General features: G+C 50.3%; 2 protein-coding genes across 6 annotated transcripts; both read left to right on the top strand.

Moving 5' to 3' along the window:
• Positions 1–51,612: 51,612 nt before the first annotated feature.
• LOC121445247 (arylsulfatase I) lies at positions 51,613–57,783 on the top strand. Its single transcript, XM_041647288.1, has 2 exons — positions 51,613–52,226; positions 55,881–57,783. The coding sequence occupies exons 1-2, from the start codon at positions 51,916–51,918 to the stop codon at positions 57,283–57,285; spliced, it is 1,716 nt and encodes a 571-aa protein (XP_041503222.1). The 5' UTR covers positions 51,613–51,915; the 3' UTR covers positions 57,286–57,783.
• A 6,873-nt stretch (positions 57,784–64,656) lies between these two features.
• Positions 64,657–127,905, top strand: LOC121445229 (calcium/calmodulin-dependent protein kinase type II subunit alpha). Of its 5 annotated transcripts, XM_041647264.1 has the most exons (19): positions 64,666–65,004; positions 79,909–80,003; positions 86,667–86,726; positions 91,581–91,635; positions 92,413–92,478; positions 92,584–92,656; positions 95,516–95,618; positions 97,259–97,342; positions 97,445–97,539; positions 98,257–98,379; positions 98,709–98,792; positions 100,155–100,197; positions 103,839–103,879; positions 109,296–109,328; positions 110,276–110,324; positions 117,545–117,620; positions 120,126–120,220; positions 124,310–124,538; positions 124,787–127,905. In XM_041647264.1, the coding sequence occupies exons 1-19, from the start codon at positions 64,943–64,945 to the stop codon at positions 124,788–124,790; spliced, it is 1,470 nt and encodes a 489-aa protein (XP_041503198.1). In that variant the 5' UTR covers positions 64,666–64,942; the 3' UTR covers positions 124,791–127,905. The 5 variants fall into 5 exon arrangements, with proteins under 5 accessions (XP_041503196.1, XP_041503197.1, XP_041503198.1 ...); XM_041647262.1 differs by having other exon boundaries at positions 64,657–65,004; positions 97,259–97,539; XM_041647265.1 differs by lacking the exon at positions 109,296–109,328 and having other exon boundaries at positions 64,669–65,004.
• Positions 127,906–130,872: the final 2,967 nt, after the last annotated feature.

Genomic DNA, 130,872 nt, shown 5'->3' with positions numbered 1-130,872 from the left:
TGCTCTTAACCACCGAGTCTCTCCAGCTGGGTCCCAGCTTCTTAACAGTCACTCTCTGTGTTCCTGCCTGAGCCAGAACCCAAATCCTGAGAACATGGGAAGGTGTTGTTCTCAGAACATCTCACTCCCTTCACCCCATTTGGGTAGAATTGCCATTTTCCTTTCTGAAGCTGCACTGTTTCTTCTTTCTGCTTCGAAGCCAAATGTAAATGTCACTTCTTCCACAGTGTTTTCTCTGAGGCCCCAAGCTTCCCACCGTGGCCAGTCATCTCTGCTTGGTCTGGAGAGGAGGCCCCTACCTCCGGGCTCTCCTTTCCAGACACGTGCTACCAAAGGACTAGCCAGGAGGGGGCAGTACACAACCAAAGAAAGGTCTTTGAAAGGTCAAGGTCACTAGGGTCTGCCTAGTCAACTGTCTGCTGGGGAGGGCGGTGGGCACACGGGGTTCTGCCCCAAGGCCAAGACCTCTGGTGAGCTGGGTCTCCTCCCTTGGATCTTGATTTGTTTGCGTCTCTGTGCAGTGGCTGGGTTGGGCTAGTTCAGTGTTTCAGTGTAACTTCAGGAGAGAAATAGATGGACATATTTAAATGGAAGTCATTATGTATTTATTTTAATGCGTATTAGACAAAAAAGAACCAGCACATCAAACCTGTTATTTTGCAGATATTATTGCTTAGGAAGGTGCTAAATAGACATTCAAGTAAAAAAAAAATCCAGTGATTCAATGTAAAAGAAAGTACCAATTAAATAATAGTGCACACAGAAAGCCAGCAGTGAATGGCTGTGATCATCATGGGTCTACCTTCAGCTTCTCGATGCTGTGATCCTCTGCAGGGACTGATCTGCAGGGATGTCTGTCTTTGGTGGGGGTGGAACGGGGGAAGGAGTTGCCTGAGGAGCTAGGGATGGTGTAGAAGGGCAGGAGCTTAGCAGCTGTACCTGCTGTGTCCCCCCCCCCCAGACCCTCCTCCACCTGTGTGTGGAGGGGTGAATGCTCGCTCCCCTCCGCCTCCTTTCTCGGCTTCCCTGCGGTTACCAGGGAGTGGGAGGCTCAAAGGGGCTGCATTCTGGAAGCTCATCTGCTCCCTCATTCTCACTCAGCACCCTGCTTGGCATAAGCTATTCAGGGCGATGATTAGCAGAGCTGCGGAGAAGCACTGAGGCTGAGGGGAGGGAAGAGGTAGACAGTGTTTTCCTGAATGCATGCACACCCAACCTGGAACGACTGTCCAATGATTCCCAAGCTTGGTTGTTGGGTGGAATCTCCAAGCTACCCAGTGGAGATGCAGTTTCAAAGTCCCACCGTGGCGGTTCTGATCCCGGGTCCCCTGCATCTGCATTTTTAGCAGCTCCCTAGGCAATTTGGAGGCTTCTGGGTTTGGAACCACTACGATCATCAGCATATCTCCTTCGTGCACGAGAGGAGGATCAGAGAGGTTGTGCCACTGATCGAACTCAGCAAGTCAGGAGCAGTTACCCAGACACAGGGCTATCCACTGGCACATGGAGTTTATTTCCATTTTCCTGGCATCTGGCCTGGTCAGGGACTTTCTCAGCCGCCTGCTGAAGAGGCCAGAGGGGTAGTGAGAAATGGTGATGGGGAAAGGTGTTTGTGGGGGTGCCAGCAGAGGTGGTAACTAAGAGGTATAGCTTTTTCATAGTGGCTGCCAGGCTACCAAAGGCAAGAGTCAGTGTATCAGTGTGTGTATACCACTCAGGACTGGGTTTCACTTGGGATTTGTACAGTGCAGAATTCAGACTAATAAGTAGGTGGCAAATTCTAGGAGGAACTAACTCTCTCCCTTCCTTTCTCACTCTTTTGTTTGTTTGTTTGTTTGTTTGAGACAGGGTCTCACTATGTAGCTCTGGTAGTCCTGGAACTCACTGTGTAGACCAGGCTGGCCTGATCCACCCGCCTCTGCCTCCTGAGTGCTGGGATAAAAGGTGTGAGCCACCACTGTCAGCGCTAGGGAACTTTCTAACAATGATCAGCAGCCCAGAAGACAGTTAAGCCAGGACAACTGACCTGCTCCCTACCACATATTAAATCATGAGATGTTTGACATATTTTGAACCAAACAATAGTAACAAGGAGGCCGCTGATGGATCCCCGTGGCCCAGACTATGAAGAAAGATGTTAAAGGTAACGAGGACCTTCTTGCTGATTTCCTTCTCTGTTGCCCAGAGAGGAGCACGGACTCCTTTCTCTGAGGGTGAGGAACCATTCCTATGGGTGGACTCACACTTCTGTGGCTCATGGGTGTGTTCATGAAACAGAGACAGCGTTGCTTTCAGATTCTTTTCTGCTTCTTTGTACACGACATAATGCATAATGAGCCTTCTCATTTTCACCCCATGTTATGTTTGGAATTCATCTGTGATGATGCACAGAGCTCCAGCAAATAATTTATTCCCAGTATCCAGTTGATTGTGTGCGAGCCACAGTTTATTAATCCATCCTCTTGTGGGTGAGCATTGAAGCCGTTTTTAATTCCCCACAAAAAGAACCACCCCATTGTGACTACTCCCTACGTATGTCCTGCATGGGCCCGGAGAGGACTCACGTGAATGTCTTGGGTTCATCCATGTGGCCCAGCTGCTCCTGCTGGCGTGTGACAGGTTTCAAACTGTTTGGCACCCTGATGAGTCAAGTGATTGTGCTTCTTGCGGGTTTTATTTTTTTGAAGCAGGGTTTCAGGCTGGCCTTTGAAATCCCTACTTGCTCCTCCAAAGTGCTGAGATGACAGATGTGGCTCTCATTCACTCACTCATTCATTCATTCATTCATTCAAGTTTTTGTTGTTGTTTGAGACAGAATTTCTCGATGTAACAACACTGGCTGTCCTAGAACTCACTCCATAGACCAAGTTGGCCTCAAACTCATAGAGATCCACCCTCCTCTGCCTTTCAAGTGCTGGGATTAAAGTACCTGTTTGTCTGTCTTTCTTATCAGTCGTTTTGACTAGTAGGAGATCTTATCTTGGGTTCTGTTGCCAGGGTATTCTGCCAGTTTGTGTCTTGACTTTTCTCTTTTTCTTTCCTTTTAAAAATAAAGACAGCCGGGCGGTGGTGGCGCATGCCTTTAATCCCAGCACTCGGGAGGCAGAGGCAGGTGGATCTCTGTGAGTTCAAGGCCAGCCTGATCTACAGTGGGCATTTCAGGATAACCATGGCTGTGTCTCACAATAAATAAATAAGGAGAGAAAAAAAGAGGGGGGGGGCGGAGAGAAGGAGAAGGGGGAGGGGGAGAGAGAGAGAGAGAAGGGAAAATGAAGTCTTATGTATTCCAGTCTGGTCTTGAACTTCTAATTATAAGACTGTATCCACCTGTATCCACACACCTCTTTCTTTCTTTCTTTCTTTCTTCCTTCCTTCCTTCCTTCTTTCTTTCCTTTCTTTTTTCCCTTTTTCTTTTGGTTTTTCAAGACACAGTTTCTCTGTGCAGCCCTGGCTGTTCTAAAACTTGCTTTGTAGGCCAGACTGTCCTCAAACTCAGAGATCCTGTCTGCCTCCTCCTGAGTGCTGGAATTAAAGGGGTGTGCCTCCAATGCCCAGATACTGCTTGTTTTTGTACACAAAGCATTAGTGTCTTCATATATATATATATATATATATATATATATATATATTATATGGGTGTTTTGTCTGCATGTATATCTGTACACCACATATATACCTGGTACCTCAGAGGCCAGAAGAGGGTGTCAGATCTCCTGGAACTGGAGTTATAGATTGTTGTGAATTGCTATGTGACTTCTGGGAATTGAACCTAGGTCCTCTGCGAGAGCAGCCAGTGTTCTTAACTACTGAACCATCTCTTCAGCCCCACGAATGTCCTCTGTTGTGGTGTGAGACATTGTGATCCTCACGAAGTTGGGGCCATCTGACCGTGTGGTATAGTCAGGAGTGAAGCTGAGTTACAGGCAAGTGAGCTTGGGTGAGCTGCTTTTCCTCTGGGCTTTAGCTTCCTGACTAATGAACCAGGGACAGGAACAGCCCCCAGCTCCCAAGGATGCTAAGAGGCTGTAAAGGGGAGGTCGAGGGAGCACTGACACCTCCACAGAAAGCAGGGTTCACACAAAGCCTTGAGAGGGGTTGCTGCCTGAGAGACACCCATGGCAACATCGTCATCTTGATTTGCCCTGATGGGTTCAAGGGTCTCTTCTGAACTCAACTTAGGAGACACAGACCCATTTGGACAGGCAATGGTGACCTCTCTGGAAAGGAAGATAGGAGGAAGGTGCGTTCATGACCTCTACATAACCCACTTGCTCAAGCTCCTTAGTCACCTGTGGTGGCATGCTTGAGAGAGTATCAGGTGGCTCCAAGGAAAATATCTGGGGAAAGAAAAGGGCACATATCTGGTCACTTCCATCCTATCCATGCTAGCCCTCACACACCCTTGTCACTTCTGAGCACAGCACACACTGTATTGGGGCAGGAACAAGCTGGGGATAGGGTAGACAGAAGGCTCTAGGGTCAGCAGCCTTGTGGACAGTGTTGCAGAACCTATGGTCAATAGGTTTCCTGGACCCAAATTAGACTGCTGCCACCACCTCTGGGTGGTCAGCCTACTCAAAGGGAGGAGAATGCCGTACTTGATTACCGTTAGCGAGGAAAGTTGTTTCGAGTGGGATCTATGCACAAACTCATCACAGAGATGAGTGACCTCCTGTCTCTCACGTCGTCCCCTAGCCTCCCAGCAGGAAAGCCAGGCTGCCAGAGACTGTAAATCTGAGCTACATAGCATCTGTGGGGTGTGTTATAGATTCACAGTAAACCTTGCTTATTTTTACCCTCTTGTCTTTTCTCTTCTGAATTTAGTAACTGGAATACAATAGGCATCCGAAAATGAAGCACGGATGAGTGGGATGGGTGGTGGATGGGACCCCTGATGTCCCTTCAGGTTTAAGCTCTTATACCCGGCATTTCTAGACTCATCCCTGCCCTCCAGAGTATCTTTCTCTCTCAGCATATCACTAGAGATGGATAAATCTAGGCCTTCTTGACCCTGGCGTGGTGCCATAATGGGGAAACTAAAAGAACCAGGCAGCTGAACAGCCTAATTGTCATTTCCACCAGCGATGGTTACCAGGGAAACTTGAAAACTGTTAGATTGAGGAGGGGCCTCTGGGCAATGTGAAGCTGCAAGACAGAATCTCAGAATGGGGAGGGGGAGCTTCCCACAATTAAAGCTTCAAGACTTTAATTTTTAAATTTCCTTCAGTGATAATCTGAAACAATTAGGTATTATTTTTGGATCATTTTGACAATCTACCTTATATATAAAACATCTCTTGGTCATGTGATGTGGAAATCATGTTGCTGTTTGTATTACAATCATATTAGCACCAGAGTCTGCAATGGATAGATTTCCCCTCCCACAGTAAACTGAGATTTTGATGCTAATCAAATTGAGCAACTTTGTGTGCATGTGAGACTGTGTGAGTGTGTGCATGTGTGTGTACGTGTGTGTGTATATGAGTGTATGTATGAGTATATGTGTTTGAGTGTATGTGTGTATGTGAGTATATATGAGTTTGTGTGTGCGTGTGCATGTGTGTGTGTAGAGTGTATGTGCATATGTGTATGCACCTCTGCTAATGTGTGCAGGAGTCAGAGATTATCATTCTTTACCTTACTTTTTTGAGGGAGTGTCTCTCCCTGAACCTGGGGCTGCCTCTTTGTTTTGTTTTTGTCCCAGATAGGTTTGTAGGCAGGAAGCTCCACTGAGACAGAACATGCCAGGTTTGTTCCCTGGGTGCTGGAGTCCAAGCTCAGGATGACTTATAACACACCACAGGGCTACCTCTCTAGCCACGTTCTTATTTTTTTCTAATTTTATTTATTTATTATTTTATATGCATTGGTGTTTTGCAATGAGTGCCAGGTCTCCTAGAACTGAATTATAGACAGTTGTGAGCTGTCATATGGGTGCTGGGAACTGAACCCAGGTCCTCTGGCAGAGCAGCCAGTGCTCTTAACCACTGAGCCATCTCTCCAGTCCCATTCTTCTTTCTTTTACTGGATACATAACAATGTACAGTTATGCATACTAGTGGGTGTTATGTTACATTGAATAGGTATTCAGATTTGGGTTCAAGATCTTTAAGATTTCTGAACATACTCTGAAAGAATTCTTCAAAGAGAGTTTTTCAAAGGCTCCTGTACATTATTCAAGTTGAGAAATCTCAGAGAGGACAAGAGGCCCCCATGTGAGGGCAGGGGCCTCCATTATAGTTGCTGGGTGGCATATACCTTTCACCCCAGCCCTTGGGAGGCAGAGGTAGGCAGATTTCTGTGAGTTTTAGGATAGCCTGGTCCACATAGTGAGACCCTGTGTGGTGTTTTGAATAAGAATGGCCCCTGTAGGCTCATATATTTGAATGCATAGTAACCAGGGAATGGAAGTGTTTGAAAGGATTAGAAGGCCAGGGCGGTGGTGGCACACGCCTTTAATCCCAGCACTCGGTAGGCAGAGGCAGGCGGATCTCTGTGAGTTCGAGGCCAGCCTGGTCTACAAGAGCTTAATAAATAAATAAATTAAAAAAAAAGAGCTAGTTCAAGGACAGGAACCAAAAGCTACAGAGAAACCTTGTCTCAAAAAAATCCAAAAAAAAAAAAAAGGGATTAGAAGGATTAGGAGATGTGGGCTTGTTGGAGGAAGTTTGTCATTTGTGGGTGGGCTTTGAGGTTTTTAAAACCCATGCCAGGCCCAGGCTTTCTCTCTGCCTGTGGATCAGGATGTAGCTTTCAGCTACTTCTCCAGCACCGTGAGTGCTGCTATGCTCCACATCATATTAACTGGCAAACCTCTGAAACTGCAAGCAAGTCCCCAAATAGATGTTTTCTTTTATAAGAGTTGCCTTGGTCATGGTGTCTCTTCACCACAATAGAACAGTGACTTAGACACCCTGTTTCAGCAAAACAAAACAACACAAACAAACAAGAACAAAAACTAGCCAAACAAAAATCCCCAGGGCTCCAGTTGCCTTCAGTCTAGGATACCATGAGTGTAAAATGGGACTGTGTGTGTGAAAGTTCTCTTTATCTGCACGGTCAGCTCCATTTTCCAAATGCGGATAAGGAGCCTTGAGGAGGGGAACTGATGTCTCCACCGCCAGCACCCAGGCTTCTTGTCCTCCGTTGCCAGGGGCAGTGGGTCACTAGCAGTAATGCTGGATTCTATTTCTGGAAAATTAAGAATAACAACCCAGGAAGAGCCTGTCAGCATTTGGGCAAACATATTACATTTTTATTTGTTAAAGAGATTAAATTAGCAAAACCAAACAAATAAATGAGCACCCTGCATTCCCCACGGCCATACCTCTCTTCTTGAGCAAAAATAAATTCGTTCTCAGGTGAAGGGTCAAGGAAGAGGCACACAGTGTCAAGACACCCAAGTCCTTCAGGGCTGAGTACCTGGGCTACATTTTGATATGTGGAAATGCCACTTTATTGCCGCGTACAGTCACTTGGAATGTGGCTTCATGGCGGGGTCACCTAGGGTATGGTGAGGGCTCCAGAAAGCAGGGGCCGTGTCTGGTCACTGCCAATTCTCACAAACTCATCTCTGGCTTTGCAAATACATCTGAACAAAGAACAAAAGGGCAAATTAATGAAGTCACACTCTTTGCATTTAAATATTTAGAATAGTGAAGACATTCAAGAGTCCAAGGCAGGAGAGTTTGAGGCCAGCGACATCTATATAGTAAGTCCTAGATTATCCTGGATAATAATAGCACGACCCTGTTACAAAACAACAAACAGATCGGAGGGATATCTCAAAGAAGGTGCATTTCTCACATCCAGGTTTATGTCAGGGAACAAGGGAACTCCAAAGTGATTCCTGGTCCAGATTTCAGGGATCAGGGAGTGGCCACCTGGAAGCCACAGATGGCCTCAAGAGACCGGTGGCCTGATTTGTTAGATCTTCCATAGGTCAGACTCTGTGCTACTTGCTGGGGGGTACCAAGCAAAAACAGTCCTGATCCCCAAGAACTCACAGTAGTGGAGGACTTAGGCTCTAGAGTCACCAGATCCAGTGCCAGCTCCAAACAACATGTGACCTTGGGTGTGTCCTGTCTTCTCTTTGAAGTAACACCAGGAGTAGTTAACTGCTAACCCAAGTGAGAAACAAGATATAACCCTAAGGCACAAAGCACCAGCCCAGAGAGCCCGGGACTGGGCCCCCTGAAAGATAGACTGCACACTTCCATCTGCCCTGAATCCCCAAAGGGGCACACGTAAGCTGGCTACAGGAAACAGCTGGGGCCCATGCCTCCCATCGGAAGAAGCCAGGTTATTTATAATGGTTTAGCTATTGCGGTTGTTGGAGTTGCTCCCGTGAAAAACACTGAGGCTATGACTAACCTTGTGCACTCCTCTTGTGCATGTGAGTCAGGGTTCCTCCAGGGTGAACACAATAATAAACAGCAGGAAGTAAGGGATCCAGGGAACCAGGTAATAGCTATAGCCTGTGTGTGTGGACTTGCACACCTGTGCACACATGCTTTCTGTGGTCATGTTAATCTTATAGAGAATCAAGGGGACCTTGGGAGGATCCCCAGAGAAGCAGGTGAATGAAGGAGACTGAAGGTAACAGTTCTTTGGCAAGTGACAAAGAAGGATTTTGAAGTAGACACTTTAATGTTATTAAAATCATGAGCACTAACGAGACGGGATGCATGGATATTATCTGGGAATGGAGTTACTATGTGTTAGGAAAAGACCACCAATCTACAAGATAATAGTGGATTGTTTTCCAAGTTACTTGCTCCTTTCCATATTCCTCCCAGCTCTGGATAAGCATCTGCTGAGCTACAAACCCTGCCAGCACTTGGTATTATCTGGTTCCCCACTTTCTTGCCAACCCAGTGGGTGTAAAATGATATTTCATAATTATCTTAATCTTCACCTCCCTGAATCTTAATAGGATTGAACATCTTGAGCCAGACTTGCTAGCACAGGCTCCTGGAACCCTAACATTTGGAAGGTGGAGGCAGGAAGAGCAACAGTTCAAGGCCAGCTTGTGCTACGTTAAGGGGGAGACAAGAAGTCTGGAGAGATGGATGACTCAGTGGTTCAGAGCAATCGCTGCTCTTGCAGAGGACCCAGGTTTGGTTCCCAGCACCCACACTGCAGCTCACAGTCATCTATATTGTAATTTCAGTTCGAGGGGATCTGACAACCTCTTCTGCATTCCAAGGGCATTGCATGTATGCATGCACATACATATATGTTGGGTACTGCACATAGGTTGTACACATACCTGCCAGCAAAGCACTTGTCTTAGTTCGTTTTTTTTTTTTTTTTTTTTAATTGCTTTGAAGAGGCATCATGACCACAACAACTCTTATAGAGAAACATTTTATTGTGTGTGGGGGGCTCACTTACAGTTTCAGAGGTTTAGTCCATTATCATTATGACAGGGGCACGTGGTGGCATGCAGACAGCTATGGTGCTGCAGCTGAGAATGCTACATCTTGCTCAGAGGCAACAGGAAGTCAACTGACTGTCACACTTAAAGAAGCTTGAGTGAAAGATCTCAAAGCCCCGCCTCCACACTTCCCCTGACAAGGCCACACCTCCTGATAGTGCCACTCCTTCTGGGGGCCATTTGCTTTCAAACCACCACAGCTCTCCTGTACAGACAATAAAAATAAAATACTGAAAAAGCTCAAGTCAGATGGGCAGTGGTGGCGCACACCTTTAATCCCAGCACTCGGAAGGTAGAGGGAGCTGAATCGCCAAGTCTGAGGCCAGCCTGGTCTACAGAGTGAGTTCCAGGACAGCCAGGGTTACACAGAGAAAGCTTGTCACAAAACAGAACAACCCAAATCTACAGAAGCTCAAGTCTCTCGCTCTGCAGAATAGTCTGCTGCGTGCTGTAGACCTGTAGTGCCACAGAACAAGAGGTGAGGAGCAAAGAAACAAGGTTTTAGTCACAGCAGAGTCAGACCTCACTCTGGCCTTACTCAAGCAGGTATCTTTTTAAAGCTTCAGTCTACCATTGAGGATCTAAGTTGAGTGCAGTGTTAATCCGTTCATTGGAGGGTGTCTAAGGCATCGTCTGAAATAACGGGAGTCAAGAATAAAGACATTTATTTTTTTTAAAGACATTTTTATCTGGGTATGAAGACTCACACCTGTAAACCAGGGTTCAGGAGGCTGTGGCAAGAGGATTGTCATGTATTCGAGGTCAGCCTTGGCAACACAGTGGGACCCAGGATACCCAAGGCTACAGAGTGGGACCCTGTCTCAAGTAAATAAAAAAATTAAGTTAAACAAATGAATGGGGCTGAAGAGATGGTTTAGTGGGTAAAGGGCCTGCTGGGCAACCATGAAATCTAAGTTAGTATCCTAGGTATTCATGTAAAAGCTAGGCATTGTGGTGTACACTTATAACCCCAACACTGAGGACAGGGCAGAGATAGATCCTCGGAGCTCGCTGGTCAGCCATTGTAACCAAAACAGTGAACTCTAGATTCAGTGACAGACCCTGCTTCAAAGAATAAGGTAGAGAGTAATGGATAAAGAGAACAGATGTCAGCCGGGCGGTGGTGGCGCATGCCTTTAATCCCAGCACTCGGGAGGCAGAGGCAGGCAGATCTCTGTGAGTTCGAGAAAAGCCTGGTCTACAAGAGCTAGTTCCAGGACAGGCTCCAAAACCACAGAGAAACCCTGTCTCGAAAAACCAAAAAAAAAAAAAAAAAAGAGAATAGATGTCAATTTTTGGCTTCTACATGTACACTCAAGTGAGTACACATACACACATATGCGCACAGCATATATATATATATATATATATATATATATATATATATATCACATACACATAAACGAATAAAAAGATAGGTAGGACCAGTGAACTAGATGGCTTATTGGGTGAAGGCACTTGCCACCATGTCTAATGACTTGAATTGAGGACCCACGTGGTAGATGAATAGAATTGATTCCTATAAGCTGTCCTCTGGCAGGCAAGCTATGACATGAGTGTGCCTTCCCCCTACATACAAACCATAAATAAATGTAAAAAATAAATAAACAGGGAACTGAGAGATGGTTCATCAACTATCAGTACCTGTTATGCTTACAGAAGACCAGGGTTTGGTTATCCTAGCACCTACAAGGTGGCTCACAACCATCTGAAACTCTAGTTCTAGGGGATCTGATTTCTTTTGACCTCTGAGGGCATCATTTCCTCACATGGTACGCATGCATACGTGCAAGCAGACACACTTAGGACATATAAAACAAATCTTTAAAAAATTAAACAAACAAAGACCATTAAAGAAGGCTCTGGTGAGTAGGAACAGCCAGCTGACATCCTGGAGACAGAGAGCATCAGTTCCTAGCTAGGGAGGATGCTTTCTTCCTTCATCATCTCCCATTAGGTACCTCTCCATTCATTAGCTTCTTACTGATGTCTGTATGCCTCAGGCCACCCCAGTAGTTACTAGAAATCCAAATTCATGCCCTTTCAGCTCTCAGGGGAAGATGAGGGGTACTCTAGTTTGGGGCTTTCCCTAGAAGGCCTGTCACTGAGACTGCTGGACCAGCAAGCGACCATGGGCTGGGCTGTCCTGGTCCAACCATAGTGCCTAATGCTGAGGTTCTCAGTTCTTCTCCCTGGACCTCTAGCGTCACATTCTGCTCCTGCTCCAAGGTAAAAGGTCAGCCTGCAGAGGATTTCCCTAAGCGCTATGAGGCATTTGCTACATGATAGCGGTTGAGTAGAATCTTGGGGCAGGTGCTTGTCAGGTCTGGGAGTGTCAGGCACTGGGCCAGGTGTTTTACAAACAGGATCCGTTGGCTTCCTGTAGTAGCTGTGAAACCGGAGCTGACCGCTACTCACAGGTAAGGAAATTAAGGCTTTGTGAGCTTAGGTCTGTCATCCAAGATCCCTTAACAGGCAAGTGGCAGATCCTTCTTCAAATCCAGGCAACATGTCTATAGAGCCATGTTTGTTGTCAGCTGCAGGAACACTCCTGGTGATGGTTGAGTCATGGGGTCTGGGAAAAAAGAAAGAAGCAGTCTGACTTCTTTTTCCTTTTCTTTTCTTTCCCCTCTCTCCTTCCCTCCCCCTTCCTTCCTTCCTTCCTTCTTTCCTTCCTTCCTTTCTTTCTCTTTTTCTTTCTTTTCTTTCTTTGAGACAGGGTCCTTACTTTGTAGTCACGAATGCTTAGAACTCCCCATGTAGACCAGGCTGGCGTTGAACCTGCTTCTACCTTGTACAAGTTAGAATTGAAGGCATGTGTCACCACACCTAGCCAGTCCCACCCCTTGATTCAGATCAGTGCCAATTTGTGTCCTGACAGCTGTTGGAGGGTTAGAATGAAGTGAAAGAATCTCTACCCTTCGGGAAGGAACTTTAGAGGGTAATTCACTGTGGTTTAGTAGGTGATGCATGCCAAGATGGGGCTAGTGAGACTAGGCTTTCTAGAATGTTCTTCGAGAGAAGTCTTAGGGTACCTGGAGACAAGGCAAGGAGCATAAAGCAGAGGCAGCAGTGAGGCAGCACACAAGCCACAGTCACAGGGGATGGAGAGGTCAGAACACAGGCAATGGGACCAGACCTGAGTAGCGTCAGTTACCCAAGTCTTCACATTTAGGTTTCTGGGTGAGTGAGGCAAAAGGGCGTTGTCAAGAAAATAAATGCCATGAGCTTAGTGGGGTCGTGCACACTTTTAATCCCAGCACTTGAGAGACAGAGGTAAGCAATTTCTCTGAGTTCCTGGCCAGCCTGGTCTGCATAGTGAATTCCGGATCAACTAGAACTACCATAGTGGGGACACTGGCCGAAACTGGATGGGAGAAGAGATGGGGCAGGTGTGTGAAAGCAGGGGTTGGTCCTGATGAGCTTGTCTTTGGTCTCTCTGGAATTGGGGGTGTTGCTAAGCCCTGACCTTCTCAACTTCCCTGGAAGGAAGGCATATCTTGCTGCTGCAGCCCCTCCGCCCCAAAATATCCTGGGCAGGATGGAGCAGGATCTGTTTTGCCAACGCAGCTTGCAATAACGACTCTCATCCAGAGAAGCAAGCAGCTGCTTGACTATTAATAGGCAGGGGCCTGAGCTGACGCCTGCTGGGAGGGCTTCCTGCAGCTCTACAAAGGTGAATCTCTCCTTCTGCCTGGCTGAGTCTTACTCCCTGCGGTGGGACAACTGGCCTGATGCTTACTTCACAGAAGGCCAGTAGTCACCTCGGGTTTTTCACAGGACAGCTACATGACTTTGCCCAGCTGGAGTGTTGCTTTCTCCCTGAGCTAAGCGTAGCTGAAAAGGGAAGGGAGCATCTCCCCAGTCCTGGCCAGAGACACAGGCGCTCCTGACCGGAATAGGGATGCCTGGTTGGGGTTACCACAGCTGTGCTGAGTGACAGGTCAGGCATTGCCCTCGCTGGAGATCAGAACTGTTGCAAGGTCTAGGAATGGGATGGCTGGACTTGGTGTACCACGCCTTTAATCCCAGCTCTCAGGGGGCAGAGGCAGGTGGATCTCTGAGTTTGAGGCCAGTCTGGTCTATATAGTGAGTTCCAGGACAGCCAGAACTACATTAAGAGTCCCTGTCTAAAAAACAAACAAACAAAAATAAAAAACAACAAAACAAAACAGAAAAACAACAACAAAACGAGTTGAGGCAGGGATTATTGCGGAAACAGGACAGTCTATCATCGGTAAGACAGAGAAATGGGGCAATCTTGTTCCAGGATAGGGCTGTAGAGAGCCTCTTAGACCAGACCTGAGAGTAAGGTCTAGGGAGGTCCACCGTCTCCTCTTGCCACTGCCATCAGAACAATTGGCCTCCCTGGTCAATCTGATGTCCCCTCTGAAGGAGCCTGTGGAGAGAGGGAGCAAGTTAATGGAAACCCACTGGGTGCCCTGAGCCACATCCAGGCCAACTCCTACTGTGCTGAGAACCCATGGCTCCTGCCCAGGCAGTTTTCAAGATTACAGGCTGGCATTGTTACCTGCTTTCTCAGGTGGTGGCTTTGGATGGTGACCACTTCAAAGAAGCCCCATTTAAAGCAGGGCCTCCCTCAAGTTTCCTAAGGGCCTTGTCCTGGCTAATGAGATCATTTAGAGCCTCCTCGTTAAGTGGGTTTAAATAGAGTTTGCCTGTAAGGCTCGTGGTTGGGCCTTGGCTCTGGCTGCTCTGTAGTTAATGTGTGCTGTGTGCTTTTGTACTACGTGGGCACTCAGAAGGCTGGAGAGCACAGGCTCTGGCTCACACTTCCCAAGGTTCCAGCCCCCAGGTACCCCAGGGTGTGCCTTCACAACTGTTACCTAACTATGCCTCTGTGCCTCAGTTTCCAAACCTGTAAAAGCAGGGTCATTACTGCTGAATCGTGCTGGAGAGCCCGTCCACATCTTCCCGATGTGGTCAGAAAAGTGCTGGAGTGTCCTAGAACACCGCTGTGGTGGCCTGCTCTAGAAGGCTCATAACCACATTTCTGACACCCATCTCTCAGCGTATGAACTCATCCTCTTGACTACCTTTTTATTTTCCGTTTCCCCAGACAAGGTTTCCCTGGGTAGCCTCTGGCTGTCCTGGAACTCGCTCTGTAGACCAGGCTGGCCTCAGACTCAGAGATCCGCCTACCTCTGCCTCCGTAGTGCTGGAATTAAAGATGTGCGCCACCATGCCCAGCTATGTCCACTTGACTTTCACATGTGCGCCTTACCTGTCTCGGAATGCCTCACCCTGGGCTCTCACCCCTCCTAACCTCTCTTCTCCTTCGGGTCTCAGACACATCCTTCTTGGCGAGCCCTTGCTATGCTTCATTTCAGGTCTGGTCTGTCAGAACAGTAGAACAACGTGACAGTGCCTAGCACACACATGGCAATGCTGGGCCAACTTGTCAGCGTTCTAGGCTAGACTGTAAATCGCATGAGGCCAGGGATTATGTCAGCTTCTCGCTGCATCCCTAATGTTGCTTGGCAAAGTTTCTTTGTAAATCCGGTGGCTGGCTTGCAGTGAATTTAAGGTGGAGGCTGCCTCTGTGTCTCCTTCCGTGTGCTTCTCCTTACAGTCATTCTTTACCACCTCTCTGTCCTTGACACAGAATCCTGTTCTCTCAAACGCTGTCCTAAGGGCAGGGCAGAGGAGACCCCGCTCCAGATGCTCTGAGCTTACCCATGGGGCCTTTCCCTAGGAGAAGATGTAGATTTACAGCTGTCCACATTTGTGAAATATTCTGCAGGTTTCCAGGCCCTGAATGCTTCATGTGTCTCGATGTTGGACTGATGGTGTTAAGTGGGCCTGGTAGGCAGACACATAGGGAGGTCTAGAGGTAACACAGAGCTCCATGATGGGGGGGGGGGGCTTGATGATGTGCAGGCTTCCTGGCCAGCAGGAGTTGAGCCAGACCATTTCCTAGTAGATATATAGGGAAAGGGAAGGAGGAATGAGAGGCAGTGTGGGAAAGTCAACCTGGAAACAGGGCGATTGGGAGAGGATCACCACCATGGAGGCCAGCAGTTCAGGATCAAGGCTGTAAGCAGCATGAACAATCTGCCTACTCTGTGCTACTTGGGGAGGGCCTGGTGGCTCAGAGGGGCCACCTGGGATAAATACATGCCTCTTTCCTGGGAGTGATGGATATATACTCTTCATGTCTGTATCCTCTGGATTGAAGAATGAATCTTAAAGTCTTTCAGCAGTCAGTCCTCAGTGGAGGGTTCCATCCCCTGGGTGCTTTGCAACTGAACGATGCTTTGCTACCGCTAATAAAAATAGATATCATTTGTGGGGCAATTCCATGTACCCGGCACCGTGGTAAACACTTCACATCCATCATTTCAAAGACTGTCAAATCCATGGGAGCAGGAACGGGGCCTGTTCTGTCTCGCTGTTACATCCCTAGGGCCTAACAGAAGGCTGACACCGTAGATACCTAATGCATATTTATTGCCTAAACAAACAATCCTGCCTATTATCCATGTTTTATAGACTAGGAGCTGAGTCTAAGACAGCGAAGTGACTTAGGTTACTAAGCCATTGGGATGGGAAGGCAGGATTTAGACCCAGGCCGGATTCCAAAGCCTATGAATGTAGTTACGTTCCTCTCTGGCTCCACCCTTGCTATTTGGGCTGGTAAGCGGCATTATTGACATCACCTGGGACACACAGGCTCTCCGATCTATTGAATCTGCGTCTACCCAGCAAAAAGGTGACTCAGATATACATTAAAGTGTGAGAAGCACTGACTCCTGGGCTCTTCCACCTCCACAGGCTCCCAGGGAGTCTGTCCTGGGCAGTCAGGCAGCCTCCATGTCTCAATCAAACTGCACTTGATAGTTGAGGCCTTTGGCCTTTGCCACAGACTGCTGAGTGGAATTGGAGGGCTGGTAGCTTTGACTTCAACCTTTAAAATGATTACACTTAAAGATCAATAGTGTATTTCTCCTTCCTTCCTTCCTTCCTTCCTTCCTTCCTTCCTTCCTTCCTTCTTTTTCTTGAGTTTCTCTGTGTAGCCCTCCCTGGCTGTCCTAGAACTCACTTTGTAGACCAGGCTGGCCTCGAACTTAGAGATCCTCCTGCCTCTGCCTCCCAAATGCTGGAATTAAAGGTGTCCACCACCATCGCCCAGTTTATTTTCACCTTTTCAATCATGCATGTCTATCAGGCTTCTGCCACCCACAGGCACACAGTCCTAGGAACTGAAGCAGGGTTTTCTAGCTGGTGGTCTTGTCTCTGAACAGGACCACCTTAGTATGAGATCCTGTGGGGGAGATGTTTTGATTCTCCCTTCTTCTGCATCCAATTACCGAAGGTGTGGGGTTTCAGTCTACACTCTGTTTATTACAGATTATTTAATCCAGTGATTATATTCAGAAACAATTCCCCCGATGACTTAAGAGGCTTTGCCTGTTTGTGTTTTTACAGCTTATGGGTTTTAGTCTTTCAAAACATTGTAAAAACTGCTTATCCAGCAGAAGAAGTCGAGAAAGCGGTTTATTTCACCCAAGTTCCCTTCGGCTTCCTCTGTCCCTGATCAGCTCCCCAGGCTGTTGACCTCATTGTGTCACCGTGGCCACCGCATCTCTAGTCTCTTGCTGGAGAATTCAAGTCCCAGTCTGCTCCAGCTGTGTTGGAGTTCTGCGTATGAGTTTACCTAAGCCAGCTGCCAGCTCCCTTCAGCACACGGAGGTTGTGCATCAGACATGGTCCATTTTGTGTGGAGGGAAGTCAGAAATTTGTGTAGACGCTCATGAGGTCTCTGCTTGCCTCAGTTGCTTCTGCCTCAGAGCTTCCACGGTCGCCCTATCTCTCTTGCCGGATCTGAGTTTACTTGGATTTATGTTGACCGCCAGACAGTGGCCTGTGTTCAAGTCAGGGAGACAACCAGTGGTGCTCACGGCAGACATTCTGCTGTTTGGAGTGTGAGGTCCTTTTACAAATAGCATGGCAAAGAGCTTCTTCATGCCAACACACTCCGACGTCACTGTCATTTTGCAGACAGAGCTTGATGCCTGCGCTCTTTTCTAGACCTCTGAAGATAAGATGCTCAGGCCCTGCCTGTTTATTCTACGGATCTGCAACTCACGGGTCGGACAAGATCATAAGATAGTAGAAAAGACCCCAGACAACAAGAGAAGACGCGTCCTTGGAGATGGTTGAGTCTCTGCTCTCCCTCTCTGTTTCCTAGGCTTACAGAAGAGACGTGACTGGCCCAAGGAGCTCCTGTCAGCGCTGGAACTGTGCAGCAAGGCTCTGATTCCACGCCTGCCTGCCTGCCACAATACCTCTGTAGCCTCGGCTTTACAGACATTTCGAGAAGTGTTTGCAAAGCCAGAGATCTGGCAGGGCAAACAGCTGAGAAGAAGCAAGGAGGCTTTGGATCTGAAACTTACTTTATTTACCAAAATAAAATCATAAAACTCTGTCCTCTCTCTTATGGTTATGTTTCTCTGTCTCTGTCTTCTCCCCAGCTCAGTTTTCAACCACGTTGATGTTACAGTTTGAGCCTGAAAAGACAGAGGACTTTTATTCTTGGAGCAGAAGGCTAAAGAGCATTGATTTGATTGCATTTGACCACAATCTCAAACAGTAATATGGGAATTTCTCACCTCGCCGCATGAATTCATTTGCTTACTAAGATATGTTTGTTTTTATAGTATATGTATGGATGTTTTATCTACATGTATGTTTTGTATCACATGCATGGAAGCCAGAAGAGGGCATAGGATCCCCTTGGAACTGAATTACAGGCAGGTGTTGGCCACCATATGGGTGCTAGGAATTGAACCTGGGTCCTCTGGACGAGCCTTCAGTGTTTTTAGCCCCGAGCCAGCCCTCCAGCACACTGGCAGTAATTCAGTGAGCCGTGTTTCTGTGTCGGCACTGAGCTGGTCTGAGGAGTGACAGTATGCATAGGGATGAGTCTGTTCTCTGGCTACGCACAGTCTATGAGGCGAAGGCTTCACCTGCCCCAGGTGGTAGAGCCACCTGCCTCTACTCTCCCAGAGGCAAATCTGGCAGGGTCTTCACTGAACCAAAGCAGCCAGCTTGGCGCCCCTCTATATGATCACCTTAGCAGTGGTGGGCATGAGCGCACTCGCGGTTCCCAGTGCCAGCACGGAGAGGAATTTAGAAGTCATGCTATTCAATCGATTTATTCCGTGTGTGCACATATGAAGTATGTAAATGTTTCAAGGCCCAAAGACGCCAAGGGAATGATGCAAAGTATTCAGTGTATCAGGCGCCCAAGTAGGACCTTCATCTGTGTCTCATGATGCCCTTGAGAACTGCATCAGAAAGGGGAGGGGTGGGCAGAATGAAAGATTGGAGGATGGGCGCAGGGGGCAAGGCAGCCCTGGTTTCTATGGCAACAAAGAGAGGCTACCTTGGTGGTGGCTGAGGTTACTGTCATGGAGAGGTCGTGAAGCCAGGTCCTAAAACTGAGCTATGGCCATGCCTGATGCCTGGTCTGATTTCTTGTAGAGAAATGAAAAAGAAATATGGTTGACGAATTTATGGAGTGCTTGTGTGTCTCTCTCAGCCGTCACCAGGCATCCTGCCTTCTGTGGGAAAATGGTTGTACATCCTGCCCTTCCTTACAGAATCACCAGGTTAAATGGTGACTGCTGTTGTAGCAATCACACAGATGCCATCTGAGAAACATGCTAAATAGAGCTAGGCACCAGACTTAGCTCTTGTTGGGGTCACAGCACACAGCACACAGCACACAGCACACAGCACAGTGTATGTCCTTGAAGAGACCTTAAGGAGACTGGGCCACACAGGATTCACTTGCCTGAGGTCATGTAAAGAGCCAGGGCTAGGTGGGATTAGAACCTGGGTCATCCTGCCTAGAAAGCGGGGTCTGTTCTGATACCATCCTCACTCTGGCTCAGCAGCCAGCTCCATAAGGCCATACACACAGTCTGGAATCTCTAACCTTATACGGAGTAAGCATGTGCTGTTTCCATAACATTCCATATTTGGCTTGGGGGATCAAGGGTCAGCACTCCAGAGCTCTTTCCTCACAGGCAAAAGTGTCAACCACAGGCCCAGTTGTCTCCTAACTTTGTGCTAACACAGGTGCATTCTTCTTGCTGAGTCCCTGGATGTCTTTAGGGCCACTGCAGTCTCAAGAGTCTTGGCCTTGAAGGTTTTTAGCTTCCTAATGCAGAAGGAGATGAGCAAGGAGAACCCCGAGTTAACCCCAAATCAACAGACGGGTTTTGCCATTGTGCAAAGAAGAAGAGGAACCAGCTGCACTCTTAGGAGGATGTTTGAGAGTTCAAGTTCCTTTGCCTAGACAGCTGAGAGGCACTTTTTCCCTGGTGGAGGGATACACTGTGTGGTGAACACAAACTTGAGCATGTTGGAATGGCACTGAGAAACACGAAATCACTTCTTGAGAGAGATGAAAAGTTTAACTCTGTTTTCAGGTCTTTTTTAAAATAATGTTTCCATTTGACTGAATGTGTACAGACATACACACATATATGCACATATATACATACTTTTTTTTTAAAAGAGCAAGCCTTGGGCTTGGAGTCTTTGGCAAGCCACAATATCTAGTTAGAATTTAATGGCATTGTTTTATTGTATTTATTTTTACCTTTACCTCTATTTATGGTAGGTGAGACTGGTTTTCCATTTGCAACACTGACATAAAGTTTCCATTTTAAAGACATTTACTTAAGTTAAAAAGCGTCTATTTAAAGAAAAACCCTAAACGAATAATAATACAGGTGCCATGCAAACATACCTACAAGGTACAGAAATGAGCAGAATTTGGGAAACACGGATACAGGCAATAATGGAACAAAAAAGTCATATAGTCTCTGAATCAAAGACCATTGAGTTTTAGAAGCCCAGGATTCTAGAACCCCAGGACACAAAATCTTAGCACCATAAACCCCAAAATAAACCAAATAATATGTGAGATACTATAAAACAGTCTCACACAAAATGCTGGCATGTGGGGGAGAGAACCTTGACGCCATCTGTCAATTCAATGCCCACATCTTGAAGTGGGGAAACTGAGGCCCTAAGAGGCTAAGAATAGAATGAATTAGCACACAGAAAAGGGCCTGTCAAACAAGCCACGTTCTTCCAATACTAGATAATTTGTAAAGCTTCCCCACCCCCCAAATCACAGTTAGAATTGTGACTGAAATGAAACTCCTTGACCTCTATCCTGTCCTTGTAAATTCCTCAGGCTCCCTGAGTGTGACAGTTTTTGAAGCTCTTGTGTCCTTGGCCTGGCCTCTACTAGGACAGGTGCCAATCTGAGGAGGGTTAGCCTGCTGAGTTCCCACCAGAAGTGGCTGCAGAGGGAGGAGAGGCCTTGCCTGGGGGTCCTCAGAGAGTAAACGAGTTTAGTTCACTGGGTTCTTTTGCAGAACCAATGTATGCCAGGAAGTTTCCAGGGGAATCCAGTCTGTGACTTGAACTCGACTTTTTTGGGACCTCAGATTCTCCTGTGCAATTGGTGGACACATAAACAAGTCTTTTTTCTGCCCCGTGGAGCTGCAAGCTGGCTTCCAGGGTCTCTTCTATAAAGGGGGGCGGGGCTTCATTTCACTGGACTCCTGGTCTATGTCAGGACCATGAGGAGGGCAAAGGTTTGAGAACCATCGTTGTAAAGAAAGGAAAACACATCACATCTTGTTGGCAAAGCATCATCTAGCTCCTTCAGGAGTGAATTTCACTTCTCCACAGACCTGGAACATAAGGCTATTCTTGGTCAGCAACACAGGGCCCAGAAAACTGGGTCTTCAGGGTAGGCACCCGGCTGGGCCGTGTGGCTGTTCTGTTTTGGTACTTCTATGTATTCAACTTTTAGAACTGCTGGTCTATCCAGAGGCACAAACAGGGCCCCCTGTGGGGCTCAGGCCTCATGACACTGTAGGGTCAAAGGCAGGCTGGGCCAACAGTTGCCATGGCGCTCACTCTCTGTAGGCTCTTTCTCCCAGTGACCATACTTGGCCCTCATTGAGATCTACAGGAGGCCCAAGGCCCAGGTGTTGCCCCTTCTCACGGTCTGCGTCTTGTCTGCCAGGCCCAAGTTTTCACACTCACTTCTGCCGTGTGTGCACCCTCTCTCTCCCCCACTAGCCATTTCATGTGGCTCTGGGAAGGGAAATACTGCGGGCAGTTGCTTCTCCGTAGCTGCCGAGCTGAGGCTACAGCAGGCCTCTCTCCCTGAGGTTGCCCGCAGCCTGTCTCCACAGCTTCCAAGGGCCCCGGCTGTCTGCAGTGTGGATTCCTGCACAGGTTCCAGGTGGCCTGCCGACATGCTGACCTTTCCCTGCCCACCAGCCCCCAGACAGGCGCCTGGGGAGGAGGGAAGAAAGGACCACTTCTCCTCTACCAGGCCTCTGAAGCATCTCAACCATTCTCTCCGCATTAATCATGGAAAAGACAGCACTCCCTAGCCAGGGAGGGAAAAAGCACCCTTTTCATCTTCCCCGCTACACAGTCCCAAAATACAAGCTCAGCCCCCATCATCTCTGAGCTTACTAGTTATCCCACCATCTCAGACCCTGACAGTCTCTGGTCTTTTGCCTTGTGGGACTAAGGACTAAGTTGATGCCACTTTTCTGAGAAAACGGTCCATGGCCCATCTTGCTCCTTGTACTTCTTGGAGGCCAGTTAATGACTCCCTGGCACAGCACCCAACTTCCCACCCACCCTACCTGGCATCACCCTGGACGAGACTAGAACTGTTAAGTATTTCCTCATTAAAGCCCTGGCAGCTGGACGCAGGCCTGCCAGCCAACACCAATAGTTCCCACCGCCCAGGAATGTTTGGACAGATTTCTGCTGTTACGAGTTATGAAGTTGAAAGATTTTTATGGCAAGGGGACCGTGTTGGTGTTAGGGAACCCATTTCTCCGGGGGCTCGAGTCTGCCTTAAGATCCTGGCAGCAGGAAGTGGAAGGGAAAGGCCCAGAAAGAGAAGCTGGAGGCCAACCAAGAAGCAAAACTAATCAAGTTCAGCCCAGCTGCTTGCTGGGCTGTGTTAGGGGTTGAGCTGCGCGAGGGAGGGGATACTGAGCGGGCAGTCGAGGCCCAGGTGAGAAAACACGAACTTCACAAACAGTAACACCAAATTCGGAGAACCCTTTCAAGTCAAAGGAGCCACTATTTGGTCTCCGTTGTTTTCTGTTTTCCAAGCCGTCAAGCTCAGAGCAAGATCAAGGGCTCCGGAGCAGGCTTGGGGGAACGGAGATTTCGTCTAAATGATGCAAAATGTGACATCTGTGCTTCAGTATGCAGAGGGCCCCTAAGTCGCAGTCGAGTTTAGAGGCATCTGTGTCCAGCAGTACTGAAATTATCAGTCTCTGTGCATATCGATAGGCAAACGGAGGCCCATTCGTTCATTCACTCACGTTCTCGTTCATCAAACAGATGAGCTGTGTGTGAAGTAAGGACCTTCTGGGGAGTCAATGAGGCTCCATTGCACAGCGCTGATGACTACGGGGGGCTGGGGAGTAAGCATGGCAGTAAGTAAAGAGGACCAAGCTGAAGGCAATGGGTTCTGGGCAGGCACTGGCACGGGCTGGTGGGCAGAGATTGTGGCTGCAGAAAGTGTGACGTTTCAGTTGTGACATCTCACAACTCAAGCAGGCAGCCAGTAGAGGGTCCGGGGAAGAAAGTTCTCCGTAAAGTCTCAGCCAGGGCAAAGATCCCACAGGGAGCAAGCTTGCGGACCAGGCAGGGAGACTGGATGGCAGATGGAGTATGAACAAGATGCAGAGACAGGAGCAGGTGAGGCCAGCAGGTAAATCATATCTGGCCGTGGGGATCTATTCTGGGTCAGCTGGGAGCAAGGGAGAGTGTGATGCTGATGTAAGAGGTCCTGAGAGGACCAGATAGGGTTCACTAGAGCATCTCTTCCCACTATACTGAACTGCATCTTTCCTGTCTGTGTGCTTTCACCCCATCTCTGTTATTTGTCAAAATAAAGGAAAGGATGGGGGTGAATAGAGCTACCTACCTCCTTGGCTGTGGAATTAACAGGGTTATAGATTAATTGCAGTGTACAACAGGACTTTACGAGGCTTCACGCCCAGAGAGGGAAGGGCCTGCCCAAGGTCACAGAACACATACTTTCAAGGAGGAACAGGGACCAGTCTCATTTCTCCTCCAGGCTCTTGTCATCTGGCTGGTTCATAATAATAATAATCTGATTGCTTATCACACATGGTGACCTTAACCAAAGCCTGCCTGGAACCCGGAGCAGGGTGAGCAGGAGTACAGAGTAGAGGAGATGATGAACAAAGAACCAAATGGTGTTGATATGGAAGCCAGGAGAATGGCCAGGAGTCCCGGAAGTTGTTCACTATCACACAGGTATCAATGGGTACCTACTTTTATTTTAGAGAAATCTGGACTTGGCTGGGCATAGTGGCCTACGCTGAGGCCTAAGCTGAGGCAGGGAGATTGTTATGAGTTAGAAGACCATCCCGGGCCACAGAGTAAGACTGTCTCGGGGGGGGGGGGATTATCTATATTCAGAACTGTTCTATAGAGAAGTTGAAAACAACCCAACTATGTCTCACCCTCCCAAACTTAGTCATTGATGAGTGTTTGGTGTAGCTTAGTTCTGACAGACCAAAAGTGAGCACAGCGAAGCTTCCACTAAAGCCATTGTTTTAGGTTTGCTTTCTCTCTAAGGAGAAACAGACTCAGACAAAGGAGGAATTGGCCTTGCAGGCTAGCAGCAGGTCTAAGTCCTAAGTAAGTGAGGGAGCAGTTGCACGAGACGCCATGCTTAGAAAGGTTTAAATTTCTTTATAATTTGTGAACAAGAGTGTGCTTTCCTTTTGCACCAACTCTGCGAATTAGGTAACTGGCCTTCCCAGTAGCATGTATGAGGACCCCTATACTGCAAGCTCTTGCATGTGACTTTATCTCTCTGTGCCTCAGTTTCTTGGGCTGTCAGGTGGGATAACTAGAGCATGCTCCTTGCAGGACAAGCAGATGAGATGGGCTTCTCAGGAGCCCTCAGATAAGCATGGGTCCTCTTGGGTCATTGCATCATTTTTTCACCTGCTTGACTTGCTCCTCTCTGACAAGCTCTCCTTCATGCTGGCTAGAAGAGCCCCCAGTGCCAACTTCCCTGTGTACTTTCTCCTGCACCCTAGCATATCTACAAGGCCCTGGTTTCACTTTAGCTTGTGATATGAAGGTTTACTTCTTCCTTCTGTACTGTGACTTCAGTGAGATTTCATAGGCCAGACACTTTTCAAAAAAGGTTTGGCTTTTTTTTTTTTTTTCAAGAGCCAAGAGACTGAGATCGGAATGATCTTTGGGTATAGACATTTTTTAAAAGTTCTTGCAGCAGTGGATGAAGGACCTGCTTCACAATCATGAGTCCCTGAGCTCAGGTCTTTAGCGTTCACAAAGTTGAGTACATCAGTGTGTTGCTGTATGTGAGACACTGGGGAGAGACAAGAGGACCCGTGGGCCTTCCTGACCTGCCAGTATAGCTGAATCAAGGTTTTCCCAGGCCAAGGAGAAACCATGTTTCTTCAAAAAGGTGGGGAATGATTGAGGAAGGAACTCAATGTCAACCTCTGGTCTCAATACTCATGTGCACCCACCCCTACATGCACACAGAGCTATTACAGCTGGACAAGGAGGTGCATGTCTGTCACCCCAGCACTTGGAAGGCAGATCAGGAGCTCAAAGCTGGCTTTGACTGTATAGCGACTTTGAGGCCAGCTTGGGATACATGAGACCCTACCACAAATATACAGCAATCGCCACCCCTAAACTCAAAATGCTTCTGTTAACTAGGAAGTGATACAGGCTGATAATCTCAACCATTCAGGAGGCCGGGGCAGGAGGATCATCTCCTGTTGTCTGGGTTTGAGTGGCTGGTGCATGCACCACCTAAAGAAACCTTACTCAGCTCCCTGCCCTGGTAGGATTCCCCCCCACCCCAGCAACTGTGATTTTCAGGTTATTTTTTTTTTTAATTTTAATTTTTTTATTTCACCTTGAAAGAAGTATCCACAGGTTCCAAAAACTTATTAATCCTCACAAAACTTCTATGTTCCAACCAACATGTGGCCTGCTTCTCGATGTTTGTAATGCTGCCCTGTCCCTCTCGGAGAACTTCAAAGGCTGTTTCTTTGCTGAAATAAACACGGGATGGATGGAGGAGAGAGCAGTGGGGGCCTGTGGAATGGAAACGAAAATCACGGTTTTCTTCTAAGAGGATCCAGGCCCAGTTGCCGTACAGATGGCTTCTGATCTGAAGCACAAACATTTCAAAGGTTGAGGATAACGACTGGGGTTATATATGGGCGGTGTTGACTGCTCCCTGAACCCCCATGTATTCCAGGGCTGGCGTCTGGATGGCCTTGTGTACAGGTATGTGTTAGTGGGTAGGAAAGACTATGTCTATATGCCTGAGCTGGGCTTAGGGACTGGCTAGGTCCAACCTCCGCTTCCTCACAAAGTAGTTGTGTAGCTCAGGCTCTCTCCCATGCCTCAGTCTCCTTGCCTGTAAATTGGGAGAATAGTTTTGGTGAGGATTAAACCAGTTAACACAGGCTCAGCTGCTCAGAACAGCCGCCGACACATGCGGAAGCCATACAGGTAGCGGCTGCAGTAGTCACTTATGAAAACACACGGACAGCCCCTCACCCCCGTCAAATTCCCTTCCTCAAGGTCTCATCAAACTAGACAAATTCTACATTCTGGGCCTTCCATTTGGGGAAGCAGATTCACTGGAAAGAAAGGAGGCCCTTGGTCCAGGCAAGGCCCTCAGGGGAGAAGAGCAGATGGGCTCCGTGTGGCCTTCTCCTCAGGACAGAAGATGTGAGTGAAGAGTTACAGCATCTTGGGATTTCTGGTGCTGTGATAAAACACCACGGCCAAATACATCTTGGGGAGAAGAGTGTTTATTTCGTTTTTCACTTCCAGGTAACAGTCTGTCACCGGGGGAGATCAGGGTAGGAACTGAAGAAGACAGGAACTGACGCAGAGGCTGTGGAGGAGTGCTGTTTACTGGCTGGCACAGCCTGCTCTCTGATGGCACCCTGGGCCACCAGCCCGGGAGGGGCACCGTCCACAGTGGACTGGGTCCTTCCACGGCGATTAGCTATCAAGAAAATGTGCCACAGGCTTGCTACGGGCTAATCTGGCAGGGACATTTTATCTCAACTGAGATTCCCTTCTCTCATGTGACTCGAGTTTGTGTCAAGTTGACATGAAACTAGCCAGCACTCACAGAAAACTCCACACCTCCCTCCTCCAGTGTGGAGCTCCTGAGTAGTCTCTAATTAGATAAGTATCCCAGGCCTTCATGCATAAAATGGGAAAAAAAGGAAGAGTCTTCGGGAAGAATCTGATTTGTACTAAGTAAGATCTTCCTGAAAATGGCCCCCTTAGACGTCCTGCAACACCTCCTGGCAGGGTTATGCCAGAAGCTCAAGCTGAAGGAGAAGGTGGGTGAGGGGAGAGAGAATGACCAGGGTCAGGAGGGGGTGACTCTGGGTTGTTGAGAGGAAGCTTCAGAGTCTGGGAATAGGGCAGAGCAGAGGTTAGGAGGGACTCCAGAGCAGAGTACATGGTTGGGAGGAAAAGGGAAGGACTCCCCAGGGAAGGGCCAGGCAGCCAGGAATCAGCAGCAAGGCAGGGAAGGGACAACTCCCAGAACAAATCTGTGCAGACATGCGCATTATGCAGACACGAGGTGGTCCTGCTTCCGTTGTTGTGGTCTACTGGCAACCAGCAATGGAGCATTTTGGTGGAAACAGGCAGAGAAGACCAGGTTGAGGAGGCTCAGCCCTACTCCCGAACTGCCCTGGACCTCACCAAAAACGACTCAGGACCCTGTGTGGCGCTTCCCAGCTCCTCCCTGCCCTACTTATCTCCTGATCTTCATTTGCTGGCTGCTGACTGCAGAGCAGAGCTGGCTCACTATGTGAGCTGCCTGTTAACTCTGGTCTTCCTCAGGAGATGTAACATCTGGGGAAGAAGCCTCAGGCGTCAGGATCACGTGCACAGCCCCTGGGCACAGCACCGAGCCTCAGTAGAACCTGCTGCAACAACGACTGTACAGATAGATACAAGAAACAAACAAACAAACAAAACAGCCCGCGCCTCAGTGGCGACAGTGAAAGTGAGGGGAAAATAGATGTTTTGGTGACTGCTGGCTCAATTAGTGCATGTTGACACAGTTTCCCTACTCCCTTCTAAAATACGTCAAACACGAAAGCATGGAATCCATGCATAGTGGTACATGTGTGTAATCTGTGAACTCAGGAGGTAGAGGCAGGAAGATCAGGAGTTCAAGATCTTCCTGGGTGTATAGCAAGTTTGAGGTCAATCTGGACTATATGAGACTCTGTCTCCAAAACAAAAATGAATATAAATAAGCAAGATTTAAAAGGCACACACCAAAACCCAAACCAAACAAAACAGACCAAGTACTTGATCAGTGCCTGTCCTACCTTAGGCCCAGGGGCTGCATCCTGAACAAGGCAGAAACGGCATCTGACTTTATGGGTTTGCATTCTACTGAGGGAGCCTGGAAAAAAGTAAACTATAAATGAATATTTATCATGGCTACTCAGGGGAAAGAAAGCACCAGGGTTGTCTATCTACAAATGGTGTCAGGTGGGTGGAAAGGGATGGCCTTGCTGGGTGCCGAGGACCTGAGTAGGCTGGGAAACACATCCTCTGGACTCTGAGAGCCAAGTTCTTGCTAGAGAACCCAGTGTGTACTTGGGTCAGTTGGGAACCTTGACTAGCGTAGGTCAAGGGTTACCTCGACATGTTCTGAAGGAGCTGGCTGTGGAGAAGTAAGTTGGAAGGACGTGCATCCCAGCCAGGCTCTGCCTTCTATCAGAAGCCCAGAGTCTGGGAAGGGAGGAAATTGCCCAGCTTGTTAAAAGGCAGAGCAGGAGACAGACCCAGGGTCCTGGCACTTGTCCAACTCCCGTCACGAACCCTGTCTAGTCAAAAGTCAAAAACATCCTAAAAGGCAGCCCCTCAGAGAGATTGTGCAGACTAGAGGCCCCTTGCAAGGTAAAGGACAAAACCAAAAGTGGTGGCAGGACAGGTACTGAATATCAGTGATTCAGGGGTGCCAACGACTAACGCACACAGGAGGACCAGGAATGAGGAATGGGAAGTGAGATAGTAGCCTTGAGGTACTACTGCTGTCTGACTCCCTGAGGACATCACTTGCTTTCCTACCAAATCAAGATTGATGAAGACTTAATCAAGCTTGCCATGTGTCAGCCACATAATGAATTAACGTGCTGCTTTGAAGTTTCATCTTTGCAGGAGAGGGAGACAGCTCAGTGGCTAAAATGCTCGCCAAGTAACCGTCAATACCTGAGCTCAGGTCTTCAGCGCCCACCTCAAAGCCATGTGCCCTGTGCATCTGTGACCCCAGTGCTGCTGGTGGGGGCTGGGAGGGGGAGGATGGACAGGTGAACCCCTGGAGTGTTGGCCATCCAACTTAGCTGAACTGATGAACTGCAGGTCCAATGAGACACCCTGTCTCAAAAACAAGGTGGAGCGTGGTTGAGGAAGAGACCTGATATCCACTCAGGCCTCCACACACATTGCACGTACTTTCACGAACAGATGTGCACACGCTCACACACACACACACACACACACACACACACACACACACACACACACGTCAAAGAATAAATCATCCTTGCAACAACCACATGGAGTGGCAACCACTGTGCCACTTCACAGAGGAGGAAACTTAGATTTGGGGCACTAAACAACCTGATTACGGGAGGGGAGAAGAAGAGGCGAGTTTATAGAGAAATTCAGGCCCACCTGGGAGGGCAGAGCGTACAGTCTGCGTGAGTTTAAGTTGTATACCTGTGCAGAGCCAGACCGCATGGGCAGTGGCTAAGCCCATCTCACTCAGAAGCATGAGAAGCATGAGGGATGGGCGGTTGGTCTGCAGGCAAGAGTACCTAACTGGGTCTGGCCTTCCACTGCAAAGCCCCTTCGTGGTCCCTGGCTCACATAGGTCTCCCAGGAATATAGCTGTTACTGTTAAAGTGTGTGTGTGTGCATCCACTCTCTCTCTCTCTCTCTCTCTCTCTCTCTCTCTCTCTCTCTCTTCTTATTTCATCAGTAGAAAGAGTAAGGCTTAAGAGAAGGAAAGTCCCTATGATCATGGTGGAAGCTGAAGGCTAAGTCCTGGTGGCCTTGTGCCTGGGATGCAGCTTCTCCCCATTTCTGAAGCTTCCATGGAGAAAGTCTGAAGTCAGTGGCCTATGTCTTCTGACTCCTGGTGCTATGGGTTACATTTAGTGTCCCATTGCCAGAATTTCTCCCTGGGGAGATGTAAACATCTACCCCCTTTTCAAAAGTTCCCGACAGGGGCTGGAGTAATGGCTCAGCGGTTAAGAGCACTAACTGCTCTTCCAGAAGACCAGGTTCAATTCCCAGCATCCACATGACAGCTAACGACTGTCTGTAACTCCAAGATCTCACACCCTCACACATACGTGCAGACAAAATACCAATGCAAATAAAATTAAAAAAATAAATTAAAAAAAGGTCCCAACAAAAAAAAAAACGTAAGATTCTACCAAGTTCTCGCTGGGGAACTAAGGAGTTTATTGGGTTTACTCACATGAGTGGGAATTACTTCCCAGAGTATGGGGAACCCCAAAACAGCTGCACTGGAGAGTCTTGACCCAGGATAGACGATAGCTTCCCCATAGCTGGAGTTCCCCAGCCTATATACTTTTAAACCTCCAGATGCCCTATGCATACTTAGGACAGAATTGCATGCAAATGACTAGGAGAAATGGATGAATCTCAGGTGAGGGTACTTCTCTGAGGAAGTGACAGGCCCATCGGTGAGGTTCTCTTGCAAGTACGCACAGCTCCATAGCTGGTCTGACAAAGATGGCGGCTGCTTTGCTTAGAGGACTGCATCCCGTCCGTCTCTCTCCCAAGCATCTCTCATAGCGCCAATTCTAGCAGTGTCTGTAATCCTAAGATTATCTGGAAATGATGGAGTCTGGCCTATGAAATGAAAACACTATTTTATTGGATTGGTGGCTGCAGGGGCTAATCTACCGTAACTAGTGTGATTATGATCTTTACAGAGGAGTAAAGCTGTGATACTAGGTCATGGTCCCACGGGAAGGACAGGGCACAACAGCAGAGGCAGACGGAGGAGAGGCAAAGCCAAGGCCTGGATTCCTTGTTCCTTATTGAGTCCCACTGTGTGCAAGCCTGCAAGCCCCCCCCCCCAGCATGCCCAGTGGGAGGCAGGAGATTAGTGAAGACCATCGATGATAGGTGCGCTGTTGCCCAGAGAGGAAGCAGAAAGCACTGCTATTGGGGAGGAGAGAGCCATGGAAGGCCTCATGGAAATATGAACAGAGCCCCCAAAGATGGGCAGGGCTTTGCTATGCAAAGATAACGCAGGCAGTTAAATCGATAATATCTCACTGCGAGTTCCTATGTGCCATTTGCTGTAGCCTTGTCATAGCTCCGTGTGCAATAGAATTACACTTCTGCTTCCCTTCTATAGCTGAGGAAACAAGCCCAGAGAGGTTAAGGACTGGCCCCAGAGATCAGGGCTGGCAAGGCTCTCATCCAACACAGGAAATCTTCTCATTATAACCCTGGGTCGGGCAGAGAGGGAAGTGCGTGTGGTTCCTGGCAGGTGGGAGTGAGTGTAGAAGCAGAACCCTAGGGGAGGAGTTATCAAGGGCATTTGGGGGAGGTGGGTAGTTTTCCAAGGCAGTGGGTTTGGGGGAAGGAGACAAAGGAGAAGCCAGCATTCTCCAAGGAGCCGGAAGGCTCTGCTGCAGTCTTGGCTTGGCGGGTGTTTCGTGTTCTAGCACAGTACGGTAATTAAGGCTGTGGGTTGTACTGGGGGGGGGGGGGGGAGCTGTATCTTCAGTGTGATTCTGGATGGCATGCTGCATTCAGCAGAAGAGCTTCCATTATGCTGCAGTAAATAAACATCTGAACTTCTTAACGGCCCTAGCATCCAGGCTTATGCCTCTCTGGGGTTACATAACCAGCGCAGCTCAGCTGAGGGCTTTTTCTCCTCTGCATTGGCCTCACTGGGACCCGGTGCCCTGGAAGGAGAGTGCGGGACAATCTCACACTATGAATTACACGTTCTAACCCAGAATCAATGTGCAGTTGAGGAAGGGCTGGACTTCATCGTGTGACCTCACCAGTCACGAAAAAAGCCAGAGATGGTGTCTTTCCAGGAGCCACGGAGGCAAAGAACCGGAAGAGTCCATTGAATAACACTAATGATGCCCATGTGGTCCAGCTACAGTAACAAAGAAGCATACAGTAAAACCTCACCTTACCCCGGCTGATTTGGGGGAGGACTTATTCATTGCCCCTGGACCACCAACACCCCTCTCCTACCCAAGCATGTGTGGATGCAAATGGGGGCTGGAGCTCCACAGGGGACAGCTGCTTTGTGCTTTGAGACAGGGTCTCTCACTGGCCTGGAGGTCACCCTGTGAAGCTAAACCTGCTGTCTGTCTTTCCCCAGTGCTGGGATCACAATCAGATGGAACAAAGCAAACCATCTCCCCAGATCCCCTTTGCCTCTTTCTCCACAGTGGTGAAAGAGCAGCTTGCAGCTCAGTTCTCAGGACAGCAGCAGTTGCTAGCCAGTAGTTACTGGCATAATTAGGTTCTTGTTTTTACTGTCAAACTCCATCTGATAAGGAGCTGTGTTTACAATAATAATAAGTAACTTCTTTTGACCAAGGGGTTGTAACGTAGCCAGGCACAGGGGCAGGTGGATCTCTGAGTTGGAGGCCAGCATGGTCTACAGAGTGAATTCCAGGATAACCAAGGTTACACAGAAAAACCCTGTCTTGAAAACCCCAAAACAAACAAAGAAATAAATAAAAATAAAATGGGCTTTAGTTAGAAGGCCTGGGCTTAAATCCTGAACTCTGACCTTGGGCATAAAATTGAAATTCTTGAATCATCAGTTTTCTATTTGTAAAAATGGCAGTCACCGGAGTAACCGTACCACAGGGTGGTTGGGAAATGCTGCCTGACCTTTTAGCAGATGGCTTGACCCATTAAATTCTCAGGTGGGAGGACCCACCCCTCCCTGGCCTCAGTTTCTCAGTTCCTAGGCAGGGTTCATAGACACAGTAGATTCAGACCCTCAAAGACTGGGACAATTAGACTCCATAGGTAGAAAGGGGGTCCCAGAGAACCTGGGAATTCCTCCCTCCCTTGCCCTGTGCCTCCCTGCAGGTGCTGTGCTTGGCTCTGGCTCGCAGCTGTGTTTGCTCTGTCGAGCAAAAGCCTTAATCATAAACAGGATAAAGGGGGTCTCACCCACTCCCTTAGCTCCTGAAAGCCTTGTCCTAGAGGTCTAAGCAAGAAAAGGCTCCTTGTGTCTGGGTGGGGTGAGCTATGCATTCCTTAGGTCCATCTGCTTGACAGATTGGTTCCTGGCACGCAGCTCAGGGTCCTTATGAAACAGCGAGGCACAGGGCAGCCTTGGCATGGTCTCTGTTTCTCTAACGCCTTGCTGGGGCTGTGAGGGCTGGGGGACACAGCTGCCTGTACAGGACACTTGGGAGGTAGCTAAGCCCTGCTCCGCTTAGTCCTGCTTATGGTGTTTAGGAGCTTGCTCTGGCAGCTCTGGCACCTCAAACTACAGAGGCATGGAGTTACATTTAGGAAGAAGCATCAAGCGCCTTGCCCTCTTTGACCTTATTCCTATATCATCATCCCCTCCCACGAGCTTCTGACCCTCTAGGGCAGTGGTTCTCAACCTTCCTAATGCTGAGACCCTTTAATATAGTCCTTCAAGTTGTGGTGACCCCAAACTGTACATTTATTTTCGTTGCCACTTCATAACTGTAATTTTGCTACTGGTATGAATCGTAATGTAAATGTCTGATATTCGACCCCCAAAGGGGTCAAGACCCATAGGTTGAGAACTGTTCCTCTAGCGGGCCTGTCTACACCCAGCCTCCTCCTGTTTGTCTTCCTGCCTTGCCATTGTTCCATCTGAAATGCTGCTGCCTCTTCCCAAGGCTGGCTACTGCATGTCCACCTTCCCATCTCAGCAGAGCTGCCACCGCCTAGCCTCCTAGTTGTTCCATGTACAGCGGCCCACACAGCATTTTCCACCCTCTCTGATATTTCTTCTTATGATCTCTTGATCTGTCCTCCATTTCCTCCTCTGACAAAGTCCACTCTGATGGTTCAGACCATGTCTGTGGGTGTCTGTTAACATCAGCAATTGTTGAATCCTTGGTTTCTGGAAAGCTCTGTGCTTGTTGGCACGCACTTAATAAACACACATTAAATGAAGGAGCAAATGACCGAACTAAGAGAGCACAAGAAGAGACCCCGGGCAGCGTGTTCTATTATCTTAATCATAACCACCAACTCCCCAACACTTTCTCAGGGCCCTGTGCTGTGCGCAGGGCATATAAAGCTTCCAACTAGCTCTGCAATTCTGAGGAGGTGACCCTGGCCACACTCAGCAAGAGGCAGAGTTGAGGCTGCAAGTCCACCAACCACTTTGTCTGTGGCAGCTTGCGCTTTTATTCCCTGCCCCTGACACCCAGAGGTAGGAAACAATTTGTCTAAAGAGGGGTGGTAGGGTACTAGGAAGGCTTTTTACTACCTCACACTGTCCTCTCCAGTCCATACAGTGGCTAGAAACGTTTGCTTTGTACGCCCTCGCAGAGAGCGTGCGAGGTTAACAACAGCTGTGCAGACAGTAGAGGTTACTGGGGTCTCTGAGTCATGGAATCCTTAAGACCTTGTAGGTCAGCCCCCAGGCCTTCAGGCCACGACCTGAATCTGCTCATCAGGCTAAGACTTTCATCCCAGCTAGCTGGAGGACACCCCAGGCTTACCAAGACTTACAGGAAGAGCCTGTGGCTGAGCTGTCGGGCTCCAGGCTACCAGGAATGCTGCTGACTCACAGAACAGGACCTCTGTGACTCAGAGGCTGCATAGGCTCAGCCCCCTGGAAGGGGCATGTGAGGGTCTCAGTCCAGTACTAGACATGCCCAAGGGACTGTACACATAGGCAGTACAGTATTGCTAGCTCAGAGACAGCAGGCACCTTGTCCTCCAGGCCTTCATTTCTCTGTGCACAGAGCACATGCATATTCACAAGGTGAGCCCTGGAGTGCTGGTATCCCTGATGAAGGTAATAGAATTGGTGAGAGACAGGCAAGGCAGGGCCACAAAAACCAGAATCAAGTCTGGACTTTATAGGTGCCACATCTCTGAGCTGACAGCTGCAGATTCTAGCTCCATACCCGACAGCCATTCACCGTGAGACCTTGTGTCTGAGTGGAGCGAGCTATGCACTCCTCGGGTCCGCCTGCTTGACAGATTGGCTCCTAGAGTGTGGCTGGGGGTCCTTATGTAACAGTGAGACAGACACAGGGCAGCCTTGGCGTGGAGCTGTGAGGGCTGGGGGGACACAGTAGCCTGGGCAAGACTGTGATACGATGTCCTCTTTAGCGCACCTACTCCTCACCCCCTTCCTGCATCTATGAAGGCCAGCTCCTAGTGGACAGAATGTCCTGTCACCACTTGGACTCTTAGCACACTGTTCTCTGCCGAGCAGGCCCTGGCCCCCATCCCTGTCTCCGGAGTTCTTCAAGGGCCTGTGCAATGCCACACAGCACTTTTCAAGCCTTTCTGAAGCTTCCGTTCAGCATTCCTCTCCCACAGATATTAAAATGATGGCAAGCATCTACAGCTGATGACATAAGAAACGTCTGAAATACATTGTAAAAAAAAAAAATCAGGAGACAGAATAAAATGCATTTCTCTCCATATATACCTCTCTATAAGTAGAAACGCACAGGGAACAAAGTCTAGTGGGGTATGTATATATACACGCATGTTAATTATGATAATCTCTGAGTCATGAAAATCATGTTGATCTTTACTTTTTTGAGGTTTTAAAATTTGTGTGCAACAGGAACATTGCTTCTATAAACAAATAATTGAGCTTCTCTTTACTGAAGAATTCTACCTGTCCTTCTCTGACACTGAGATCTGAGCCGGTCTGGTTGCCCCTGAATTTAGTCATATTAAGTCCCTCCTTCTCACTTCACGGCCCTGACTAAACACCAGAGGTCACTGACTTGAAGGACAGATATGTTTTAGCTCAGAGTTTCAAAGGTCTCAGTCCACCATCACCTGACTCTATTGCTCCTGGGCCTCAGTGAGGCAGTCCTTCCTGGCAGAGCAGAGCCACCCACTTCCTGGTGGCCAGGAGGAAGAGAGAAAGATGGGTCAGAGAATAAGCCATGTCCTTCAAAGGCAGGTCCCTCAGAGACCCACTTCCTCCCACCAGGCCACACCGCCTCATAGGCCATTCAACATGAACTCAGGGTGCTTTCATGATCCAGTCACCCCTCAGTCGCACGCTCAGCTGGAGATCAGGGCTTTATCAAGAACATTTTATACACAAACCATAACGCTAAGTAGGCATCATTATCCAGAGAAGGAAGGAGCTGTGCTCTGAAATGCCTGAGTTAACACTCTTCCTGATGGGATTTTTACAGTTTGGGGGCTGGCAAGATAGCTCAATGGGTAAAGATGATTGTTGCTGCCAAGTCTGACAACCTTAGTTTTAACCCCAGGACCTACAAGGTGGAATGAGAGAACCAAACTCCCGAGACCTCCACATACGCACCACGGCATTTTTACACCTGAACATGAGTACATAATAACTTTTTTTTTTTAAATATTTATTTATTTATTTATTATGTATACAGTACTCTATCTGTGTGTATGCCTGCAGGCCAGAAGAGGGCACCAGACCTCATTACAGATGGTTGTGGGCCACCATGTGGTTGCTGGGAATTGAACTCAGGACCTTTGGAAGAGCAGGCAATGCTCTTAACCACTGAGCCATCTCTCCAGCCCCCAATAACTTTTTTTTTTTTTTTGAGACAGGGATTCTCTGTGGAACTTTGGAGCCTGTCCTGAAACTCGCTGGCCTCAAACTCAAAGAGATCCAGCTGCCTCTGCCTCCTAAGTGCTGGGATTAAAGGCGTGCACCACCACTGAGTGGCCACAGTAAAATTTTTAAATGAGTGAATAAATGTTTTAAAAGTTAAAAGCAGAGTTATACATCTTTGGTGCCCAGTAAGGTAGCACCAGTTCTTACAAGTGCATCAGCACCATTTATGAGCGAAATGATCTAAATCTAAATAGCCACAGGTAACCAGACCTACCACGCTGATGGAGGACTGCTAAGCTACCTATACTCTGATAGTTCATGGAGCCATCTTATTTATAGAGCTCATGTTTCAGTCTCTTTGGGCATGTGATTCCCCTGAGCCATCTACTTTCAATGAGACCTGCCATCTCATCTCTAAATCCCACCCCTAGGCTGTGTTCATTGATCAGGATGGACACTTGACTCAAATTTGGCCAATCAGAGTTCCTCTCTGGGGAATTTAAATTTTTTACGTGGCAAAATTGATAGAATCTAAAACTCGACATTCTAAGGCAAATAATTCAAGAGCATTTAGTGTGTTTATAACACATAGCTTTCACATTGACCTAATTCCAAAACCTTTCTGCCATCTCAGAGAGACACCTTGCCTAGCCCTGCTTCCTCCAGCCCTGGGCAATCCCTGATCCACACTCTAGTTCTATGGATTTACAGATCCTGTGTCGTTCACACATTATGTGAACTTTTGTTGTGGTTTCTCTTACTCAGTGTAGTATTTTGGACATTTATCTGTTTTGTAGGTGCAACAAGACTATATCTCTTTTTATAGCCAAGTAATATTTCATTGTATGTATTTACTAATTTGTATATTCACCCACAGAAAGGACATTTGTGCTCTTTTCACCTTTGGGTTATTATAAATAGCTCTGCTATGAATATTCATATAAATGTATCTATTTAAGTCTCTGTTTTCAATTATTTTGGGTGTTTACCCAGGAAGGGTGTTTCAGGGTCTTATGCTTACCTTTGGTAAGTACCTATGCTCACTGTCAATCTGTTAAGCACAGTGGCTGCCCTATTTTACGTACTCACCGGCAGTGGGGCATTTGAACTTGGGCTTTCCTGGCACTCTTGAGGGCAATTTACATGCAAGAGTGGAAATTATTCCCAGAGCTGGAAAGGCAAAAGGTGAGCAAGTCCCAGGCACCCCCGAAGCTTGGCTTTGTCCTGTGTCTTGGTTACTCTGTTGGAGAATCCCCCTGTTTGTCTGCCTGCTGGCCGGGTTATTTCTCAGAGTCCTGATGGACTCCCTCCTGGTGTTATGAGGTCTTGATGACTCAGGCTGTGCTTGACGGGGTTCTAGGGAGACCCCAGCACACTGTTGGCTGTGGCGTCTCCGTGAAGACCCCCACAGCTGTATCCTTTTCGGTTCTTCTTACGCCTCCTCAAGCCTGTAGACAGGACCCCAGGCAGAACCTAGAAGCCAACTTGAGCCCTGGCAGTTCATATGACTAGAAGGAAGGCGGGCGGAAGAGACTTGCGGTTAAGGTGGGTGGGAGATGCCTGGGGTTCCCCTGAGGACAAGGTGGAACAAGGAAATCAGAGGGAGGCCAGAGGCCAGGCGGAGGTGTACGGGGGTGTGATGGGTGGAAAGGAAAACCCAGCAGGAATGCCAATGTTTAGATGGCCTTTTCTGAGGTAATTGAGACAGCTTGGCTGTGGCCAAACACGGTTCTGAGGAGAAGAAACTCCAGTTTCGTTTTCTGGGTGAAGGGAAGGAATGGAAGGTGATGGAGAAAGGCAGTTTTGGAGGTCAAGACCAGGCCACTCTGCCACTTAATTCTCCGTTCTTACCTCTGACCTTCAGCCCCATCCTCTCCTCTTCCAGAAGAGAGCACAGTTGTTTCTCTTAATAGGACTTGGGAAGCACAGAGCCTCAGGAAAAGGGTCCTCAGAATGTGTGAAGGGGCGTCCTGGCTATAGGGAATGGGGGAAGGGCTTAGAGGGCAGAAGAAGCAGCCAGTGTCTGGAGAAAGAGGAGGAGGAGAAGGTTGGGCCTGCCTTTGATAGGAAGTGATTTCAGAATTATCATCTGTAAAGAAAATAGAAAGATAATCTGCTGTTCCCCCTTGCATGGTGAATTGAAATTCTCGCTAGTATTTTTAAACCGTGTGTGTGTGTGTGTGTGTGTGTGTGTGTGTGTGTATGTGTGGACAACTTACTGGATTTGGTTCTCTCTTTCTACCATGTGGGCCCAGGCAACTGAACTCAGGAGTCAGGCTTGACAACATGTACCTTTATCTCCTTTACCCACATACACAGCACACCCTACAAGCTATCTCGCAGGTCCTCTTTTTTAACTTTGTGAACCTGAATGCAGAAAAATGGGCTCCACGTGGGGCCATGCTACGCGGCCTCTCTCGTTTACCCTAGTTCCCTAGGACCACCTTAACCTAGCACCTCCAGGAGGGTGCTTTCCACGACAGAAGCCTGCTGTCTCACGGTGCTGCTGACAGGGTCAGAGGTGAAGACAACATTGCAGGGTTGAAGCCCTCTCAGACTGGCCTCTCCACTGGCTGTTGGCAGTTTGCTGACAGTCTTCCTGTGTTCCTTGGCTTGCAAAGTCCTCATTCCATCGTCACATGGCGGTCTCCCTCTGCCTATCTGCTTCTGTGCTTCGGTTTCCTGTTTTTAGAAGGACGTCAGTTGTAGCAGACCAAGGATCCATCCTGAAGGCCTTTTTAAAACCTGGTTACCTCTGAAAACCCCTTGTTTCCTAATAAAGTCACATTTTCAAGGGCTTCAGGTCCAATGTTTCTATCTCTGTGTAGTCCTGTCTGTCCTGGAACTCGCTCTGTAGACCAAGCTGGCCTTGAACTCACAGAGATCCACCTGCCTCTGCCTCCCGAGTTAAAGGCGTGTGCCACCACTGCCTAGGATATTTAAAAAAGTAATTTATTAATAATTTACTTTTATTTAATGTTCATTGGTATTTTGCCTGCATGCCGGTCTGTGTGAGGGTGTCGATTCCCTGGAACTGGAGTTACAGACAGGTATGAACTGCCGTGTGGGTGCTGGGAATTGAACCCAGATGCTCTAGAGGAGTAGTCAATACTATTAACTGCTGAGCCATCTCTTTTATAAGGGAATATAATTTAACCTATAGTATCATATTTATTGTAAAACGCTGTCCTCCAAGCGGAATGGCAGCTATTTTTGTAAGATCAGCTGTATCTGCTTGCAAAGTATCACAGACACTATCACAAACAAAACAAACAAATAAACAATTACCACAGTTGGGTCTTGTTGACTTTGGACAATGCCATTCCCTCATAGGAGGTGGTCATTCGATCCTCAACTGAATATCCAGCCACTCCTTCCTTGCAGTTTTGCCCTAATTGTGCATGGTCTTGGGGTCTCAAGGAGGGTCTGGAGTATATAGGCTAGGGGAGACTAGGGGAAAGGGACTTTATCTGTGTAGCCATTAGGAAGCCATCACCCATGCTGGGAAGAGACTGTCCAGGGCATCTGTTTTAGGGTCACTGTAACCCCTTACCCATGCTCTATAACTCAGACTAATAGACTCATTGATTACCTAGGGTGAACTTTGGTGGAATCAAACTTTGATTTGTCTTTGGGACATTCTGACGAGGTTGTGAGCATTGCATAGTCCTCCTCTGGGAGAAAATTCTCGAAATCCCATCAGGAAAGAAAAACCCAATTATGGCACATTTGTAACTGTATCCATTCTATTAGAGAGACTCCTTCTGATGGGAAATAGTTGCCACTTTGTCTAAGTAGTATCTCTGAGCACTGAGCCTTCTGCTTCCAATTTTACAGGCCCGATAACTGAAAGAATTTTCCACAGCCTAGTGTCTGTCTCCTCTGATTTCATTTCTCTTCTGTTAACGTGATGGGGCAAGACAGGGCAAAGATTCCCCCATCTTGGATTCTTGCTGAGGCTTTCTATGTTTAGTGAGACTCAAATCTCCTTGATGGAGAATTCCACGGAAAACTACCCAATTCTGTTCTAGGACCTGAAAAGGCCAGAATGTCCTAGCACATTTATCTTAGCTTCTGTTACAACTGCTCGCTTCAAACTGCCTGCGCTGTGAAGCCCCTGCTCCAGCTGCTGAGTGAGATGCCTGGCTGAGGTCTCTGCCTCTGGACACTAGGGGACACACCTAGGTCCCTGAACACTTACATGTGTTCCCATCCAGCTGGCATAAAGACTTTCAGTTGGCTATACACTGTCTGAATGGTCATCTCTGATGGGTTTGGGTCCTGTTTCTGGGATCTTGGTAGGATCTCCAAATGTTGTGGGTAGACACCAGAGATGACCAGATGATGATCTTCTTCTTCTTCTTCTTCTTCTTCTTCTTCTTCTTCTCCTTCTTTCTTCTTCTTCTTTCTTCTTCCTCTTCCCCTTCCTCCTCCTCCTCTTCCCCCTCCTCCTCCTTCTTCTTCACAGAGTTTCTCTATGTAACAGTCCTGGCTGTACTGGAACTTACTCTGTAGACCAGGCTGGCCTCAAACTCAGAGGTCCGCCTGCCTCTGCCTCCCGAGAGCTAGGATTAAAGGCATGCACCACCACCCAGTGAAAATCTTTATTCTAACAGGCTGAGACCACACTTAAGTGTTTGGGTATACAAAGGGGTTTGGAGGAGGCAGATGGCTAGAATAAAAACTTTCAGTTGGTTCTACACTATGTCTGAGTGGTCATCTCTGGAGAGTTCCCTATAACATCACTTCTATTACTAGGCATTGAAGGACACACTGGCATCACCATCTAAGCTCAGATCCTGCACCTTTGTGTTGCTGTACAATGTAAGTCATTTTACTGGGCGTCAAGAGTCCCGAGAGGGCTGGAGAGCTGGCTCAGTGGTTAAGAGCACTGGCTTCTCTTCCAGATGATCCAGGTTCAATTCCCATCACCCACATGGCAGCTTACAACTGTCCCTAACTCCAGTTCCAGGGGATCTGACACCTTCTCATAAACATATATGCAAGCAAAACACCAATGCACATGGAATAGAAATAAAGCTAAAAAAGCAAAACAAAACACAAGTTAAAAAGTCCCAAGAGAGAAGAATCAAGCCTTAAGCATACATGGGTGCACTAGTCAAGGTCCTAAAGGAACAGGACTATTTATATATGGGATTTATTATTCAACTATGTCTTCTGACAAAGGCCAAGGGTCATTTGTTCAGCCCATAAGACTGGATATCACAGCAGTACCAGTCTGGGGCTGGAGTCCCGGAGAATCCCTAGAGAGCTGCTAGTTTGCAGTCCATGTTGGCATTCTGAAGAATTGGGGTTCCAACACCAGCAAAGGAATGCCTCAGCTTTAAGGTCTGTCTGGACTGCTTATCCAGACCCTCCCCCAAAATAAGAAGCAAAAAGAGGACTGGGATGAAACTCAGTAAAAGAACACCACCCCCCAGGCCCTGGGTTCAGTTCCCAATGCCACCAAAATGAGTAAATCAATCACTTATAACACTTTTAAATGAAAACCCAGAACTGAGCCCCTTTTTGGCAAATTTTGAGTCTTTCCCCCCCCCCTCTTTCTATCATTCCTGAATTAGTCACTGGGGCCTGGGACAATGATTCTCTGTTGGTCCAAGCCTGTTCCTAGAGTTGACCCACCAGCGGAGATTGGAGTAGCTTACCAAGGAAACTCTCTAGAGTTGACCCACCAGCGGAGATTGGAGTAGTTTACCAAGGAAACTCTCTAGAGTTGACCCACCAGCGGAGATTGGAGTAGCTTACCAAGGAAACTCTCTAGAGTTGACCCACCAGCAGAGATTGGAGTAGCTTACCAAGGAAACTCTCTAGAGTTGACCCACCAGCGGAGATTGGAGTAGTTTACCAAGGAAACTCTCTAGAGTTGACCCACCAGCGGAGATTGGAGTAGCTTACCAAGGAAACTCTCTGTTCTGTTGCCAGGGAAAAGGAAATGTTTGTGACAAACAACAAGTCTAACAAAACTCTGAAGGACTGGGAAAACCTTCCAAGCCTAGGTCTCCTTGCATGTTGCTGATGCTTGGTGACACTAACTATAAGTTCAGTCAGCTCATGCTTCCCTCTAGGAGCAACTGTGAGGTCCTAGGGAGATCAAAAGCCATGGTATTAGCTTATACCGAGGTACTGCCAGGCAGGCCCTGTGTGAGGCAACGCCTTTCTATCTTTATTTTCACTTGCAGATAAAAGGCAGCCTGGGAGAGGTTACAAGGCTCGAACACTGTCACAGGGCCAGGAAGGGTGGAGCTGGCATTGAAAGCAGTGCCCTCAAGCATGAAGCTATATATAAACTGTAAATAATTTTACAGGCATAAGGGATTATTAGTAACGGCCTGGGCTGTTAATAATAGTAATTTTTTTTTAAAACCCTGAAAGGGAAATTCAAATAAATTCAAACAAATGTTTGTTTAGCACCTACTATGGGCTCCCCAGGGGCTCTGAAGGAGACACGTAACTAACTGGGAAACAGGTTCACTCTAATCTGTAGAACCATAAACAGGCCCCAGGGGGTGTGGAAAAGGAAGGCCAGGAGGGCTTAGAAGGCACTCTTGGAAGAAATGTGTGTGTGTGTGTGTGTGTGTGTGTGTGTGTGTGTGTGTGTGAATGAGGTTCCTTAGACTGGTCTAAAGAGTTCTTAGATAAGGGTTCAGTTCAGTCTTTCTATGCAAAACAACTTTCACACCAGCAGGAGCTTCAAAAGTGATTGACTAAGTAGAGAGCAGCAGTTACCATGGGAACAGAGGCATGCTACATCTCTGTCATTTGTGAGCATCCCTGGCTTCTAGCTGTCTAGCCGAGGCCAGGAGGCAGCAGGGGAGGTGGGGTGGGGGTGGGGTGGGGTGGAGAGGGAGGCTAGGCTGCGGTGTCCCTTAGAAGAAAAGAAAATTGCTGCCCTGGGGCTGTGAGTCTCTAACGGGAAGGCGGGAAGGCGGGGCTGACACCTGGGCCTGGGAAGATTAGCAAGTGAAAGCCTCTGTCTCTTTACAAACCTCCTGAAGGAACCCTAGCAGGCCTGGGAACTCAGGGAGGGACTGAGAAGGACAGGCTCAAGAGTGGATTCCAGGTTAAGCAATTGCTCACCGTGAATGTTAGCGTGCAGGGTAGCTTTCCCGGGCCTGTATCAGTCAGTCCCAGGCCTAGTCAATCCTCCAATATCTCAGAGGGGTGTTGGTTTGTCATCCTTCACATGCAGAGGGGACACTGTAAGTGAAACCTCAGTTGACAGGCCTGGCGACAGGAGGCACCGTGAGAGTCTTACAAAGCGGCCCTGGGGATGAGGGAGGCCTAGGGTCAAATGTGAGCTTTGACACTGTTAGCTGTTTGAGTTGGGATGAACCGCCTACCTTTTTTGTGTTTCTTGGTTTGCTTTTCTGGGGGATACAGGTGATAATAATTTTGCCTAGTTCCTAGAACTGTGTGAGGACCAAGAGAGGTGGCTGGTTTATGAAGAGCCATGCAGACATTCAGTTCCTGACACATTCAACAAATGTTAGCTATTAAATTACCATTGCTTGTGTGTGTGTGTGTGTGTGAGCGTGTATGCACATGTATGCATGTCTGTGTGAGTGCTTAAAATCTGTGTTGGTATGCTTGCAAGTACATGGGTGTACTTGTACATGTGCGTACCCGTGCATGTGGCGGTCAGAAGACAGCCTCAGGTCTGTTCTCAGGCACCCTTCTTTATGAATGTATATTTGTATGTCCTTTTGACAGGCTCTCTCACTGGCCTGGAACTTACCAAGTAGACTGCCTGGCCAAGAAGCCCCAGGAACCCACATTTCTGCTTCTCCAGTGCTGGGATTCTAAGCATGTGCTGCTATGGGTGGCTTTTTTTTTTTTTTTTTATAAATAGGTTCTGGAGATCAAGCTCAGGTTCCAGTGCTCGCAAGGCAAGCGCTGTACTGACTGAGCTTTCTCCCCAGCTGGTACTATTGCTTCTGGATGTCAACTGGGTATGAATTCAGAGTCCTCTGCCCCTTGTAGGACCTCCTTGTAGCTTGTGCTAACAGCCTGCTTCAAGTAAGGTCGGTGACAACGATGAAAACAGAGATGACATCTTCCATGTGCCCAAGAACTGTTCTGTAGGGGGAACGTGGTTTGTACTGAATGCCAGCCTTCAGCATTTAATTATAGGCAGTTCAACCCATTGAAAATTTGGGGGGAGGGGCTGGAGAGATGGCTCAGTGGTTAAGAGCATTGCCTGCTCTTCCAAAGGTCCTGAGTTCAATTCCCGGCAACCACATGGTGGTTCACAACCATCTGGAATGAGGTCTGGTGCCTTCTTCTGGCCTGCAGACATACGTACAGACAGAATATTGTATACATAATAAATAAATAAATATTAAAAAAAAAAAAGAAAATTTGGGGGGAGGAAAACAATGGGACCTTGGCAATGCAATACCTTAGTATTCTGTGTGTGTGTGTACACACGTGTGCTCATGCATACAGGTCTTTGTTTATGGAGGTCAGTGGTCAATATGAGATTTTGGGGGTGGGTTCTGAGACAGTTTCTCCATGAAACAGCCCTGGCTGTTATGGAACTCACTTTGTAGACCAGGCTGGCCTCGAACTCACTGAGATCTACCTGTCTCTGCCTCCCAAGTGCTGGGATTAAGGGCATGTGCCATTACTCTGGCTCAACATCAGATATTTTGCTCAACTACTTTCTACCCTATTTTTTGAGACAGGGTCTCTCCCCAAGGACCTGGAGATCCTCCCGTCTCTGCCTTGCTAGCACTGAGACCACAGGTATGCGCTAACATGACAGTTTTCATTTTTTGAAACTATTATTTTTATTTTTTAAAGTGAGTTACCATCTAGTGATAACTTAGGTTCTCATGCTTTATAGACTGAGTCATTTTCCCAGCCTGGTATTCTTTTTCACTTTTCTGAAATTGTGAAGCTTTTGGGCTGGGGGGCTGGGACAGGTTGGGAACTGGGGGACCAGAAGACAGCCTGTCAACCTCTTTTTTTTTCTGGGGGAGCCTTTGATTTGTCTTGATAACCCCAGTCTCTGTTTCCCAGGGATTTTACCTTTTTATGAGAGAGAGAGAGAGAGAGAGAGAGAATGTGTGTATGTGCACAAGAAAACTTTGGCTGACCATCGAGGATGGTGGCTTCCAGACATCAAAGTGGGCAGAGCCCCGGATGGATGGGCTGGAGGCAAGCCTGAGTCCCTTTAGGCTTTCCTTCCGAGGCTGGCAGAGGCCCCGGCGGGAACTTCTAAGAGTCCAGAGAACAAGTCCTTTCATGTGGCCTCCCTTTGAGCTGGCCTCTGGGTGGGGTCGGGGTCGGTGGGTGGAGAGTGGGGTGCGTTTGGAGAGGTGAGGCCACAGTCAGGTTGGGAAAACAGATTGGGCAGTGGCTGCGAGCACAGGGCGCCCATTGTGCAGCGAGCCCTAGCTTTCAATAACTGGCTCTGAAGAATGTTTCATTGAATACCGGAGAAAGGAGCCATTGAAATGCCTGGGGCTGGGCTCCACGAAGGGTTAAAGACAGGGGCTAAGTAGCTGGGGCTTTTGCTGTTCCTGACTTAGATAGGTGCTCCATACATGGATCCTGACCATTATGATGGGACTCAGGGAGACCACTCCGAGGGCAGGAAGCAAGGGTCAAGAGAACGTGAATTCCCCCAGAAATGCTAAAAGTTTCTTCTTATAGGGGACGAAGCCCCTTTCTTCCATGAGCCACCTTGTCCAAGTAATATTTAGTAAGCATCTGGCCCCCAAGATGCCCTGTGGGGTTGCCTTCTGGGGACAGTGGCGTGCACACGTACACGCGCACACGCACGCACGCACAAGGACTTTTCTGAGAGGCACTTACCAGGTACTCCGCCACTCTCTCCATGACACAGCCAACATGGCTTAAACCATCCGTTGTCTTTCTAGTGTTCATTAACTATTGCAATTACCATCGTCCTCCTAGAGAGTGTGGACAGTGTAGTAAGAACAGCAGTCACTAAAGCAGGTGACCCTCTTTGGAGGGTCTTTCTCCAGAAGGAGTTGCTGGTTAGGAGGTCATGGCTGGGCTGACAGAGGGCACCAGAATTGGGGTGCAGTAGCCTTAAACTCAGGACACTATGCATTGTTCCCAGCTCTGGAGGAGTGTATAACCAGAGGTGTGTGGACAGTTTTGAGCTGTGGTCACCTGTATGGAGGCTAAGAAAGAACAGGAAGAAGGTAGATGACCCGGATGGATGCACAATGCTGGCTTGCTGTGAATAACCGCATTTGCCACAATGGTGCAGCTTCTTGGTGGCCACAGAACCCTTGGAGGACTTTACTGTCCCCAGAGCCCCAGTCTGCCGGGAGGATGCCTCACAACTGAAAGGGAGCTTTGACTTACATATTAAACTTACAATATTAAACATTCTGGATTAAATTCTGTAAAAGAACAGACCAGGGGCCTGGGAGATGTCTTACTTGGTAAAAGTCCTTGCCATACAAGCACGAGGATCTGAACTGGATCTCCAGGACCCGTGTTAAAAAAGCTGGGCATGGTGGTGCTCTCGTGATCTGCTAGGAGGCAGAGCCAGCAGGATCCTTGAGAATCACTAGTCAGCAAGCCTAACCGCTTCAAAGAACAAGGTGGATAGTGTCCTGAGGACACACGCCACACACACGCACACAATGAGGCATTTCAAATCCCCGCGCCATCAGTTCCTCTGTGCCAGGTGGTGACTGGGTGAGGTCCCCGGGTCCCTGGGTCTCTTTGCTATAGCACCATGGGCTCCAAAATTTCCAGACTTTTGGAACTCACCTGTCTGATTTTGTTTATTCTTGTATTTCTCTCTAATGCATTTCTGGGTGCTTATGTTGCTATAAAATAGGCAGTCACCTCCAGCCACTTTTACATATGTCCTCTGAGCTGCATATGATACTCAAGGACGGGGAATAAAATGATGTCCTTGCAAGAATTGTGTACAAAGTAAGAGGCAGGGGCTTAGAGCAAGGAAGGCTTGAGGGGTTCCCTTCCCAAGTAAGGGATTGGACTCTGTGATATTTCTGCTGTAAGTCATGTAAGTCTCTGATTAGTCCAGCCTTTCAAATGCCCTTCGGTGAGCCAATGTCAGCATGCATAATTAGTGGACGGTGCCTTTGGCAAGGACCATAACCAGAAAGCTATATCTAGCTGTGTATAAACCAAGATCATTTTGGCTCAAAGGTGGCTAAATATACCTATCTATCTATCTATCTATCTATCTATCTATCTATCTATTCACATGCATGCATGCTGTGTATGAGCATGTGTACATACAATGACAGTCACAAAATAGACTCATCTTGTCTTTTACTTTATTACCTCTGCACCCTAAGAAGATGCCTTGGAGACAAAGGACTAGGATAATGACACTATTGAGCTGGAAAGTCCTTTCAAAGCCCATTCATAGGGCTTTCCATTTTGATTCAGGAATCTCACTTCTAGCCAGGTGGGCATCTTACTCCTCTCTTGCTTAGATCCGGGAATGGGGAACTCACTTTTTTTTTTTCTGAGTCTAACTTCATGGGTGGAAATGAAATCTCTGACAGCTAGGAAGTAACAGAGCGACACCCCTGCCATGTCTGATCTGCATTTCGTGGGAAGATGTTAAGTTTCTTGCAGTGTTTTGATGTGGATGTCTTGTAGGGGGTAAGGGATAAGAACATGGGAATTATGTGAATGGGAGGCCGCTATTACCTGAGTGAGGTGGGCATCCATGAAGGCAGCCATAGGAAGTAGCTAGGTCTGGAGGCATCAGAAGGTGCCAAGTCTGTCTGGGCGGTGGTGGCGCACGCCTTTAATGCCAGTACTTGGGAGGCAGAAACAGATGGATCTCTGAGTTCGAGGCCAGCCTGCTCTACGAAGTGAGTTCTAGGACAGCCAGAGCTGTTGCACAGAGAAACCCTTTCTCTCAGACAAGAACAAAAAACCAGCAACAGCAACAAAAAAGAATGTGCAAAGTCTGAATTAAAGATACCTTAATATACTGTGGTGTGTGTGTGTGGAGAGAGAGAGAGAGAGAGAGAGAGAGAGAGAGAGAGAGGAGAGAACTGATGGACTTCGTCCCAGGAAAGAGGGCAAGTACCCTGGGAAAGACACAAAAGATAACCAGCTCATCTTGAAAGCCACATGACCTGGATCTGCATTATACTCTGTGTTTATTTCCACCCTGTGGTCTCTGAGCGTTTGGAAAAGTCTGCTCGAAATGTTCCAGCCTGGCAGCTTAGTAATGGTAGTCAATGGTATTTATTTCCCCAGAGCTTTGGTGGGGAACGATGACTTCTGAGACACACTCTAGGTTTTAGGGATTACCAAAAGACTCCTAAAAGAAATATGAATATTGAGAAGCAAGAATTGGGCCCTGGCGGTGATCTGCCAGCCTCTCTTCACTGGCCACTCACCCCATTGCTGGTGTCCTTTTGTTAAGCAAGCTGCCAGCGTGCTGAAGAAAGTCATCCCTTAAGTTGGCCTGGAATCTGTCTCCGCGTGACTTTAGCCACAAGAGTCAGTTCTCTAGAGTAGGGAGCAGAACTAACTGTTAACCAGCCACAGCCACTGAATGCTGACTCTGAGCAGGACACATCACGGAACGTGGTAGAGTGTCTCATTGGTGTGAGTATCCCATTTCACAGATGGAGACACTGATAGGCAGGAACAGCAGATAACTTGTCGAGGCTAGACTTCAAATAAGTGGCAGGATTTGAACTTAAACAGTCTGATGTTAGGGCCACGGCCTTGTCCCCTAAAATACGGTCTTATATGACAGCTCCATGGAGATATGCAATCTATGATCCTATCCTTTTAGGCCATTTTGTGGGGACAGAATAAAACTTCAGCCTGTTCGCCCTGCCGTCTCTCTTTATGTGTGAGCAGGGGGAAGGCCGCCTTGGCCAGTGGTCTGGGGACAAATGTAGAGACTGCTAAGCCCTGGTCTCTGTGACCTCTAATGACCTGCCTGTCTCACCTTGTCACCCAGGACAACCTCCCTGAAGCCTCCGGAAACACCATTTTAGCAACTCTCCCCTCAGGAGGCTGTACTTTTCCTGTCTGTCTTCAACATTTCTTTTGCCAGAACAACAGGCTGCTTTCCCTTCTGATAAATCTGGTCACCCTAAATATGGGGCTTGGAGCACACAGGAGCGCTGGCCCCACGCAGCCCTCATTTCCAAATGCAGATTCACATTGGGCTGCTATTTTGGAGGTCTGGTTTCCTTCCACACACAGTGGTTTTCAGTAAGAGAGGAGGAATCTTGGCAGGGAAAAGGTGCTAGGCGGGAAGACGTACCTGGGAGTCTTTGTCCCTAAGATCCCGGCCCTCTAGATGATCACATAAAGGTCACACAACAGAGGGAGATTTGGCATTGTACATCCCCTTTGTTGGCCAGTGGGGTCCATGTCAAACAGCTGAAGTCCTAGGAACAAAGAAGCAGCCTAAACACCAGCAAGAGGATGGCTCAGCAGGTAAAGGCCCTTGTCACCTAGCCACAAGCCCAATGACCTCAGTTTGACTCCCACAAGCTGTCTTCTGCTCTCCACGCAAGGGTCATGGCAATCTCCGACCCATCCATATACATACTCATAGAGAACTAACGAAATAAACAAATACAAATGAAAAATGGAAACTTATGCCGAGCCACATTAGGGTCCCGGTTCCCCCAAAAGTACATTACCACTGTTGTGTCCAAAATGACAGTCTGTGGCTGTCAGGGAAATAGAAGGATTGCTGGAGGAGACAAAAGCGTTCTCTCAGCGTTCCTTAGAAACCTGTGAAATGGGTTTTTGTCTGCCAGGAAGGGCCACTTCCTTCTCTCCCCTGCCTGTGATGAACGGAACGGGGCATCTGGTTCTCTACTGGCATATGCCTCCGGTAATATCAAAACCCTTGTTAACTTTCAGGCTCCTTCGGTCCCTATGAGCATATCAAAGCCACTGGGCTCTTCTGGCCCACAAGCCCCATTCTGGCTCTTCTTACCTCCCTGATTCCTCCTCCACTATGAGAGCTCCCAGGCTGTTCCAGTCCTGCCCCCCCTCCACCCTCTCCCATCCCAGCAGGTTTCTTTTATAACAAGTAAGGCTTGCTTCTTTTTGCCCCTGAGATGGCCCTGGCAGTCACCTTCTGCTGGCTTCAGTGCCCCCACCCCCAACCCTGTAGCCATGGAAGCTTTGGACTCCACCAAAGGGCTCTGGCTCTTCTTTTTCTACAACCTGAGAGATAGGCACGCAGGGGTTTCATATTTACAATAAGCCTTTCTTCGCTTTGTCTGTGAAGTGGTCCAGTTCACTGCACCCAGCGGCTTACAAGCCAAAGTTACACACGGGCACATGGTGCTCAGCTGGGTTCGCTGTGGCCTAGACAGGACTTAAATCAGTTGCACTTAGCAATTGGAACAACTGTCCCTATCTCACCAGAACACTTGGCTTGACTCTGCCAGCTTACCTTCTCAGAGGGGAGTTGGCCTAGGTGATCCTCATTCACGCAACAGACAGGGTTGAGCTCCTACTGTGCACGGAGGGAACTTCTGGGTAGAAGATGCATACAACGCCTCTGCCATCTAGACCAGGGCGTGCACCCTACCAAGCACCCTACGACTAACTGGAAAGTGGTGTGAGGAAGGTGAAAAGTGGAGGGAAGGGAAGCTGGCAGAACCTGAAGGGAGCCGCCACTCAAGCGGTACCTTGTTAGCTCCTGGTCACCTCAGGACCTCGGTCTCTCCATCTCTAGAAATGACCTAGTTGGCTTGGAAAATAAACCCTTCTAGGGGTGGCATTCTTATGCTAAGACTCCATGATCAAGGAATGTCTGGCCGGAATTGTTCCACTGAATTCCAAGCAATCCCCCTCCCTTCTCTGGGTAGTCCTGGCCAGGAGCAGGCCTTGGAGCTGGCTGCCAGCCGCACGGAGCCTGGGCTCTCTGCCCGGGGGCGGGACCCTTTTCGGCGTCCCACCCCTTCACCTGGGGCTCAGCTAGGCAGATGTTACAACTTTTTTGCCCTCTCTTATGCTGTGTCCCTTCCCAGACCCGCCCAGCCCGTGTCTCCCTCCCCTTCCCTTGTGGGGTCCTGCCCACCTCTCTGTGGGGAGCATTGCTTTGCGGGGACTCCGGGCGGGGTCAGAAGCTAAGCTGGGGGAAATTGGGGGTCGGGGAGGGAGGAGAAAGGGAAAGCAGAAGTGAGAGAAATTAAGAGGCGGGAGGGATCGAGGTAAAAAGGCAGCGAAGAGTCCCGGGATGGTGGAGAGCACTTTTGGGAAGCCGCCACTCCACGACTCGGGCTGGCCGGGCTGAGCTGGTGGAGAGGGAGCGAGGGCTGCGGGAGGCGGCTCGGCGCGAGCTTGACCTTCCCGGGACGCCCAGCTGTTCCACCGCGGACCCCAGAAGAGACCCCCGGGGGCTCTCACTGCAGTCAGGAGGGCGGACGAACAGGCGGGTGGGCAGTGCGCCCCTGGCGCGGGAGGCTCTGAGGCCCTGGGAGCCCCGCGTGCCTAGCTAGGCGTCACGATGCATGCCCTCTCTGGATTCTCCCTGGTCAGCCTGCTCAGCTTGGGCTACCTGTCCTGGGATTGGGCCAAGCCCGGCCTCGTGGCCGATGGGCCTGCGGAAGCCAGCGATCAACCTTCGGCAGCTCCACCGCAGCCTCCTCACATCATCTTCATCCTCACCGATGACCAAGGGTACCACGACGTGGGCTACCACGGCTCAGATATCGAGACCCCAACGCTGGACCGGCTGGCAGCTGAGGGTGTCAAGCTGGAGAACTATTACATCCAACCCATATGTACACCTTCTCGGAGCCAGCTCCTCACTGGCAGGTAGGCACGACTCAGACTCTCCGTACTGGGTGCCCAAATCCCCGACTAACCTGGCTGGTAGGTTGCAGACCCAGCGGAACAGCCCTGTGAACGTGTTATAGGCTAGCTTTGCGAGTGACATCCGTTATCGATAAGTCCCTTGCCTTCTTTGGGCCTTAGTTTCTCAACCCTCATATTCAATGCTTCTGATGGTGTTCGAGACCTACTCTGTAGAGTTCTAGGATAACTCATGTTCCACACGTGTGTTCCTTTCTTTATCAGAGGACTCTTTTACACTTATTTTGAATATTTAGTGTATTGACAGATGGGGAGTCAGTTAAAATGGAGTGAAGGGCAGTTTCTATCTTGAAAGGGTGAAAGGTAAATGAATTATGTGTAACTTTCCTATCTCTCAATAAATGACAGCCTCTGTCTTTGATCCTGGAAAGATTCTGGTCCCTTGTCATGGATGGCTCCGTTGGGAGAAGATGAAGGAATCATGAGATGCAGAGCCCTTAGCCTGAGGCTGTTTGATTGCTTCACTTTTCCAAGTCTCCAAGTTTTTTAATAGAGACTCCTCCCCAGTGCTGAATCCTCTTACAATGAGCTGTTCCCTGATGGGACTGGAGATTACAAGAGCAAAAGAGCTGGGCAACAGGAGGGAGTTGTGGAAGGCAAACTCCCTTCACTTGGGAGAAAATCCTTGGACTGGGCTGAAGCTAATTCTCCATGGAAGGAAGCTGTGGTATGCTTTGGGATCTACTGAGATCCCAGGACCAGAGCCCATCTCTCCCTGTTTCCTGGGTGGGACAATGAGTCGTGGAATCAGAGAGAGAAAGAGAGAGAGAGAGAGAGAGAGAGAGAGAGAGAGAGAGAAAGGCCAACTTAGTGTCTCTGCCCTTCAGGCTCTTACGAAAGAGAGGGTTGCGAGGTCAGATGCTGGGCTGGCGTCACAGAGCTGGAAATCAGCTGGCGGTGCTTTCCCTCTTTCCATCTGTGTCCCGAGTTTAGATCCAGGGACTGTGAAGAAGAGCAGGAAGAGGGAAAGGGGTAGGCGGTTTTGTTGCAGGTGTGGCTTGGTAGTGGGGTAGACCCTGGCACGGGACAATGACTAACCCCCTAAAGAGGGAGGATAATCTGCCATTGTGCTTCCCTCCCTGGAGCAACAGGACTTTGGGAAGCATCTGAATGGGAAGCCAGGCTCTTATTGGTGAAGTGAACAGAGCATCACAGGGCCAGCTGGTGTCTGCTCTTGTCTTGCAGATGCTTACTCCGTGGCTTCTGTAGCCAGTCCTGTTCGGTGGACCTGGAGAGACCCAAAGTTTCTCATGTTACTCCCTGACAAATGAACTTTGGCAAGGCTTAGCTGGCCCACCCACATTACAAACCAGTGCTTCAGGCACCCCACCCTTATGCAGAAACGCTCAGCTGGGAGTCTGGGCCCCAGGACGCTTTTCCCGTCAAATCCAATCATTTCTCAGTTTGCCTGAGGCCTGAAGAAACTGTATCACACAGAGATTTTGAGCATGAGTTGGGTAGGCCTGAGTTTAAAACAGTTCTAGTTGCCAGTTGTCTGATTTTGGGTCACATATTGCACTGGTGTGTGTGGGGGATTCAGTTTCATTAATTGTAGGTTGGGGATTGTGATAATGTCCCATGTATATTTCACAAAAGAGGTGTAGGTTGGTGAGATGGCCCAGCAGGTACAAGTGCTTGCTGTGTAAGCCTGGTGACCTGAGTTTGATTCCTGGAGCCCACTGTGGAAGAAAGCTGACTCTGGAAAGTTGTCCTCTGACCTGACGAGTGCATGCCTTGGCATGAGTAGACCCCAACTCATGAACACACACACACACAGTGAGGGGAGAATTAAATGAGTGTGTGGCACGCAAAGTCTTAAGAATGGTTTTAAGGAAAGACTGGTGTCAAATACCAAGTACTCAGGCTAACTCAGCTGCGTAGGGGTAAGGAAAGGTGTGGGAATTCTAACCGCCTTGTGACATTCCAGTTGGTTTATTGACTTGCAGCTTTTAAGACACCTTAAAGCAGATCACCCAGATCTCTAGCCACAGCAGCAGAAGATACAATGTAAACGAATAAGGGAAACCCAGGATTCTGCTACAAACTTACTGTGTCATCTGCCTGGGTGGCAAGCCTTGGACTCTCAGTAGGCACGTCTCATAATGCCTGAGAGTACCGTGCCTCTTAGGGATTTCCCATTCCAGCCAGCTCACTTACACGAGTAAACATCAACTGGTCCCACATGTGAGGAGCTGGGCAGGCGACTTTGCTTGAAAACACTGTTGCTCAGACCTTTTGGACTCATGTTCAAGTCTCAGCGCTGTCCCTGACTGCTGAGTGACCTTGAACAAAAAGCCCTTCCTTCCTCTGACTTTTGTTGTTGCTTTAAAAAAAAAAAGATTTATTTATTTATTATGTATACAACATTCTGCCTCGATGTATGCCCGCTCGCCAGAGAAGGGCGCCAGATCTCAGTACAGATGGTTGTGAGCCACCATGTGGTTGCTGGGAATTGAACCCAGGACCTCTGGAAGAGCAGCCAGTGCTCTTAACCTCTGAGCCATCTCTCCAGCCCCTGTTATTGCTTTTTTAAATTATTTTTATTTTATGTGCATTGGTGTTCTGCCTGCATTGCATGTATATCTGTGTGAGTTACAGACAGTTGTGAGCTGCCATGTGGGTGCTGGGAATTGACTTTAGAAGAGCAGCCAGTGCTCTTAACTACTGAGCCATCTCTCTGGGCCCTGTTGTTACTTTTTTCTTTTTCTTTCTATTTTTTTTTTTTTAGAAGATGAAAAACCTAGAAGAGGACTTAGTTCACTCTGGCTCCCATACCATCCGAATTCATTCATTCACGTGCTCAGCCAGCCAGCCATTCCTCAAGTAACTGAGTGAGCTTTACATATCACTGAGGTGCTAGGAATAGAAAGACAACCCTATTCTACATCATTGGGCCCAAAAGCATATACAGCTATAGTCCCAGGGCTGAGCAGAGAGCGAAGATGTGCACCAAATCCCTGGTGTGGGGGAGGAGGAGGACCCAGAAACAAAGTACTCGCTCTTTGAGTGAGTTGTAAGAAACTACTGAGGGAATAATACTGCCATGGGTTTTCAAGGAGTAGGGGTTTGCCTTGGAGAGCAGGACTTGGTGTATCCAGGCTCTGCTCTAAGTTTATAGCTTAGAGCTCAGGAATGGGGTCTGGAGCCTCTGCTGGGATACCCAGCCTACACTTCATAATAGTCATGTCAATCATCGAGCTTCAGTTTCTTTATTTGGGAGGTAGGAATAAAAATGTGTACTTCTTAGTTTGCAGTGAGGATTTGGTGAGCAGGATCCAAAGGGAGCGCAATGCTGAAACACATGGGCAAGAACCTGGTATTAGCTCCTAACTGTTGTCATTAGCGAGCCCGGCTCAACTCTCGAGGTGCTAACTTTTGGCTGTGTGGTCCTGGGTGGCAGCCTAACTGTTCTGAGCTGCAGTTAGTCCATCCCATCAATAACCTGGCATAGCTACTTCCACTTGTATGAGGATTTGACAGTATCTGATACCTTTGTTACTGTTCTTGCTGGGGCACCAGACCAAGAACCATCTCAGGGTTGGGAGCAGTGGTCTACATCTCACTTGTATTTCCCATGTATCCATTCTCTACCACCAGGTACCAGATCCACACAGGATTGCAACACTCCATCATCCGCCCACGGCAGCCCAACTGCCTGCCCCTGGACCAGGTAACACTGCCCCAGAAGCTGCAGGAAGCAGGATATTCCACCCACATGGTGGGCAAGTGGCATCTGGGCTTCTACAGGAAGGAGTGTTTGCCAACCCGCAGGGGCTTTGACACCTTCTTGGGCTCCCTCACAGGCAATGTGGACTACTACACCTATGACAACTGTGACGGCCCAGGGGTCTGTGGCTTCGACCTGCATGAAGGCGAGAGCGTGGCTTGGGGCCTCAGTGGCCAGTACTCCACCCTGCTCTACGCTCAGCGTGCCAGCCACATCCTTGCCAGCCATAGCCCTCAGAAACCCCTGTTCCTCTACGTGGCCTTCCAGGCAGTACACACACCCCTACAGTCACCTCGAGAGTACCTGTACCGCTATCGCACGATGGGCAATGTAGCGCGGCGCAAGTACGCGGCCATGGTGACCTGCATGGACGAGGCTGTTCGCAACATCACCTGGGCCCTCAAGCGCTATGGTTTCTATAACAACAGCGTCATTATCTTCTCCAGTGACAACGGTGGCCAGACTTTCTCAGGAGGTAGCAACTGGCCCCTTCGAGGACGCAAGGGTACTTACTGGGAAGGCGGTGTGAGGGGCCTGGGTTTCGTCCACAGCCCCCTGCTCAAGAAAAAGAGACGGACGAGTCGGGCCCTGGTGCATATCACAGACTGGTACCCAACACTGGTGGGTCTGGCGGGTGGTACTACCTCGGCAGCTGACGGACTGGATGGTTACGATGTGTGGCCAGCCATCAGTGAGGGCCGGGCCTCACCACGTACGGAGATCCTACACAACATCGACCCCCTCTACAACCATGCCCAGCACGGCTCCTTGGAAGGTGGATTTGGCATCTGGAATACAGCTGTGCAGGCTGCTATCCGGGTGGGAGAGTGGAAGCTGCTCACTGGAGACCCAGGCTATGGTGACTGGATCCCACCACAGACACTGGCCTCCTTCCCTGGCAGCTGGTGGAACCTAGAGCGGATGGCCAGCATCCGCCAGGCTGTGTGGCTCTTTAACATCAGTGCTGACCCTTATGAGAGAGAGGACCTGGCTGGCCAGCGCCCTGACGTTGTCCGCACCCTGCTGGCTCGCCTTGCTGATTATAACCGGACTGCCATCCCTGTGCGTTACCCAGCTGCGAACCCTCGGGCCCACCCTGACTTTAATGGGGGTGCTTGGGGACCATGGGCCACGGATGAGGAAGAAGAGGAGGAGGAGGAGGAAGGCAGGGCTCGAAGTTTCTCCCGGGGTCGCCGCAAGAAGAAATGCAAGATTTGCAAGCTTCGATCTTTTTTCCGGAAACTCAATACCAGGCTGATGTCCCACCGGATCTGATGGCTGGGGGTAGCAGGGAATCTCAGCTCCTCCTAAGATACTGTCCCATTGCTGCTTCTCAGGGAGAAGGTCAAGTCTCCTCTGCAGCCATGTGGAGGGAGGGCACAGAAAGGGCTGAATCATGTGGGGCTTGGGGGAGGGCACCAACCCGGCTGGGATGCCTGGGTCCCAGTCCTGCCTCTCTCCTGATGTGTTTGTTCTGTGACCTAAGGTTACCTATAGCAGCCTTCTGCCTCAGTCTCCTCACCTCTAAGATGAGCTCTGGTAACTTTATGGCTCCAGTGTATACATGTGACTGGGCTCATGGCAGAGTTCCTTGCTGATCTTGTCCCCTTCCGAATGATGTGAGTCCGTGACTTCTTTCCAGGTCTCTGTGGTGCTCTTGGACATCGGCTGGAGAATAGCCAGCTGCTCTGTTAAAGGACCCGATGAGGATGGAGAGTTTAGGGTATGAGAATCTTTACATTCCCAGAGCCCCCAGATGTGGGAGCTAGTGGAACACCCTCTTTTTGTTCCCAGCGTCCAGGAGGACTCGGCTGGGTCCTGAGGAAACAGCTGTGAAAAGAGTCTTTGAACCAATCATCTCCTTTGGCCTTGGGCACGGTCCTTTACTCCAGGGCCTTGATTTCCCTACTTGCAAAGGGGTAGGGAGATGCTAGTCCTGGCTCGGCCTACCTCACAGTGCTGGAGAAAACTGACCACACTAATGGTTGTGGCAGAGCCTGTGAACTTGATTAAAGTGCCTTTTCCCACAGGCAAGAGATGCTGGTCTCTGTGTGTGCGCGCATATGTGTCCTGGGGGCCTCATGTGAGCTCTCTGTTAGCAAAGGGAACGGGAAGAAAGGTGGGAAGGGAGTCCTGCCATGGGTTCACTGTGTGGCTGCAGGCAAACCCATGACCCTCTCTGGGCCTCAGTGTTTCTCTGCGTACAGCGGATGATCCAGAAGTCTTTGCTTCTGGTTGTTCTGGGCACCACTGTGCACATTTGCATCTGGGGGACCCAGGCTCAGTAGTGGTGAGGACGGGGTGGTGTTTGTAAAGCCTGCTTGCTGCATAACAGCGCTCCATCCGCACACTGCGTTCTGCATATCTCCCTTCAGGTTCCAGTCGGCGCAGTGTGTGTAGGCGAAGGCCCTGCTGTGAATTTTGAAAATAGTTATTTTTGTCACTGGCAAAGGAGGCCTGTTAGGACTCGTCAGCTTGTGGATGAGCGGGATGGGTGGGGTGGGGTGGGTGCAGTGCCGTGGGGGTTTGGGTGGCTGGTTGCAGGACTGCATCACCCCGGCAGCGACTGAATTCTGCATGAGAGCCTGGCCTGGGCTGCAGGGAGGAGGTGACCATTGCATTCTAGGTGCCTCCTTCCAGCCCTGTACTTTTTTGCCTTCCTCAAGCGTTATTTTTAATGATGTGTAGATGTGTGTGTTTGAGTGTGGGTATGTGCGTGTGAGCAAAGTGCCTACAGAGGCTAGAGGCCTCAGATTCTCCTAGAGACGGAGTTGCGGAAGGTGGGAATTGTCCGACACAGGTACTGGAAGCGACTTCCGCCCCCAGAAAAGCAACGTGTGCCCTTCACTGCTGAGCCATCTTTCCAGCCCAGCCCTGTTCTTTTTGCCTTTTCTCATCTCTCCCCACCTGTATGTTTTCCCTTCCTTGGTAATGTTAATGCCCAGATGGTAGACAGGGCCCGGGACTGGCAGAGGTCTCTGGGCTCCTATGGCTATGGCATTTTTGCCTGCTCAGGAGCTCTGAAGAAGATGCTTACTAAGGTGGTGTCCTAGCCTAGTGTGTCCAAGAAGGGCTATTCATAGTCTGCCCACTGCCCAGGACATTTCAGGCCTGCTGTTCTAGCTATGCCTGCTGGCTTGTCACACTGGCACCCAGCCTAGGCTTCCCTGTAAATCCAGGATTTAGGAAACTATACGGATGCTTCTTTGAGGACTACTCAAGGGTATCTGACAGGGATTTCCAATGTCCAGCCCCATCGTCTATTTCCCTTCTGCGGACCCCTTTGAGGCCACAATAGCAGGACCATACATGGCTCCTAAGCTCTGTTCCCTGTAGACAACCTGGCCCCAAAACATAAGGAATAATTGGTGCTCAGACTGGTGTCGATTTCTTAAGTCTTGAAGAGCAGGCTTGACTCAAGCCCTCCTCTGCTCAGCCTTATGCTCAATGTAGAACTCAACAAACTCTGGGTTCTCCTCAACCCAGATGCTGCATAGCCCAGGAGCCACTCGAGCTTCAGTCTGCAACCCGGTCCCCAGGAACTAGCGCCTGAGAGGCTCGGCATAGCAGTCAGTGTGCCCGCTACTTGTTCTCAATATGGTCCAGGCCCCCTCAGTGAGCACACCTGAATCTGTACTATGTCAGTTCCCAGTTGACTACTGTCTTAGACTTACTATTGCTGTGGTGAACACCATGACCAAAAGCCAAACGGGGGCTTTTGAAAAAGAGTGTATTTTTCACTCACAGTTTCTTATAATAGTTCTTCATCATTAATTCAAACAGCAATTTAAGCAGGGCAGCAACCTGGGGGCCAAAGCTGATGCAGAGGCCATGGAGAGGGGTGCTGCTTACTGGCTTGCTCCTTGTGGCTTATTTGACCTGTTTTCTTATAGAACCCATGACTACCAACCCAGGAATGATGGCACTACCCACAATGGCCTAAGCCCTCCCCCATCAATCACTAATGAGAAAATGCCCTACAGCCTGGTCTCATGGAGGTGTTTTCTCAATTGAGGTTCCCTCCTTTCAAATAACTTTAGTTTGTGTCAAGTTGACTTAAAACTAGCTAACACAGCACCTCTAGGTTTTTGTTTGTGTCACCCAAGCCCCCCTGAAGAGGACAGAGTGGAGAGGCACCCAGAGGCAGTCCCTAGGTCAGGTCTCTTCTGGGGCCTCTGTTTCCTCCTGGGCTGGATTAGATGGAGCAGACCCATTAGCTGGAGGAGGGAGGTTTAGGTGGAAGCCTGTATTAGCTGCATCCTAGTTATGGAGTCCTTGCCTCTAGCAACCAGCTCCTCAGAAGCCAGGAAGAGACTCACACCTACCTGCTGGGGCCAGGGCGGTATCTCCTCTTCTTCTAGGCCCTTCTGACTTCTCTGGAGCACAGGCTAGAATCTTGACAAATGCCAGGAAGGGGCAGCGCTCAGGGAACCTGAAACCAGGCTATTGCCCTGACTGCCACTAATTTGTGCACCCATGAGAAGGCTGCCTCTATTGTCTGTACCTTGGTTCCCAGCTCTAAGGGACATGTGGACCCTAACGGTCTACTCAGCTCTATATGGGACCTAATCACGCAAGCCCGGAGTGGTGTGGTCACACAGACCTGGATTTGATTCCTGGGTGTGCAGTAAGTAGTTTCATGGCTCTGCAGGATGGGACCGCTCTACCTGGATTTACCACTTCGCTGCAAGCTCCAAACAGTGTCACGGAAAAATGCTTAGGACAGGGCCTGGCTCTGATGTAGGAGTAACTGCTTCATGTCTTTGGGGTCCAAGAATGAGTGTTTTGTCCCTGACCTTTCCAGGGAAAATGAGACCTCTGGGAAAGCTCTGTTTCCAGCTGTCCTGGCATAGGAATGGAACCTCCAGCTGTGGGCTGTGCATCGCTATTCACCTCACGGGGCATGGGACACCTCAGGGAACCCGGCTGCCTCCTTCCCCTTCTCTCTCAGGCCTGGCATTACTGCCCTAACTCGGTCGCTCTCTACCAGACCCTCACAGCATCCCTTCTCTCCTGGCCCACTTTCTACTGAGCCTGCCCCCCACTTTTTGCTGCCCTTAGTGGGACAGGCCCCATGGGGATCCTTCAGATGGCACGTTTTCTGTGGTGCGTGCTCAGGCCCTGCAAGACCCCGTGACATTTAGCATATGCATGAGAAACACACTGCTGTCACAGTGTCATCAGGGCTGTAAACCTCCCTCCCATCATTCCCCCGTCTCCTGGAACTCAGCCCAGCCTCCTCTGTCCCTCCCATTGACACAAGGCACTGTCTGTGTACACGGCCAATCTCTCTATGGCATTGTCGTGCTGGCTCAGCAAACTTCAGGGTTCCCACACCTGGCCACCAGCCCACGGCACACAGGCCTGTGCTTGAGTACTGCACACGTGTTGAAGATGGGGTGCACTGCTAGACTGTTATGCCTACTGTGGCCCTGGGGAGTGAGAAGTCTGGCAGAACCAGTCCCCCCACCCCGATGCCATCATCAGCTTAGTCTCATTGCCACGCAGGCATGGCTGACTCCCTGATGCCCGTTGCCACTAGGCACAAATGCCAGCTTTGTGGGCACAGAGAGGAGGAGAATGAGTGGTCGCGCCTCCTCAGCAGAGAGGCAGTTGCGCTCGGTATGCAGGTGTCCAGCAAAGCCAGCGCCTGCAGCCCTGACCTAGTCTCTAGAAGGCCCCAAGAGGTAGGTACACATGCAGGTGTAAGACAGACCTCCATGGCCAGCTTCTCCTGTTCAGCTAGTTTGCCACCATCAGGTGGGCCTAAGGTCCTGGGACCTGCCTCTCCCCTAGCTCTGCATGCATAGGAGAGAAAGGTATCAGTGAGAGAGAAGAGGTAGGGAAGGGAGGGTGCTAGGACGGAAGACATGAGGGAGAAAGGGAGGAAAGGGAGCCCGAAGTCGAAGAACAAAGAGACATGGTGACCACAGTGGTGTTAGGACCCGTGGTCCCTGTCAGAGGCAGGCAGGTATCAGGCTGGCCATGCTTCACATGCTCCCTGAGTCCCTGGGGTTTTTCTAAACGCTCTGCTGGCCTCTGACCCAACCTCTGCATTTCATCTGTGGGGAGTGACAGGAGCAATGAGCAGGCCAGCACTGGTCCGAGAGGATGGCCACCTCTGTTCACAGGGATGCATTTCCATGGTTACAGCCTTAGCAATTCCCTTTAGTGTTTTACTGGGTTTAAAGCAGCTGCCATGCCCTTGGGCCCTGATAAGTGAGGGTCCCAGTGGCCTCAGTTTTTTTTTTTTAGTTCTTGATGCTTGTTTTGCAGGCATTACTGCAAATAAGGCCAGCACCAGGCAATGTCTAACACGAGCTAACCCCCAGCGATGTTTTGGTGAACAGTGTCCCAAAGTGCTTCCATGGTCGAGGGAGGATTTCAAGGAGAAAGGATTTCTAGTTCCTTCTGTAACAGCCGCTGTGCTCACCTCATTTGAACCACAAAATAGCCTTACAGGTGAGGGACATTGTTTACCCAGTTTTGCACTTGAAGAAGTTCAGGGAACCTTAAAAATCACAGCAGTGTCTGGGTGGTCCCAGTGGTTCTCCCGAGAACAGGCTAGAGCAGCCCTTGGGTCAAGACTCCTTTGGGGAGGGGGTCAATCAACCCTTACACAGGAATTGTCTAAGACCATTGGAAACCACAGCGATTTACATTACAGTTCCTAACAGTAGCGAAATTACAGTTAGGAAGTAGCAATGAAAATAATTTTATGGTTGGGGGTCAGCACAGCACGAGGAACTGTATTAAAGGGTTGCAGCCTTAGGAAGGCTGAGACCCACTGGGCTAGAGGATCGGAGGCAGAAGGATGGCAATACAGCTCCACCCCACCTCTGCCTTTGTCCCGTGCCTCTAGCCCTGGCCACGGTGTTCCGTGCCTGCTTGCTACCCACCAGCTGTGCGGCCCTGCGAGCACAGGCCTCTCTGCTCTGCCTCCGAATTGCCACGTTGGCGGCAGAAGCGGGAAGCGTATTGTGAGCAGAAACAAAACGGAGTGGTTTTTCCTTTTCTGAAGGTGGTAATGGTGCAATTAGTGGATAAGCCATTACCCCCTCCTCCCTGGCTTGCCTCCCTCCTTCCTCTCCACCTCCCCTTTTTTTTCTCTTTCCTGAAAAAAGTGGCTGAATTGAAGAGCTCTCCCTCAATCTTCCACTGACTCTCAGGAAGAGGGATAGGCCCCCCCCCCCCCATGTCTCCAAGGTCCTCTACCCTCAGTTGGGTCAGGCACTTGTTGGTGTTGGAGAATAATTAAACGTACCACTATGTCTACAAGTGAGGCAAGTAATACAGTGATTTGTGGATTCTGAGGGGCAAGTTGGAAACGGAGAGAATTTGCATTTCTCTGCCCTTGTGCCCTTGTTCACTGGGGACAATGCTGACCTGAGACCCCTGCACAGCCACCTGTGAGAGAGACCGAGGCACCTTTTCTTTTTCTGGATGGAGGGGTGGGGTGTTAAAGATCCAGCTGCATTATGGGAGTAGCCATGGACTCACTTTAAAACTTCCATTTTTGCTTTCTACAAACTGAAACCCATTCAGGTTTGTCTACTTCCCAGAGCCCATTTAGAGCCTAGGCCGTTCCATCTTTAGGGGGGTCTTCTGCAAGGATGACTTCCTATTTTCTAGAAAATGATATGGGGGTTCAGAGAGCTTCCTCAGAGACTTGCGTGCCAGGGTCACACAGCTAGTAAGTGGCAGAGCTGGGACTTGAACTCAGATCCCTGGTCTTAACCGCCGTGCCTTGGGGTGTGATTTGTTGCTGCAGGTGTGAAGAGGTGAGGCCATCGGGGAAGATGACTAGAGTGTGGGAAAGAAGGCACCAGGGCAGGATACACCCATGCCGCTGACCCAGCCCTAGGTGAGCCAGGCCACGCTCGCCTCCTTCCAGTCACCTCTCTCCAATCCTACCTTGACGGGAAGCACAAGCAGAAACTGGGACAGTAGCCCCAGGAGACCAAGTCTGCACGGTCCCTCTAGGGGTATGGGTGGGGAGAGCTGGCAGAAGAGGTCTTGGGAGGGTGACAGCTAGGGGTGAGAAAGCAGCCAGAACCATTCCCTCAGAGTCCTGGGTCTGCTCCCTACTTCTCCCCCAAGCTCGAGTGACAGTGTGATACACACAGTGGCTAAAAAGCAGGGAGGGCAGGCACAAAATAGGGACAGAGGCAGAGGCTAAGTCAACCAGACCAGTTCTCAGAGGGAGCAGAGAAACTGCAGAGACTACAAGGGGGAAGGGAAGGAGAGAGAGATGAATTAGCCATCATTCCCCTGTAAACCTTAGAACCCAGCTGTTTCCAGGGCAACGGGGCAATACCTGTCTCTCTAGAGGAGATGAAGTTGCCAGGGTAACTACATCCTGTCTTTCTCAAGGACCATCCCAGAATGTGGCACCCACTAGCCGTTACCATAGCAACTGCCTCTTTGCCCCACTTAATCCCATCCCGTCTGTTAGAAGGGCCCTATAGTTGGAGGTGGGGGAGGTAGGAAGAGAGAAGATCACTTGTGAACTAAGTTTGTTCTCTTTCCCTTCTCCATCCCCCTCAGCACATCACCCTGGGAAAACAGGGTTCACTTACTCCTGGGTCCTCACAGTCCTGCAGTATGGTGTATATGGGGGGGGGGGCAGGGCAACCCAGGAGCAGGTTTTGAAGTGGAAGGCAGGCAGGTGTTGGGGAGGCAGTTACCGGGGCAACGGGAACAGGGCGTTTCGGAGGTGGTTGCCATGGGGACCTGGATGCTGACGAAGGCTCGCGAGGCTGTGAGCAGCCACAGTGCCCTGCTCAGAAGCCCCAAGCTCGTCAGTCAAGCCGCTTCTCCATTCGCACTCAGGAGCACGGGCAGGCGAGTGGCCCCTAGTTCTGGGAGCAGAGCAGCAGCGTCCCAGTCCTAGTTCCCAGCCTGAAGCCTCACTTGCCTGCCCAGTGCCAGGATGGCCACCATCACCTGCACCCGATTCACAGAAGAGTACCAGCTCTTTGAGGAACTAGGAAAGTGAGTCACACCTCAGGGAGTCTTGGAGGGCATGGGGGATCAGCCTCTCGGGCAGGGGGCGTGTGCCTATGTGGCTAGAGTTCTCCCGTGCTTGCAGAGGAAGGTGTGCTGCATGATTTGGGGGCACCGTGTGTGCACAGGGTGTCCAGTCAGGCGTTGACACATTTATGTGTCCATCCAGCCTGGGTGTGTGTGTGTGTGTGTGCCGAAAGGGTAACAGATTGATGATATATGCAACTACGTATGTAAGAGCACATGACCTGGGTACACAAAGATTCTTAGAAACTTGGCATTTTAAAGGGATTTTCCCACTTGGCGGTGTCCAAGCTGCGATCTTTTCTGTTGTTGAACTTAGATACCTGCATCAGCAGAGAGTTCATCAGCTCCCACCTGGAGACCCTGACTGTAGACACGGTGCCAAGTGGCACATCCCCTTTCCCTTTCCCAGTCCTCTACCAGGAGCAAGGGCTTTGGTATCGAAGGGGTTAACGTGAAAGCAATTGAGGTGTTGGGAGGAGGGGAGGAACAAGCGGCAAGCTGGGGGGGGGGATGCCACTGTGGCAGCGCTGTGTACAGAAAACAGTAGGCAAAGTTACCCCTCCTGTCGTCCCTCTGATGTTGAGAGAAGGGTAGGAAGCAGAAAAGAGCAAGGTTTCCGAGGGTAGATCAGCAGGCTACAGATATAAGGGAAGGTTTCTAGATGTTCCCAGATGGGCTTGTGGGGGTCCTGGGAATGGACGGATCAGGAGTTGGGGAGCAGTTTGGCAGAGTGCCCTATGGACACAGAAGTCTCCCTACCAGCCCGGTTTGGTTCCTGCTGTAGCAGCAGGAACATGAGACGAGGGGCCCAGTGAACAGATGTGTGCCAGTGTGAGATCTGGAGGTACATGTGCCAGTGAACATCTTTGGGGAGAGGCTATATATGACTTCCATGGGAAGCAGATGGAGTTGTATAAGAACTGACAGTGGGTGCAGTGTGTGAACTGAAAAGACACACAAATACTGGTGCAAGTAAACCATGAAGAGACATGCAAGTGTGTTGCTTGTGTGGAAAGTCTAAAAAATGTCAGTGTGCCCTGCAAGAGTGCATGTGCATAATTATGCAAGGGATGCTCTCAATTAGGTTGCAGCAGAGGTACAGACATGCATCTGCGTGCAGATGTGCGGCAGGACAAAACTGTGTGCCTATCAGTGAACATGAGTGTGCATGAGATGTATAAGGTCACAGATGAGAAGTGTGGACAGAATGTTCTTGAGTGTGCATGTATCTTGAGGAATATATACAGAAAGTGTGTGTGTGTGTGTGTGTGTGCGTGCGCATGCGTGTGCCGGTGTGAGGCCTGGGCTCGTGTGGGTGTGTGGGTGCTATGGGCATGTGTGAGCTTATGCTAGTGTCTGCATATGTGTGGGAGGCAGAGCTACGGCTGTGGATAAGCATAGCCCCTGAAGACACACACACACGCACACACACACGCACACACTCACTCAACTATCTAGAGACCTACACATACCCTAGCTCCCTTGTGCAAATGTGTGTTCTTGCTTGTCTCCAGACTTCCTGCTGTTCTGTGTGTCTTTGTGTTGGAGATGGGGGCAGGAATATACTTTTTAAGGCTGCTCTGGAGGACTGTCTCTTAACTTTATCTGGGACCCCTTTCCAGAGCGTGTCTGGTGTTTACCTGGAACTCAGGGCTTCCTGAATAGACGGGAGCTACCTTTCCGGAGTCCCTGAAGCTGGTTCTGTCAGGACTGCGTCACAGAACACAGTGAAATGGAGTTGCGTTGTGATTCCTCCAGGGAACAGAGCCACACCAAAGTGCTCTTTTGCCCTGAGAAGAGATGGGGGATCATTAGCACTGGGCTCATTCGCCTGACTTGGCTTTCTCAGCCCCTCTGCCTGCCTGGATGTGAACAGATTCTAGGGTAGGGGCAGAATTTTAAGGGATAAGGAACAGTGGTATGGCCATGGCAGGAAAACCAAGGGTGGCAGGGATGTCCAGGCCTTGTCCAATCATTTTTAGACATCTTCATTCCAGAACTATTGGTGCTCTTAACCTTTTTTAGGTCATTTATTCCTCCAGGAATCCAATGGAAGTCTAAATAGACACTCCCCAGAAAAAACGCACAAACCTTCACAATGTTGCATGCAGTGTCGGAGCTTGTGGGCCCTCAGGGGACCGTGCAGAAACCTGCGCTTGAGGGTGCTTGTACGAAGGAGAAGGGGCTGTGGTGGGTCTGTTTTGTGGCTTGGGTATCTCTGTGACCAGGGCCAGGGCACCCTGTGGAGGATGAGTTGGATGGCTTTTGCTCTGCACCTTAGCCTTAGTCTGAACTAACGCAGGGGTGTTCAGGGAGGGGCTGCCCCATATGACCCTCAGCCCTGTGACGTTGGGTGGACTGCCACTCCTTCTGGCCTGTACGTTGTGAGGATTAGATAGATGGTGTGTGGAGACACAGTCTCAAGCCTGACATACGATGGGCCTCTGGGGGGCGTTGTTGCAGGGGTGGATGTTACCCTTAAGAATTGGGCAGGCCTAAAGGAGGAACAGAGCCTGCTCCATGTTTATCTTTTGTGTAGAGGGGCTCTTGTTTAGGAAGATGTTGCTCAAGGTCTCCTTGGGCTTTTCTTATGGGGCAGAAACGATGAAGAAGTCTGCTTGAAGAGTTCACCGTTCGGTTGATGATCCTGCATCTTCTAGCTAGGATACTGGGTGGCTACCCAGATTCTGAGCCCCCACCCAGAACTCTGCCCACATAACTATCCAGTCACCTTGCTCAGCTGGGCCTGAAAGAGACTTTGGTTGACCTCTGTCAGGGCTCTGGGTTGCCACAGCCTTGAAGAGGGCTAGCACATCTCGAAGACTTACTGGCATTCTGCCCAGCGAAGACTGGCTTGTCACCAGCTGCCTTTGAGGAGGAGCCTAGGGTGCAAGCAGAGATTTCCTCTCCTGCCTGGATGTAGGCCTGAGTCGGGGTTTCTGAAAGTTCTTTATACTATCAGACTGATGATCCCCTCCATGCCTTGCCACTGAAGCATATGCATTCAGATAAGCTAAGACGTTGATTCTGGGTCCCCTACCGGGTTGGGGGGGGGCTGTTTCTAGGGACCCAGAGATGGGCTCACTCCCCTCTCCCACCCTGGGATGAAAGAAAGGGAAGTACTTGCTTTGAGTAGACTGAGGTGCTAGCTGCAGGGCCAGGGTGGGCCAGGGTAGCCCTCAGTATTCCCTTCCATTCTCTCAGCCTTCTCTGATGTCCAGAGCTGATAGAAAAGCAGGAAGGGTGCTAGTGGTGGTGGTAGTGGTGGGAGGTGGGGTAGAGAGGGACAAGGGAAATTCTAATGAGCTCAGACAGGACCGTGGTAGGAAGCTTCTAGCCATTGCCTCCATCTGCCCAACCTGTACAGGTTAGCGAAGCAGAGCCTTGCTCCGCAGGCCTACGATTGCTGCTCTGGACAGGAGAAGCCCCAGGAGGAGATTTTACTTAAGAGAGAGAGAGAGAGAAAGAGAGAGAGAGAGAGAGAGAGAGAGAGAGAGAGGAGGGAGGAGAGAGCAGCGTTCAGCCCACTCTTTTCTCTCTAGAAACAGGGATCTGAAGTTGACTCAGGCGGTGCAGGGTAGGGGAGGCTGGTGGGAGTGTGGGTGGTCACAAGGTTGACAGGGACTTGGGGGCTGGTCCCTGAGCCCAAACTCCTTCCTCCATAGCTTTTCATCCTGTACCACACTGGGGTGGGCTGATCCGTGGGTGGTGGCCTGGCTTCAAGGCAGCTCCCCGTACCGGGCTTTCTAGGTGCTGGATCCTCAAGGCCTCTTTGGGACGCAAGTTCCAATGCTCTGTAGCACGTGTGCGGCCATTCGTCCTTTCCCTGCAGCGCTGGAAGGAGAGTGGACGGTGTCATGTGAGAGGACACTAAGGCACCAGGGCCGCACTTAGAGTCAGGGTTATTCTACTCCTGAGTCCTCCCACCAGCAGCACTGGGGCTCCTGGTGCCTTTCCATCCATTAGCTTGTGCCTGAAGGAAGTGGGCAGAACCTACACATCCATTTTACAGATGAGCAGACTGGAGCTAAAGGAGGTGGCAGGAGAGCTCAAGGGCCTGGTCCCTGGAGGTTTCTGAGCAAGGCCCCATCTGGGGCTGTATCTGTGAAGAGCTTTCCTCTTGCCCATGAGCCGGGGAAAGTGGTCTTGGTGGTGGTGAGGGGGGTAAGGATGAGCTGGTGTTCATTTTCTGGCCACGATTCAGCCCGGAGTTTACTGGGGTACCTGGGGTGACTCACTCGTTCTTTGTGTGCTTCCGCTTTACTGTCAATAAAATGGGGGTCCTCTCTCCGGAGATGTCTGCAGTGCTGCCCTCTGTGACCTCCCTCGGTGGTGGAAATCGGCGGATCCTGTGCTCCCATCATGGGCGGGCTGTGGAGACTGTCCATGCATATACAGATGGAGACACCTCATGGAGGGTGGTGTTTGGTCCCAGGCTACAGGAGACTACAGTGAGAGGGACCGGAGGCCAAAGGATGGGAAATGGGGAGGCAGGGCCTGGACGGCAGGGAGAGGCACAAGGACAGGGGAAGGGACAGCCTTTCCCGGCTTCTCTGCAACATCAGAGCAGCAAGCAGGCACATGTTCTGGTGCATGCCGCAGCCCTCCACCCCCACACAGGCGCCCCCACACAGGCTGAGACACACTGACACTCTCCAAGCCTCCTCCCTCCCTCCTGCCTCCCTCTAAAGCACGGTGACACTGCTGTCAGCAGCCCCTGCAGCCTGAAGCCGCAGCCCTCTGTGTGGTGTGAGGGCAACCCTCTGGGCTGATGTGCACATGCATGCGTGCACACACACATGCACACGCACGCACACACTGGCACAGAACATATAGTATGAATTCACCTTTAGTGCAGGGACAGCAAGACAACACCACGTGGGCTTCTGGACTCTGCCTTACTACTTACCTCTCCGTTTCTCTGGTCTCTATTTCTTCCTCTCCCACTTCCTTGTCTCTGGGCAAACCCTCTGCCCCTGCTCACAGTGTCCCTGCCCACTGCCCAAGCCCTGTCCTCTTCTGATCGTTTCCAAGAACTAGTAGGAGGAGCCCACATCAGGCAAGCCAAGCTTCACCCACCCTGCTGAGCAGCAGATCCTTGGTGTCCACGCTGCCCATAGTGTCCGGCGGTGCTATAAGACCTCTGGGACTACCAAGCCATAGAATGTTGAGGGTCTTTGTACCTTGGGGTCATAGAAGGGAGAAATTTTTCTGTAATCCTTCTGGCCTTTTCCACACACGTTTTTTTGCCCCACCAACTTGAATTATTCTTGTCGTGTGTCACACACAGGACTCATGTGGCCTCTGCCCTCATAGAGTGTGCAATCTGGTACAAAGCGGAAGTTAAATCTCTCCTGGAATTGATTATTTAGATGCAGCTGGGTGCCGGCTGTGGTGACACATGCCTGTAATCCCAGCACTTGGAAGACAGAGGCAGGTGGATCTCTATGAGTTGCAGCCCAACTTGACCTATATAATGGATTTCAGATCAGCCAAGGCTACATAGTGACACCTTGTCTCAGAATACCCAACAACAACCTAACAAAAAAAAGGGATGGTTACTCCAACCTTCAGTCCTCAAAATACAGTTGAATAAGGACTAGAAGCACAAATAGGGAATTTGAGACTTGAGATTCTGCTAGTAAGGGACGGGGCTATTGGAGAGGATGCCCAGAGAAGGTGGCACTGGGATCTGGAGGCTAAATAGGAACTCTCCAGAAGGAAGAGGGCGTGAGTGAGTTCCCAACCACAGTGCAGATCAGGCAAAGTCTCTGAGGTGGGACAGTGACATGCATCTTCCTGGTGGTGGGGGAAACCTGGGGTTCCACTCTTCTCTGGTCTGCACAGCTCATTCCCAAACTCCTAGATGCTAGGTCCTAGGAGGAGCAGTAAAAACCTGTGTCCGTAGAAGGGGAGACTGGCAGGGTGGTGGAGATTGGGAAGCCATATGAATCACTGAGAAGTGGGAGAACTTGGTAACAAGAAACAGAGCCCTCTTTAGGACTTGGCCTCTCTTCCTGGCTATCAGGGAATAAGGGGTCCCAGAGGATAGAGTGTCTGAACGTGCAGAGAGAAACAGGCAGATTTAATCTTAACAGCAGAGAGAACTTCTAAGGATCATAACTGCTCCTGGTGCCAGCATCCTCTGGAGATGATAGCACTAAGGCAGGAAGGCAAGCTCCTATCACAGCCCTTGGCCTCCCTGGTACCCTCCTAACCAGTGCCCCTGCCCTCACTTGGTAACAGGCTTGTAAGAATGGTCTGAGGGACAGCAAGGGGCTGGGATACTCTCCATTCTGTTGAGAGTAACACAGGGCCCAGGGATACTGCTCTATGGATAGAAAACTATGGCTCAGAAGGTAGTGTCTCACAGAACTGGGCCTTCCAGCTTCTACTTCCACAAGGACATAACTCTGCCCTGAGCCTCTTTGACATCAGAGCAAGTCTCTGGGGGTGTGCACCATGGCAGGGGCGGGCCAAGTCAGAAGAGGTGGTGAACAAGAATGCCTCTTTGCCTTTCTCCTGCCTTATTCAACTCTGGTTTGACCACTAGGCTATATATGTGTATACACACACACACACACACACACACACACACACACACACAAACACAGTATATATATCCCCATTTTCCCTTTTTGTAACCCATTCAAGAAAAGGCACGTGCAACTAAAATAGGGAATATGTTGGAACTTCTGTTGATTCAATGTTCTCTTCAACAACCAGAATCTTTCGGTTCTGAGGCCTTCTGTGTCCTCCAAGAGACTTCTGCTGGGTTGGTGTTGGAGCTGGGGGGAGGGTGCAGGACAGCTCGTCCCCACAGCATCTTCTGGAGTCTGGGAGTGGGCGGTGCACCGCCGGGGACAGGAGGAGCGAGGCGAGGTTTCGGTAGCAGGTCTTGGGATGTTCTGGTTGTATTATGCTGTGGCGGGCGACCATCTGCTCACAGAGGTGCTGTGGAGACAGGGAGAGAGGGCACCCGAAGCCGAGGGCATCCTGGGCCATATCTCTTCTCATTAGTTTGCCGTCTGGAACTAGCATAGCTCAGTTCTGCTTGCTGATCATTAAGAAAGGATGGCATTGTCAATAAACAAACAAACAAACAAAAAATGAAAAGAAAAAGAGGGTTTGGGCATAATTTCATCCACCGTTAGCTTCCCTGGCAGGAAGGATCTGCTTAAGGCTGCCCAGGGCTGAGACCTGTGGAAACACCACCTCACGGAAGATTTCCTCTTTGCTTCCAAATGGCCTCTGCCGGCCACAGTTTTTTAATGATCTTGAGAACTGGAAGATGTTTGTATAAGTTACGGCCACCCTTCCTGCACACTGCTCTCTTTTTCTAAAGAGACTTTTGCCTATTTCTCACAGACTTAAAGCACAGCTGTGGACCTAAAGCCAGCGCTCTCCCCTACCCCAACCATGTAGGGTATTGAAGAGCAGTGGATGGAATCAGAAAGCCTGGTCCAAGTTTTCTCGACTCCGTTTCCTTACCTATTGACCTTTCTAATAAGATACACTGGACATGCCAGTTCCGCACCTAGCCACATAGGTCCCACACTGTGTCATCTAACAGGTGACACCACGCTGGTGGCCAACCGTAACTCTTTGCCAACCTATAGATATTTTAACTGTACCTGCTCTGAGCGCCACATCCCGGGCAGTCAGATTAGCTTGCCTCAGCTAAGTTACTGAGAACAATAGGACTAGGTTTGAATCCTACCCCAGACAGTAGGTCCATCTGTACTGTATCAGGGTCCTTCTGAGATGACCTCAGATTGACCCAGAGAGGTGGTAGGTTTGCAGATCTTGACAGAGGGAGGTTTGGAGGAGGGACTGGTCGGAAGACACCTGCCATGTAGCTAGCATTTGAGCAGGAGAATGAAGAGCTCAAAGGATGGTACTAAGATTCTAAAGGCAGGAGGAGTCCATGTTTATAGATCTCAGGGTAATGGTTAGAATGGATCCAACCCTTTGCGGGAGTCACGGGCTCCTTTGTGAAGCTGAAGAAGAATGCAGCCTTTGCCCAGAGCATCCCATACACAGAATCGTTTTAATGACATTGTAAATGGGCTCATCAAAGCCTAGAGCCTTCCTGGCGGTCCAGCTAATAGCCAGGCAGGACCGGAGGAGGAAATGGCAAGCGGACAGAAGCAGAGAGAATAAGGAGTGGCGGTTGATTGGGAATGGGCAGGAAGAAGTACTGTGGGTGCAGATGAACCACTGAGTCAGGTGTTCAGGGTACCCAGGACCCATAGGGTGGAGCAGGCGAGGCAGATTAGGCCCAGAGGGGTGCTGCCAGGGCTGGGGGAAGGGGAGGCACTGGGTGGGCGAGCCTGGCATAAGCATTTCTTCCATGGAGCTTTGGGGGCGGTGACCAGATTGCGGTGGGTTCCCGGAGTGTGGGAGGTGGGAAGACAAGGCAGCGGATGTCGGACATTTGTTCTGGAAGTTTGGCAGCATGAAGGAAGAGGGAATCAGGCAACCAGGCTGCTGAGTTGAGAGGACGGCGGTTGCTTTACTTTATCGGGGGGGGAGGGGTATTTGTGAAAGCTGCCAATGAAGGGAAGTCCCGAGGACTCTGAGGATGCCAGACAAGTAGACTCCAAGGGTGCAGAGTGCAGGGCAAATCCGTGAGAAGGCTGCATCCAGAAAGCCCCCCCCCCCCCGAAATGGTCCTCTCTGCTGAGACCCCGAAGAACTCCGTAAGAAGGGAAAGTGACCTGTCTTGGGTTTTCCAGGAGGAAGTTAGTGTTAGGATCCGTCATAGCCCTCTTTCACATAGGGAAACAGAGGCCCGCCAGGATAAGTCAGCTTGTAATCAAGCAGGGCAAGGATTCGGGACTTCTCATTTCCCTTGGCGCTGCCCCGCCCCCCGGCTGCCATGGCAACCCTTCGAGGGGTTCTAGGCCAGAGATGATTGCACGCACCTGTGGCTGGCAGTCAGCCACACCCAGGACACCAGGACACCAGGACATCAGCTCCGCTAGTCAGCCAGAAAACAATTTCCCAATGCGAGCCGCTCTTTACAGCCCGTTAGCACGTTCCCACATTTTCGGCAGTCAAGTAGACCCGCTTTGCTGGGTCTTGGTGCCGAGAACGCAGGGTGCTGGATGAGGCCTCACTCCTGATGAACACACTCAGGGGGGCCTCCTTAGCCCTGGGGAGAGGCCCCTTCCCCCTTTGTCAGGCCCCCCCTCCTTTTCCCCCAACTCAGGAGACAGGGTCCATTTTGTTTCCGATGAGGCTGTTTTCATCCTCTTGATGTAATGAAGCCCATACAAGGCATCCTTTCTTGAGCATTTACTATACTCCAGGGACTCCTGCTGAACACATTGTCTGCCTCATTATCGCATTGAATCCTTGAAGCAACTGCTCAGGGTGGGGACTCTATTGCCTGCATTTTATGGGGGAGGAGGCAGACAGACCAAGATGACATCACCGGCTAGCAAGGGGCTGAACGGTGATGGTGGTTTGAACTCGGGTTGACTGCTCTTGCTTAGAACTGCATTTGCCTGCATGATAGGCAGGAGCCCTTGACTAGGGTACAGTACCGAGGTCAGACAGGTCTCTGTGCCATTGAGCCGCAATCTTCCCCTAGCCTTGCGTTGTCAATGAAGAAACTGAAGCCCGTGGGGCCCACCCCATCCAAGTTCTGAAAGTTCCTCTCTCTGATGCCTGGTGTCTTTGTCTCTCACACACACCTCTCCCTGACTTTATCTCTCGGTTAGATGGATAAATTGAGAGTGAAACACCTGTGCTGCATCATACCTAGGACCTCGTGGTATCACAGACCCAGCTAGAGCCGGGTGATTGTTAGCACCTGTCTCCTTGTGCCTGGGAACAATGTTCCACTTCCCCCCCCTTTGCACTCAGAGACACTGTCTACCCCTGCCCCTGCACCCAGAACAGTCCTGTTCTTGGGCTAACAGCCCCCTCCCCCGATCAGGAACCCAGGAACACTTCCACAGGTATTCTCAAGACCTTCCCTCCTCCCCACTCCCGCATCACTTCCTCCTCCGGGGCCACTTCTTCCCCCTACTGTCTCCATCTTGGCCTCTTTGATGCTCCTGCTCTGCCTGTCTTTCTGCTGCTAGGCCTTGGCCTGCCTGCCCACCTGCTGGCCTCCGCTCAGCTCAGAGCCCTCCTCCATTTGCCAAGGCTTCCGGGGCTGCGGTCACTTCTCATGCAAGATGAGAACGAACAAACACGCTTTTTTCTAAACAAAAGATGAAAGAAGCAGAAGTGAGAGCCGCCGGCTGGCTGCCTCGCTCTCAATTTGGCTCCCTGACTCTTGTCTACCCTGTTTGTCTGATTCCCCTCCACACACACACACTCTGCGCACGACAGGAAGGGAGCCTTCCTCTGTGTAGATGGAACCCCATCCTCTACTGTGTCTTATGATCTGTGGTTAAGTGCTCTGAAATGACCACCTCGCCCAGTCTCTGGGAGCACTCAGTGATGCTGCCACTGCCCTCTTTAGGGGAGAAAGAGAATCAGAGGCTAAGTTCCAAGTCACACGGTCAGTAGGGGGCAGCCTGGATGGGACCTCTGTGAGCTATAGTCCCAGCTCTTGAAGGCTCCGCACCCCTCTCTGCCTTTAGAGGAGCCAGGAGGAAAGGCTGGAGAACCCTATGTTCCCTTTACTGCTGCGCATTCCTTCTCACTTGGAGCTGCAGTTTCTGGATCTGTGTGTGAAGTGGGGTTCATAATTCTGATTTCTTCAGGTTGTTGTGGTATCAAGAGGAGTCTAGCAGTACCTGGACTTGAGAGCATCTTTATCCTGGAGCCAGGAGCTGGGCCCTGACTTGGGGAGTGTACCAGAGGAAGGCTATGCATCTCTGCCCAGGGGCGGCATGCTAAGGATGTCCTCTGTGGGGCTCAGCATCCCTGCGTAGCCATTTCCTGGTTCACAGAAAAGCTGTGCTGTTCTTATTCAATAGATCTCACTCCTGGGCCCCTGCTCCTTGGGTTCCGCGAAGCTTCCTGCACCCAGCCTGTTCCATGGCCCTGTCAACCTGATTCCAGGGGGAGAATATGAACTAGGATAGGAGACAACTGCCTGCAGAGGAGAGAGTTAAAATCCCCCCCCCCACCTCTCATTTTAATGTTGCAATTGATTACATCCTCCTTACTCACCCTAATGGAGGTCTAGCTGTGAACCCACCGTGGGCCAGTTACTGGTGAGCAAGGCAAGGCCCTACCATCTCTAGGCAGCTCAGAAGCCTTTCCAGAAGAGGTCACCGAGACACTTCCCTTTAAGACTTCATAGGAGTCAAGGTCTACAGCTGGGCAGGAACCTTGTAATGGCTCTCAGGTTCATTCCCCTGCCTAGGTGAGATGGAAGCCTCTGAAATACCTGTTGTCTCCTCATCCTCAGATGCCCATTTCTGTCCCCAATGCTCCTGACTTCCTGCCTCATTTCTGTTCCTTTCTCTTTTGTTTAAAATCCCTGCCTGATCTTGCAAGTTCTGTTTATGGAGGTGCTAGTTAGTGGTACTGACACTGGGTACCAAGTGCTACATGTTAGATTCCCGGTGCTGTGTTGGGTACTAAGTACTAAGTGCTAGACATAGGAACGCGTTAGTTGGGTAGGAAAGACAAGAGAGTGGGTAAGCAGCTCCCACAAGGGCCAGGTCAGGGGCGGAGTGGGATCAGTAGGCTGATAGAATAGAGTGCACATTTAGTCGTCTTACCTGCTTTTTGGTGCATGGCTCCTAAAACTCTTGCAGTTTCCTGAGTAACAGGAGTGACTGGAGTATTTGTTGCTGTCTTTGACCCCAGTTCCCGACACAAACCTCTTAATTCCCCCTGGGATTTCCAGATGCTGGAAACATCTTTGGCTCTTATGGGGTGACTCGTGGTGGGTTTCAGTATGGAGGTGGCCAGCAGAAAAACCAAGCTCTGATTGGACGCTTGGAATCTTCAGCCTCATTCTCCATTCTCTGGGGAGATGAGACTGGAAATCAAATTACTGACCGGCCACAGTAACATGGCAAAGTCGCCACAAAGACCCTACGTGCAGGGGTAAGGACACTGAGTGGCGGCAGTGGCATATCTCAGCTCCGGGGGTGGGGGTGGGGTGGCGCTAAGCTCCAATCTCCCAGGCTCTGGCCTCTGTTCCTCTCCCCAGCTGCTCATCTGTATTCTTCACCATGTCTTAGATTGTATAACAAACGCACAAACGTGCTTTCCTGAGTTCTTGAAGCTATCATAGAAAATCCTTTAATTTGAGAACAGCAGTAAGAACTTCCAGTTGTTAGCAAAGTTGTACAGGAGCACGGGCAACCCGGGGAACCATTTCCTACAGTTGGCACCTGAAGTGAGGGCATAGTGTTGTGGAATGGAGCCCTGAACCTGCAGCTCTGCCCCAACTCTAGATGACAGCATAAATGACTTGCAAAACTTTCCACGGGCAAAAAAAAAAAAAAAAAAAAAAAAGACTTTCCATGGGGGTATAGGCAGCAGGAGGACAGGCTAGCATAAAAGAAGCCACCTTTATTTGGTGACCAGTATGTGGGGGATGGCTAACAGCAGGTAAGCTTTTCCTATGTGGGGGCTTCATGTAGTACAGTGGAGTCCCTGTAGTAGAGGCAGTGTCTCAAGGAGGTGCCTGGGGTGTCTCTGCTTTCTTATTGGTGATGAGCAGGTAGAATGTGATGTCCCAGGGAAGAACCATTACTGTGTGATGCCTTCGATATACATGTGATCCTGGCCATTCCTTTCTTCCTTGTCCTTTTCTGCCCACTTACTTCTTGCTGCCCTGTGTTGAGGCAGCTAGAGTGTGCTCATCTAGGATCTATGCCAGGCTGCAGGCTTCCTCGGGGTCCACTCGCCATCGCCCCTGCTTCACATGTTAACGACAAGAAGAGAGACTATGACCCGGCTTTCCAGATAACAGGGTTCACAGGAATCATCTAAGCACCTTGTGGCTTGGGCATGCCCATCATTTTAGGTGTAGGGGTAGAAGTTTGGAGGCTATCAGGAACTGAGCATGGCCAAAAGGAAGCTGGGTGAGTACTCAGTGCCGGCATTAAAAATCCAGAAGCGCAAATGTGTGAGGCCCAGGTACAGCTCTGCTTGTGAGTGCAGTGTGAACTTGAGCAATCTACGTGGAGCTGCAACCTGGAGCTCAGCACCTTGATCCGTGCTCCACACAGGAGGCTTCTGGACTGTGGTTTTTGCACTGTGTCTAGATGATTTGTCCAAATGACAGCACACTCGCATCTGAGAAGTCGTCCCAGGCTCTTTCTTCTGGTCATTGGTGTGAGGACAGTGATGATGGTGACACTTTTCTGTGGTCTTGTGAGGGGTTGACAAGATGGCCTTTATTATGCACAAAAATGGTAGCTCAAGCTCAGATCCAGCCCTCAAACTAGTTTTCTTTGGCTCTGTGCTCAAACTCTTTTGAAATAAAGCAGCCAAACACTGCTACATATGCCCTTAGTCCCAGCACTGGGGGCACAGGAGTGACTTGGGAGACATTCCACGGGTGTACAGACAGCAGGAGGACTGGTTAGTCCTCCTTTATTTGGTGGCCAGTACTGTGGGGGGATGGCTAATACCAGGTAAGCTTTTTCTACACGGGGGCTTCATGGCACCCTGAGAATCTGATGGGCAGCCAGCTTAGCTAAAACATCCAGTCCCCAGCTCATGAGAGACAGTATCTCAAGGCAATAAGGCAAGGAGCAGCAGAAGACTTCTGACATCCTGGTCCGGCTCCACAGGGCTTGCACGAGCACACACATACATGTGCGCACACCACACACACGTACAAAACTGAATCTGTGTCAAATTGGCATTCCCTCTTACCAGCAAATACAAAAAAGCTTGGTAACACACCACATTGACAAAGGCAGAGAAAATTGGTTTCCATATATATATATATATATATGTATGTGTGTGTACATTATATATATATCACTAATACAAAAAATCTCTAATATAGTATATATATTATATTAGAGATTTATATATGCTATATTAGAGATTATATATATATGCTATATTAGAGATTATATATATATATATAAAATGTATATACTATATTAGAAATTTTTTTATATATCTATGACAAAATTGCCTGACAAGCAGCTTCAGGGAGAAAGATTTAATTTGGCTCACAGTTTCAGGGGGTTTTACTGTTTTGTGCCTAGGCAGACACGGCAAAGTGTCTTAGTTTGTGGAAGTAGCACACACAATAGTCTGTTCACATCACAACAGATCAAGAAGCAGAGAACATGTTAGCATACACTTCTGATCCCAGCACTGGGGAGGCAAAGGCGGGTGGATTTGAGTTCTCGGCCAGCCAGGGCTACACGGTCAGACCCTGTCTCAAAGGGAAAACTAAGTTAACAGCAGAAAGGAGAAAACAGAACAGTATACCTACCTGGTGCTGTGTGTGAGGCGAGGTCTACAAGGAAGGACTCCAGGCCCCAGCAACGGAGGCCATGGTAAAGAGGACAGTTTGCGGGCTGGGGCCTTGGAGTGGAGGCAGGATGTTTCCAGGTCTACATATTTACCTCCTTTGAACCTGGAGCTGTGTGATGTGTTACTTGTTCTAAGAACAAAGCTCTAAAGATTCTCTGAGACCCAGATTCTGTGGTTCTCACTCCAGGCTTCTAACGTTTTATAACTTGGTGACCTAACTTTTATAGACCTGGAGGGCTCATCTTGCATGAGACCAAGGATCTGGGCCCCTCTCTGGATCTTCCTGACCAGTGCTGCTGTAAGCCAGGCCCTGCAGCTCTCGTGACATAGATGACTCTGATGAAGGGGTCTCGCTTCTTTCACAGTTCAGCTGTAGGAGCTCTTGGTAGCCTGTGGACACAGGTCTCAGACTGTGCCATACTGTTCTCTGTCTTCCAGGGGAGCTTTCTCCGTGGTGCGCAGGTGTGTGAAGGTGCTGGCTGGCCAGGAGTATGCTGCCAAGATCATCAACACCAAGAAGCTCTCAGCCCGAGGTGGGTTCCGGGCTGCCTGCCCACTGCCTGTTTTCCACTCTGTTATCGCTCTCGCCGTGGACCCGAACCCCGAGCTTGGCTTCTGGGAGATGCTGCTGGCAGGCTAGGAAGCTCTTCCTTCTGAGAGTGTGATGAGAATAGATCCTTCCTCAGGAAATCCAGGCTAGGGGTTTCAGTGTCTCTCACATAGGTCAAGCCCTCCATGGTATTCCCTCTCCTTTCCCCTCTACCATGTCCTCCATGGCTTGCCGCCCAACCTCTGTAATTCTGTTTAGCCTGGCTCCTTCTATGGGCAGCCCCTTTGCTCTTCCCAGGTCTCTACTCAGGGTCACATCCTCGGAGCAGTATTCTTGCCTTCTGCTCAGTCTGCATTTTTCTCTTTCCACTGTTTTTGATTTCCACGTAGCTGTCCCCCAGGCTCACTTCACTATGTGCCTCACTTTGGCTCCTTGTTTAATCCCTGGTTGAGTGAACAGGACTCACCCACTGCTCTGGGCTCAGCACCCAGGACAGCACCCTCGCCAGGCCTCTGTGCTACCTGAGAACTGTCCGTGGCTCTGCTCCCAGGGCACTGGCTTTTGATTTTTTTTTTTTTTTTTTTTTTTTTTTTTGGTTTTTCGAGGCACTGGCTTTTGAATAGGTGCTCTGAGGTGTGGCCTGCTTTTGAAAAGAACATCCAGCTAATTGTAGCTTCAGAGGCTTTAGGAACATTGTCTCCCAAACCTTAGAATGACCCTGGCCAGCAGCAGCACCATGCCCTGAGAGATGGCCCGTGTTTCAATCTAAAACAGTTAAAGTTACATCTTTAAGGTGCCCAGGGGCACTGGAGTTTGGTAACTCTTTCAGAAGAGTTCTGGTCATTCCTGTGTGCTTGGGACAGTAGTTGGTGACCAGGTCAGTGTATTGATAAGCCAAACCCCCCGCCCTCCCCCACAATAGATACCTTGAAGGCCGGTGTAAGGAGAATTCTGTTGGGTGAGATGGGTGCAGAATCTTGGGAGAGAGGCACAGTGTGTCTAAGAATTTAGTAGGCTGAAGCTTTGTCTGGATGAGGGCCCAGCAGGTGCATGGCTTATGAAGGTCCTAGGGATGCTGTACCACAGTGATCACGCTGCTCTCTGCAGGCCTCCCAGCAAGCCCTGGACTGGGCTGTGGTTGCTGCCTTTTGTCTCCAGCTCTGTCGTCTGGCCCACAACACTCTATTTACTTACTTCTTTGCATCCGGCTAGGAGGAGAGGCTCTGAGGGTCCCCATCTGGCATGACTATTGTGAAAAGGCCAGGTCTGCAGAAAGTCTGGGGTTGGAGTCAGAGGCAAGGAAGCAGATGGGCAGGAAGTCCGAACAGAGTGCTGCTTCCTGTTGGCAGCCTGGCACAGCCTTCAGCTGTTACGTGCCTAGTTGTGCCCCAGTTCCCAAGACCCTGGGGATAGGGCTGGAGCAGTGGTTCTCAACCTTCCTGACGCCGATACCCTTTAATGCAGTTCCTCGTGTTGTGGTGACACCGCCCCCCCCCCCACCAGTTATTTTCATTGCTACTTTATAACTGTAATTTTGCTACTGTTATGAATCACAATGTAAATGTCTGTGTTTTCTGATGGTCTTAGGCAATCCCCATGAAGGGGTCATTCGACCCCCCCAAAGGGATCATGACCCGTGGGTTGAGAACCCTGGGCTATAGTTAAGGCAGGTCAAGTTTTCCTCTCCAGAAGAGCATCAGGAAGGAAGATGACAGGGGAGCATCATGCTGGCTGCGGCTGCAGTTCTATCTTCTCAGGGGACACAGAGACATAGAGGCCATCACTCCTGTTTGGGAAGGTGACTAAGCATTCTTGGACAGTAGAGGCTCTCACTGTTAGTGTCCGGCAGCTACTACCTAGGCCTTCTCTCTCTGACTCTCTGTTGAGACCGTGACCTCCTGGGAGGAAAGGAAGCCTGCCTAAGAGGCTAGGAGCAGGGGTGTGTAAGGGAACTTTCTACAGGCTGTCTGCTGCCACCGAACCCTCTCCCCAGCAGGGAGGAGAGCAGAGACTCCTTTAGCAGGTCTCTTTGTGTCACTCGCCTCCACAGGGGGCATTAAAGCTGTCACATTTGGCGCTATTCTCTAAACCTCCCCTGCTGGCTCTTTGGGATGGCTTCCCGCAGCTCCCAGCAGGAGCCGGACCCACCCGGGGCTTCTATCCACCCCTCCCAGCAAGCCCTGGCTTCCCCTAGCACACCCCACATGGCCTCTTCTAGCAAGTAGCTCCCAACTCCGGGAGGTATTTTTATATGTATTTTAAAATTAGTTCTTAAGAACAAAACCTTCACATTCCAAGTGTCATTCAAAGAAAACACAAGCAAATAAAATGAAACGTAGAGATTTTGCCTGTTTACATCCCTGCTGGTCCTGAATTCCAGTCTTGGAAACAAAATGAGCTTCCCCCTGGAGTTGAATTGTCTCAGTGAGGCTTTTGGACCGCAAAAGTCCTGGCATAGTAAATGACAGCCATGTGCTCTGGGCTAGACCCTCCCAGGTGCTCGATGGACCTCTTAGGGACTCTGGGCATAAAGGTGGGGTTGGTGCAGTGCTCAGGGGCGGTCTTCTAAGACTCTAGGCTCAGACTCCTGGCGCAGGCTCATGTGCCATGAGGTTCAGTAAGATGCCTGTTACAATGCTTTTGGGAGGCTCTGAGGTTCATGAGTCTGTCTTCCCCATACTCTCCTGACACCTCTGGTCTTCGGATTATTTCTCTCATATCCCAGGATGGGCGGGGAGGGGCCTTTTTTGCTCCCAGTGCCCTCCCCCATTCATCATTCCCTCTTGCTACAAACCTGTGCTCACCTGTTTGCAGGAGCCCTCCTGTGTGCTTGCGAGGCTCTGGTCCTGCCTGGCCCGACTGGGACTGTCTGGCTCCTGGCACTAGGCTGTCTCCAATTTGGCCTCAATACCCTGAGGTTGACCCAACCAAAGCGGGATGAAGGTCCCCAAGGTGTCATCGTGGGTCTAGGGGCTATGTTCTCAGGTACCAGGCAGGGTGTGTGGAGACTCTAAGCTTCCTTGGATGTCTCATCGCTGTGGGCTGGGACTGAGTCATACACCGATTATCAATGCAGTTATTCGCAGGAACTGACAGGCAGCTCTGCTGCTTGCCTGTGCTAGGGGTTTAGACAAGCCTCTCGGAAACGCCATGCTAGGCCCCTAGAACCTGGCAGTAACCAGTGGGCAAGGTTGTGTTTCCACTAGGCCCATTTTCCTGGGAATGAGATATGAAACACACCTATACACTAGGTAGAGGGAGAACTGAGCTGTGTTACCAAGAGAATCAGAGAGGAATGGGGCACACACCTTTGAGTTCAAGCCCAGCCTGGTCTATACAGTGAGTTCTAGAACAGCTAGGGCTAAAGCATAGAGAGACAGTCTAAAAGAAAGAAAGGTCAGACCTGGTGAAGGAGAGTGAAGGGCAGACGGACCATTGCAGAGAGCTGGGGAAGCTCTCGGAGGAAGTGACTTCGTCCTGGGATCTGTCTGAGGAGGAGGAAAGCAGTAGAAGAAGGCCCAGGGGAGGAACACTCTAGGAAGGGGGCACAGCAAGCCAAACACCCTAAGATAAGAAGCATGGTATAGCCAGACGGTAGTGGCACACGTTTTTAATCCCCGCACTTGGAAGGCAGAGACAGACAGATCCCTGTGAGTTTGAGGCCAGCTTGGTCTTCAGAGGGAGTTCCTACAGAGAGAAACCATGTCTTGAAGAACAAACAAACAAACAAACAAAACAGAAATATACGCCAGGCCAGAAAAAAAGTCAGTGTAACTGGACTTTGTGGCTCAGATGATATAGCCTAGAGTTGGATCATAACACGTTGGGAAGCTGTTAGTCTGTTGGATACCCAGGAGGAGCAGCGGTTTATTTATATACCCCCCCCAAAGGCCTTAACCACCAGAGTCAAATACCTAGGATGAGGAGTTGCTCAGTCTAGAAGCGAGGTCCTCAGAGCTCTAAGTTCTGAAAGGGACTGGCTGCCTTGATCAGTGACATTGAAGAGGGGACTACTCCTTTATCACCAGGTCTGCCTTTCTCTTCCTATACCCAACAGAGCAAGAACAATCAAGAGAACATGGCCCTGTAGCACTGGGCCTCTCGGTGCATTAGCAAATGAAAACTTTATCAACAGGGCTAGAAAATCCTGAACAACATTCTGTTCCCATGCAGCAGATGGGTATGGCTAAACAGGGAAAGGCTGCATGCAGGGCAGCTGTGCCATGCCTGCGGCTGGCGACAGAGTCTTAAAACCAAGGATTTGGCAGTTCCAGCAGGGAGGTCTGGTAATCAGACAGGGATGACGGGTTTGTGACCAGTGTTTGGTCCCACCCCCTGTCTAGTATGTCAGGGGGACATGTCACGTCATTTAGACGTGCACCCTATCGCTCTGAATGTGTTGTCTGGACCAGAAGATCCCATTCCTTTTGATAGGCTGGGCCTTGCCTCTGCAGATCTCTAGTTCTGCTGTGGATGAAGGTGAACTATGGGGGGGGGGGGGGGGGGGACAGGGGCTGGTTGGAGTCCTCTCCTCTGCTAGGAATCTGCACACCACTTCTGAGCGTGCTGAAGGAGACTGGGAGGGAGGGAGGAAGAAGACGGGTCTGTGGAGCTGATCTAGCCTTGCACCCCATCCCGACTCCCTGTAGCCTGCAGCAGGTTGTCAGCTGGGGAGCTGAGCCTATCAAATCAGAATTGGACTTAATTGCATTGCTGATGGGAAAGCCGCATTTCAACATTGATCGTGGCTTCTGCAGTCCGCAGAGGGCAGCCAGCAATTGATCTAGAGGAGCGAGCAGGGGAAAGAAGGGCTTTCTCTGTCCTCGCCACACCTGCTCTGGAGGGGCCATCCTGTGGTGAGGTTTTAGTCCTGGGTCAGCCTTGAACTGTAGCTTAAGTGTCCTTCTATGTGTTCCAACCTCCTCAATGGGGCACAGGCAGGCCAAAGGGAGAGTCCTGAGTCAGGTTACAGAGAACAGTACAACACAGGGTTTAAAGTCCAGCTCCAATCACACCGCCTGGACTGGGTCCTTAGCTTCTTCTTCCTCTGTGAAGTCAGAACAGTGACAGTATCCCCTAAGGAATGCTTGAAAGGTAAGCAAATGCTTAGCCCTGTGCCTGGCATCAAGTAAATTCAGGTTCAGAGTCTCCAACTAGAAAATGCAAACTTTGAGGATGGATGTAATACGGAAAGTGGAACATTCCACACTAGGAAAAACTGGGTTTTATGCACAACACCATGAAAAAATCATATAAAATTGCCTTTAGGTGCCGACTTTGGCAGCACATGTACTGAAGTCAAATTACCCCTAGGATGCATGTATATTTCACATACATGTACTCTGTGCTTAGTTTATAGTCTCTTTTCCAAGACAACTCATTTTGTATATGCAGATAGTCCAAAAACCCCAAATCTCAAACACTTTTGGTCCCTGTTTCTAAGCATTTTGGACAAAGGGTGCTCAACCTCCATTCCACATTTGCTAGCAATTTCTCTTTAAATGTTTTGTTTCTTTAACGCAAGCATTAACTAATGAATTGTGGACAGACAGCACAAAGGGAACTGAAGACTGCACAATGGCCACGGCAGCCCCAAGACTGCCCCTGGCTTGGGCCACGTGTCCTTATCTGTGAAATGGGGGTGGTGGTGCCACAGACCACCATGGCAGGCACTGACCAGGTGGTAGCTATGATTGTTCCCAGCAGCCTGAGGCTGAAACCACACAGTCTGTTGAGTTTATACAAGCTCTTACAGGTGGCTGGGGGACAGGGAGTTTTGGACAGAGGTCCTGGCAGGTAGGTGTGCAGCTCTGGGCCAGCCCCAAGGGAGGGACACAGCAAATTCTACCTTGTAAGTCTTTGGAGATGCCTGTCACGGCTTCCAGTGTTCTATGAAATGGAGGGGGCTACTGGGGAACAGCTCTTCTGAAAAAAAAATTACATTAGGAAGCTTGCCTCATCCATCCCTCCGTCCATTTGTCCATCATTCATGCATGTACCCATCCGTCAATCCATCCATCCATCCATCCATCCATCCATCCATCCATTTGTGATTTCTTGAATAATTAGCATGTACCAGGCCTTCAAGCAGATACAGGTGGTACAACAAAGACCCTGCCCAAGGATGTAGGTTCTATGAGACATAAACATTGCCTGGCTCTCTGTAGCCTAGAGGAGGGTCCCTACAGGCTTAAAGTCAGGGTAAGCTTCTAGAAACCAATGACATCAAGGAACAGGAGGATTGAGTCATAGCTGGTGATACGGTTTGCCTGCCCAGGGAACTGGTGGTTCCCAGAGGGGACCCAGGAAAGGCAATCTCTGCAGTGCTTGGAGTTAGGGTTTGAGGGCAGGCCTAGGATGTTACAGGGAGTTGTACCCGGGCTCCAGACCTCAGGGTGTTTGGGCCCTATCATACAAGAAGGGGTTGGAGAAGGCTGTCCTTGAAGAGCCCTGGATACTGAGGCCTGGACCGGGAGAGGGACTCATCTAGGTCCCCACCACCTACTTGCCTTTTCTGGGAACTCAGAAGCCCTGGAATGTAGTGTGCATTTTCCAGTTCCCGGGGCCACCCTTTCAGAGGAAAGGATGGTAGAAGCAGGGTGGGAGTCTAACATTTCCGGGATTCATGTGGGAATCTGTATTTCAGATCACCAGAAGCTGGAGCGTGAGGCCCGCATCTGCCGTTTGTTGAAGCACCCCAATATCGGTGAGCCCCGGGAGTGTGAGGGGGTCCTGGTACAATGTGGGGTAGCGGGGAGCAGCCACTTTCTTCTCTGGGGACGGAGGCTGTGGAGGAAGATGCGAAAGGGGGCGTCTTGTTCAGGACCAGCTTGCTTTGGGGGAAGGTGAAGAAAAAGGACCCTTCCTCCCTCCCACGCTGCCAGCAGCCTCCTTCGGAAAAGCTGTCTCAGGAAAGCTCTTGAAGCTGAAAAAGAAAGATGAAAATAGGACAGGGGGAAGCTTGGCCTTGACCAGCAAGGCCCACGCCCCGACCCACCACATGCAGTGTTAGCTTGGATCTATGGCCCTGTCCAGCTTCTGAGTCCTGCCCCTGTCTCTCTCTTGCCCTTTCAGGAGCTTGGCCCCTGCCCCAGAGTTAGACCAAGGTCAGTCTTCTGGAGACACTTGGTCCATGGTGGCAGGACCACAGGGAAGGTCCTAAAACACACTTCATTGTCTTATGTTTCACTACCTATCCCCTCCAATGCATGCATGGATGCATTGGGTCTGCAGATCCCTCCAGTCAGGGAAGAGCAGGGCTGTCAGATCCTGTTCTATTGGCACAGCTGTGAGACCTTTGTGGGAAAGCTGCTTCCAGATCCACTTCCCTCATCTTCACTGGCGCATGGCCTTGTCTTGTCACCTGGGGGTCCTGTGTTATGGCAGCTTCTGCTTTTATAGGCCTGAGATGGGCTCTCAAAGGGGAAGCTAAGCTGCTGGTTCCTGGGGCTTGTTTCCAGGTGAGCTGCCTCTGAGTTCTCTGAGGGAGCTCCAGTTCCTATAGCTCTGCCTTCTCTCATGGAGGGGAAGCAGATTCCTGCACAGAGCAGGAAGAGTTAACTTTCCCCAGGGAGATTCCTCCACCTGCTATTTCAAGCAGAGGCCCCTCCCCTCCCCTGCACAGCAGCCAGAGGCAGCCAGTAGCAGAGAAGAGGCCAAAGGCCACAGCTGGAGGAGGGCCCTAGCTGGACCCTGCTCTGCTTACCTGGGTCCTCCACCGCTCACTGCTGATGGAAGGTTCCAGGGAGCTCTGATAGAAACCCATGTCCTCAAGGAGGCTGTCAGGTTGGGAGGAGGAGAGTGACATACGTGTGTGTGTTATCTGTGTGTGTTTGTGGTATCTCTGTGTTTGTGCATGTGTCTTTGTCTCTGTATGTGTGTCTGTATCTCTGTGTGTGCATATTTCTGTATGTGTCTCTCTTTGTGCATGTGTATCATCTCTCTTTGTGTTTGTTTCTATATGTGTGTCTCGGTGGTGTGTCTCTATATGTGTGTGGTGTCTGCATGTGTGTAATGTCTACATGTGGTTGCTCTCTGTGTGTGTGTGATGTCTATATGAGGTTTCTCTGTGTGTGTGATGTGCACACACATGTTATCTATATGTCTCTGTATGTGTGTGTCTATGTGTGGTATCTCTGTACATGTATGGTGTCTGTATGTGGTACCTGTGTGTGTGTGATGTGCACACACATGTATCTAGATATTTCTGTATGTGTGTGTGTCTATGTGTGGTATTTCTGTGCATGTGTGGTGTGTGTATGGGATATATGTGATGTGTGTGATACACACACACATACACATACACACACACACACACGTATCCAGATGGGTTTGTGCATGCAGCTGCTCTGTCTGAACTCAGTGTTCCTGTCTATGTCTCTCTCCCTCCCACTCCAGGCTGTAACAGGAGTACATGGGCCGTGGGGTAACAAGCTGTGGCTCAAACACTGCTTTGTTACTATTTAGCCAACCCTAGACACCTTGCCTTACCATTCTGAAATTCAGACTTTTCTGGAAATTCAGAATTACCCTGCCTTGCTAGGTGTGGTAATTCAAGAGAGCATAGTGCAATGCCAGGGTGAACGTGCTTTACACTGCTCAGGACCCCGAGCCCCATCTGCCCATTTTGCAGCACGATCTCCCCAGGAGACAAGTTTCACCTGTGACCCCACACAGCCCTTGCTCTGCACCATTGGCACAGGTGGACACCCTGACATGCTGAGGTGCAAGAGCCCAGAGAGGAGTTGCCACCTTTCCACTGTCTCCATGGAGCTGTTTACTCCTCGTTCACACAATGTCAAGTTCGCTGGAGGCTCTAACACATGCTCAGACCTCTTCTAGGCATTGTGGCTGTCAGGAGAAATGAGGGCGGGAATACACTTGAGTAAACATGGCTATTTGTGGGGAGCAGAGTCGAGCATGATGCCAGAAGAATCTCAGAGGAACAGAAGCCATGGGCTACTGCTGAAGAAGCTGGAAAGGCCCCTATCTTGCCCAATAACTCATCTCAAGCTGATGCCATCTTGCCAGAGAAATCTAACAGGGTATAGATATGGTGCAGGAGCCCAGAGGGCATCGTGCCTGGAGAAATCTCACAAGATCTTATTCTGCTTGGCAAGTCCAGGCAAGGCAGATGGGCTGTTATCTGCTTGTGTCCACTGTCCTGTCCAAAGGCGTGGGAGTGGGGATCTCAGTACAGGCTGATCCAGCTGTGTCTGCAGACATTTTACCCCTCCATTCCTGCCTGGGTGAGGGTGGTACCATCACCACTTATGATAGACAGACCTCAGAAGTTCATGCCCATGCCAGAGTATGGGAAACCTTGAGGGGCTATTTGCAACCTGAGAGTTCAGTGAATAGTTTGGGATGGGAAGATATTCACGAACCATGCTCTACCTGCTGATAGCCCATCCAGCTATGATCTCCACAATGGAAACGTCCATCAAATGAGTGGAGGTTAGTATCCCCACGATCCAATCACTCCCCATAGCACTATTCACTGGAGAGCAAGCCTTTAACACTTGAGTCTTGGGAGACACTTCATATCCAAAGCCTTTACAGCTTACAGGCGTCTAAGAATGCTTTCACTGGCGAGATGGCTCAGCAATTAAGAGCCCTTAACTGCTCCTGCAGAGGGACAGACTTGGGTTCCCAACACCCTCATCAGGTGGCTCACAACCACCTGAAACTCCAGTTTCAGGGGACCTGAGGCATTTTGGCCTCTGCTGGCACCTGCACACTTATGTGCACACACACACACACACACACAGAGAGAGAGAGAGAAAGAGAGAGAGAGAGAGAGAGAGAACTCTAAAAGAGAAAGTATACTTCACACTTGGGTTAACATTCCAGGCACATGACATGCTTGTAATCCCAGCATTTAGGAGGCAGGAGGATTGTGAATTTGAGCTATGTCTCTCTAAAGACAAACAAGCAACAAACATCAACAACAGCCACAGACAAGGTCTAGGGATGCTGCTTAGGGGTAACATCCCTACATCCCTTTGCTCCGTTTAATCCCCAGCGCTATCAAAAGGCAAAAGCTCTACCATTTTCATTTAAGATTGTGTAAAACACCTCCCCCTCCATCACCTATCTCTGATGGCCATCTCCCGACCCCTGGAGCATCCATTCAGGAACTGCCTCTCAGTCCACTGAATTTATATATGAGTCTGAAGGCTATGGACCACTCAAGGGCTCCACACTGAGTTGTACTCAAGGCCGCTGTCACACACCCAGTGATGCTAGCTGTGGCTTCCAGTGAGAAGGGAGCTTACAACCCTGTTGTCCACTTCTTCATCTTCCCAGACAGACGTGTATCAGACCTGAGCTCAAACATCTTTTTTAGAAAGAACGCCACACAAATGGATGGAACTAGAAAACACCATTTTGAGTGAGGTAACCCAGACCCAGAAAGACAATTATCACATGTACTCACTCACAAAGCAAAGAAAACCAGCCTACAAATCATAATCCCAGAGAACCTAGAAAACAACGAGGACCCTAAGAGAGACATACACGGATCTAATCTACATGGGAAGTAGAAAAAGACAAATCTCCTGAGTAAATTGGGAGCATGGGGACCTTGGGAGAGAGTTGAAGGGGAGGGAAGAGGAAGGGAGGGGAGCAGAGAAAAATGTAGAGCTCAATAAAAATCAATAAAATAAAAAAGGGAAAAAATAAAAAAGAAAGAATGCCACAGCTTTACATTTTGCCTTTTCACCAAACGACATAATTTGGAGAAGATTCCAAACCAGCGGGTGAACTTCCGAATCATTTCAACAGCTGTGTGGCTTCTATTGTGTAGGAGGATCCTAATTGTCTCAGTTAGCACGCCCACCCTGACTGTCAATGACACAGAGAAGGATGGGCAACCCTAGGCTTGTGAGAACTGGTCCTTGGCTAACAGGCCATAGCTTCCAGAGCCAGTCCTAGGCTGCAGGCCCTTCTTTTAAAAGCTGAGCAATTTAGGGAGCTCTGGGCTCCTGGGAGCTTTGCCTCTCTGTTCCTGGCAAATGAGGTGTGAAGAGATGGCAAATTTGCAGCCTTCAGAGTGCAGAAACCAACTGCTGTCCCTCTCACTCCAGCCCCAGGGAACACTATTGTCTTAGACTGCAGAGCAGGGATGTCAGTCGGGGGCCAGCACTGAGTGGGCACGGCTGTGCACCTCATGGGACTCCTGTAATGACCTAGCACAGTCTAAATAAGGAAAAAAGAGGTTCAGAGAGGCATAGTAACTTGCCCAGGTACTGTCACACAGCCAGTTTGTGGCAGAGACTGGCACCACCGGCTCTTGTAGCACTCTGGTTTGCCCAGCAATGGATGTGAGGGCTGGAACAGGGAGAGGGACCAAGCTGACACACAGAGGTCTTCAGTCTTTACGCCTAGTCCCCTTTCAGTAATGTTGGGGGTCTTGGTGTGGTCAGCCCATTCCTCTTGCTTTTGTTAAAGTCTGTGCTCAGGGACTGAGGTTGAGGTGGTGGTTCCAGGAATCCAATAGGGACAGAGGGGTGGTGAGCAGTGAACCCCGTGTAACCAGTTGCTTTGGCCCTGTCCACAGTCCGGCTCCATGACAGCATCTCTGAGGAGGGACATCACTACCTTATCTTCGATCTGTGAGTCTTATCCACACTCCCCCCGTCATGCCATGGGAGAAGGGTGTCTAGGCAGGGACGGCCCTGAGGGACTCGGTCTGAGGACTCAGTCCGAATGCTCTTAGAGTTCCCCTAAATGTCGCCGGCCACTGCCCAAGCTGTGCAAGCTGGTCTTTCTGTTTAAAACACCAGACACATTCGACCAGCATCATCAGTTTATTTTTGCTTCTCTATTTGTGGCCAGTGATGCTGCCTTGCCGCTCATGGTAGTGATATCAAGTTCCATTTTGAAATCTGGTTTGTCAAAGCAGGAACAAAATGACAGGCGTCAGTTGTTCTTGGGTGGGCGGTGGCAATCGGTGAGGATGCTGGCCTGGTCTGTAAAACAGTGGTGTTGGGGGGCAGGCATGTTGGGGACAGGAGCACACGAGAAATCTCCATAGCTTCCACGTGATTAAAAAAACAAAAATGGTTTTAAAATAAACAGAAAAGCAAGCTAAGCAAAGCCAAATGGACCATGGGCTTCCAGAAGCCTCATGGACCCAATGATTGCTTCTGCGCTATTGTCCCCAATGGTCTGGACCCAGTGTGAGGAGGAAGAGGCATCAGGAAATTTGGCTATGTCAGAAAACAGGAAGGGGGTGGCAGCAGGGACATTCATGATCCAGTTCTTCCTTTGAGGGCTGGGATTCTAAGGTCCCTGGCCCTGCCCTTCTCAGATGATTTCCAGAAGGTTCCTCCAGGCCAGGTGGCACCTGGAGTCTCAGTGGAAGGGTGACTCCGTGCCTGTCTCCCCAGGGTCACTGGTGGGGAGCTGTTTGAAGACATCGTGGCCCGGGAGTATTACAGCGAGGCCGATGCCAGGTGAGTACCAGGTGCAGCCTAGCAGAGGCGCCTGGAGGGAGGGGGAGGGTGCCCTTGCCTGCAGCCAGCTTCCCAGGGGGCCTGACCCCTCCCCTTTCTCTCCAGTCACTGCATCCAGCAGATCCTGGAGGCTGTGCTGCATTGTCACCAGATGGGAGTAGTGCACCGAGACTTGAAGGTGAGTAACCCTGGAGAGGCCCAGCCCCTTGGCTCTGGTCTCCCAGCCTACCCCCATAAAGAGCACCACCCAAATCCGTTCCAACTGGGGCCTGGGAAGGGAACTCAGTCATTCAGCCAGGTCCTCTGCTCTGTATTCCCCCTGAATTCCTTTAATTTCTCCACCTTGAGGTGGGTGACTGTTTTCCCAGCTGTCAAAGCTGTCCGGTCAGGAAACTGAGTTCAGGGAGGTAGGACTACTAGGCCTAGGCCTCACGCTGCTTGTGCCAGGCAGTTGAAGGGTATCAGACTGAGGCGGCCACGTGGGTTGGAAAGGGAGCAGAACTCAGCCTCCTGCCTTGTAACTACTTGACTTTTTTTTTTTTAAGTTTCTTTATTTTATGTATATGCATCACATGTGTGTGTGTGCCTATGTGCACCCCATGCATGCCCGGTGGCTGTGGAGACCAGAAGAGGGCATCAGACCCCCTAGAACTGGAGTTTCAGACAGTTTCGAAACTCCATGTGGGCACTAGGACACAAACCCTGGTCCTCTGGAAGAGCAAGCAGCCCGTGTTCTTAATCATTGAGCCATCTTTCTAACCCATTAGCTGGACTATCTTCCAGGTGACTCAGCTTCCCTACAGAGGGGTTGTCATGGCAACCTCTGCCCATTGATGAGGTTGTTAAAGGAAACCACAACATCCCTGGAATACAGGCATCCTGTTTCTCTTGCTCCTGGGTCTCTGTCAGGCAGAGGAGAAGAAATCAGGGCTTGGAGACCCTCTGTACCCCCTTTCTGCCCACCTGAAGGAAAGGGATAGCATTAAGAAGTCTAGCATTATCAGTCATGGGCTACGTGACCTTACCCAGTACGTATGGACCTCACGGAGCTCCTTCATCAGCCTTGTGATATCAGCAGTCAGTAACTCACAGAACCCTCATTTTACAAGCGAGGAAACAAACGGAGAGTCCAGGGGGTTTGTCAAGGGCCTGCATTTCAGTGGAGTCTGAGCAAGGACAAGGACCCCTGGCTTTGCTTTCAGCCCAGAGCCTGGGCCCCTCCCCCACAGCGTAGGTCTAGAAAGCTATTTAATCCAATTCAGCTTCTGCGGTAGCCACTCTGGGACAAGCATGCCAGGTGTCCAGGAATCTTGGACATCAGCAACTTTGCGGACGTCCTCTGGGGTAGCACTGGCAGGAACACTCACTGTGGACACTGCCTGCAGCCCCAGTTTGAAATACAAAAGAACTTGGGAGCCCCAGAGTTATTGAGGAATTCTCAGGCTTCCCAGAGTTGCAACCCCCATTCCCACCAGGATTGACTCCAGGCCCTTTTGAGCCTGGATAACCTCCCTAGTCAGCCAGTCCCCATCCTTGCTCAGGGCACAGTGCTCTGAAAAAGTTCCCTACCTTTCTCGTACTATCTTAGGCTCTACTTGAGGTCTTACCTGTGCTCCAGGTGAGTTCCCTCTACCTTGGTGACAAAAAGGTAGGCCCAGGGACAAGGTCTCAGTCCGAGGGAAGGGTGGCTTTCCCCAAGGGTCTGTTCTCGTTATGGTAACAGACTATGCTGGGGAAGAGGAAGCCGGAAGCCGGAGAGCTGAGAAGCGACCCAGATTTAGGCCACTCTGGAATCACTAATTAGTGGTACATTCATCAAATCAGGGCAGAACACTACTGAGACACAGGACATGTTGGGAACACAGCCCCTGCGGATAAAGGAGGCCTCACCAAGCCAGGGGCAAGGGTCTTATTTCTTTGTGTCGTGCTAGTTTTGGACTGCGAAAGGTCGGGAGGGGGTCCTGGAAGTCCGGCTGGGAAAGAGCAAGAGCCAGAGCAGACACCAGCTGTCTCTACAGAGGGCTTCAGCCCCGCCCCCAGCAGGAAGTTTGAGCACCAGGGCCTGGCGCCCATCAAGCAGAACCCGAAGCACTGCTGTTTACACACCTAGACACCGTGCTACAAGGCAGGCATCTGTCCCTTTTCTCTGAAAGGAAGCCAACCATCAGAGCAGGGAAATCATTTGGCCAGGTTCCATCACAGCCCTGGCAGTGCTGGAATTGGAAGCTGAGACAAAATGTGGAACTCCATAGTCTCAGTTCCCCTTTGTCCAGAGTCTCAAGATGGTAGCAAGATTTGGGCACCTAGGCCAGAGGCAGCAGCCTTGATGCCCCAGAGGTCAGCTGTGGGCATCCCCCATGTCCCACATCCAAGCCCCATTGTCTGTAAGATGGAGTCAGCCTTTGCCGTGACACCCGTCACGTACTCCTTCAGGGCTCCACTTTCTCCATCTTACGGACGTGATAATATGCACATAAGGAGCTAGCACAGACTAGAGAGAGCCCTTTGGAGGGCTGACATGAGTCTGAGAACAGGACAGGTATTTGGGAGAAGAGCAAGCCATGTAGGGAGCACAGGCAACACAAAGGCCCTGAGCTGGGGACTAGGGGACTGTTTAGAGGGGTGGAAGCAGTCACCATGGGAAGCAAAGACTAATGCCTGTCCTGAGGTCCCTGGGGCCACTGGTGAGAGGTTGATAGTGGACCACAGCACTGAGCTGGTGCTAAAAGATGCAGCTGTTTTCTTAAGGAGGCTGGGCTGTGTCACCCTGGTCCATCTCAGCTCTCCCCAGCCCCAGCTCTCAACCCTGGGGAGGCTGTGGGAGAAAGAATCTTTCTGTTGCAAAAGCTGAGGGTCTTGCCATAGTTGCACGCTTGGGCACAGGAACTCAAGATCCTGGATCCGGAGGGGCGGGAGGGGATGAGACCCTGAACCATTCAGCCACTCATTGGGTATGCCCAGGCTATGGGTGAGGTTCTGAACCTACTGACTATCTCTTGGTCCCTCCTTCCCTCTTTCCCTTCCTGGCCCCGGGAAGCCTGAGAACCTGTTGCTGGCCTCGAAGCTCAAGGGTGCTGCAGTGAAGCTGGCGGACTTTGGCCTGGCCATAGAGGTTGAAGGGGAGCAGCAGGCATGGTTTGGTGAGTGGGGTGTGGAGTGGCGGAGAAGGGAGGGGCATACTCCGGGCAACATGTGTGCTCCTGGGAACCCTCTGTTCAAGATGAGATGGCTAGAGATGGCTGTTTGGCTGTCTAGGGTTGCCCCTAGTCAGCCTCTGGGCTAGTGGGCAGTGCCTACTTCTTTCCCTCAGGACTAGGTTTAGGCAAAGGGCCATCACTGACCAGTGGTACGTCTTGTTTGTGAGGGCATGAACTTCAGGGTTGGCAGGAACTCTGTAGGGTTCCCCTGGGTGTTACAGAGAATGGACAAGCTAAGCGGCTTGGGAAAGGTCAGAACTGGATAGGCATAGAAGCCCTGGCGCTTGAGTGCAGATAATCCAGCATGTGTCAGGACTGGAAATAATGGGGCACGTTTCCTCCTTTGGGGTACTTCTTAGTAAGCAATAGTGACCAGTGGTTAAGACCCAGAATGCTTAAACTGGGTGTGACAGCAATGGCCTCTAACCCAGCACCTGGAACTAGAAGCAGAAAAACAGGGGGTCAAGGCTAGCCTGGGCTACATATGTAAGACCCTGCCTTAAAACTAAACAAAAACAAGTAAGAGCCAGAGTTCTGGGTTCAAATCCTGACTCTGCTACTTACAAGGTGTGTGGTTTTAATCAAGTCTTGTTTTCTTCATCTCTTAGAAGAGGATAGTAGCATGTCCCTCAGGGATCCCAAGACGGTAACTAATAGCAGGCATGTGAAGTGACCAGCCCAATGCTTAGCACACATCTGCAGCAACTAGTAACTACTCCTGAGGTGACTAGTTAAGATATCTAGTTAAGATATCTCGGTGTTCATTATTCCAACAGTCTTCTCAGTATTGAGAGGTATTAAAGGTAAGATCATCTAATCCTTTATCTGACAGAATAGGAAACTAAGGTCTAGAAAGTAAATACACACACACACACACATATATATATATACACATCACACACACAACATACATACACGCACATATGCACACACACCATATACAATACACATAGACACACCAACACAATACATGTACACATGCTCACACACACGCACACACACACACCACACACAATACACACACATGCACACATATACACAGCACACACATACATACATATAGACACAGCACACACACATACATACATGCACACACATACACACATATACCACACAATGCATGTACACACACGCTCACGTACACACAGCTCACACACACACAGAGCTTAGCCAGAGTTAGGACCAAATTTCTGTTATCTCATGAGCATCCCTTGAGCAGGGTGTGGGGTGTGGGCAATGGATCAGCTCTTAAAGGCCACCAACAAGTGGTAGGTAATGGCTACAGGGAAGGTTGGGGCCTATAGTAAAAGGAGCTCTGTGATTGATTATTGTTGTCGACTGAGGCTCTGGATGGCAAGTAGAAGGCAGGTGTGGTATATACCTGTCTGGTCCAGACTGGAGTACAGGCCTCATCAGCTTACCAAGACCCCTGGGTTTGCACAGTACGACCCCAGCTTTGGGGCGGGGCTGTGTTCTCCAGCTCCAGGGCTATCCTCGTCCCCTCTCCTGCAGGGTCTTGCTCCAGGCTACTCACGTGCCAACCTCTGTGTGTGTGTCTGCCTGTCTGTGTGTCTGGGGAGCAGGGTTCGCAGGGACACCTGGATACCTCTCCCCAGAAGTGCTGCGGAAGGACCCGTACGGGAAGCCCGTGGACCTGTGGGCCTGCGGTGAGTCCATCCAAAGGCCTGATTGTCACCCGGACCCAGAGGTCCCTCTCCACTTCCCCTCACTCTCCTGTCTCACCACCCCTGTCCTGCTCCTCTCCCCAGGGGTCATCCTGTACATCTTGCTGGTTGGGTACCCCCCATTCTGGGACGAGGACCAGCACCGCCTGTACCAGCAGATCAAGGCTGGCGCCTATGATGTGAGTGTTGCTCCCCTCTCCCGCTGATGCTCCCCTTCTGGTGAGAACCAGTGGCCTAAGAGGCCAGTGCTCTCACCACTGCAGGGTGGGTAGCCCCAAGACTGACCAGCAGAGTCAGGTTATGATCACATGGTAACTAATGGTTAGGGTCTAAAAATAACGGAATTTATTCTATGGAGCACTAGAAGAAGGTAGAGGCAAGGAACAGGCCCCAAGCATATTTATTTATAATTAATTAATTTAAAAAAGATAATGTCTCATGAGATCAGGGTGGTCTGAGAGTCACGATGTAATCAAGGCTTTCTGATTCTCCTCTCCCCACTTCACAAGTGCTGAGATAGTCTTGTGTCCCACCACACCCGAGTCTGAGACATGCCTTTTTTTTTCTTCCATATATTAAAATGACTCAGCACTTCTGTCTCGTTATTCTGAATATTTTACATGTATTATCACATGAAACCATCACTCCAATCTATGACATAGTCATAATCTATTACCCTTCAGTATACACAGAGAGAGGTTGAGGAGGAAGAGGCTTAGTGACTGGGACCCAGGTGTAGCCATCTGTGTCTGGCACCCAAGTTTCTAAGTACCTTGTGGATGCCTGAGAGGTTGGGCATGAGAACCCCTGCCTGCTCCCCTGCCAGTCAGGGGCTGGAGGATCGCAGGGGTGGCCTGGGGCAGGCTAGGCAAACCTGGCCCCTCTGCCCCTTCCAGTTCCCATCGCCAGAATGGGACACCGTCACCCCCGAAGCCAAGGATCTCATCAATAAGATGCTGACCATCAACCCATCCAAACGCATCACAGCCGCTGAGGCTCTCAAGCACCCCTGGATCTCGGTGAGCCTTTTTCAGCCCAGCCCACTCAGGAGGTCTGGTCCCTCAGGTCTTCTCCTTCACCCCCAGAGCTCCAGGGTGGGGCTGAGGGGGCCTTATCCAAGGATCTCTGGCTCCCAGTGGGTCTCAGGGACAATATAGAATTGAGGGATATTCTGGGTTGGTTGGCATCATACTGGGGGCTGGCACTGGCACTGACCCACTGGTGCCACCATCCTAACCATCCCACGCCCTGTGGCAAGATGAAGGATGATCCTCTTTAAGATGTTGTCATTTCTGCTCAAATGCCATTGGGTCCATCTGCCCTCACACGGTTCTTACCCTTTCTCCAGCACCGCTCCACTGTGGCCTCCTGCATGCACAGACAGGAGACCGTGGACTGCCTGAAGAAGTTCAATGCCAGAAGGAAACTGAAGGTAACTGGTCCCTATCTGTGACATCCCTGAACTCATTACTTCTTTCCTTCATCAGTTCACATGTGCTTGCTGGACAATCTTGCACGCTGGTCACCAAGGGTTTGGGGGAGTGAGCAGCAGATCTGACCCCATCCCACCCTGTCTGCACTCTGGTTGAGAGGACAGACAAGCAGGACACTGCTGGGGCGTGGTGAGGGTGAGTACTGTGCCTGATGGGGTGGGAAACACAGCAGGGCAGTGGCATTCCCCAGTCTGAAGGATTCCGGGGAGGATTTCAGGAGGCCTTCCTGGAGGCAGGGGCCTTTGAGTTGACTCTTGGGGACAAATGGGTGTAAAGTGGCTAGGGGGAGATGATCCAGATGGAGCGACGGTTTGTACAGATGTCTGCAAGAGGGAGCGCTACTCTCTAGGGGACCCCAGATGGTTTAAGAGAGGTTGTTTTTGTGTGCGTGGGAGGGGGGCAACATGTAACCAGACATGATACCACACTTGTGTGTGTGAGAGAGAAAACCCCAGCATGGAGGAAGAATGGATGAGTCTATTAGAGATAGGTTGGGGGACCTGTGACATCCACTGTGAAATCAAAGTGGGTCCTGAGCTGAGCCTTCTCAGCAGGTCTTGTACTCAGTAGGCTAAGAAGGCTTCTCTAGGATAGCTAGCTGTCAGTGTGTCCGACAGGGACAGCGAGGACAGATGTGGAGGCCTTGACTCACTGGCAACTCCCTTACCTACTGCTCCCAGACCTGGAATGGAAGCCCACTGCGTCATGACCAGCACGATGTCGGGGAAATTGAGTCATTCTCACCCCACTGGCAACTGTCCCCAGAGAAGGAAGCTTCCCAGTGCGGGAATCAGGAATTCTTAACCTGAGGGGCTGTTGGATTCGGAGATGGTCTGAGTCAGGTCTTAAAGAGACACCACGAGGACCAGTCGGGCCCTGGTTTCCATCCACTCACCAACAGAAATGGCTTCTCCAAGTTGATATCCTCCTGGCTATAGTCCAGGGGCCGTGGAGGGAAGAACTGATTCTAGAGCCAGATTCTCCAAGCCTAGCAGCACAAGAAACTTCCGGAGTCTTTAGGAGCCCTGTTCGAGTGTTCTTGTGTCCACTAGTTTTGTCTAGACCGTGGGGCCTATTAATGTCTGCTCCTGTCTCAAGAACTGGGCCTGCCAAAGCTGCTCCTCCAGGGAGAGCAGATGGGCTCTGGGCTGGAGGGTGGGGAGGGATCACATGGAGGGGCAGGGGCTTTGGTTTGTCTCTGAAGGCCACACTGCCTGTTCTTCCCCCAATGTAACTTCTGTTCCTGCCTATGTTCCTCCCCTCACCTGTGCCTCTTCTTGGGCCCATCTTATCTGTTGCAGGGAGCCATCCTCACCACTATGCTGGCCACCAGGAACTTCTCCGGTAGGTGGTGGGGCTAGAGTCCCCGGTACATCCTGCACTGGCCTGCTGGATGCCATTACACTGTTGGGTAGCCAGGTGTCCCAGAGACAGGGCTGTAGAAGATACCGCGGTCCAGGCTTTGTTAACCCATCACAATCGGCATGGAGGAAGGAAAGGAGAGATTAAAAGTCAGCAAACGGAAGCCTGGTTAGAGCTTCAGTCTGGTTTTCCAGCCCACAGCAGTGCTGGGGTTCTCAGGCCGGGCCACTAGAGGAGTGGACAGTTACTGCGGTCTAGTCCAGCAGGAAGGAGTGAGACTTTAGGAGACGCTGATGTTAGAGCCGTATACAACAGGCATTTGGCTTCAGTTCAAGTTGAACACAACACGGCAGTGGGGTGACACCCTTTCCCTTTTATTCCCAGATGGGGTGACAAAAATTTAAGTGTGCTCTGTCTCCTAGCAGGTCTCAGAACTCAAGAGAGGCTGACCCTGTCTTCAGCATAGGTCTGACCAACTCAGGGCGGATGCTCTTATCCATGCTGGGTTACCAGCAACCCAGGGCGGGAGACTCCCAGGCAGGGAGTGGCCAAGTCCTGGGCGTGTAGCTTCAAACAGGAGGAAAAGGGATTATTGTCAGAGCTTAACGACTCCTGTTGGCACACGGGTCAGGGGCGGGCCAGCACCGCTTCAGGCCTCTCCCTGGGGAGTCCTGGGTGCTGACTCAGATACTGGCAGTGGAAGTGGCAGAGCTCGCTGGAGGGGCCCTGGCACCGAGGCTGGGCCAGCACAGACAGCTGCACACACAGACAGGCCAACTGCAGCCAGGGGTCACTTCTGAGTAGGGCGCAGGCCTGGGTCCCCTAGGAGGGTTTGCCTGTGTGATGACCCAGGAGAAGACCCAGCTTTAGAAGTGGGCTTCGACCACGCTGAACTCTCTTCACTCATGGACTTGGCCGTTCCTCTCGCTGAACACTGGAAGCTGAGCTGCACAGACAGGGGTTGTTTTGTTTCGCTGTTTTACAATGATAGCACCCTGGAGAACAGCAGTCTCAAGCTCAAGAGCAGGGGCCCATGGCTTGGTAAGCCAGGGCTGTGTAAGAGAACTGGGTTTTGCTTTGTTTTGTTTGAGGGTGGCAGAGGAATGCTGGAGAGATGGCTCAGCAGGTAGGAGCATTTACTGCTCTTGCATAGGACCCAGGCTTGGCTCCTAGAACCTACATGGAAGCCCACAACTGCCTGTAACTCCAGTTATAGGGGAATCTAATACTCTCTTCTGGCATTCATGGGGGTCCTGTATACATGTGGTACACAGAAATTCACACAAACACACACAAATAGTTAAATAAAATTTTGAAGAAGAATTTTTGGACCTGACTTTGGTTTCCAATACAAAAATGAACAGGAGAGAGAAAGAGGAAAGAAAAGAAAAAAGTTTGGGGAAATATATTTCTAATTATTAAGAATCAAAGATTTGGGGGCTTGGGAAGATGGCTTCATGGATGAAGTGCTTGCTGGGCAATCATGAGGAACTGAGTTCAGATCCCCAGCACCCATGGAAAGCTAAATGTGTCAGTGCCTGTCTGTAATCCCGACGCTGGCAGAGATGAGGTTAGCTGGCCAACTAGTCCCAGATTGATAAGCTACCCTGTCTCAAAACACAAGGGGAACTGGTGGTTTAAAAAGGTTCCCCTTTTAATCCTAGCACTCGGGAGGCAGAGAAGCAGATGGATCTCTGTGAGTTTGAGGTCAGCTTGGTCTAGTCTACATAGCAAGTCCTAGACAGAGCTATGTACTGAGACCCTGTCCAAAAAAAAAAAAAAGGAAGAACATGACCAAGGGAGGTATCCAACATTAGCGTCTAGCATCCATATGTGCACACAGACAGACACACATCAGCTTTTTCACACACACACACACAATGAAGAGATTATGGAGAGGGGGGGGGAGAGAGAGAGAGAGAGAGAGAGAGAGAGAGAAATTTCTGTGATCTTTCAAAAATTTGGAACCTGGGTATGTAGCTTAGATTGTAAATCATTTACCTACCATGCATGAAGCTTTGAGTTCTTGTTGTTTGTTTGTTTGTTTGTTTGTTTGGTTTTGTTTTTCCAAAACATGGTTTCTCTGTGTAGACCAGACTGGGCTTGAACTCATAGAGATATACTGGTCTATGTCTCCCCAGTGCTGGGATTAAAGGCGTGTGCCATCATGGTCAGACTGAAGCCTTGAGTTCTTCTCCAGCACCAAATAACAATCAAGGGCAGCCCAGTCTACAGAACGAGTTCCAGAATAGCCAGGACCGCACGGAGAAACCTTGTCTGGAAAAACAAAACAAAACAAACAAACAAAATCAGCATCACATGTGTGTGGTGGCACATGGCTGTAATCCAAGGTTCAGGAGATGGAGGCATGAAGAAGGTCACACAGTAAATAAAGGCCAGTCTGGGTCTATTCTGTAAAGAAAATAAAATCAAGGTCTGGCTACACTGGATACAAACCTGTCCAACACTGGGCTGGAGCGGAGTGTCTCCAAGGTGAACACTGTTCCCTGCTGTGCATTCTGATCCCACTTGCATAGTCTGGTGAGACAGATGCCATTCCTTTCAGGGTTGGCACACAGAAACGACCTCCACCCCTTAGGAGTTTCGAGAGGTCACAGGGGGAGTTATGGAGGGACTGAGCGCTGGGGCATCTGTGAGTTCATCCCTCAACGCCCTCACCCCCATCCCTAGTTCACCTTCTTGGGGCTCCCTGGAGAAGGACTAGTCATAAATGTCATAGAGGGCCAACTATATATATCCTGAATGCTGTGCTAAGCACTTCACAAAAACGTGTGTCATTTAAGGCATTTTTGAAAGGTCTGAAGTGACCGAATACCAGTCAGGGCAGGACTGGGCATTCATGTTACCTTCTGGCTCATGCCCACTGCAGTCAGGAAATAAAGTGGGGGAGGGGAATGCATGGTCCAAGCCTCTGTGAGAGCATGGCTACCACCAGGACTCAGCCAGCCCGAGAGTGAGATTCCAGAGGTTGAACTTAGGCCCTGTGCTGCTGAGAAGAAAGGCAGAGAATGAACATTCTGACAGGGGTGGGCCCCAGCAGGGGACGTCTGCTTCTTGTCACCAGCAAAATGCAGTCTGCAGCTGTCCAGAGTGAGTAGGCAGGGCTGACACATGACCTCAGCAGCAGCATGGGACTAAAATTAGAGAGGGCCGGGGCAGGTGGGGGCCAAAGCAGGGAGCTTCCAGCCCTGAATCAGGCTGCAGGCCTCTCTGAGTTGGCCACCAACAGCCCTGGTGACAGGAATCCAGAGGGAATCCCCAGGCTCACACAGCAGCCCGACAGTCCCGAGACGCATTGGACACCTCTCCAAGCCCCAAAGTCATAGGGCTATCCCCGAGATCGCTGAGAACTGGGGATCACAGGCCCGCTCTGTTGGACTGTGGAAGAGGGAGTGGAAGGTGGAAGACAAGAGGAAGGAGGAGGAAGTCTCTCCTTGGTGGCCAAGCCAGCTCTGTTCCCAGACAGCCGACCCTCCCTCTGCTACTCTTGGCCAGCCCAGCCGGCCGGCCGCTCTGCTGCATGCAAATGCTGCTCTTCCTCACCCTGTGGGCCCTGGTGCCATGCTTGGTGTTACTTACGCTCTACTTTCTCTCCTCCACAGGAGGGAAGAGCGGAGGAAACAAGAAGAACGATGGTGTGAAGGTAAGTCCCCCCCGGAGCCTGCAGGCCTGTCTCTGGCAGAGACCTGCTGTCAGGCCTTGGGCAAGTCCTAGCTTCACTAACGGTGACATGAAGGGCCAGGGCCAAGCTCTCCCCAGATCACCTAGTTTGTGCTCTGGTGTCTGCCTCTTACCGTGTTTGCTGGGAGCAGACTGGGAATGGCAGGTGGCCTGGGTTGCGTGGAGCTCAGTAAAGGGGGCAGATCTTGAGGAGGCTTCTGGGGCTCTACGGGACTGGACGACTGTGACAGGAGGGTCCAAAAGGGACAGAAATGGTCACTAAGGTGACCTCATCCTGCCCAAGGGTGAGGGACTGGTTGGGCTCTGAACTGCGTACACTAACATAGCCTGTAACCCATGGAGAATGGGCAGCTATTTCTCCAGGCTTTGGGATCCAGAAGGCCCTCGTCTCTACCCGTGCCTGTCCCCTGTCCCCACCCCTGGTGCCCAACCTACCTCTCTCCTTACCTAACTGGCCCCTCTTTCCTCTTTCTTCTCATTTCTCGCTCTGCTATCGGGGGGCCTAGCCCCTCTGCTCTCTGCAGCCCCTCTCCTCCGCTATCTGATTGCCTCACGGGGTCTCATCTCTGGAGACTGCCTTATTGTGAACTCTGCACCCACTTTCCCAGGACATTAGATGGTGTGAGGTCCTGAATGGCCACCCAGGCCATTCAGCGTGTGCTGGCGGCTGCACCGCTTTGATTAGAATGGCTACGGACTGCCTGGGACTGCATGGGGGAGACTCTGGGCTGGGTGTCCAGCCAGAATTGGGCTTCCCCTTTGCCCATCGCTTTTTCCACCCGAGGTTCTCTTAGGTGCCTCAGGTGGTATGCGGACTTGGTGATAATTTCTAAGATTTCAGCTCTGAAAACATACCGAAGAGCAGCCTTTCTCCCAAATCTAACCATTCTCCCTTCTCATCTTGTGTGTTTGAGGGCTGTGGCCACATTCTGTGGAATGATGCTTGGTCAGCGACAGACTTTATATGCATTGGCGTTCCTCACAGACCACAGTGGAGCCATGGACTTGCTATTGCCTAGCAGTTTTACTGTACGCTTCCCCCACTCTTTCTTCCCTTTCCTTTTTTTGAGGTAGGATCTCACCCATGCAGCCCGAGCCAGATTCAAGCACTCCATCTTTTTGGCCTAGCCTCCACAGGGCTGGAATTACAGGTGTGCACTGCCATGCCAGGCCCTTGCCATACTTAGACCTGCCTAGATTGGCTTAGGTGCACGGTACTTGCCATGTATTACAGATGCGAACTGGATTTGGTACAGTAACGTGCTGTGTGGATTTGGAGCCTAGAGATATCGTATGCCCTAAGGTCACTGTATGCTGCCTGCATAGTGACATGATTTCTCATGATACATTTCTCAGAATATATCCCTACCATTAAGAAACACATGACTATATATAGTTATTTGGTTATTAGAAAAAAAAATCAATGCTTTTCAAAATGAATTCTTTGGACCCAAATATTCTGGGGAGATTCCTCTGGCAGCAGATGGAGTTGAGGGGGACTAGAAAGGGGAAGACACAGTTTTTGAGGTCCTGGGATCCCTGCAGTCTCAACAACTTCATGTCAAAGTTATCACGGTGGGTCAAAAAATAGGGTGGGTTACTGACAGCTGGGGCTTGGCTGGTTCAAGTCCTGGGCTGTGCTTCCTTTCTTCCCTCCCACTTGGCTGGCTGTGAGGATCAGCGGGGCTAACACACATTCAGAGCGTGAACAGTGCTCGTATGCATAAGAAGCCACTGAAACAGAAATACCTTCCCTGTTTTGTGGGTCAGACTTCATTTTCTCTTGAAAACAGAGTATGCTCAAGAAAACCCTTGGACATCTCAGACAAAAAGTTAACACACGCTTGTCATAGAATTAACACACATGTTGCAGTTGGCCCTGGCCTGCCGTCTGAGTGTCCTTGAGCCAACTTTTGCTCCCAACCTGAGACGGGCGCTAGAGGGACATACTACATGGGGCTGCAGGCCTAAAGTGGCTGGGGACCCTCTCCACACACAATGTCTAGATGCTGAGTTGAGGTGCCCTGGTCTGCCTGGGTCTTGGACTGGCCCTGGCAGATTGCTGAGGAGCCACTGGGTTTGGGGTCAGGAGAGGCTCGTGTTGGGCCAGGGTCAGGACTGAATCTCCAGCTCCAGCTGCTCTTGGACAGAAGCAGCAGGTAGGACTAGCCAAGGCTAGAAACTTACAGCACGATGCTCTGCTTGCCACCAGGGTGCTTTCCAGCGAGCACAACTGGCAAAAAATGTCTCTGCTTCCTTCAGGGTAAGACACACCCTAAGTGACTTCTTAGGGTGGCCCAGATGTGGACGAAGAGAAACTCAAATGTTGTCCCTGGCCCAATCACTTCTTTATAGCTCAACCTCCTTCCTTTCCTAGAAATGAAAGAGGAGGAGTAATTTGGGTCTGGCCTGTAACTTGGGGAGTGACTGGGGGTGCCCTGCTCCTCCATGAAGTGGGGAGGGCAGCAGGCTTGGGGAAGTGACAGTTCCATTCTCTCAGATCCTCAAGTCTAAAAGCCACGGGGCTGAATGCGGGCCTCGCTGTTCCCTCTTCCCAGGGGTTGGTCCTGGTTCTGCCATCTCTACCAGGAGAGTAGAGAGCAGTTTCCAAAGGTTGGTGAGATGGCCTCACCAGAGCGACCCCTGGGATTTGCGTCATGTAGACTCACACGCAGCTTGAGGGGGAGGGGAATCTGTGCTCTTTCTACAGTTGTGTGCTGAGAGATGAACGGTTCCATGTGGAGCTTAATGGAGAGGCTATGTGGCCTGTTCTGTCACCGAGGGAAGGGCTGCTCAGCCCGAGTGACAGGAACTTCTTGAGACTTTACAATCTCTTCAGGGCTGAGACTGACTAGACAGCTGTTCTGGATCCCTTGCTGATCTTGGAACCAGCTTCCATTTGTGGTTCTAAGAGAGGCGATTCTACCTTTGCTGACAGAGCCCCTTTCCATGCAACTCGCAAGTGCTGGTCAAGCAGGATGATGGTCACCCTCATTTGTCATTCTAGGAGACAGAATCCCTGTCCTCAAGGAGCAGTGTCTAGCCCTGGCCTCCTTTAGGCCTCGGTTTCTGTAGGAGGCGTCCACTGCTCCCTCCCCTCACTGCACTCACTGCCCTGTTGGTGTCCCATCCGTGCTGTTGTTGACCTCTTCCCATGTCCCATCCTGTCACTGTACGTCCGAATCTGATGCAGTCTCTGCTCTGTGTTTCCTCTTCATGTTCCACCTGGAACCTTCTGGCCCATGTGGGTCTCCTTGGGTTTCTGCTGACAGCTGAGCTGTATGGGCCTGTCCCCCTTCCCCACACAGTTTGGCCAAGCTGCAGTCATGGAGGGAGGCCAGCATAGAGGAGAGCAGAGCAGAGCAGAGGAGAGGAGAGGAGAGCAGGGAGAAGAGAGCAGGGGAGAGGAGAGGAGAGCAGGGAGAGGAGAGGAGAGCAGAGCAGAGGAGAGCAGAGGAGAGGAGAGCAGGGAGAGCAGAGGAGAGCAGAGGAGAGGAGAGCAGGGGAGAGGAGAGCAGAGCAGAGGAGAGCAGAGCAGAGCAGAGGATAGGAGAGCAGAGGAGAGGAGAGCAGGGGAGAGGAGAGCAGAGCAGAGGAGAGGAGAGCAGAGGAGAGGAGAGCAGGGAGAGCAGAGGAGAGCAGAGGAGAGGAGAGCAGGGGAGAGGAGAGCAGAGCAGAGGAGAGGAGAGCAGAGCAGAGGATAGGAGAGCAGAGGAGAGGAGAGCAGAGCAGAGGATAGGAGAGCAGAGGAGAGGAGAGCAGAGCAGAGGAGAGGAGAGGAGAGCAGAGCAGAGAAGAGGAGAGCAGGGAGAAGAGAGGAGAGCAGAGGAGAGCAGAGCAGAGGAGAGGAGAGCAGGGAGAAGAGAGGAGAGTAGAGGAGAGCAGAGCAGAGGAGAGGAGAGCAGAGCAGAGGATAGGAGAGCATAGGAGAGGAGAGCAGAGCAGAGGAGAGGAGAGCAGAGCAGAGGAGAGCAGAGCAGAAGAGAGGAGAGCAGAGGAGAGCAGAGCAGAAGAGAGGAGAGCAGAGGAGAGCAGAGCAGAAGAGAGGAGAGCAGAGGAGAGGAGAGGAGAGCAGAGCAGAGGAGAGCAGAGCAGAGGAGGAGCAGTTGCAGAGTTTTACAATGAAGCCACACTCCCCAGCCACCAAGGAAGGTGGGCATTTGTGCCTCTTGAATACACGAGATAGAAATGTCCAGCAAGGAGGCTCTGGTTAAAAGGCACACATTTAGGCCCTGGCATGCAGATGCCTACTGGACTATAAAAGCAGGAAGCCCCAAATCTAACCTTAGTCTCTTATAGCATATCCAGTGCTTATTATAGATCAGGCTGACCCTGGAAAGGTCTTAAGTCTCGCCTTTACTTTCTTCTTGGGATCTTAGGCAACGGGCTCCTAACTCTCAGAAGGGAGGTTATCTAAGGTAGCACGAGCCTTTAAGAGGAGCCAGTCTGGGGTCCTGGACAGATGCAACCTTGTCCCCCCGCCCAGCACCTCTGTTTCCCCTAGCATAGCTATTGACTTCTGAGAGAGCCCTCTCAGGGTCCCCATGCTTCTTCTCTGGATGTAAGTGTCACTCAGGACCTGTATCACTCTATAAGCAAGTCTTCAAATGCCTGGCTATGAGAACTGAGTGAAGGAGAAGCAGCCCACATTGTCCCCACCTCCTTCCTGGACCCCAGAGCTAACACAGGGTTGGTATAGTCCACAAAGATTAGATCAGGCCAACCGGCAGATCCACTAGACGCAGGATCCAGACTTCCGGTCATGCCTCAGTTCCTCTATCAGCATAAAGGAGCCAAAGAACACACTTATGAGAAGTTATGAACAGAAAGGTGCCCCCAGGGTCACCTGACAATATTCTTGAAAGTGGGCATGACCAGTCCCACGAAGACTTAATCAAAGTCCTTAGAGGGGACCTGCTTCTGTGCAGGGCTCAGTGACAGAGAGCTTGCTGGTATAATAAGACTTGGGTTTCAGAAGGAACAAAAACAAGGCAAGTTTCCCCAGTGGCAGGTTGCCTGGAGTTAAGTATGCTTAAATAGAAATGCATAGAGAATTTGGGGCTCATGTCCAGTTCTGAGCACCCTGCTGTCCCCTAAAACAAACAGACAGTCAGCATCTAAGAGCCAAGACTAACTTCCCTGTCAGACGAAGGCATAGTAGACAGCCCTAGTTGAAGGCAGACTTGACCTTGAACTTGAATGATGTTAGATTGGTAGAGACAGGTACAGGCGTTTGAGGACCCAGAATTTGCCAGGCCACATGTTGCTGATCGGAAAGGACCACAGAGGACGGCCCTGAGGCCATCCTGCTTCCTAACCTCCCTGCTGTTTTCATGCGGTGTCTTTTCCTGTCCCATCTCTTCTCCTTGTTTTTCCAGAAAAGAAAGTCCAGTTCCAGCGTTCAGTTAATGGTGAGTGTCCGCCGTCTCCCAAACACCGGTAAATGCTGGGCCTCAGACCCTCGCTCCCTCGCTCCTGCCTCCCTCCTGCAGGCTGCACAGGAATCCGGGGCGGGGAGAGAGTGCTCAGGGCATGTGTGGTATGTGTGCATTGTGTGACAATATGTGTGTGTTGTGTGTGTGTGTTGTTTGCGTGTTTCTGTTGACACCTCCAATCCCATGGCCCAGACCAGCAGGCCATCAGCAGATCCAAGGCCTTCCTCCAGTCCAAAGGTGGATTTGAACCAAGTCCAGCCCTTGGCTTCTTGCTTCCCCCACCCCTCTGCTCAAGGGCTCATCTCAAGGCTTGGTTTGTGCAATTTGCTGCTAGGGCGAGGCTCGGTTTGGCCAAAGCAGCAGGCATCATGGAGGCTCCTTGAGCTTGTGCAAGCCACTCCAGCAGAAGAACCACAGCCCTGCCTCTGTCAAGAGTGCCAGGGGTGACATGGTGGCCCATGCCCCTCTTCTTCTGGTTCTATGGCTGTCTCAGTTGCGCGGTTTTTCTCCCCTCTGAAAAGCCCACCCTCTCTCCCACTGGGCCTGCCTCTCTCTTTCTTCTTTTTCCTGCCAGTGTGTGTATTCCTCCCTCATTCTGTGGCTCCCATGGTGTCTCTCTGCTCTTCTGTATCCCGTCTTTGCCCCCTGAGCAGAAAGGACCCAGGAAGCCCCTCTCAGCCCTCCTGAGAGGCCAGGGATCTCCTTGCAGGTTACCGCTTCATACGGGCCCTGCCCCAGCCACCTGCTTAGCTGGGTCCCCTCAGATTGAAGGGTCTGGCAGGGTTTGTATTAAGCATCTGGACCGCATAGCCTGGGAAGCCACAGAGCTCAGCAAATCACCAGGCAGCCAGGTCACCAACCCAACCCAACCCCTACTGGCCGCTAGGCCCTCCTCACCGCTTCCCTCTTCTTCTCTTTGACAGGAATCTTCCGAGAGCACCAATACCACCATCGAGGATGAAGACACCAAAGGTAGGGAGGCCTGGCCTGCTGAGCAGACCCTCACCACTGTTCCACTGCCACAGCCTGGATTTGACTTCCTATAACCAGGACATATTGTGGGTGTGACTTCCCCAGACAGTGCCCAGCACTGGGGGTACTTAGCTTATGGATTTATCTCACCACCTATCAGAGGAAAAAAAATAACATTTAAGCCATAGATACACAGGGGTGTCATAAATTTTCCTTTAGAAATAAATTATTTTAGTTTTTTTAAACTGACTTCACTTTTAAAATATGGAGCAATAAGAATAAAGGAACAGAGAATAAAAATCCAGAAAGTTTAGTCAACTGGGGCAAGTGAAGTCAAAACCAAAGACCAGCAAACTAAAGATGCAGGGGTTTTGCAGCTCTGGGCCTGTTGTTTTCAGAAGCGCCCCGATCGCCCCAGATCAGCAGCTGGGGTGGTATATCTGTAGTCTCAGTGCCTGAGCGGCCAGCAGAGAAAGCATGAGCTGGGGCCAGCATGCTGAAACCTGGGCTCGTAGCAAAACCTATCAGATGAAAAAGGGAGCAAAGAGCCCCACATGAGCGGGAGTCTTGAGAAAAGAAATAGCAAGAGCCGTCTTTGGTTCATTGACACTTGCTAAACCTATACATGGACCGATATGTGGGTGTGTCCGACCTGCAGCCTGCAGGGTACTTGTGGCCAAGGCTAACCTTGAACACAGCCCAACATAAAGTCGCAAACTTACTTCAAACCTGACATCTTTTAAAAGATCCATGTATTTTAATCTTATGTGTATGAAGATTTTGCTCACATGGATCAGTGCACTAAGTGCATGTCTGGTGTCCTCGGAGGCCAGGAGAGGTCACTGCACTCTCGGAAAATGGAACTATGGTCGATTGTAAGCCGCTGCGTGGGTTCTGGGCACTGAACCTAGGTCTTCAGACAGTTCTCTTGGTTGCTGAGCCATTACTCCAGCCCCAAAACGTGACCTTTTTTTTTTTTTAAGATTTATTTATTATGTGTACAGCATTCCTTCCATGTGTGCCCGCATGCCAGAAGGGGGCGCCAGGTCTCATCATAGATGGCTGTGAGCCACCATGTGGTTTCTGGGAACTGAACTCAGGACCTCTGGAAGAGCAGTCAGTGCTCTCAACCACTGAGCCATCTCTCCAGCCCCCAACGTGAACTTTTTTAAATTTGTATTGTTTTTTAAAAAAACTTTTATGACTGTACTGCATAGCTCTTGTTCAGAACACTGCAGAGATTAACATTACTTCACAGTGGGAAAAGAGAGAACCTAGAGCCGTGGTTCTCAACCTTTCTAACGCTGTGACCCTTTAATACAGTTCCCCATGCTGTGGTGATCCCCCAACCATAAAATTATTTCACTGCTACTTCATAACTATAGTTTTGCTGCTGTTATGAATCATGAGGTAAATATCTGATATGCAAGATATCTAATATATGACCCGTAAGAGGGTCAAGGCCCACAGGTTGAAAACTGTTGACCTGAGGTTTTCTGTAGCCTCACATTTACCCTTCCATGAGTCCTCTTCTCTAGGCAAGAATACAGGATAGAGAATTTGGGGAAACTGGCTCAAGGTGGGGTCGGGATCAGAACCCAGGCAGTCTGCACCTGGACCCTGGCGAGCAGACAGTGTACTGGAGGCCTCGGGAAAGTGTTCTGGGAAGGACATGTGTGCCGATTCTGCCTGGGAAACACAGATCCTTGACAGTTAGCAAAGCCCCACGGTTCCACCTGCACCGGCACCCTTACATTTCCCAGGCCAGGGAAACGAGAGCCCTCAGCATCTGCATGCTGGGGAAGGGGCCAGAGATGCCCTTCTGGGAAGGGGTTGCTGAAATATAAAAAAAGATTACTGGTCTGGAGGAATCTCAACGGTACTAGTTGAGACATTTTTTTTGGGGGGGGGTTAGATATTTTACTGTAAAATAATATATAGTAGGGCAAGAGTTATGGCTTGGTGATAGCATTTGCCTAACATGTAGGAGTCCTGGGTTTGATCCCTAACTGGAAAAAAAAAAGATTGTGTTTATATGACAAGCATTTTATAATGTCATAATGGGATGTGGGGTGCAATGAAGGCTTGCAGGCAGTTTCCACACAGGATGACCTCCTTCCGATCCTGCAGGCACCTGGAAGAAAGTCTGTCTGCTGATGTCCTTCCTGGCCATTCCCAAATTGATGGGGGATGCAGCCTAGTGCTGGTAAATTGGTGCTCTTTCGTGGATCTATGGACAGCCTCACCAATGCATTCTCTTAGAGAACTGCAGGCTAGCATCCTCTTAGTCGGCTGCGTGAGTCTGTCCTTAGCACATGCCCAGCCCTACCTCAGGTCACAGGTCTCTGGTGGACTGAGTTGCTTCTTAGATGTTTACCATATGGGAGACTCTCGGCCCCAGAGTGAAGAGATGGCTTCTGAGATTCTGAGGTGACTCGATTCTATTCCTGGCCTCAGGGCAGATAGAGAGCATGGAGGTGATTTCGTTCCTTAATCCATCGGCTGAGTGACCTTTGACAACTTACTCAAACTCTCTGAGTCTCAGTGTCCTTTAGCACCATCTTCTGGTATTCCTGTACAGGTGAAATGGCAGCTGTGTATACAGTCCCCATGCAGCATTTGACATGTGGTGGTTATTGGAAGACATCTTCATTTCTTTTTCTTTTTTTCCAAACTGGAGTTCATGGTTGAGTGACAGTAAGCCCCATGACATTTTCTTGGAGTGTCAATTTGATTCAAAGACTATTTTAAGACAAATATTTATATGTTAAACAGACAGACTATTTGGAATAGAATACAAAATGTGTATGCACTGGTGATGAAAAATAGGGGCTGTCAGTGATATATTCCACCTGGATGGTGGTTCTGGGCTGTGCCGCGAGGCCTCGCTTTTGCCAACAACCTCCTCCGCTTTCAGGGATCCGGGGAACAATTTGTCTCGGATTTTAATTTACTTCTTTCCCTTTATACAGAGAAAGGGAAGGCCCACGTGGGTTATGGTGTTAGCAGTTCTTCCTGTTGCTGTGGCGAGTAGTCTGTCAAAAGCAATTTAAGGAAGGGTTTATATTGGCTCATAGTTTGAGGGTACCGACCATTGTGGTAGGCAGCCATGGCCGTGGGAGCATAAGGCAGCTGGAGATGCTTTATTTGCAGTCGGGAAACAGAGGTAGATACCCATGCTTGGCTCACCTTTTCCTCTCGGTCATCCAGTCATGGGAAGATGCCGCCCGCATTCAGGGTGAACCTGCCCTCTTCAGGCAACCCTTTGTGGAAATGTCTTCAGGGACACACTCAAGGGTGTGCTTCTGTGGTAATTCTAAATCCTGTCTGTTCATTTGACGATCAAGATTAGCCATCATGGTTACTAGCTGACGATTTGGGGACCTTGTTCCCTGCCCCAGCCTTTCCTCCTCGTGCACAAAAGGCCCAGTGACACAGTGTTTTGAAAAACGTGCCCCTGTAAGAGCAGAGCAAAGCCCTTAAACCCAGCCTACAGCCGCCAGCCCCGCTGGCACAGAGGGAGCTCCCAGAGTGGGATGCTGTTTTCTGGAGTTAGCCTGTAAAGTCTTCTTACCAAGTGAGAATAGTAGTCAGTCTGGTAAACTCTGACCCAGGGTTACAGTTAATTGGAAATGCTGTTTGTCAGAACGACATCCCTGGAGGGAAGAAGGGACAAGAACTGTTCAGAGCTTTAGAAGAGCCCCTGATCTATGAGCCGTACCAGACTCTACTAGGCTTTACCCCATGCCCTTGCCTCTGCGTGCAACCCATCCTCTCTCCAGGTTAAAGAGCATCTGCCAGAAGCTGGGTAGAGATTAGGAAGTACTAGTTAGGAATGCAGGCCCCAACACACATCAGTGTGTTGTGTGAGCTTAAGAGAGTTTCTTTGTTTTTGTTTCATTTTGTTTTTTGAGATAGAGTTTCTCTGTGTAGCCTTGACTGTCCTGGAACTTGCTCTGTAGACCAAGCTGGCCTGAAACTCACAGAGATTCACTTGCCTCTGCCTCCTGAGTACTGGGATTAAAGGTGTGTGCCACCACCACCTGACCAAGAGGTTTTCTTAATATCTCTGGGGCCTCAGTTTTCTTGTCTGTAGAGGAATATTATAGAACATCTGGGTGAGGAGACTAGCCAACATCTAGAAAGCGGCTTGCAAAGCAGTCGGGGTTGCTGGAGTCCCGGGAAGGGCCCCCGTCAGAGTGCCCTTCAGGTCCACAGGCACCAGCCTCCAGTCCGGTCTTCTGCCCCAGAGAACAAAGCTAGAGCTGGTAGCTTTGACTTTTAGAAAGCTTGGTGTCCTGGTGCCTGAAGGCATAGCCAAGACAGGCCCACCTAGCACCGAATGCATAGAGGTGCAATGTTCAGTTTGTCTCCAGACCTGATAATGTACCATCTGAGAGTGCGTGTCACACCAAGACATGTTCAGACAGTTTCGGGAGCTTGGAGGACAGATGCAAACTTGCGGTGGATCTGGAAACCACATTCCTGAGAAGAGAAACCTGGCCAGGGAAGGACAGAGACTAGGGAACGGGTGTTTACTTGGGGGCAGAGTTCCTATACATAGGAGTTTTCAGAGGCCGACTTCAGCCTGGAAGTCTGAACCCAAATCCATGAGGTACACATAGTCATCAGACTGGTGGCTACTGCAGCCTCTAACTCCAGCAGGATTGTGTCCCATGACTCAAACTTCCAGGAAGCTCACAGCCCATTGGGAGCCTCAAGGTAGGGCTTGGCCAAGCTTCTGTTCCCTAGTGTGCAGATGAAGGTTGGCAGCTGTCTCTCAGTGAGTGCCAGGCCTTGCTCTCTAAATGCTTGGGTACAGACACTATCACTCAAGTGATGCATTGATCTTGGGTGCTCGGAGCACAGGTGCTCCCGGGTAGGGTTGCATGTGATGACTCTTTCTATCGAGCCTCAGAATAACCCTAAAATGTGGGTACTATGATATCTCCATTATTCTTATGGAGAAACTCATCCAAGGTTGCAGCTATGAGGCAACAGAACCGCAGTCCAAGCCTAGAGAGTTTGACCCCAAAGCCCATCTTTCACAACCTGTCAGGAGCATGTGGGTTTGTTTTGCACCCTCCCCTCTGATCCCGTGGTGGTGGTGGGGTGCAGTCCCTGCTGGCAAAGCCCGCTTGTCCCATGACCTGTCTCTGCTTTTACAAAGGTTGGAATGGCTGACCAGGAGCCCAGGTTCTGAAACCCCTATACACAGATGTACAGATAACCTGGGCAATTCCAGAGACAGGGCAGACTCTGGTTTGGAGCCATCTGCTCATTTATTCATTCATTCACTCTACATATGTGTGCTGGACACAACTTCTGCCCTGGTGGCTCCCTGAAAAGAGGAGAAAAACCCTCATGACAGATGACACTCAGGATCTGTTAGATGTTCCCAGCCCGGGAGTTTCTAACCAGAGTCAGAGCAAGCTGGCTGAGGGCAACGTGGTGGCTGTATTGCTGGAACACTGTTTCCTCTGCCAAGAACACACTGCATGCCAAAGGCTACGCCGGGTGTAGATGTGGGCAGAGTTCAGTTGTGGCATGGGTATGAAGCTCTGAAACTCCGCAGGCTAAGTCCCTGATGACGACAGTGCCCACTCACCCATGTGCTTAGTCCGTACGGTAGCCCGTAAGGTCATGCTAGCTTCAGATTTCAAGGAAGCCCGAGCCCCACCTCCTTTAGCTGGCACCGAATGTAGAGCTAGGTAGTGAGTGCCAAGCAGCCGTGTGGGGTTAGTGTTATGAGAACATGGGGTGCGATCATGTGGGCTGAAGTCCTAGGGTCCTGTAGAAAAGGTTCTGGGCTGTCAGCCAGACTGTACCCTATGTTCCATGTCCTTGGGCAAGTTGTTGACCCTCACTGGGCCTCGGTTTCCTCGGTAGCCCAGAAAGGAGTTTGGATTTCTGGCCTGCAGTAGTTCCCAAGCCTGGATGCCCTAAGAGTCTATCTCCCCTGGGTCTGAGATGAGCGCCTGAGGCAGCATAGGCAGCTGACAAGAAAAAGGGCGAGTCAGAGATTCACCCAGACTTGGTTCTGAGGTTGGGAGGTGCTGAGAGCTGCTGGGCCCACTTTTTGGACAGTGTGACTTCCGTCCTACCATGGAGTGGCCAGGTTTGGGGGAGAACAGCATCTGAAGGGAGGAGGGAAAGAGGGCCTGCCCTAGACTAAGGCAGTGTCTGTTCAGCTCCACTGGGAACCAGGACACTGCCGATTCCTTGTTTATTGAGGGTCAGTCACCTCCTTGTGGCCTACCTGCCAGGGGTCTGGGAGGAACAGTCAAGCTGAAGTGTGGGCTGCAGGCAAAGGCTATGCTTACCATGAACACTTGCTATGGGTAGGGCTTGGAGACACTGCTTCATGCTCACCTCATCGTCCCACCCTCAGACCAGCTCTGGGAGGAGGACACTTTTGTCTCCATCTGACCAGCCAGTCAGTCTTGTGGTCCTCAGCCGCCACAGAGCGTAAGGCTCCGAGGTGGTTTTAGGATGAAGATCTGTCTGGAATTGAGACCTGAGTTCTTGGCGCTGCCGTCTAACTCTGAGTGAATCTTATTCCATGGGTGGGAATGCTGAGGGCCAGGCCATTGCCTGTCTAACAAGGGGACTGGCATTTAACACTCCACCAGAAAAGTAGCTTTTTGGTGTTCTGCATCAGACGGGGGAAAGTGGTTGATTCTAGAAGCTTCTAGACAACTCTGCCTGAATCTTATAGTCACTCAAATTGAGCAAAAACTACCCAGACAGTAAGAGATGTGTTACTTCCAAGACTTTCCTTTGTGTCCCCATGTTTGCCTGTGGGGGAGCCCTGGTTTGTAACAATTGACAAGCAACATGTAACACTGTTTGGATTCACACAGCAAATCAAGATGGCTATTTTGTAGTCAAAACCTAGCTTCAAACAAGACCTGAACAAGTCTGAACGTCCCCCACTGTGGTGTTTGGAGGTCAAGGTTGCCAGCTGAGGCAATGCCTCTGTCTTTTGTAGCTCAGGGAACTACATTTCCCCCACACACTGCTTTGAGCCTCAATCTCTTGTGGGAAATGGAGCTAACCACCTCTCTCTCCCAGGGACAGCAAAAGGATGGGTGAGCTCGTCTGTGTACAGTGTCAGGTCGCTACAGAGCCCACCTGGCACGTGTTGGGGACTCGGAAGCTGGTGCTCGGTCCTTCATGACTATCACTGTTGTTATTTGTGTGCCCCCTCTACCTTACAGTGCGCAAGCAGGAAATTATAAAAGTGACAGAACAGCTGATTGAAGCCATAAGCAATGGAGATTTTGAGTCCTACACGTGAGTCAGCCAGGCTCTTTCTGCATGTTCTGCCTGGATCGGGTTCAGGGGTGCTAACCAGGGGTGACTGAGCTTACTCACTCTCTGCATGTGCTGTGAATAAGAATGCAGTCCCCCTCAGCCGGGTGCTCATGACACTACACGTTCCTCTTCCTGCCAGCCTCATCCAGGGAGGCGCTCCAGTAAAACTGCTTTGTTCCCCGCACCCAAAAAAAAGAAGGGCGATCTGTGCCTTAGTATGGGAAGGAGGGAATGGAGGCAGGCCCTTCTCCAGCCTGCCCAGTGGGTCTGAGTCCTTTTCCTGGCTCTCCAGAGGTCTTCAGCTGAGCAGGAACAGGCAGGGACCCAAAGGGTGTGCACCATTCGTGAGCAAGAGTGAGCCAAGTGAACCCTAAACCCTTTGGGCATAAGGCACAGTCTTAAACTGAACATTCTCTGTTCACACACCCGCTCCAGCCCTTAGCCAGGTGACTGTATGCATAAACTGGGATTCAGCACCCCCTAGTGGTCATTGCCCATTTGCTTCTCTCTCTGCCTGACCCAGAGAAATTGGAAGGTTCTGGGTGTCTAGGCGTTGGCATTTTGACCAAGGCTGATGGGGCCTGGACCTGGCAATCCAATACCTGCTTTTTGGTGTGCGAAAACTTCCAGCCAAGACAGAGTGACCCTTGCCTGTGGGGTTAATGTGAGGTGGTGTTAATGTGAGCATGGCTGGTGTGATCTCAGGCCACCTGAAGCTGCATTTTAACCGTGGGAACTGAATTTAGTCATTGGAAAGTCCCTGGCTCTCTCTGGAGGGGCAAGGTACTCAAGAGGCATCTGTGAAAGCCCAGGGGCCTCACATACTATACGTAGGCTTGCACACGCACCTGTATGTGCACAAGCTATAAGTCTATGTTCAAGGAATGTGCACAGGGGTGTGTGCCAGAGTATAGCAGGATGCTACAGCAAGGCATGGAAGCAGACTCTGTCGCCAGTCTTTCTGGGTAGCCCTAAAGAAGTTAAGTCAGGGCACACCAGGTTGGTGACTCTGAAAAACCACAGCCAGGGAATAAAGAGCTAGTGAGGTGACCTTTCTGGGGGGGTCCCTCTAGAATGTTACAGGCGATGATGGCATTTTCATCCTGCGCAAGACTCTGAAACTTACCATGGCCTTGGAGCCTCCCTGACACGCTCCTGAACTAGCCCCTTCATCTCCCTGAGCCTCAGTTTCTACATTTGTTTTTTAAAGATTTATTTATTTATTATGTACACAGTGTTCGGCCTCCATGTATGCCTGCATGCCAGAAGAGGGCACCAGATCTCATTACAGATGGTTGTGAGCCACCATGTGGTTGCTGGGAATTGAACTCAGGACCTCTGGAAGAGCAGTCGGTGCTCTTAACCTCTGAGCCATCTCTCCAGCCCCCAGTTTCTACATTTGTATGATGCACTTAGAGCAGAGAGCCTTCAAGTCCTTGACGGATGCAGAGAGTCCAGACGACCAAGTTCTGCAGCAGGGGTAGACTTGAGGGAACCTCAAAGGCTTTGTTCATCGCAGGCAAGGCCTGGCCTGATGTCCTCTTCTGAGATTTCCAGTTCTCCTGTGGACCAGAAGCTTAGCTTGAGTGGGGGCATTTCCTGTCCCTGGTTTCTTTGCTATGGTCATAGGGGTCTATGTTGTACTTGAAAAGACCCTCCAGGTATGTAAATGACTCCCCTGCCTAGCAGTCACTCAGGAAGACTGACACCTGGAAGGGCCAATCAGCTGAAAACACACAGCTTCCTTATGCTGAGGGCCACCCCTGCCACATCCTCTGCTTCCTCTTTGACATCACTTTCTTAAAAATTTATTATTTTATGTATACGGGCATTTTGCCTGCATGAATGTCTATGTACCTGGTACCTATAGAGGCCAGAAGAAGGCCTGGAGTTTCAGATGGTTGTGAGCCACCATCGAACCCAGGCCCTCTGGAAGAACATGCAACGCTCTTAACTGCTGAGCCATCTCTCCAGCCTCATGGGCATCTCCTTCATTAAGGCTCCTTTCCCCCATTTACAGCCGAGGAAACAGTCAGGGTGTTCCAGACATAGGGTAATTTTGTCCAAATTGTTAAAATGCACATCCTCCATATACACACCTGTCTTGGGGAGCTGAGGTCACTTTATGCAAAGGGAAAGGCACCTCACTCCTACAACTCAAGAGAAAAGCCCCTTTGGGTCACTGCCGGGACTGGGGTACAGTGTGAAGAATAAGGAGCAGGCTGTACAGCATGACCACCTCACCCCCCTGGCACTCTTTCTGGGGACCTTCTCACCAGTAAGTGGCAGAACCAGAACCTGAACTTGGGCTCCCTGGATGTAGCCAGCACCCTCCAGTTCTGCCCACACTCCACATTGTGTGAACTCCTCCTTTGCTGAGCCCTCAAGGAAGGCGTGTCCATTCCCATTCAGCTGCTGCCCTTCAGGGGGGCGATGAGAAGTGGTCTTCTCAGGCCCCTCTTTCCTCTGGTTTCCTTTCCCCAGGAAAATGTGTGATCCCGGAATGACAGCCTTTGAACCTGAGGCCCTGGGGAACCTGGTCGAGGGCCTGGACTTTCATCGATTCTATTTTGAAAACCGTGAGCAATCCCTTCTCTCTGGGGTGCCTGTTGTCTGCTCTCCTTCCATGTCCTGCTGACGGCACAGCAGGGTGACGGGCAGGGCCTCAGGGGCGGCTCAGGAGCCAGTGAAGAGGAAGAGTCCCTGTGGACAGGGGTTGGTACTTTCTTGGTTCCCTCCCCATTGATTGCCCACTGAGCTGGACTGCCAGCTGTCCTTCCTGTGGCTGAGGATGGGGTGAGGCCGGGGTGGGTCCCTAAAGACAAAGGACGTATACGATAAGCCTCCCTAGCCCCCTCCTGCCTTCTAGCCTGGGAGAGTTCGTGGCAGGTCTTTGTTCTTTCTGATAAGCAGGGACCCTTCACTAACTCACACCGCTAGCTACAGTCATCTGGAGGCTTGGGGCCACCCCAGCTGTCCAGCGGGTGACACAGCAGCTCCTGGGGTGTGACCCATATGACCTCATAGGTAGGGAGGACCAGGGATTTCACACTGCTGTGCCCTGCCTGTGTGTCCAGGTCTCTGTCCTGCGTGTCTGTCCTTCCTGGGCCTCTCCTCTGCAGGAGAGGTCTCAGAAGCTTGCAACGAGGGTGGGCAGGGTGCCGAGCCTGGGCCTGAGCCAATGAGCTTCCCGCTTGTTTGTGTCTTACCCAGGCCGGGGTCAGACAGGGACCAAGCCAAGGTTAGGATATGGAGGATGGATCTCAGGGGTAGTATAGTGATCTTAGCCCCAAATGACAGGTACAAACCACACACAGACTTTCTGGTATTTCTAGGCACCTGGAATTGCATTGACTCGAACGGCAAGAAAGCCCTTCCTGACTAATTCTCATGAATTCTCATGCACAGGAGGACTCAGCTCACACCTCTCTCACAGTTCCCAGTTCCCTCTTTTTTCAAAGGGCAGCAAGGGTTCAGATGCCTTGCAGGCAAGAATGTGGGGCAGGAATGGTCTAACTATATTCTCCTCACCAGACTTTCTGCTCCCTGCATGCTCAGTGTGGCTGATCGTCCACTAATGAAGGTGCTGGTGCTGGGAAGTCTTATTTACAATATTCACATTAGGGCTGGAGAGATGGCTCAGAGGCTAGGAGTGTGTCCCGATTCTTGCAGAGGACCTGGGTTCAGGTCCCAGCACCCATTGCCCTGTCATAACTGCCTGGAGTTCTAGCTCCAGAAGATCCAGTGCTCTCTTCTGGCTTCTGCAGGCCATTGTGCTCCTTGTATATAACTCACCCCCCTCCCCCGCCCCTACCTGCCCTCATCAAGCGCACAGACACATTAAAAATAAAATCTTAAAAATAAATACAGTAAACATATCATGAAGCTAACCAGGAAAATCATTTTATGAAATAAGGACAGATGGTGCTCACATATGGTTTAACAAACTCAGTGCACGTGGTTCTGCGGCCACTCAAGGTGAAGCCCAATTCTGTCATTCAGAAAGGCATTTCCACTGCGGCCAAGAGAGCGGAAGCCACTCGCCCCAAAGAGTGCACAAAGCCAGCTGCAGATTTAGCTCTGTCTCAATCTGGCGCCTTTCTTCTGCTGATAGGGTCCTTTCTGTTAGCAAAGCAGCAGGCCTCCCCACCTCCGAGTTTGCACCCCTCTGCTTGTATTTTAGCGAGTACTGAGGTTCCAAGTATTCCCTCCTTTAAAAAAAAGCAAAGGAAGAAGCTAAATTTCCTTAAAGAATCAGACAGGATCCTCCACGCTGAATGATGGGAGACTGAATTCTAGTAAGAGAAGCTGGATCTTGGGCTCTCTCATCCTGTGCACAGTCCCCACATTTAAGGATTGCCTTGGCTGTCATTATACCTCTGTCCTCTGGGGGCGCTGTTTCCCAGCTGCGTTCCGCTCGTCTTGCCAGAGCTGGGCAGAGACCAGGCTAAGGTTCAACTGCGCAGGTGCAGGTGTGGGGACCACCACTAAGGAGTCCAAATGCAGAAAGAAGTCCATGTTTCTGGTCTGCTCATGCGGCAGATGCTACCTCAGCACTGACTCCTAGACCCTATGCTTAACCCTCTGGTTACCTCTAAGGAGGACTCACAGGGGTGTGACTCAGTACAGCCTCTCACCCCTGCAGAGCTTTCTCCCACTGCCTGCCCTTTCCTGACCAGCACCTGGCTCTATCTACCACCTTGTCGAGAAAAAGGGTAACCTGGAAAACACTAACCTGGTCAAGTAACACCGTGTCACGTTAGAGTCCCTGGGATCTCAGCCACAATCAACAGCGGCAAAGCTTGTCCCCCACCACTACCAATGCTAAGCTGTTTGTCCCTTCTGGAATGGACCTGGATTGTCCTAATCCAGGCACTGTGAGCTTGATTTCTTCATACCCCCCCCCCCCCAGGAATTAACAACTTTGACCAAGTCAGATAATGGTTTTGGATTCATTTTCCATACATATTAATGGACACATTGCTTCCAGCCTCATATATGATATTCACACACATTCAGGGAAGTCTCATGCACTTTGGAAAAGAGAAACTTGGTGATCGTTAGCCTCTAAGGTGGTGGTTCTCAGCCTTCCTAATGCTGCGACCCTTTAATACAGTTCCCCATGTTGTGGTGACCCTCGGCCAAAAAATTATTTTTGTTGCTACTTCATAACTATAATTTTGCTACTTGTTATAAATCATCATGTAAATATCTGTGTTTTCTGATGGTCTTAGGCGACCCCTGTGAAAGGGTCAGCTGACGCAAAGGGGTCATGACCCACAGGTTTGAGAACCACTGTGCTAAGGTTATTCTAAAGCTTTACATTTTCTGTGTCTGAGAGCTTGTGAATCTGTTATTCTGCTTCTCTGAGACTTACTTATTGAAGGCTTGAGCACGCAATGATTATAGCACTAAAGGGAGGGACCATCAGGTGCTCTTTTCAGACTAAAAAAAAAGCCATTTTACATGTTTCAGGGGATATCAGTTTACACATTTTGTTGGGTAATGGAATTAGAGTAAGGGATGGAGAGGAAATTATGGTGTTACAGGGTCTCACACGGGGGCGTCTTGGGTGGCATTGGAGACTTCACATTTGAGGCTAGCTGTTGACACGGTTGTGACCACTATTTGCGCCCCACTAGGGGAGGATACAAGGGTTCTTGTCGGAGTGAGAACCTGAAGGCCTCTGTCTGTCCCTGGGCCACTGTCTTTCTGTGCTTCTGTTTCATATCTTGATAAACAACTTGAGAGTTTCTAGAACAATCTGGTGATGTTGAAACTGGAGGTGGGAACCGTTCCTAGGCACTCTGGTTAGTTGTCATGACAATGAGATCTTCCTGTGTCCCCCTAGCCCCCTGAAATTGAAGGTCGGAAGATTCTACAGTTCCTTTCCCCCTGTTTCTATAATTCAATAGATCACAATAGAGTTGATAAGCAGGGTGGGGCATGTCTAGATTACAGACATTTCATACGGTTTACAGACAGTGTTACATTTGAATAATAGAACAGCGGTGAAAGGTGAAGACTTTCCATATGAAAATCCAGACAGATTTCCAGACTCCCTTGAGGAGCAATAAGGTGTGATGCCCACGGTACCCAGAGGACATATATATATATATAGGCAGGGTGCCCTCAAGATGGGACAAGGTGTTCTATCCACCACCGTCCCCCTTACTCTCTACTGTCTCCCTGACCCAGAGATAGAAGCTCAGTTGCTATCCATCATCTTATACCCAGCTCAGCCTCTACCATTTAAGTGCTGGCCTGGTCCCAGTATGAATCTGTGTTGAAGAAAAAAAAAAAAAAAAAAAAAAAAAAAAACCTTACCTGGCTCAGTAAGTAATCCTGTCTGGGATTCATGCTTTCGTGTGTACAAGATGCTAATTCTAAAATCCCACTTCTCCCATGTTTGAGCAATTTGGCAAGTCTGAAGTTCATTGTACCCTATCTGGGAGGTGGTATCCTGTTACCTAGGTTACGTGGCAGTTCTGCCTTGACTCTCAGGTAGCTGATCCCTGTCCCAGAGATTCCCCTACTGTGCACGAGTCAGGCAAAGGAGTCTCCCTGGAAAGGGAAGTTGGAAGCTGAGAGCAGGATGAGGCAGGATGAAGAATGAGGCAGGAACCCCTGGGTTGCATCGCCTCAGCCCCTCCCGTCCCTGCCTCCAGTGTGGTCCCGGAACAGCAAACCCGTGCACACCACCATCCTGAACCCCCACATCCACCTGATGGGCGACGAGTCAGCGTGCATCGCCTACATCCGCATCACGCAGTACCTGGATGCGGGTGGCATCCCCCGCACAGCCCAGTCAGAGGAGACCCGTGTCTGGCACCGCAGGGATGGCAAATGGCAGATTGTCCACTTCCACAGATCGGGGGCACCCTCCGTCCTGCCCCAGTAAGAATCCTTTCTTCCTAAACCTCTAAGGGGATATTAAGGGTGTTGACCTGGAGGGGGAAGGTGGGGGGGCAGTGGGGCATGCCCAGGGGAGCAGCTGCTGCCTTCTATCTCTGAATATCTACAGAGAGGGTGAGAAGACTCCTGCAAGGAGATTCTGGGTCTACAGATGCGGAGGGAAGGTGGGTGGAAAACCTAGAAGGGAGAGGTGACCGTGTCTAAGGTGGTGGACTTACTGTGTCTTACAGTTGAAGGACCGGGCCGGGGTCCCTGCGTTGTCGCACCGCAGAGATCCACTCTTTGTCCGTGGAATGTGGCTGCTGGCTCTCTCTTGGATTTTGTTGGAATTCTCCCTGTCACAGCGCCCCCCCCCCCGCTGCCATTGTCACCTCTGTACTGGCATCATGAAAAAAGCCATGGCAACATCAAAGCTCTCACCCACACCCTCTTCTTGCCAGTGGGGACCTTCTTCAGGCTTCGGTACCCAGGATGCGGGCCCCAGGAACCCCCACTCCCCAACTACTGTTGTTGGCCTGGCCTAGCTTTGACTGTAGGTGAGGAAGCCCCAGCTGTGTTTACCAGGAAGCCAGGAAGAGGAGGGCAAGTGTGACACGGATCCCCCTCTTCGATCTCTCCTCTTCTGGGGTCCCCAGGGAAGCAGAGATGAGCCCCCTCAATCTCCAAGCCAACTGTTTCTGGGAGAGAGTAAGAGAGGAGCCACTGCCAGGAGCTCCTGCCTTCAACTGCCGCTCTCATCTGCTTCCCTCCTATGCTGGCCCTGTGCTCATCAGACCGTCCACTATGGGGAAGGGGGTGGGCTCTACCCTTCAGGCACCCCACTCGCTGCCTCAGTCCTTCTGCAAAGTTTGCCTCCAGTGTTAACCTGCCCAATCTGCCCTCCAACGTCCATGGAGAATTCCAGCCTCTTCCGTCTGAGAGGAGATCGGATGGTGTTTCAGGGGCAAAGCAAACAACACTTAGGTATCATCTTCTACTTGGACGCATGCCTTTTTACAGCCAAACTTCTGTGTATTTCGTAACTGGATTTTGCGTTAACGGATATGTATGTGTAACTAGACTTCAAAAAAAAAAAAAAAAAAAAAAAAAAAAAAAAAAAGAAGAGTTGGATCGGGTCGGGAAGTGGGAAGAGGGGTGAGGGGAATTTTTCACTCCGTTCCAGGTTTTTTTTTTTGGGGGGGGTCCTTTCTGAGGTGCCCTCACCCCCCAGGGAGCACAGCTGCCTTCCATTCTGGTCCCCACGGTCAGCTGACAGGATTTCTTCCAGGGCCAGCATGACTAATATACAATGAGTAAGTCAGGGCCGGGGAGGCCACCAGGATGAGAAGCTCCAGATTTGACATCTCTGTGACTAGAGTCCTCACTACTGGACTTCCCAAGACTTCTTTCCCTAGATCTTTGTGCCACCTCCCTATCCCACCCCCCACTACCTCCTGAGCACGTATCCTCATTGCTTCTCTTAACTTGGACAAAACAGAGCACCAGAAACTTAGTTTCCTACTTCATGCTGAACTTGGGCTGGCAAGCGCTGTAGTGCGCTTGCCTGCCTGCCCTCCCCTACCGTACCCTCCCTCTTTTTTCTCTCTCCCTCCCTTTCTCTTTCTCTTCCTCTCTCTCCCTCTTCTTGGCTCTGATCTGGAATGCTGTGTCTCATCCACGGGGATCGCCTGTCTGCACTGTTTTCTTTGCATGACTTTATATGCAGTAAGTATGTTGAAAAAAAAAACAAAAAAAAGAAAACACTCAGCAAAAATCAAACGACATGTTTTGGACAAAATAATAATACTAATAACATTCGAGGTTGTATTCTCAGTGTCCAACTTGGGATTACGTTGCTGCCTCTCTGTGCTTTTGGTCTCTGTGTGGCTGTGTTTTGCCAGCATGAGACACTGTGCCCTCTGGAGGATCCTAGGGGAGGAAGAGCCATGTGCCCAGGGGTTTGGAGATGACACTGATTCTCTCGGCTTCTCTGAGGGTTGGTTGGAGCAAAAGTGGAAGGGATGTTTAATCCAGAACTTTCTGGTGTTCCCCCTTCCCCCGTGTAATGAGCTATGTGCTGGGCTCTTCTCTCAAGTCCTGCTGCCCAGGGACAAGTACAGGGCAGGAGAGTGGCTCTATTGTGTAAGCCACCCCATGGTAGTCCTCTACCCTTGGTGGAGACACTACTGCCTAGGCCCAAGGATGGGCCCTGGCCCTGCCCCAGAACCAGGCTTCCTTATAAGGCCCAGTGAACCCATTGTTCCTAGCCATCCTCAGGCAAAGGTAAAGGAGGGTGTGGCCTTTACCAGGGGATGCTGTAATTACCAATCAAGATCAAATCCCTTATTCAAGCCTCAGTTTCTCTATCAGTGTTCCTACCCAGAATGATGGAGGGTCAAACAAATAGTGACATGTCTACGCCACCCCACTTCTGAGAACCTGTTGGGTTTGTCACTGGCTGGCCTTCTTATGTGCCAAGCCTGGCCAGTCCCTATCCTTCTCCCTGCCTGCCCCTCATTTTCCTCTTTGGTGCCTGTCTGTTGCTTGCCAGCAATGGACTGCAGGGAAAAGAAGTGCTTGGGGACTTTGGTGTCTTTTATTCCAGGCTCTGATTAGACCTGCTTTGGGTGAGCCCTTGCCCCTCGTGGGGCCTCGGTTTCCCCAACCAGAAGACACCTATGCCCTGCCTTCTGTTGGCTAACATGCCCCATGCCCACTGTGCCTCTCCACATGTGGAAGAATGGAGGCAGATCCCTACCCCAGTCTGAGATGGCCCGCTCTGCGGAGGCTGCTCCTGTGGGTGGGCAGCCAACTAGTATAGACCTTGGGACACTACAGTGACCCCAAGGTGGCAGGAGAACTGGCAGAAAAAAACTGCCCAGAGCCCACTCTCACCAGACAAGCTCCATGATCCTCCCAAATACCCTCTAGATGAAAAAAGGAAGGAAGGAAGGAAGGAAGGAAGAAGAAAGGAAGGGAAGGAAGGAAGGAAGGAAAGGAAGGAAGGAAAAGGAAAGGAAAGGAAGGAAGGAAGGAAGGCCAAATCAAAACTCAGCCTCTCATCAGGTTTATAGGAAAAGCATCTCCAGCCTTATGCGCCATAGCTCAAATCCTGCCCCATGGCTTCCTGGCCCCCTTCAAAGGGCTCGGGGGAGTATGTTTGCTAGGCTCCCATGCTGGTTTCTTTGTTACTATCTGTTTGGGGTTTTGTTTCGGTTCTCTCTTTCTTTTTTAACTATGTGGCTGTGAACTTGAATGACCACTGCTCAAACTTTCTGCTACTGGGGGTGAGGGTGGGGGTGGGGGGAGGGGAGAAGAGGTGTCTGTTTTATTCTTGGTGTTTTCAGTGCAATAAATAGCTACAAATTTATGTGGCTCCATGTCTTCTTGAATTGGTCAAGGCACAGAACTCTAGGGGATGTTTTTGTTCCAATTCTCCCGTGTTGCCCTGGTCCGTCTTCAAGTAGGTCAGAATAACTCGGTTCATATGCTCAGTGCTGAGCCAATCGGTATGCGATTGTCTGGACCACATGTTTGCACCCTTAGGACCAAGGATGGATTCTGCTTCCTTTCAGGCACTTTGGGGTACCCTTTACAAGAATTAGGGGTGAGTATGGATTGTCACAGCAGTCAAGAACTCAAGTCTCTCTGAGGGGCCTTCAAATCAAGGTTCATCTTCTGTTAGGGCCTCAGCGTCCCTTGGACAATGAGAAGGGTTGTCTAGAAGAGGCCCTCCCTACCCGTGTTCTTTTCCTTCTGCATGACTTTGAAGACAATCCCTAAGCTTCAGAGTCCCCAGTGAGCCATGCGATGATGAGCTAAGGGGAGGAAAGGTCTCCAGACTACACATGTAATCTAGCGAGACTGCTGTCTGGGAGGAGCCTTGTGCCTGCCGGACAGCAGGGGGCCAGTGAGAGGCCCCATGGACTCCAGGGAAATTCTATGTGCCCACACCACTCACCTTCAGCCCAGCAGGGCTGGTGTGACAAGGTGGCGGTGTCTGTGTGCTGTCGTCATTCCCCCCTCCTCTGCTCACAGCGGACACCAGCAAACTCATCTAGTTTGCTTGAGACCGTCCCAGATGTTGACATAAGCTTCTTAGTCCTATAACTAGGACAATTGACCTGGCCTGGTGATACATAACTTTAATCCCAGCACTATGGAGGCAGAGGCAGGGGGATCTCTGAGTTTGAGGCCAGCCTGGTCTGTGGAGTGAGTTCCAGGACACTCAGAGCTACACAGAGAAACCCTGTCTCGAAAAACTCAAACCAAACCAAACAAGCAAGGACAGTCTCAGGAAAGCCAGATGAATCAGTCATCCTAAGCCACAACCCCAAAGGCCTGGATTTCACAGGGCCAAGGGGATTGTTTAATGGTGTCCTCTTAAACTGTGATCCTTGTGCTGGTACCCCAAAGTCCCTGTATCAACTGCTTTCCAGGTCTGTCCGAATGAATGGTACGTGGGGGAGCCAAAGGGAGTGTCTAAGAGAAATGTGCCCCTTGCACACAGCTGAGGATCTTCACAGTGAGATTACAGATCAAGGCTCAGAAGAACGTGGGAGAGCACACAAATTCTCTTTAAACTGTGCATCCACAGCACCCCCGGGCACCGTGCCGAGGGCCTGAGAGCTTGCCTAGGCTGCAATTGCATATTCTCACCAGCAGGTGGCAGAACATGAGTGGGTTACAGGCGTGTGTCACGGGTATGTAGTCTGGGCAGGTCCTGCTGATCTCAAGGGAGCGTTTGAACTCTCTAAGTGTCCCAGCTCAGATTAGAACTGTGTTTTTTTGTTTTGTTTTGTTTTGTTTTTTTTTTTTACCTCATACGACCTGCAATGCTACAGTTCTCAGTGTGTTTTCACACCACTTTCCCTAGTTACAACAGTTTTGGGGAGCAAGGAAGACAGCAAGACTCAGCTGCTTGGGAACCCTGAGCCCAAACGCACCCAACTTTTAGGTCCTCTAGGGATCCCCGTTCCTCTGTTCTGTGCCTTTCCAACTCTGGACATCAGCAAATAGTGAGTGGGGATCTGAGAAGCTCCCCCACTTTTGACACCTGATCCCCTTTTAGCCTCATCTTTACTGTCCACTCCTGTGGTTTCTACCTTCTTGGTTAGGTCCCAGCCTCCTACAATGCCCTCTCCCTACCCCATCAACAGACCTAAACAAGTGTCCATAAATCCATGTGCTCCTCAAAGGCAGGAGGGCAGCAAGTACCCACTCGGGACGCATGCAGGAGGCATTTCCCCTCTTGCCTGAAGCCGACCCCGGCAAGCATGTCGCTGGGATTAAAGACGCACAGACACGACACAAGCAGACATGTCATCCCGCCAATCTGCAACAGCAATGGCCTTCCCTTATTAGGTGCTGACCAAGTCCACACATCTCCCGTCTTTTTCACTTGGATGCTCTCAGTCATCAGCCCAGCCCCATGGCGGGCCACGTGTGAATAGGGCAACTGTGCAGCTGAAGGGTAAGAGAAGCTGCCCAATGGGGCTGGGGTATTGGTGGGGGTGAGTCGGATCCCGAGCCACACCAAACGCTGACTTTTCTGGGCTGTGCTGGGGCCAGGTTGGGGTCTCAAGAAGACTTGAAAATGAGCTATTTCCTGTCTTCCGGAATCCCTGACACTGTGTCGGACCACAAGAGGCAAGTCTCAGGACAGGCTGGGGAGGGGGGAGCAGATCTGGGGCTGGGGGAAAGAGGAGAGGCTGACAGGAGACTCTGCGGGAACACTCACAGGAGGGACGGGAGAGAACTAGAGACAAGGCACCAGTCGACAGCCTGGAAGTGTGTGCGTGTGGGAAGCAGGCATAGGAGGAAGTTGTGGGGAACCAGAAGTATGAGCGGGCCAGGGGAGCCCTGAACGGACTGCAGCATGGTTGTGCCTCCAGCAGTGGAAACGGGCTCCCCGGGCCTGGGGTGTAAATCCCTCAGAAAACACCCCCTACCTAGTGGGTTCTGGGGGTGTTTACTCAGGAAGAGGCAGAACAAATACAAACTCAGAGGGAATGGCCTCTCTCCTTGTCCTTCCTCCATTCCCCCACCTGGACTACCAAGGCCCCAGAGGCCACTTCCTTGAGGGAAGTCTAACCCAGACACCTCACTTCTCAGACCTAGACGGAAGGAGCTGGAAGTATTAGCTTCCTAACACTCAGAAGAAGGATAAAGACTGTCCTCTCTTGGTATGGCTCTCAGTGAGACACAGCCCCTCTCTGGACCTCTGTTTCCTCATTATAAGCATGACCTTGGGGAACTGGAGAGATGACTCAGCAGTTGGGAGTGCCAACAGCTCTTCCAGAGGAGGGGGGGGGTGTTCAATTCCCAGCACCCACAT

The sequence above is a fragment of the Microtus oregoni genome, unplaced genomic scaffold (genome assembly GCF_018167655.1).
Source record: "Microtus oregoni isolate MIOR12 unplaced genomic scaffold, Mior012 000168F_ref0000490, whole genome shotgun sequence".
NCBI classification, from domain to species: domain Eukaryota; kingdom Metazoa; phylum Chordata; class Mammalia; order Rodentia; family Cricetidae; genus Microtus; species Microtus oregoni.
This window is presented reverse-complemented; position numbering and strand designations above follow the sequence as displayed.

Bases quoted from the DNA above. Each gene is read 5' to 3' on its own strand.
- LOC121445247 (XM_041647288.1), top strand. From the start codon at position 51,916: ATGCATGCCCTCTCTGGATTCTCCCTGGTCAGCCTGCTCAGCTTGGGC. The intron at 52,227-55,880 runs GTAGGCACGACT...CTCTACCACCAG, and splicing joins AGCCAGCTCCTCACTGGCAG to GTACCAGATCCACACAGGAT.
- LOC121445229 (XM_041647262.1), top strand. From the start codon at position 64,943: ATGGCCACCATCACCTGCACCCGATTCACAGAAGAGTACCAGCTCTTT. The intron at 98,380-98,708 runs GTGAGCCTTTTT...CCCTTTCTCCAG, and splicing joins TCAAGCACCCCTGGATCTCG to CACCGCTCCACTGTGGCCTC. The intron at 109,329-110,275 runs GTGAGTGTCCGC...TCTCTTTGACAG, and splicing joins GTTCCAGCGTTCAGTTAATG to GAATCTTCCGAGAGCACCAA.